General features: G+C 48.6%; 7 protein-coding genes across 18 annotated transcripts in view; 4 read left to right on the forward strand and 3 right to left on the reverse strand.

The window, feature by feature from the left end:
- Positions 1–1,638: 1,638 nt before the first annotated feature.
- LOC122838082 (oocyte zinc finger protein XlCOF6.1-like) lies at positions 1,639–4,906 on the reverse strand. Of its 2 annotated transcripts, none has more exons than XM_044128455.1 (2): positions 4,611–4,906; positions 1,639–3,277 (listed from the first exon to the last, which is right to left on the reverse strand). In XM_044128455.1, exons 1-2 carry the CDS (start codon positions 4,780–4,782, stop codon positions 1,986–1,988), a joined length of 1,464 nt encoding a protein of 487 aa, XP_043984390.1. In that variant the 5' UTR covers positions 4,783–4,906; the 3' UTR covers positions 1,639–1,985. The 2 variants fall into 2 exon arrangements, with proteins under 2 accessions (XP_043984390.1, XP_043984391.1); XM_044128456.1 differs by lacking the exon at positions 4,611–4,906 and adding an exon at positions 4,234–4,600.
- Positions 4,907–6,525: 1,619 nt separating this feature from the next.
- LOC122838120 (NACHT and WD repeat domain-containing protein 2-like) lies at positions 6,526–8,317 on the forward strand. Its single transcript, XM_044128509.1, has 3 exons — positions 6,526–6,751; positions 8,014–8,099; positions 8,186–8,317. The coding sequence occupies exons 1-3, from the start codon at positions 6,550–6,552 to the stop codon at positions 8,312–8,314; spliced, it is 417 nt and encodes a 138-aa protein (XP_043984444.1). The 5' UTR covers positions 6,526–6,549; the 3' UTR covers positions 8,315–8,317.
- LOC122838054 (NACHT domain- and WD repeat-containing protein 1-like) lies at positions 8,317–16,200 on the forward strand. The gene is made up of 16 exons (XM_044128393.1): positions 8,317–8,907; positions 8,980–10,270; positions 10,838–11,041; positions 11,140–11,293; positions 11,402–11,519; positions 11,640–11,804; positions 11,883–12,080; positions 12,515–12,637; positions 12,720–12,919; positions 13,259–13,498; positions 13,670–13,760; positions 13,837–13,985; positions 14,536–14,809; positions 14,888–15,441; positions 15,524–15,629; positions 15,840–16,200. Exons 1-16 carry the CDS (start codon positions 8,415–8,417, stop codon positions 16,148–16,150), a joined length of 4,671 nt encoding a protein of 1,556 aa, XP_043984328.1. The 5' UTR covers positions 8,317–8,414; the 3' UTR covers positions 16,151–16,200.
- A 1,313-nt stretch (positions 16,201–17,513) lies between these two features.
- pdzk1ip1 (PDZK1 interacting protein 1) lies at positions 17,514–23,080 on the forward strand. The gene is made up of 6 exons (XM_044128525.1): positions 17,514–17,654; positions 17,856–17,927; positions 21,439–21,562; positions 21,825–21,893; positions 22,356–22,415; positions 22,807–23,080. The coding sequence occupies exons 2-6, from the start codon at positions 17,864–17,866 to the stop codon at positions 22,871–22,873; spliced, it is 384 nt and encodes a 127-aa protein (XP_043984460.1). The 5' UTR covers positions 17,514–17,654; positions 17,856–17,863; the 3' UTR covers positions 22,874–23,080.
- A 909-nt stretch (positions 23,081–23,989) lies between these two features.
- Positions 23,990–70,841, reverse strand: patj (PATJ crumbs cell polarity complex component). 6 transcript variants are annotated; one of them, XM_044128518.1, is made up of 46 exons: positions 70,788–70,841; positions 64,830–64,900; positions 64,569–64,747; positions 62,094–62,264; positions 61,886–62,025; positions 61,647–61,824; positions 60,543–60,671; positions 60,181–60,468; positions 59,998–60,100; positions 59,791–59,879; positions 59,555–59,684; positions 58,796–58,924; positions 56,958–57,019; positions 56,825–56,881; positions 56,618–56,752; positions 56,107–56,292; positions 55,889–55,939; positions 55,654–55,815; positions 53,430–53,636; positions 51,513–51,581; positions 47,162–47,410; positions 47,000–47,087; positions 45,745–45,808; positions 44,720–44,773; positions 44,582–44,653; positions 44,326–44,503; positions 44,144–44,254; positions 43,063–43,122; positions 42,346–42,445; positions 38,364–38,608; positions 38,193–38,284; positions 37,447–37,585; positions 37,008–37,199; positions 36,876–36,935; positions 36,315–36,533; positions 36,161–36,244; positions 35,903–36,096; positions 35,343–35,490; positions 34,878–34,964; positions 34,447–34,579; positions 29,780–29,805; positions 29,082–29,204; positions 27,134–27,238; positions 26,680–26,786; positions 26,484–26,607; positions 23,990–26,409 (listed from the first exon to the last, which is right to left on the reverse strand). In XM_044128518.1, the coding sequence occupies exons 2-46, from the start codon at positions 64,849–64,851 to the stop codon at positions 26,263–26,265; spliced, it is 5,688 nt and encodes a 1,895-aa protein (XP_043984453.1). In that variant the 5' UTR covers positions 64,852–64,900; positions 70,788–70,841; the 3' UTR covers positions 23,990–26,262. The 6 variants fall into 6 exon arrangements, with proteins under 6 accessions (XP_043984453.1, XP_043984456.1, XP_043984457.1 ...); XM_044128521.1 differs by lacking the exon at positions 70,788–70,841 and adding an exon at positions 65,522–65,657 and having other exon boundaries at positions 55,654–55,812; XM_044128522.1 differs by lacking the exon at positions 70,788–70,841 and adding an exon at positions 65,522–65,657 and having other exon boundaries at positions 38,412–38,608.
- On the forward strand, positions 65,615–69,618 carry tm2d1 (TM2 domain containing 1). Of its 3 annotated transcripts, none has more exons than XR_006371840.1 (8): positions 65,615–65,744; positions 66,555–66,753; positions 67,359–67,432; positions 67,611–67,719; positions 67,832–67,923; positions 68,953–69,026; positions 69,101–69,265; positions 69,339–69,498. XR_006371840.1 is itself a non-coding variant. In XM_044128523.1 (8 exons), the coding sequence occupies exons 1-7, from the start codon at positions 65,651–65,653 to the stop codon at positions 69,209–69,211; spliced, it is 753 nt and encodes a 250-aa protein (XP_043984458.1). In that variant the 5' UTR covers positions 65,615–65,650; the 3' UTR covers positions 69,212–69,229; positions 69,339–69,618. The 3 variants fall into 3 exon arrangements, 2 of the variants coding, with proteins under 2 accessions (XP_043984458.1, XP_043984459.1); XM_044128523.1 differs by having other exon boundaries at positions 69,101–69,229; positions 69,339–69,618; XM_044128524.1 differs by having other exon boundaries at positions 65,670–65,744; positions 66,581–66,753; positions 69,101–69,229; positions 69,339–69,618.
- A 10,518-nt stretch (positions 70,842–81,359) lies between the features above and the next one.
- nfia (nuclear factor I/A) overlaps positions 81,360–101,426 on the reverse strand; it is a 73,109-nt gene continuing 53,042 nt past the window's right edge. The window contains exons 6-11 of one of the 4 annotated variants that reach the window (XM_044128527.1): positions 98,298–98,425; positions 97,717–97,767; positions 95,326–95,504; positions 94,521–94,686; positions 91,180–91,268; positions 81,360–85,763 (exon numbers count right to left, since the gene is read on the reverse strand). In XM_044128527.1, coding sequence (XP_043984462.1) covers positions 85,749–85,763; positions 91,180–91,268; positions 94,521–94,686; positions 95,326–95,504; positions 97,717–97,767; positions 98,298–98,425 — 628 coding nt within the window. In that variant the 3' untranslated portion in view covers positions 81,360–85,748. Of the gene's footprint in view, positions 85,764–91,179; positions 91,269–94,520; positions 94,687–95,325; positions 95,505–96,938; positions 97,062–97,716; positions 97,768–98,297; positions 98,426–101,426 lie in introns of all 4 variants that reach the window. The other 3 variants (XM_044128526.1, XM_044128530.1, XM_044128529.1) reach the window with 3 other exon arrangements.

Here is a 101,426-nt window from a genome sequence, read left to right on the forward strand (position 1 = left end):
CTGTGGAGCACCAGTTGCTCTGCTAGCTGCCCTCAACTCTCTCTGGTAGTCATCAATCCGTAACTGAACATCACGGGAAGTCCACTCATGAGCTGGCTTGCACTTCAAAATGCAGGATAACTCTGGATCAGGGCAGTGTTTGACGAACATGAGAGCCACTTCATCATTCATGCTTTCCATCTGTTTCCCACGCCACGCTGACCCTCAAGCGCCAAGTCTGCTGCCTTGTTTAGTCTTATCCAATAATCTACAGGGTTCTCCCTTTGTCTTGGCAGAGTAGCATAGAAATCGGCGAGGGGGAGACATGATGGGGTTTCACTGAAGTAGTGGAGAAGAACGTCATATATCAGTTCAGGGTTCTTTGTAACATCAAGGGAAGGATCACTGCGCAATGCAATCTGCACCACATCCTTTGCCTTGCCCATTAAATGGCACATAATCTCTTCTCCTTGATCATAGGTAGGTATGTCTTGTTTTCTGAGGTGCATTCTAGTCAAGTCAATCCAGTCACGGATCGAACATTTGTCTGTGTGGTCGCCTCTGTATGTCTGAAGTACCCTATCAGGTTTAACATGGACTGTCACATGAGATGGGTCATGTCTGCCACTGTCACAGCGTGAGTTCTGTGTTACACAAGAAGGCTGTGATTCACTGTTCACATTTACAACTCCAGCTGACAGTAGTTTAGAAACAATTGATTCACCAATTTGTGCACCTAACTGGCCAACCATGTCTGTAAGGTGATGAAGGGCATCAACATCACTGCAGGGTGTGGAAGTAGGGGGATTCTCCGTCATGAACCCATCAATAGCAGTACAACCTTGGCTCTGACCTAGCCCTGATTCTGCACTAGTATCATATGTGAGTTTTGAATGTCCTACGTCTCCACTGTCAGCAGTACGGCTGAACCACACACCCCGACCTTTAGGTAATTTAGGAGTGGTAAACTGATCCATCTCTAACACACCAGTTATCTTCAACCATAAAATGAACCACAGTATTGTTTCCAATCAAAGAAAAATACCAAAGCAGAACATTCACTCAAATCGGATTGACATAAAAAAAAATGTAGCACACCATGAATTAATTTTCCCTTTTTTTTTTCTTTCTTTTTTTTTTTTTTATTAGTATTTTAACTCAGTGATCGTAAAAGAAAGTGTTGTAATTCAGAGTCTCTTATTGACCTGACCACAAAAGGATCCCGAACTGCAGATCAGGACAGGTGCACAGCAACCACGGCGAAGAGCGTCGAGCTGATCTGTAGATCCAAAGGGTCACGGCACCAGTGTAACGGATGACATCGGTCAGGATGTTTAAATTCTCTTTTTTTTTTATTTCTGGGAAAGAAGGAAAACAAATCAAAACTTCTCAACTCCCTCTCTTTCTCTCTCTGCAGTCCCACAGCAGCGGTAACAACGCTGTGAGGGAAAGGGGGGGCAGAGGAGCTATGAGGGCTGAAAGCAACTACGGAAGCCCAGGAAACACACATGAGACGGAGTGCAAAAGAGCGACCCCCGCAGGCAAAAACAACAAAATAAATAAAAATAACTGAATGAGATAAAATTCACAAACTCTCAATATAAAATGTATAAGAAATAATAATTTAACAAAAGTACATTTGTAACTCTGTTACACTTCCACCACTTCAACCCAGAACTGCTGATTCTGACACCTTTGTGCAAACAAGAGGACAGATCTGGGAGAGTCATCCCGGCAGTCGGACCACCCAGCGAGTCCAGCGCTAAATATGGCGAGCTAGCCAGGAGTTCCTTCGTGAGAGGAGGCTCTGAGCTACATTCTGTTGTTCAGGACAACAGAACTGGATTTGAATATTTTTTAAAATTTCATCAGAAGCCCTAAATATGACTTATGAACACCAACCAAATGTATTCCCTAAAGGTATTGTAAGCTGCTACAAATACAGTGACTTAATGAGCTCCTTCTGTTTTCCAGTTTCTTCTTCTGAATAAAATCAGCAGAGGAACCTAAACGTTTTCTTCTCTGTGTTGCCTCATGTGAGCGGCCAGTTTACTGCTCTGAGTGAAGCCCTTTTGGCAGACTTTGCAGGAAAATGGCCGCTCCCCCGTGTGCGTGGCCATGTGGCCCGTCAGGCTCCGGTTCTCTGCAAAGCTCCTCCCACAGATGCAGCAGGAGAAGGGCTTCTCGCCCGTGTGGGTCCTGGCGTGAGCGGCCAGGTTGCGTTTGTCTGTGAAGGCCTTGTGGCAGGTGTTGCAGGAAAACGGCCTCTCGCCTGTGTGCGTTCTGACGTGGGCGGTCAGGCTGCGGTTCTCACTGAAGCTCTTTCCACACATTCGGCAGGAGTAGGGCTTCTCCCCGGTGTGGGTCCTCATGTGGGTGGTTAGGTGGCAACTGCGGGCGAAGCTCCGGGAGCAGATCTTGCAGGTGTACGGCTTTTCCCCAGTGTGAATCCGAATGTGGACCAGCAGCTCGTCGCTCCTGATGAAGGCTTTGCCGCACACCTTGCAGGTAAACGGCCGCTCGCCAGTGTGGGTCCTCCGGTGGGCCGACAGGCCGCCGCTCTGGCTGAAGCTCTTCCCACAGACGTTGCACAGGTAGGGCCTCTCTCCTGTGTGGGTTCTCCTGTGGATGGTGAGGTGGCCGCTGGAGGTGAAGCTCTTCCCGCAGGTGTTGCAGGTGAAGGGCTTGTCACCGACGTGGATCCTCATGTGGAAGGTGAGGTTGCTGCGCTGGCTGAAGCGCTTGCTGCAGGTCGGACAGGAATAAGGTTTCTGACCCGTGTGGGTTCTGATGTGGACCAGCATGTTGTCGTACTTGATGAAGTTCTTCCCGCAGACCTGGCAGGAGTACGGCCGCTCGCCTGAGTGGATCCGGCGATGAGCCCTCATGTTGTAACTCTGAGTGAAATGTTTTCCACACACGTCACACTGAGAGGGTTTTCTATTCGGGTCGGAACCAGTCCCTGCCTCAGAACTGGCAGACGTTCCAACACCGTCAGGTTCCTTCTCTGCTTCTTCATTGCCTCCTTTCTGATCCACATTCTCAGCTTCAGCAGAGCTTTGGGACCGAGCCTGGTTCTGCTCTGGTTCTGATTCGTCTGGGTCCGTTTCCTGCTCCTGCTTCAGCACCAGCTCCTCCTCATCCTCACTGATGTGCACTTCTACATATTCATCTTTGTCCAGCTCTGGCTCTGATTTCTCCTGTTCTTCTTTAATCTGTGGGAGTTCTGGTTCCTCTGGGTCCAGACCAGAACTCATCCTGTCTAGAACCCGCCTGCAGGTGGAGGTCTGCGGGAGAACTGGAGGAGAAACAGACATCAGAGAAGAAGAAGAACGGAGGCGAAGACGAGATTACAACGTAACAATAACAAAAACCATAAAAACATTGAAATCCCATCCAGGTCAAAGATGTGACTTATTAATATAGTTGTATTAATAGGATTAATATAGTTGTATTAATAAGATTAATATAGTTGTATTAATAGGATTAATATATTTGTATTAATAAGATTAATATAGTTGTATTAATAAGATTAATATAGTTGTATTAATAAGATTAATATAGTTGTATTAATAGGATTAATATATTTGTATTAATAAGATTAATATAGTTGTATTAATAAGATTAATATAGTTGTATTAATAAGATTAATATGGTTGTATTAATAAGATTAATATAGTTGTATTAATAAGATGTGACTGGGCTCCACTGGTCAGGAAAAACTGACTTTGAAGCTTTAAGTCAGGAATCCATGAGTTTTATGGTTTTAGTCGTCTAACAGTTTCAATGTGAGCAATAATGTTTTGAGGATATCTGCCAGCAAAAATAACATTTCTGATAATTCGGCCATTTTAGTTCATCGTGGCAACAATGAATCTTATTTGAAGGTTTTATGTTCTGTTACCTCTGTGTGCCGCTGGTTCTCTTGTAAAAAAGATTTTTTATACCAACTCTGAGCAGAACATTAATAACATGTTACTAATAAATATTCAGCTCAAGCTGCTGTCATTTCTGTTTTATTCAAATTTAATGTCTCTGGATCTCAGATTGTTTTAACTTTTATTAGAAATTCTTCATTAATATTCTGCTTAAATATCAGAACGTCTTAGTCCGATTTTAGCTTCATTTTAGGATAAAATAACAGTAAACACGAGGTAATCATTTCATTTCTTATATATCTGGAGCCAAAGTTCTGCTGTGGTTCTGGCTCTAGAAACGGACCGGTGAGCCGACCAGAACCAGCAGTAAACACACCTCTGATTTGTCGCTGCTTGGTGTTTGTTCGGGTCGGGTTCTGAAGGACCGCCTCGGTCCGGTGTGGTTCTGATGTTCTGCTATAAAGCCCAGGTATCAACAGAGGCGGTTCTGGCTGGTGACCCAGTGAAACCGGGTCTGAGGAGCAGAACTTACTAACCCATAATCCTGGTACCAGCTACCAGGTCGGATTGGTGAGAAAGGTCCAGATTCTGTCCCACTTTGGAAATATTTGGTTCATGGAACCCGACAGCAGAAAGTTCTCTGGTTCTGGTTCCGTTTACTGGACCTCTCAGGGGACCATCAGAACCATCCTGTGATGAAACAGAAGCTGGTTCCGAGCTTTACCAGGCCGCCAGCTCCGCAGCCGGACCTACCTGCGGGGTTCTGCTGGGTTCGGGGTCTCCAGGTGAGGTCCAGCAGTCTCCGCTGCCGGTCGATCTCCTCCTCGTACCGGACGATGGTTTTCTCCAGCTGGGTGAAGATTTCTTCAGCAGCAGCAGTTAGTCTCTCTCTGATAAACTCTCTCAGAGGCTCAACGGAACACATTGTTGCTGAACAGAACCGGAACACACCTGGACACACTCATAACAAGCTAACCATGCTAACGGGGTTAGCGGACTGACTGTGAGTCGCGTTACTGCCCCCTGCTGGACTGGAGGGAAACTGCTGTAAAAATGTAAACAACACAATCTGAATCAAATAAAGTTTCCGTTAGAATTTTATTTCTACTCAGTTGTTATTAAAATTGTATTACTAGATTAAGAAATAAACCAAATACTCTCAGCGGAAACGAGCCCGACTTACTGCCGGCAATGTGGACCAGACTCTGACACCGGTCCTACGGGGACCTGACAGCCCGTATCAAGGAGCCCGGTACCCCATACTCCTGGAGAACCCCCCACAGGGCTCCCCGAGGGACACGGTCGAACGTCTTCTCCAAGTCCACAAAACACCTGTAGACTGGTTGGGCGAACTCCCAGAACCCTCCAGGACCTGCTGAGGGTGTAGAGCTGGTCCAGTGTTCCAGAACCAGAACCAGAACCATTTAATTTTTTGGCAAATATTAGTTGTGTTACCACCCCACGCCACTAGAGGCAGTATCAGGCCCGAAAAGATGAGACTGAGGAGCCGATTTAGAAGTAAACAAAAAAACTACAGAATTAGTTAAAAACTGAGCTGAGCGGAAGTAAATAAAAGAGAGAAGTTCAAAAACATGCTGAGAGTAAAAATCCTTCCTAAAGATGAAGATATATCAGATTTCAAAAGAAAATAAAAACGGGAGAAACAGATAATATAATAACACTTCCGGAGTGCAATGACAGCGCTCCGTCCCGTCCTTCCTGTTTGCTGCAGAGAGATGAACTTGATGTTTCCTCTAAAACACTGATTTAAAAGCCTCAAAAACAACAGAGGCTTTTTGAAGGTTCATTTCCAGCACTCTGGTAAAAAACAAACAAACAAACAAATACTCCGAGGAACTCTAAGGAACAGATTATTTGTTTTATTTTTTAACAGAATGGTGGAAACATGTTTACAGGAAAAAGTTGGACGTTCTGGAAAAATATCCAGAATACAAAATGAAATGAAAAACGTTCCAGTTGTAAAGGAAACAGAAACATGATGATGTGACGGGAGGCTGTTGTTGTCGGCAGGATCCCCAGAGATCTGCAGCAAAAACAGCCTGAAGGAAAAACTGCAGAACAAACAGGCAGAAAGTTCCTGATGTTTCATCAGAAACTAAAGTTTGTTTTCAGGTTCTGCAGCTGAAACTGAAAGCAGAAATCAGAGGGAGAGTCTCAGAACCGGTTCTGGTTCTTCTGGGTTTATTTAGTTTCACATCAGAAAGTTTCTCCACATCTGGATATTAAACACAGAGCAACATGTCTAAATCACATGACAAGAAGAATCTATTTAAATACAACAAGGTTCATAAGAAGCTAGATTTATTTGGCATTTAATGTTTCTCATCGTCCAGAATAATAAGAGAGTTAATAATAATAAAGTTGGAATGAATAATAAAAGTTCAATAATAGAAAGAAAGAAAAAAACTGAAGATTTAAGTGACTTTTAAAAACTGGGATCATCAAAACACCCAATAAAAACTAAATAAAATAAAATAATAATAATGTCTATTAAATCTGCTCAGCTGCAGTTCAGTGCAGCAGAAAATAAATGTTTTTGATGATGATGATGATGATGATGATGATGTCACAGGCTTGTTGTCCTCCTCTTCCTCACTGTAATTAGTCGGAGCTGCAGCTGAGAGCGACGCCCCCTGGGAGATGCCGCCCTGAGCTCAGCTGCTGTGACTCAATGCTGATCTTCAGCCGCCCAGGGAAACAAAGAGCTGCACCGGCGCCGACAGACAGAACCAGAACCAGAACCGGCAGACAGTCTGAGACGATGGACGGAGGACAAAGCTGTGGTGCGCGGGACATCCTGAGGGGACGCTGCCAAGGAGCTCAGAGGACCGGCAGCAACATGATCCGAATCTTCATCAGCTCCAGCTTCACAGGTCAGTTCTGGAGGTCCGGGTTCTGGGTTCTGGTCGGAGTTCAGGTCCAGTTCTGTTGATCTGAGTCGATGTGTGAGAATCAAGGTGAACCTGATGGTTCTGGTTCAGCCGGGTCCATCTGACCCGGTTCAGACAGGTAAACACCTGGAGCCTCATGTGGAAACATGCAGAACTTTTTCAGCTGATAAAAAGAACCAGAACCGACCCGAAACCTCTGAGAAGTTTTGATTTTAACCAGGGGCGATCCTAGGATCTGACCTCTAGGGCTGCTGAGCCCCCAGCAGGGCTGAGACCCAGGAGAAGATATTCTAAATCTAACTGCTTATTTACAAATATTCATAAACAAAATTAACAGAAATGTTGTCAGTAATTTATAGAATAAAAGAACAATGTTCATTTTACTCAAACATAAACTAATAAAGAGTAAAATCAGAGAAACTTTTAATTTTCCCAGAGGTGAATAAACAGAATCTCTAGAAGAAATCAAACCTGATAACATTCATGAGACACAAGCAGCTGTAGAGTCACTCAGTCCCAGTGTGGAAATTAAAATAAAATCTACTCAAAACTTTGCAATTCATTTGAAAAAAACATTTTATTAAATTCATAGGATTAATAAAGCTAAAACCAGTTTATTATCCAGGTAGAAGTTCAGGTTAATGACCAGTAAGAACTTTATCTGAAAATCTAATGTCATCATTTTTATCTGAACGTTATGCAGCTGTTGGCCTTTTTCTTTAAACATGAATGAATGTCCGTCTATGGAAAAGTAGAAATGATGAGTCGGGTTTTAATATTTCACTTCATGAAGTGAGTCTGTCAGGTTCAGATGGACACACTATCCATCCTCTCTGAAATTGTTCAGCTTATAATGCTCGTCCTTTTACTCACGTCTGTTTTTTTTAAAAGCGATTTTGCTTCTAAACCGACCAGAACCGACCCGGTTGGTTCTCACGTTTCTGACTCCGCCCCCTAGTGGAGTACACCTCAGCAACAACGGCCGAGCTCTGCAGCTCAGCTTTCATCAGAACCAGAACCAGAACTTCACCTCTGATGAAACGTGGCGCTGTCCAATCCTCTGAAGATTTCCAACTGGACCGCTGGAGCCGCGAAGGTCCACTAGGTTCTGGAGGCTCTGGAGCGACCTCAGAGAGGTCCGCTCCGTGGTACCAGAGCTCAACGTTCAGGGGTCTGTTAGAAGTTCTGGTTCTGCTGTTGGTTCTGGTTCTGACAGAAAAGCCTTCTCCCTGGTTTCTGTGCAGACATGAGCGTTGAGAGGAAGGTTCTGCTGGAGAAAGCGTACCCGGAGGTCCGGTCGTTTTGCCGCAGTCTGGGTCTGGTCTTTGAGGTCGGTCCGTTCTCTCTCAGCACCATGAGAAAACATCACGTACATCTGATGTAATCTTTCTGTGAGTGACATCACTTCCTGTCCAGGTGGTGGATCTGAGCTGGGGCATCCGGACCTTCCCGTATGGAGACCATGAGGTCAGCGAGATCTTCCTGCAGGAGATCCAGACGAGTCAGAAGGTTTCTGCTGGACCGGCCTTCGTGGTGAGTTCCTAAGGTTCTCCAGGCTCTCGTTGGTAGAACCCCAGCCGGTGCTCTTCCTGTAATCTCCTGTAATCTCCTGTAATCTCCTGCCGGTGAAATATTGTGCGGCTGAATGCCAGTGAAGTTTCTGTTTGTCCAGAAAATGACGCTGCACCAGGTTCTTTACGCCTCGGCTGTTTGTTCTTTCATGTTCTGCATCTGTACATGTGATCACGTTTGCTTTGCTTCTCCTCATGTCCGGGTGCCGAAGGGCCTGCTGGGGAACCGGTACGGTCACCGACCTCTTCCTCGTCTCATCCCAGAAAAGCAGTTTGAGGTTCTTCTGTCCAAGCTGTCCAAGAACCCAGAAGGTGTTCAGCAACTGCAAGAGTGGTTTCAGAAGGACAACAACTCCGTGCCACCCACCTACGTTCTCCAGCCAATCACTGCACGATTCCCACACTACAATGACCTCCGACCTGAGGTGGCAAAGCTCCATGACGACAACCTTCTGTCCTGGCGCGTCACAGAGAGTCGGCTGCTGCAGCTGCTACGTTCTGCAGCCACTGAGGCTGAGGCGGCTGGAGACATCACGGCCGAGCAGAAGCGGCTCTTCTACTCATCAGGTGAGACATGGACATGTCCCCAAACTCGTCCTTTTGGTTCAGGAGGACCAACGTTTTCTGCTTCTCATTCAGTCACAGAACGGGCGCTGGAGGAGGGCGTCTGGCAAACGTCCGCCTTGCTCTTCGTCCGGGAGATTCCTCAGCAAAGGATGAAGGACAGAGCCAAACGTCTGGCCAAGTTCATGGACCTCACTGCGGACGGGCTGCTGGACGCTGAAGCTCAGGAGTTGCTCACCGGCCTGAAGTCACGGCTGTACGCCACGTCCAAGAAGATCCTCAACCTGCACTGTGTGGAGCTGAACAGAGGAAGCATCGACCCAAAACGCAAGGAACACGCCGAGTACCTGGACAGCATCTGCCAGCAGTTCATCTCCCAGATGACGACCCGGATCAGCGAGGCGGTCAAACTGGCGGGAGAGGACAAGAGGAAGATCTGGGGAAGCACAGAGGAGGATGAGGAGATTGACTGGGTGGTCGAAGAGGCAAGGCAGCACACCGTCATGGCTGCCGACTTGAGCAAGAGTCTCCAGGGCAGAGATGGGCTTCTGGGGAAGATCTGCCTCGCCATGTGGGAGTCCACCCCGGTCCACCACGGTCCGCTGGTGGTTCACGGCGCTGCTGGGATGGGGAAGACCATTCTGCTGTGCAAACTGGCACAGGAGATGCAGGGGGTCCTGGAGGCCAAGGCGGTGCTGGTTATTAGGCTGCTGGCCGCCAATCATCCACAGAGACCAAGCATCAACCATGTCCTCCACAGCGTCTGCCTCCAGGTGTGTCTGGCGTGTGGCCTGGCTCCGCCCCCCCTGCTGTCAGTCAGCTCTCACCTGGAGCTGCAGCGGCTCTTCCAGAACATGCTGGAGGAGGTTTCTCAGCAGGGGACCTCTCTGCTCCTCATCCTGGACTCCCTGGAGCAGCTGGCAGACCAACATCAGGCTCACCAGTTGCGCTGGCTGCCCACTGACGTGCCTCCAAATGTCCACCTGCTGGTCTCCATGGAAACCACCAGCGAGGTGTTCGCCAGCATGCGGCTGAGGCTGGGCGCTGCAGGAAACGTCTTTGAGGTGGAGCGTCTGTCTCGTGACGAAGGGCAGCAGATCATGGAGTCCCATCTGCAGGCGGCTCAGCGAACTTTGACCCGGGAGCAGAAGGACGCCGTGCTGCAGAGCTTCCACGCCTCCGGCTCTCCTCTCCACCTTCAGCTCATCCTGTCTGCTGCCAAGCACTGGACCTCCTTCACTCCGCCAACAGAGCTGCTGCTGGGTTCCAGCTCAGAGGAAGTGATGTCACAGCTCCTCCTGAAGCTTGAGGAGAAACATGGGAAGGAGCTGGTGGGCGGGGCCTTGGGATGCATCGTGTTGGCAAGGTGAGGAGACCAGCAGAGCATCTGGTGAGGATGTGTTGAAGCAGGAGAAACCTCTACAGGTCTTAAGAGGTTTACCTGGAATCCAACCTTTGTTTGGGCCGTTGGAACAACTTGTTCACTAAAAGGATCAAAAAAGAGAAAAAGTCACAGAGTGAACAGTAAAATGCTAACTTCAATTCAAATCATTAGCCAAGTTTTTCTAAAGTTAACAAAAGTGCTAAACCAAAAGTTAGCTCTGCTATCAACTTATTAGTGTACAGGCAGAAGTGTTCCCACCGTTCAGGTTGGGAGCAGACAGGAAGCTGGTCCTGGTCCTTGTTCTCCTGAGGAACGGCAGGATGGAGCAGATGGTGAAGTTCAGAGATACGGATCAGGACTGAAAGAAATGGATCCTGGATCCAAGCTGGAGGAAGTGACCCAGAAGTCCTTGGACTTGTGTTCCCTTCTGGGCTGGGTAGACTTTGGTTCTCCCGGAGAAGCTCTGGGTTTCCCTCCAGATGGACCTGGAGGTTCTTATGATGATCCACTGAATCTAGAACCGGCCGTCTCTTTGTCGTAACTCTACAGGAGGGGCCTGATGGAGGCGGAACTGCGTGATGTTATGTCATTGGACGATGATGTAATCAGTGAGGTATACAGGTATTCCCTGCCTCCAACACCTTCGTTAATCCGGTTTCCACCCGTCCTGTGGGCGCGGCTCAAGTGGGACCTGCGGGACCAGCTGGAGGTCCAGTGGACCGACGGAGTCGTCATGCTGGCCTTCAGCAGCCGGTAAGATGTTCTCCAGATGTTCTCCATGTCCATTCCAAATGTCCTAACCCAGCAGCAGCTTCAGTACTTATGGAGTAGCATCGAGCTTCTTCTTCTAGGCTTCTCTCAGAGGTAGTCAAAGCCCGCTATCTGACGCCAGAGCGACGGGGGCGGATCCACAGGATCCTGGCGGAGTATTTCCTGGGTCGCTGGTCTGGAAGACTGAAGCCGGTGGCTCTTCCGGGTCTGACGCTGCTGCTGTCCGACAGGAAGGTACCAGGACTCTTCTGGTGGACATAAGGAGACGTCTGAGTGTGCTCTCTGTGTGATGAAACAAATAAGGGTGGATGCTGAGTTCTGATTGGTTCTCTACTGCTCAAGGTCCCGCCCCAGCCGCTGTGGTTTGCTCCTGGATTGGCGAACGTCCGGAAGCTCCAGGAGTTGCCGTATCACTTGCTGCATGCCGGCCTGTGGGAGGAGCTACGGCAGGAAGTAGTAGGTATGATGCATGACTGAACTGAGCGTGTTCAGATCAACCAACGTTCCAGCATGTTTTGATCAGTCAGTCCTTGTCCAGATCCACCAGTGGATCCAGTGTCTCCTGGTTCTGTGTGTGCAGGCAGCGCCGAGTGGCTCTACTGTCAGAGCCGGGTCTGTGGGGTGTCCAGTCTGATCAGCGACCTGGACCAGTGCTCCCAGTACATGGACTGCTGTGAAACTGGACTGGTCCGTGAGGCTCTTGTCCTGATGAAGCCCAGCCTGGACACCCTGTCAGGCCACATGGGTCAGTGTGGTTGGGTGGGAACATTTTGGCCCGTTTGGGTTGGTTCTGGGTGACCTGCTGTGCTTCCTCTGACTCCAGACCGGTCTGTGTTTTTCTCTGAGCTGCTGGCCCGACTCTCCTCCCTGGCCTCCACCTTCCGCACCGTGATTGGTCAGCTCTGCAGCCAGTGCGACGATTGGCTCCAAACGTGTCCGGAGCCGGTTCTGATCCCGAGGAGCAGCTTCCTGCAGCAGCCAGGGGGGGCGCTGCAGCACACGCTGACTGCGCCCCACGGAGGTCAGAGCGCCGAACCTTCAGAGACGTCAGTGGATGGAACAGACGATCCAGGCTGCTGGTTCCTGTCCACGACCCGACCTCAATGTCCCTCCTGTCCTCTACATCAGTCGTCCCCAACCTCTTCCAAAAGTGGAAGGAAAAAATCACATCAATCTCGACTCATAGAAGGAAAAAAACAACAAATATAATTCAGTCTGGTGCCAGGCATGGAACCATGCTAGTGACTGGTTCTGACCCGTTCTGACCTTTACCAGTTCATTTAGTTTTACTGACGAACCAAGTTAGTTTCCTTCTTAAAGTCGCAGTTGCACCAAATGTGGGCGGAGTTTCCAAAGAGCCAATCATCTGTTCCAGCTGCTGCGTCTCCATGTCTACAGTGATCAGCTCACAGTAAGGTTAGCATCATGAGTTAGCCGCAGTGTGGCTGTTTCCAGGTGTGCTCTGCGTGGCCGTGGGCGCGGCGCTGCGGCTGCTGGTCACCGGGTCGGCCGGCGGCGTGGTGGCGGTCTGGAGCCTCCAGGACAAACATCTCCTGCAGGTTCTGCAGGGACCGTCAGGTGGGTCCGAGAACTCATATGACATTTCTTACAGCTCAGATCAGACCGTGACGGCCACTTCCTGTCTGTCTTGTCCTGATAGCGGCCATCTTGTCGGTAAAGATCATCGAAAGCTCCGCCCACTGCCTCTCATTGGCTGCAGACGGCTCCCTGAGGAGGTGGAGCTTAAGGAGCGGCCAGCAGCTGTTCTGCATCCAGGAGGCGGGGCCTGTTGGCTCCACCCCTTCTCTGGCTCGCCTGCAGGTGTCAGAGCAGCTGCTGTTTGTCCACACCTGGATGCAGGTAGGTGATGGGCGGAGCCTGAAGGCTCCTTGGTCTGCTGCTTTCAGGGTTTGGTCTCTTCTGTTCTCCTCGGTTGTGATTTGGGGTTTTGGCTTTTTCTGAGTCTCCATAAAGTTCTGGATCTCTTTGTCTTTTGGACGGGTTCAGTCCGAGGTCCATCTGAGGTTCTGTCAGTTCAAGGTTCCAGGTTTTACTGCAGTCGGTCTCCTAACTGTCAGCAGGTCTTCACATGTCGTGGTTCTGTCTGTGGTTCTTGTTCTATACTGACCCGTGTGTCACTGTGGACCTGCAGCTGGTTCTGAAGAACCTGAGTTTGTTTCCTCTGTGATGCTGTTGCAGGTGAAGGTCTGGAAGTCGGACGGAACCGAGATCCACAGTGAGGACGTCTCGTTGGTTTTGGGGGTTCTGGGAGATGTTGTGGTTTTTCTGCATGACCTGGACCGGGTCAGAATCTTTGACCCGGTTACTGGGAGCCAGACGATGGTGCGGCTGACCCGGAGCCTGACTCCAGTGATTTCAGTGAGCTCACCTAAACGTGGGTCAATATTTGTGGTGTCAGAAGACGGGTTCCTGCATCGGGTGAGTTTTACGACCAGTTTCAGGTTCTAGGATTATATTTCTATGGTTAATCTGGATGATTCCAGGATCTAGAATGTGACGATCCTGTTTGAAAAGTTCTGGGTGATGAAGGTGATGAAGGTGATGAAGGTGATGAAGGTGAACCATGTGATGTGAACTTCCTGTCTGCAGATCTCCAGGTCAGGGCAGCAAACCGTCACAGAGTTTCCTCGGCGTCCGTCTCTTCTCTCAGCTTCAGAGGACGAGAAGATCCTGATAGCAGGTAACAGAGACCCAACTGGACCGGTTCTGATCCGGAGGTCCAAACAAACCCAAGTGTTTCCTGCCGCTGTGTTCAGGATGGGAGCGGACTCTCAGCCTGTTTCGCGTCTGCAGCGACTCTGTGGACGGATTCCTGGAGCTGCAGCACGACGACGAGGTTTTATCGGCCTGCGTGTCGCCGGACTGCCGCGTCGTCGTCACCGGAGCGGCGGATCAGCTGATCCGAGTGAGACCCGACTCAGCTGGTACCCTCCTCACTGACAGGAAGGGGAGCAGAGATGCTGAGAAACGAATCCAGCTCCTCTACGTCAGAACTCTGCTGCTCTCCAACCTTTAAGTTTCTCTCACATCTTTCTAAGCCTCATCCGGTCCGGTTCTGTTTGGCTCTGATGTTTCCCAGGAACCTCATCAACTGAGCGACTGCTGCCACAATCTAACCGTTCTACTTCTATAGATGTAGGAGAAGCCTCTAAATAAGTCACGACTCTTTTCTCTAACATAGAAAGTTCTTCTAGATCAGTTTTTCTGCTCTGTCTGCTCTGACCTCCCGTTGCTGGTATTGAGCCCAGTTCTGGTTCTGGTTCTGCTGGAGGGTTCTTCCTGATAAATTCTCCGTCAGGAGGAGTGATTGCTGTTTTTTGTTGTATATTTCTATAACCTGGATTTTTGGTGTTTGTAGTAAACTGGCAGTTTTTAGATGTGAATGAATGAAGCTTTTATTGTGAAAGGATGCCAGTGGCAGTGACATCCTGTTGTGTCCGGTCTGGTTTGGTCAGGTCTGGTCGGTGACCACCGGCCGCCTGCTGGACTCTCTGTGCGGCTGCGGCGCTCCGGTCACCTCCCTGCTGCTCTCTGACCACTCGGTGGTCTCCGCCTCCTCGGCGGCGGATTCCGTCCAGCTGTGGAGTCTGACCTACGACCCCGACCACAAGCCCCTCCCCCACATCCCATCAGGCTCCGCCCACTCAGCTGTCACCAGTGACGGCGATCAGGTGTTCTACGTGCGCCACCAGAACCAGAGGGAAGTGCTGCGCTGGAGCAACCGGACAGGTCAGAGCGGCTCCCTGAACGGGTCCAAGCAGAACTACGGATCCGGGTTCTCCTCTGATCCGGCCCGTTTCTGCCCAGGTTCCGTGTCGGAGCGCCTGCCAGTGTCTGCGGAGGTCAGCTGCCTGGAGCTGGCGCAGCAGAAGCGCCTCCTGCTGTGCGGCCTGCGTAGCGGCACCGTGCTGATCTACCCGCTGGCGTGGCCCCAGGAGACGCTGTGCATCCCGCCCCCGGAGGGCCTGGCCCCGGTGCTCTGCCTGGCCCTGGGCTCCCAGGAGAGCCTGCTGGCCGTCGCCCACCGGGACTCGCTGCGCCTGTTCCGGGTCGCCAGCAGAGACGGTTTCCCCGCTGTGGAGGGGCCCCTGGCGACGGCCCTTCTGTCGCCGCTCCACGCCCCCCCATCCCACATGGCGCTGCTGCCCGACCGCCGGCTGCTGTACGGGACGGCCGGCGGCGAGGTGAAGCTGCACGACTTTGGCGTCGGCGTCAGCACCGACCTGCAGCCTCACAGCTCCGGGGTCACCTGCGTCACGGCCAGCAACCGGGGGACGCACGCCCTGGTGGGCTCCCAGGACGCCACGCTGCAGCTGTGGGCCCTGGATCCGCTGGCTCTGGACCACACCATGGAGTACCAGGTGAGACCGGACGGGTTCAGGCCACAGCGGAGACCCAGACACCTCCACTCACCGTGCCGCTCTGCTCTGCCGTCCCGACCAGGGCCTTTTCTTCCAGGCCGTCCTCTGCGCCGCCTTCGCCGACAGCGACCGCTTCGTCTTCACTGGATCTCAGGACCGAACCGTGAAAGTCTGGGACGTCGCTTCAGGTGAGACGGCTTCAGAACCCAACAGGTACTTCGCAAGACGGCCGCTGAGGAGGAACAGCAGGAACCCAAACCAGAACATCCATCACTGGTCCGTCCTTCCTTCCGTCCCTCCACCGTGTGTCTTCCTGACCCAGTTGGTCTTCTGCTTTCTGGTTTATCCGGTTTGGGTTGGTCCGGTTCTGGTCCGATGCGTCTGTTTGTCTCCATCAGGGAAGCTGCTGTGTGTCCAGTTCGTCTACTCGCCGGTCGTCCGCATGCTGACCTTCAGGAACGGCTTCGTGGGCCTGACCCTGCAGGGCCGCGTCGTCCAGGAGGCCTTCAGGTGTCCGGACCGGGTCGAGCCGGACCACAACCCTCTGAGGAACATCAAGGCCCGGTACCGGGTCACCTCCAGGGAGAAGGCCGGGGCCGGCCGGCGGACCTGCAGCTCCGACCTGCAGGACTTCAACCCGGCCCAGATCAGCCTGGACCTACTGAGCATGCTCAGAAGCAGGCCGTCCTCCGCCTGCATCCTGCTGTAGGAGCCTGCAGATGCTGCTACTGCCAGATCTGCAGACTTCTGCTCACCTTCATCATGTAAAAATTCAGCCTTAGTTTTACTGTGAAAGGTTCAGTGCTTTTCTCTTCACTTCAGACTTTTGTCATCTTCTAGTAAAATCTTCTGATGCTGCTGCTGGTTTATCTCCGTTCACATCAAGAATATCTGGCCTTCAGAGAACAGGAAGTAGTTTAATGCTAGCTTTAATGCTAACAGCGCTGATAGCCTGTCGTCTCGTTTTGCTTTAGATTCCTCCAGATGTTCAACAGAACAGAAAGCAGCAACGTTTCTGTTCGGAAACATTGCTGCTTTCTTAAATTCATTTGAGAAATTCATTCTAAAGTGAATTTACAAAATAAAAGATTCTGTTTACTTTGGATGTTTTAAGTTTCCATGTCTGGTTTTCGCTTTGACCTCAACTTCCTGTTTTCTTTTGGTAATCCAGTGTGACTGGGTGGTTTTACTTCCTGTTGATCTGATCCTCTGTCAAACTGTCCTGCAGCGTTTAGACGAGCCTCTGCTGCAGCAGCTGAACACAATAATGAGGTCATGAAGGTTCTGGAGAACCGATCCAGAGGTCAAGAAGGTTCTGGAGAACCGATCCAGAGGTCAAGAAGGTTCTGGAGAACCGATCCAGAGGTCACGAAGCCGTTTTGAACCTGTGGTTCATCTAAAACCTGCAGGACTGGAGTTTGACGTCCTGCACATCATTTTTGGTCAATCAAAGGAAAACATTTTGTAGTTCCTCCTCTGTCCTTTAACTAGGCCATTGCTGTCAGAGAGAAACATCTTAACAGGACTCTGTCTCCAAACTTTGTGTTAATTTTACCAAAACAGGTTTGAGGCAAAAAATGTAGGAAAACATTTTCCAAAAATGCACTTATTTGTACAATATCTGAATTAAAATAATAAAGTATACAGTTTGTAAGAAATGGATGCAAATGATTGTAGATGAAAACAAACAACCTGGTTAAAATAAAAATCTTCAATAAATGGAGATGTTGGAGGTTAACTGGTTTCTATTATCTTGGTCTGAAAATCTTTTAAATTTTTGTCCATTTATAGCAACTAAAACCAGAATCACGGAGCTCTTATATTCTGCCTAGCAACAGAGCAGAAGGAAATGGGATTGGATGGAAACAGTGGACATTTTTTATTATTTTTTTAATGTTTCATATAAACATGAAATTTTACTTCTGATTTCTAGAAGGTCGAATAAAACAATCGCTTTCCATCTGCAGCAGGTTTTATTCCCACTTTAGAACTTAAATGTTTTTTATGTTCCGGATGTTAATCGATCCCAGTCTTATTTCCGCTCATCCCCACGTCTTCCCACGCCCTGTGATACCAAAGCGGGCTCGGTTCCGGTTGTGTAAACGTGAGGATGCTGTTATGGTGTGATAGTCTGGTTGCCTTGGCAACCTGGTTGCCGCAGGTTGCCGTGAAGAGCTTGAAAACATCCTAAAAGCTTATCCGGTTTTCTGCAGGTAAACTTTGAGCAAAGAAACTGCGACTCTGGGTGTTTTTCCAGCAGGATTCCGACTCAGGTTCTGGTGCTGGTTCCGGTTCTGTGGCCGCAGCAGCACGTCGGGCCGAGGCGGTGGAGCAGATAACAGCCCGGTTACTGATTAACAGAAACGATCCGAGCTTTGGCAAAAACACCTGCAGCTCTCAGATGTTTGTTTCAGACTCCGAGATGGGAAGAACCGAACTGACGTCCCGCGTGCTGGTTCTGGTCGGAACCGCGGCGGCCCAGACAGGTAGGCTGCTTCACCTGGACAGGTGGCCGGACGTACAGCTGCGGGTGGGATTCAAACTCTGAGGTTCTGAGATCCAATCCGGTAAAAAAAAAAAAATGATCTGAAGTCTAAAGTAGAAAACAGTTTTAGCGTCAAAATCTAAAAAATGGAATAAAAATAAAGAAACGTTTGATTTGAGCTAAAATATTTAAACTCAAACTTTTAACGTAACTTTGATCCAGGAAGAATCTTTTATTATGATCATATAACAATAAACCACAAACCAATCATTCATTAATCTGTCCAACCAGGAACTTAACAACTAAAAAACAGCAGAATATTTATGAGGTCCAGTTTGTAAAATTACACTGTAAAAATTCACAGCAATAATTTGGTTAATTTAGTTTTTGAGTTTCCAAAAACACTGAACTGAATACTGAATGAAGACCCTGATGATAGACAACAACTTTGGACTCGGTGTTCCCTCGCCCGGACGCGGGTCACCGGGGCCCCATTCTGGAGCCAGGCCTGGAGGGGGGCCCGGGCTTTTACCCATGGAGCCCGGCTGGGCTCAGCCCAAAGAGGAAACATGGGTCCCCCCTCGCATGGGCCCACCACCTGTGAGAGGGGCCAAAGGGGTCGGGTGCAATGTGTGATGGGTGGCAGCCGAGGGAGGGGGCCCTGGCGGTCCAATCCTCGGTTGCAGAAGTTCTTGGGACGTGGAATGTCACCTCTCTGGTGGGGAAGGAGCCGGAGCTAGTGTGTGTGAGGCTGAGAGGTTCCGGCTAGAAATAGTCGGTCTCACCTCGACGCATGGCTCTGGTTCTGGAACCAGTCTCCTTGAGAGGGGCTGGACATACTTCCACTCTGGAGTTGCCCAAGGTGAGAGGCGTCGGGCAGGAGTGGGCATACTTGTTGCTCCCCATCTCGGCGCCTGTACGTTGGGGTTTACCCCGGTGAACGAGAGGGTAGCCTCCCTCCGCCTACGGGTGGGGGGACGGGTCCTGACTGTCGTTTGTGCTTACGGGCCGAACGAAGAGAGGTTCTGTCCACTGACCACTACCTGGTGGTGAGTTGGCTCCGCTGGTGGGGGAGGATGCCGGTCAGACCTGGCAGCCCAAACGTGTTGTGAGGGTCTGCTGGGAACGTCTGGTGGAATCCCCTGTGAGACGGAGCTTTAACTCCCATCTCCAGCAGAACTTCGAACACGTCCCGGGGGAGGTGGGGAACATGGAGTCTGAGTGGAACGTGTTCCTGCCTCCATTGTCGAGGCGGCTCATCTGAGCTGTGGCCGCAAGGTTGTCGGTGCCTGTTGCGGCGGCAACCCTCGAACCCGTTGGTGGACACCTTCGGTGAGGGAAGCAGTCACGCTGCAGAAGGAGTCCTATCGGGCCTTTTTGGCCTGTGGGCTGAGCCTGGGGACTCCAATCTCTGGGGTCGAGGTCGCCGAGGTGGTCAAAAAGCTCCTCGGTGGCAGGGCCCCGGGGGAGGATGAGATCCGCCTGGAGTTCCTCAAGGCTCTGGATGTTGTAGGGTTGTGTTGGTTAACGCGACTCTGCAATATCACATGGACATCGGGGGCAGTTCCCCTGGATTGGCAGAGGGTGGTCCCCTGTTCAAGGGGACCGGAGGGTGTGCTCCAATTACAGGGGGGTCACACTCTTCAGCCTCCCTGGCAAGGTCTATTCAGTGTTTCCTGGAGAGGAGGGTCCATCTGATAGTCGATAGTCAGGAAGAGCAGTGTGGTTCTGGTTCTGGTTCTGGTTCTGGAACACTGGACCAGCTCTACACCCTCAGCAGGTCCTGGAGGGTTCTGGGAGTTCGCCCAACCAGTCTACATGTGTTTTGTGGACTTGGTTCGTTCGACCGTGTCCCTGGGGGAGCCCTGTGGGGGGTTCTCCAGGAGTATGGGGTACCGGGCTCCTTGATACGGGCTGTCAGGTCCCTGTAGGACCGGTGTCAGAGTCTGGTCCGCATTGCCGGCAGTAAGTCGGGCTCGTTTCCGGTGAGAGTTGGACTCCGCCAGGGCTGCCCTTTGTCACCGATTCTGTTCATTACTTTTATGGACAGAATCTCTGGACCAGCCAAGGTGTTGAGGGGATCCGTTTTGGTGGCCTTAGGATCAAATCTCTGCTTTTTGCGGATGATGTGGTTCTTTTGGCTTCATCAGGTCGTGATCTGCAGCTCTCACTGGAGCGGTTCGCAGCCGAGTGTGAAGCGGCCGGGATGGCGATCAGTGCCTCCAAATCCGAGGCCATGGTCTTGAGCCGGAAAAGGGTAGAGTGCCTTCTCCGGGTCAGGGGGGGTGTCCTGCCCCAAGTGGAGGAGTTCAAGTATCTTGGGATCTTGTTCACGAATGAAGGAAGAAGGGAGCGGGAGATCGACAGGCGGATTGGTGCAGCGTCTGCCGTCAAGCGGGCGCTGTACCGGTCCGTCGTGGTGAAGAGAGAGCTGAGCCAAAAAGCAAAGCTCTCGATTTACCGGTCGATCTACGTTCCCACCCTCATCTATGGTCATGAGCTTTGGGTCATGACCGAAAGAACTAGATCACGGATACAAGCGGCTGAAATGGGTTTTCTCCGTAGGGTGGCTGGGCTCTCCCTTAGAGAGAGAAGCTCAGTCATCCAGGAGGGACTCAGAGTAGAGCTGCTGCTCCTTCACATCGAGAGGAGCCAGTTGAGGAGCATCTGGTCAGGATGCCTCCTGGACGCCTCCCTGGTGAGGAGTTCATGTCCCACCAGAGGAGGGGAAACCCAGGACACTCTGGAGGGACGATGTCTCTCTGCTGGCCTGGGAACGCCTTGGGATTCCTGGGAACGCCTTAAGATTCCTGGAGGAGCTGGAAGAAGAAACTGGAGAGGGAAGACTGGGCCTCCCTTCTGAAGCTGCTGACGCCACGACCCGACCAGGATAAGAGGAAGAAGATGGATGGATGGATGGATGGATTAATATTCAAAAACTCACCAAGTTATTCCTTACTTTTGTAAATATCACTTCCAAACTAAACATTTAATTCAAACATAATAAGACGTTGAATATTTGCATCTGAGCTAAATATTTAATTTGCTAACTAAATATTTTGTCCAAACCAACTTTGAATTCTGCTAACTAAATATCTAGATTAAAACAAAAAATTTATTTTTCAAACTAAATCAAATATTTAGCTTTGTTGCTACTTGGCTTGCTGATAAGTGAAAGTGGAGTTTCAAAATAAAAGCTGAGTTTTGTGGAACTCTTAAATTGAAAAGTTGCTAAACGTTTAGATTTTTGGCTCCAACCTGAAAAACACAGGATGGGCTTTTACTTTGAAAACTAAGCCGTTAGTTTGCTGTTGAGTTTTTACAGTGTAGCTGTAGATCTTTGGTTTCAAGAGTTAAACTGCAGCAGATCTATGAACAGATTTAAAGCAACCAGATCTGCTGCTGTTCACCAGGGAGTTCTGCCCACAGGTCGAAGGTCAGCAGAACCAGAACCGCTCCACTCTGACTGGCTAACCATAGTGACCCCAGTGACCTCTGACCTCTGCCTGCAGGTCAGGCCAGCCTCCCGGAGCGGCTGCTGCCCCAGTGGCTGACGGGGATCGTCGCCGTCTGTGGCTTCCTCATCCTCACCTTCATCGCCGCGCTGGTGAAGAAGGTCTGGTGCGAGTCCAGCAGGTCAGTCACAACTCGTCTTCATCACTTCATCTTCATCGCCTCTGTGGAGCAGAAACAGCCAGACAGCTGAGGCCCAGTTTGATTGGACTAGACCACTCTTAGCAGGACAATGTTTCAGATGAAGCCGTCTGCTGATTGGTCAGCATGAGCTGCTGGTGAAACGTGTGTGTGTGTGTGTGTGTGTGTGTGTGTGTGCGTGTGTTTGTGCGTGTGTGTGTGTGTTTGTGCGTGTGTGTGTGTGTGTGTGTGTGTGTGTCATCAGCAGGAGCTCCAACGTTGACGCCGCCTTCGCCGAGATCAACCCGTACGAGAACAACCTGGACGGCCTGAGGTGGAGCAGCTGCTGTTTCAGTTCAGCCTTTAGTTTCCGACCAGAACAGAAACGGTTTACCGCCACCTGCTGGCTGAAGGCGGCACAGCAACAAACCAGTTCAACTTCCTGCTAACTAATTTAGTTCATTTTAGTTTAGGTTTTAAAACTCATTAGTTTAGTTCTTTTGATCAACGTTTTTATTTTAATTATTGAAATATTTTTTCTTCTAATGTTTGTGATTTTATTAGTTGAGCTGATAACTTTATAACTTTCATCATAAAAGGACTAATAATTTGGAGAAAGTTTCTTTCTACTAAAATATCAGAAATATTAAAGGAAAGCTGAATATCTGCCTAACTTCCTCTGATCGGTGGTTAGTAGCGCCACCTTCAGCCTCCATCCTGATCCAAAAGAACCGACCCGACCCGGTCCGGTCCAGGTGTTTTATGTTGGACTGATCCGACCCGGTTCTGTTTGCAGGCCGAGGAGCAGCCTGGAGTTGGAGAAGGGGCAGTACGAGACTCGGCTGGAGCTCAGCAGGTAGGAACCGAAGACGAGTTGCAGCAACCTGCACGACTCGGCAACTCGTAGAGACTAGGGACTTGGAGAACGGTCAGAACCGCAGCAGAACTCTGGGATCAGAACTTCATCAGAAGAACTAAACTAAAAAACAAAATGACTCCAACTCTAGTCAGAGTCCACAGAGTGAAGATTCATTTGATTTATTCAAATATTGGAGACCCAACAGGCCGGAACCGGTCCAGAGGTGTAAAAGCTCTCTGAGGAAACGACCGGAACTCCTGCTCCAGTTCTGACCAGCATTCCTCCCCTGGAGAAAACCTGGTTGAGTTATTAGCATTAGGACGTTAAGTTAAAGCCTCAGCTGCTTGTTGCTCAGAAATCTGGAGCTTTAAAGCTGTTTGTGCTGCAGGGCCAGAGACGGCAGCAACGTTTACGACAACGTCATCGCCACCGAGGAAAAATCTACGGCCATGTGACCGGCCAGCAGGCGTCCCATTGGCTCCAGCCTTCCTTAAATCAGAGTTTTATCTTCCTGTTCATCATGTGATCCAGTAACCCATAGCAACCAGGTCCCTGTAGCTGTTCCAGATGAATCAGTTATCTGAGCGGTTAATGATTCATCGTTCAGTGAAAACACAATGAAATGTTTCTGTTCTGTTTTGTAATAAACTGTTCTGATCCGACTCCCGGCGTCTTCCTGAACTTCACAGCATCCAGCACCGCTGAGATAAAATGTCCCAGTCAAAGTCCAGACCTGAGTCAGCAACCGAACATCAATGATTAATCAAGGTCATGTTTCCTTGAAAACCTTTAAATATCATTTTTATCACCAACTATTCAATTCAGTTTCACTTCCTTCCAGGAGATTAAAAGAAAAATAAATATTTTAAATTTGTCTCAAAATTACAAACAGAAAATTGATCAAAATATCAAGTGAAATGATGAAGAGTAAACTGATCAAGTGGAGCGGTTCCGGTCCATCACCAGATTTACTGGTCAGAATCAGAACCACTAACCAGTTAGCTTAGCGTTAGCAGCGTTGTTTCTGAGCTGCTGCAGGTTAAAATGTTTCCTAATCCTAAATATGTGCTTTAGAAAATAATTCCACATCAAAATCACATCTTTTGTCCCTTATATGACAGCAGGCTGACAGAGGGGGAAGACATGCGGCAAACATCACCGGGTCCGGGAATTGAACCTGTGACGGCCGCGTTGAGGACTGAAGGCCTCTAAATGTGGGTCGTGTTTTCCCCTACATCAGTGGTTCCCAATTCCAGTCCTCAGGCCCCCTGCCTGCATGTTTTAGGTGTTTCCCTTCTGCCACACCTGGATTGAATCTTTGGGTGATTAACAGGCTCCTGCAGGACTTGGTGGCTGCAGAAGACGTCATGCAATCATTTGAATCAGCTGTTCTGGTGTAGAGGCACATCTAAAACATGCAGGCAGGGGGGGGTCTGATCTACGGCCCCACATCAAAATATTTAGTTTGAAATATTAGTTTCAACAGAAAGTTTAAAACTTAATCAGAAGAATTAATTTAATGCAAATTGAAACAGTTTAAAGTTCTTGTTTGTCCCAATAAACAGAGAAAGTCTCATTTTATTCAGCTTTATTCATTTTCCAACTAATCATCATTTAAATCTCACCATAAATCATAAACATTTTCCAGAATCATTTGACAACGTGACATGAAACTAAAACGGACCCGTTTCAGGTTCTGATGGGATGCGGCACAAAGTGGAACAAAAACACAGAAATCTGATTATTTCCAGTGGAAACAACAAATAAATGAAGACTCAATATTTGTGCACATGACTTGATATGTACATTTCTGCAGACTGTTTTCCCTTTAGCTCTCTACTGTTATGCTAACAACAGGTTAGCTTTAGCTTCTAAAGAATGCTAAACATTTTAATAAATCTTCCTAAGCAATTCAAAATCCATAACTACAATTTCAGTGTTTCAGATTAACAGTAAAATGTTAGTTTGGCCAGTTTAGCTACGAAGCTAAATTTGAATCTTGTGAAATATTTAACGATGCTCTTTAAATGTTTTGTGAACATTAAATTAGAAACCTTTACGTCACTGATTGAGTTTGAGTGGAGATGAAATTATGCTAAACTATAAAATTGAGCATATTTGTAGAACCAAGAGCTAACACAGCTAGCCTTGCTAACTGAGCTAACAACATCTTGTAAAAGTCTGCCTTAGCTTGGTTTAGTTTATTACGGACAAAGCTAACACGTTAGCACAAATCAGTTGCACAAGCATCCAGGTTTTAAAGCAGATCAGCTCTAAACTCCAAATGAGTCGCATTTAGCTGCAGGCATGATAAAAACATTTCTACAGACTGAGGCAGCTTTAAAATGTGGAGATGATTTTTCCAGGAAAAGTTCAGCAGAATGAAATAAAGGCTGCAGGCGGTTCAGGAGATTCAGTTTCTCAGAGGAAAACTTCAAGCTGCTCTGGAAAGTTTGACCACCATCCCGTCTCTGCTCAGCTGGGAAAACGGCCAAGAATATTCCAGCTACGCCTGAATGTTTACCGGAAAACTGGGCTGGTGTTCTGGGAAGTTTCACATCCAGGAAAACCTTCAGGGAGTTTTGAGTTTCTCCAGATCTGCTTCTCTGGGTTTGGAAATTTATTTTGGGATCATGAGGAACGTCAGTCTGCAGCTTTAATATGGACCTGGAAGACACTGCATCTGTTGTCAAGGCAACGGGCACCATGCCAACAACATCCTGAGAGCCGTCTCCATGGAGACGGACAAACAAAAACGCTCAGAGGAATCCTAGAAATATATCGACTGCATGAGATAAAGTAATGGATTGATGAACGGCACTTTGGACCCGGAACAGAACCAGAACCGAAACCGAAACGTTTGAGTCTCCAGACGGCAGGAAGCCAGCCGGATCCGCAGAACCAGAACCGGGACAGGAACCAGAACCCAAAACAACCTCTTCTTGGCTTTCCAGAACTTTTGAGGCTTTTCTGCAACCTGGTGTGACATCATTGTTGCCGACCAATCAGACGGCTCCGTGCTTAGCTGTGGTGCTAGCGTCACGCTGCTGCATGCATCAACACTGGGAACACTGGGAACACTGGGGAAGTCTGAAACATGCTGGGAATGATCCGGACAGAACCAGAACCTCAGGAGAAAGGTTCGACCCGAGGAATGAGAGGCGTCTCCACGGAGACATGGTTAATCCGTTCTCATGATCGGACCGGCTGACCCGGGTCCGATCCGATGGAAACGAAGCGAACCTGCAGGAGGACAGGCTGCAGTCCCCACTCTGACCACCAGGTGGCAGACTGCTGCTGCTGCTGCGGTTCACTGTGGGCCGGTCCAGGCGCCGCTCCGGGTCCAGAACCAGACAGGAAGTTGTTCCACTGAGAAGCTGCAGAGGAAAGAGCGCATGTGGCAGCTGGGGAGGCGCCTGACGGGGGGCGGAAACAGAGCGGCGGCTGACCCGGATGTCCGGGTCAGGACAGGTCAGGACGTCCAGGTCAGGACAGGACGTCCGGGTCAGGACAGGTCAGGACGTCCAGGTCAGAGCAGGACGTCCTGATCAGGTCAGGACAGGTCAGGACGTCCAGGTCAGAGCAGGACGTCCGGGTCAGGTCAGGACGTCCAGGTCAGGTCAGGACGTCCGGGTCAGGTCAGGTCAGGACGTCCAGGTCAGAGCAGGACGTCCGGGTCAGGTCAGGACGTCCAGGTCAGGTCAGGACGTCCGGGTCAGGTCAGGTCAGGACGTCCAGGTCAGAGCAGGACGTCCTGATCAGGTCAGGTCAGGTCAGGACGTCCAGGTCAGAGCAGGACGTCCGGGTCAGGTCAGGACGTCCGGGTCAGGTCAGGACTTCCAGGTCAGGTCAGGACTTCCAGGGTGACCGTCCCCGTCTGCTTCTTCAGGATGGTCACTGCTTGCTCATGGGTCACTGCCTGCAGACTCTCGCCGTTCACCGACAGAATCTGATCGCCGCGCTTCAGACGCCCGTCCACCGCCGCCGCGCCCTGAGACACGGAGAGACAGGTCGGTCAAGACGGACGGAGGTTCTGAGGCGACCCGCGGACCGGCCGGTTCTGACCTTACTGAAGACGGTCTTGACGTAGATGGGAAGGTCTCCGTGCGGACTGCCGAAACCGCCGACGATGCTGAAGCCCAAACCCTCACAGCCTTTCTCCAGAGTGATGCTGCGGGACCGAGGACCACTGGGGTCAGAGGTCAGAGGTCAGAGGTCAGCTTACCTCCACCTGGGTGTGTGTGTGTGTGTGTGTTCTCACTCTGACTCAGACGGTGTGTGTGTGTCGCTGCGCGCCGTCAGGCTGCAGCTGCCGCTCAGATTCTCCACCTGAGAAGCGATGGCGCCGATGTTGGTGTCGGCCACCACCTGAAGACAGCAGACGGGTTTCAGGTCCAATCAGAACCGGCTGATCGGACCTCAAACACGTCCAGAGAAGGGATGGATTCTGACCGGGTCAGAACCAGACAGCTACTAGAACCAAGACCATGTCTGGACCCGGAACCATCTGCAGTAAATGGTCCAGTTGGACCGGAGCGACTCTAAAGGTTCTGGTTCCACAGGTTGACAGGTCCGGTTCTAGCTGCTCTTCACGGTCTCTAACCTCTTGGAGAAAATGACATGAATGTTCGATCTGTATTGTCTTTTCACCACGACCAGAGGTGGTACCGGTTCTGATCCGAGAAGAACCTGAGGTCAGAACCGGAGAGGCTGACCTGCAGGTGGACGTCTCCGTAGCTGTTCTTCAGCATGGCCACCACCTCGCTGTGGGACAGACCGTCCACCGGCTGCCCCCCCACGCTGACGATCCGGTCCCCCACCTGCACACACAGAACCTCAGGGCAACAGAACCGACCCGGCTGCATCTAGCAGGACCGCCATGTTTTCAGAACAGAACCAGACTGAAGTCCAGAACCTGGGCCAGCCAGCAGGAAGATGGACCACCAGGAAGAACCTGTGAGGGTCTCTGCCATCAGAACCCGGTGGACTGGGAGGGTCCGTCACGGTTCTGGATGAAGAGTACCACCAGAACTCTAAAGGAGTCTCCAGGTCGGTCTCCCGGTCGGTCTCCAGGTCGGTCTCCTGGTCGGTCTCCTGGTCGGTCTCCAGGTCGTTCTCCCGGTCGGTCTCCAGGTCGGTCTCCAGGTCGGTCTCCAGGTCGGTCTCCCGGTCGGTCTCCTGTCCTCCTGCTGTCGTCCATTTGTGAAAAATCTGGGTGTGATTGTTGATCCTGTTAGATTTGATTAGCATGCTAGCGCTGCTATCAGAGCCGGTTCCTCCCAGCTGAGGATCCTGGCTAAGATAAAAATCTTTTCTTCCTCTGCCTGATTTTGATCCAATCATTCATCAGGTTCAGATTATTGGAGCAGAGCAAACAAAATGCTGCAGCTGGTCTGCTGACCAAAACCAGGAGGCGTCAATCTGTGACTCTGGGTTTGCTAACCGTTCACTGGCTCCCTGCTGCTTTAGGGTCCAATTGAAGGTCTTATTGATAGTTTTTAAGTGTTTTTGGGTCCTTGGTACTGAAGGAGCTCCAGCAGCCCTGCAGGTTTTACCGTCTGTCCCTAAAGCCAGGATGGAAAGCAGACAGAACCTCTCTGGATCGTCTCCCTCTGGCCACTAAACTCCAGACTGAAACTCGGCTAAAGAGAAAAGGAGGGAGCTAAAACTCTAGATTGTTTGGATTTTATTCACACTATTAACTTTTAGAATCTGACAGTTTAATATTTGGCTTCTTACTTTTACTAAACTTACTTTTATTTCTATTTTAATTTTATTTGACTTGATCCCGACCAGAACTTTTATACTGTTTTAGAACTTTATAATGATGCTCAGATAAATGCTGCTGGTCTGGAAAAAACTCCTTTTACTTTGTTGGCTGATGTGAGATCCAGTCAAGGTCCACCAGATGGCTTCAGAACCGGGTCAGGTCTCAGTTTAACTCAGATAGTTTGCAATCTAAGCTGGTTTGATCCAAACCACAGCTCAGTTCAGTCCACTTTAACCCAAATCCAGTCCGTTTTGTATAAACTCCGGTTTGTTTTGCTGGATGTGAACTCTATTCGACCTCTGACCTCTGACCTCTGGTCCTCTAAACCAGTTAGAATGTGAACACCAAGCGGACCAGAGCCCGCTCCGAAAGCAAGAAGAGGACTACAGAACAGGGCATTCTGGGTAAATACAACCAAAGCTAACATGCTAGCCTAGCGCTAGCAGCAGACATGACTGGTGGATTTTAGCCGAAGCCTAAAGTGAAATCCTGCAGCCGCTACAATCTTCCATCTAGTTTCGGTTTGGTGAAGGAGGAAGTCGTTTCGCTCATCGTGTTTCTATCAACGGTTTTTAAATCGTTTCCCAGCTTCAGGTGGTTTTTGATTCTCAGAGTTTAGAAGAAGCTCTGATGGTTTCCGTCTAGCGTAGCCAACATGGCCGACCGTCGGCTCGGTCCAACCTGCTTCCTCTTCCTACAGATTACTGAAAAGGTTCTGCAAGGTTCTGTTCCAGGTGGGTTCTGGTCTGATAAACAGGTGACGGTTCCGACCGGAACCAGAACTTCATGGATGAAGCAAGCAGAAATGGACACCGGCTCTCCAGAAACAGAACCTGTTGATCGGGTCATGCCGAGTTGTTCTGGAGCGGAACCAGAACCGGAGCGGCGCTCACCTTCAGCTGGTGCGTCTTGGCGGCGACGCCGTTGGCCCGAATCATGGCGATGAAGACGGGGACGTCCCCCAGCGGGCTGCCCTGCCCCCCCGCCACGCTCACCCCCAGGGAGTCGCCACTGCCCTGAGTGGGTCAGAACCAGAACCAGAACCTCACTCAATCACAGGAAACCAGAGGAGGTTCTGTCTGCTGCTCAGTGATCGGACCCAGGTTCTTCTTGTTGGTTCTGGTCAACTGGATGGTTCAGAACCAACAATGTGGGTTCTGGACAAATACTGGGTTCAGATCGGGTTCTGGACAGCAGAACAACTTTAGATTTGAGTCAGAACCACTTTCAGACAAATTTGGAGGAGGAGGGCCCGGTACTGGTACCGGTACCATTTTGTTGGAAATGGATCAGAACTTCTGTAGGTTCTGGTTCTGAAGATAAGCCCATTTATTTTGGTTCTGATCCCTGTTTGGATTTAGGGGGGTTCTGAAATGGTGAGTCCAGTACAGCTGGACCTCGTTTGGACCAGAACCAGATCTCTGAGAAGGTTTTCCTAAAGTTCCTGAAGTCCTTTGGATCAGAACCAGAGGTTCTGGAGAAGATCCAGTTGGTTCTGATGGTTCCAACCTCAGAGGTCCAATCAGAGAGCAGCAGAGTGAGAACAGGTTCTGGTTCTGAAGAACTCAGGTGTGTTGTGAGACGACGTTACCCTGGTGATCTGCACCGTCCGGACGCCTGCGAACACACACACACACACACACACACACACACACACACACACACACACACACACACACACACACACACGTTTCATTTAGAAGAAAAGTGTTTATGATTCTCAAACATGATATTGAGAAACTGAACATAGTGATTAAATTTAAGGTTGTCGACTTTGATTACACTATTTTTGCAGCAACAGAAACTATGAGTTGTTTTGGGTGCAACCAGGAGGGCAAATCAGTTCATAATCGCCCTGAAAAGGTTCATAAAGAGACTCTTCAGTTAAGAAAAGTCCAGAGCCAGAGGGAGGGAGCTTCAACAGAACCTCAATGTCGTCACTTCTGCTGAAGAGAGCAAAGAGTCAAACGACACAAGAAGGAATCCAAGGAGAAATGGATGTTGATGACATCCATACCAAAACTAAAAGAAAATCTAAGGAATATAAAAGGGTAAAACTTAAAAGGACTCAGTTAAAGGTTTCATCGGATCTGTGGCCGTATGTCTTGGACACTCGGGTGAAGAGAGGTTCTGTCCACTGACCACTACCTGGTGGTGAATTGGCTCCACTGGTGGGGGAGGATGCCGGTCAGACCTGGCAGCCCAAACGTGTTGAGAGGGTCTGCTGGGAACATCTGGCGGAATCCCCTGTGAGACGGAGCTTTAACTCCCATCTCCAGCAGAACTTCGAACACGTCCCGGGGGAGTTGGGGAACATGGAGTCTGAGTGGACCGTGTTCCTGCCTCCATTGTCAAGGCGACTCATCTGAGCTGTGGCCAAAAGGTTGTCGGTGCCTGTTGCAGCGGCAACCCTCAAACCCGTTGGTGGACACCTTCGGTGAGGGAAGCCATCAGGCTGAAGAAGGAGTCCTATCGGGCCTTTTTGGACTGTAGGACTCCGGAAGCAGCTGATGGGTACCGGGGGGCGAAGCGGCCCGGGTGGTTGCTGAGGCAAAAACTCGGGTGTGGGAGGAGTTTGGAGAGGCCATGGAGAGAGACTTCCATACGGCTTCGAGGCGATTCTGGTCCACCATCCGGCGTCTCAGGAGGGGGAAGCAGTGCAGCACCAACACTGTCTACAGTGGGGATGGTGTGCTGCTGACCTCAACTTGGGATGTTGTGGGCCGGTGGGCAGAATACTTCGAAGACCTCCTCAATCCCACCAACATGCCTTCCATTGTGGAAGCTGAGCCTGGGGACTCTGGGTTGGGCTCTCCAATCTCTGGGGTCGAGGTCGCCGAGGTGGTCAAAAAGCTCCTCGGTGGCAGGGCCCTGGGGGGGGATGAGATCCGCCCGGAGTTCCTCAAGGCTCTGGATGTTGTAGGGTTGTGTTTGTTAACGCGACTCTTCAATATCGCATGGACATTGGGGGCAGTTCCCTGGATTGGCAGACCGGGGTGGTGGTCCCCCTGTTCAAAAAGGGGGACCGGAGGGTGTGCTCCAATTACAGGGGGGTCACACTCTTATGCTTCCCTGGCAAGGTCTATTCGGGGGTTCTGGAGAGGAGGGTCCGTCTGATTGTTGAACCTTGGATTCAGGAAGAGCAGTGTGGGACGATGTCTCTCTGCTGGCCTGGGAACGCCTTGGGATTCCTGGAGGAGCTGGAAGACGAGACTGGGGAGGGAAGAAGCTGCTACCCCAAGACCCGACCGGGATAAGAGGAAGAAGATGGATGGATGGATGGATGGAAAGAGTGGGAGAGAAAGTTGACTGTTTGTTGACTCAGTTAAATGGTTATTGAGTCAAAGGACATCTGATGGATTAAGGGACACTGAAGTATAGAGACTTCAAAAACTGGTGCAAAAAAGTAAAAAAAAAAGGCTGATAAGAAAATGTATTTTCTTTTTTCTATGGATCTTTTTTATGTGATTATGAGTAGATTTAAAATCTCATCTTTGAACATTAATGGTGCGAGGGATGTGAAGAAAAGGGGCTGTGCATTTTGAACTTTTCAAATCTAAATGTAGCTTTTGCTGAAGAAACTCAGGAATGTTGATAATCAGGTTGATTGGAAGAAAGAAAAGGATGGAAATCATAAAATACTGGTCAGTCAATTTCAATACTGTTTTGTTAAATGATGGTTGTTTTAAAAAAGGATTTTCTTTTTTTTGGAAACAGTGGAGACTCATGAAATGTCAGTTTATGTAGGAACAGCAGTGGTGGGATGTCGGTCAAATTAAAATTCAGCACTTTTATAATCAATACACATACAATGTTACAAGAGAAATGGTGAAATTACAGACTGAAATCGTGGATGTTCAGAGTTTTTGTGAGTCCAAAGGAAAAAGCTGCTTTGGCTGATCTGTTGGGCTCAGAGCAGGGAGCTCTGCTACCTTCACGTTGTCAAAGTGTCTCTGAAATTAAAGCTCCCTCAGAGAAAAATGGACAGAATCGTCTCGTTCATTGGCTTCGTTCTGAAGAAGAGTTGACAGATCCCACCCAACTGCAGAAAAGAGCTGTGGACTTGTTCTCAACGTTGTGTGGCAGCGAGTTTAGAGAAGACTCTGGTGACAGAAGAGTTTCTTAAGGACTTGCCCAAGGTGTCGGACCAAGACAAAGATTTTATATGTTGGCCTGTTTGATCTGTCCTCAGTAACAGGGTGGCAGAGGGAATGTTAGGCCTTCCTGTCACAGAGCTCTTATTGCTAAGAAGGTGATGTTCATGAAATCAGGACTGGAGACACTACACTACACTGACTACAAGATCTTCTCAAAGGTTCTGGCATGCAGATTGAGAAACGCGATTGATCCAGTTATACATGTCGATCAGTCTTACTGCATCCCTGGCAGATCAATAAGAGAGAGCATAACTTTAATTTGAGATTATTTGGACGTCTCTAATTTATTGGGTTTAAACTTTGGAGTGGAGTGGAGAACCAATATTTATGGAAGAGTTTGAAAGCTTTTGGTTTCTCCTCTGGGTTCATTGCCAGGATTCAAACCTGTTATTGTGACGTTGAAGGTGTATGGAAAGTCAATAGTGGTGAAAGTCACCTTTTAATGCAAAGAGAGGAATTCACCAAGATTGTGCAAAGTCAGGAATGTTTTATTCTTTGAGTATTGAACCTTTATTATGTCAGATCAGGAAAAGGTTGCAGGTGTAAAGTTAAGTGAAGTTTCTCTACCTTTCCAATTTTCTGCATATGTTAGGATGACCAATCAGTAGGGTGACCAATCAGTAGGGTGACCAATCAGTAGGATGACCAATCAGTAGGGTGACCAATCAGTAGGGTGACCAGACGTCCTCTTTTTCCCGGACATGTCCTACTTTTCAGACCTAAAAAAATGTCCGGGGGGAATTTCAAAATCGTCCGGGATTTTGGTCAACTGCCTCAAAACACATTACATATCTTACAGTGCATTGTGATTACATTGCCACTCCGTTCCACTACTCCATTCCAGGTTTCTCTGTATGTACTTTGTCAGTTGGTAAGTGGACAAAACAAAAACCTAAATTACCCGATGAATTAAAGAGGCCAAAAACAGTTTTAAATATTTGGGTGTTTATTTGGGGGTCAAATAGAGGTCATGAAAAATTCGGAGGGTTTTATTGAACTGATGGTTAAAAAAATGTTTTTTATCTTACAGAGGCTGCAAACTAATTATTAATAATCTGGTTGCTTCACCTTTGTGGCATCATTTATCTGTTCTTGAACCCCGCCAGGACTTTTGGTAAAATTACAGACTATTATTTTAAATTTCACTTTGGGTTTTGTTTTTACCAGAAGAAGCAGGACGAGGTTTGATTCATGTAGAAAGTAGGAAAGCAGCTTTCAGATTACAGTTTTTACTGAGGTTTTTGTATGGTGATCAAAATGTTTTGTGGAGAAAAGTTACAGAATGTTTTTTCTTTCAAAAGTTGGCAATTTAGGTTTTGGTAAAACTTTATTTATTGTTGACCTTTTAAAATATAATGTGAAGTGTTTGTTACCTTTTTATGTTCGTGTGTTAAAATCTTGGAACGTGTTTGAACTGGTTCTTACTGGAACCGTTTGGGTTCAGTTTGGGACTAAATCTGATTTCTGAACTGCTGGTGAAAAGAGACGTGGTTCCACTGAAACTCTGCTCCAACTTGTTGCAGCTGAAATGGATGGTTGGACATCCACTCTGCGAACTGTAGGAAGAATGCTGGCAACGTTTCAGCAAATGTTACCAGAAGAACAAACACTCAGGATTTAACGGCCTGATGAAGCAGCAGAAATTTTCTTTAAGCCACAAATGAAAGACCTTGAATGTCCTGGACATTTTTTAGAGGAAGAACTGAATGAATGGACACTTTTGGATTCTGTGGATGGAAAGATAAAATATATGAAATGTGTTGAAGCTTTGAACAAAGTAAAGTTAAAAGATAAAAAGGATACTCCATTTTTATAAAGTTGGTTTTGAGGTGAAACCTGAATAAGGATTAATTTATAAGACACCAAAAATGTTGCCTGGTATTATTGCGGCTAATGCTTTTGTTTCTATTATTAATCCTGCTGTTCACATTAATGCCCCTTTTGTTTACTAAGAGAAACGATCTTTCATTGTTTTGCACAATGTTTTAATTAATGGATTTATTTACATTACTAAGAGACATTTGGAAATTGTTTTGAGAAACTTTCACAGAACAGTCTTTATTTTTGGTTTTTTATATGACAATCTCTCTCTGCTCCCCACCTGAGCTGCTCTCGGAGCAGGAAGTGATGTCGCTACTGGTCTTGGCACTGATTGGCTCAGGGGTCATCTGGGGGTCGGGTGAGGCAGGTGGTGGGGGCGGAGCCTCAACACCTGAGCTGCTGATGTTGCTCATCTGGAAGGAAGAGAAACATTTGATGGCTTCAGTAACAGAAACAGCAAAAAGAATCCAAAGCCAAGAGGATGAATTAGTTCCTGTTGTCATTAGAAATCGCTGCCACTTCCTGTTGTTTCTTCTCCTGCGTTTCTGCCTGCAGTAACATCCTGTTGGTCAAAACTCGTGATGCAGTTTTACAGAAAACAGCTGGGAAAATTTTTCATAACCATGACGACCAGCAGCACCTCTGTCACATGAAGTTCTGGGTGTGAACCTGATCCGAATCAGCGGTTCTGATCCGGTCCCAGAAACCCACCTGGCTCCCCCCGGTGGTCAGTCTGGAGCACATCCAGGAAGCGGCTTTGAGGCGGCCAAGCTCCAGCTGGACGGGTCCACGGGCACACTGCAGAACCAACAGAACCACAGGGAAGCGGGTCAGAACCAGAACCAGCTCTACACATGAACTAGAGTTCTGGTTCTTAAACTGGTTCTACTGAACAGAACCAACCCTTCTTCTGCAACTGGACCACACCAGCTCCTCCGAACTGGGTCACACCTGACCCAGTTCGGAGGAGCTGGTTCGGGTCCGGTCCTCCTGGGGGCAGGTCAAAGGTCATCAGAACTCAAACGTTTTATTTCTGTGAATAAATTCATGAAAACGTTTTGTTTTATTTTGAGCCTGATAAAAACTACAGGTTAAAGTAATCACTTCCTCTTCCTGGTTCTGTCCAGGACCGATCAGAACCAGAACCGGCAGCTCCTCCTTCATCCTAATCCTCACCTTCAGCATGGCGGCCACGCCCTCCTGGGACGCCCGTCTCGTGTCCTCTCCGTCCACCGACAGGATCTGGTCTCCCTGCATCAGCCGTCCATCCAGCTCAGCGGCGCCCCCTCTGACCACCTCCGAGATGAAAACGCCGCTGCCGCTCCTGAGACACACACAGTAACACACACACAGTGACACACACAGTAACACACACAGTGACACACACACACACACACAGTAACACACACACACACACACACAGTAACACACACAGTGACACACACAGTGACACACACACACACACACACACACACACACACAGTGACACACACAGTGACACACACAGTGACACACACACACACACAGTGACACACACAGTGACACACAGTGACACACACACACACACACAGTGACACACACAGAGGTCAGTAGAACTCGGTACCGGTACCGGTACCACCGTTCACCCGGTGCCACATTTAGACACTTCCTCTGTTTGGGCTCAGTGGAACCGGGCTGTGGTTCTGGTCCGGTTTCCCTACAGAGTTCTGACCCGGTTAGCTGACAGGTTGTCGGACCTCTTGCCGGCGATGCTGAAGCCCAGTCCTCTGCCGGTCTTCTTCTGCAGCTCCACCCGGAACCGGTCCAGGTTCTCCTCGTCCCGGAACCGGGCCTCGTCCCTCAGAACAGTCAGCCGGACCTTCGCCGGCGTCTGACGCAGGGCGGCGATGGCCTCCTCATGGGACGCCCCGCGCAGATCCACGCCGTTCACCTGGACACGGAGCCGAGCGTCAGCCCAGCAGAACCGGAACCAGAACTAGAACTGGCAGCCGTACCTCCAGGATCTGGTCTCCGGCCCAGAGCCGTCCGTCCCGGGCCGCCGCTCCTTCCTCGTACACCTCATGGATCACGATGGCGTTCTGCAGGAGAGACCGCGACCCGTTTGAGACCCAAACCGGTTCTGTTCAGCCCGACAGAACTAGCTGTTACCAGCTGGGTGTCTGTTCCTCCCACGATGCTGAGCCCCAGTCCGGACCGACCCTTGCAGATCTCCAGAACCGTTTCTTGACCCGGAACCACGACGCAGTCAGACGGGTCCGACGCGGGCGACCCAGAACCGTGGATGGTACCTCGGCTACCGGACTGGACCTCGGAGCCGACCAGAGGAGGAGAATCTGCCGACTGTCGGCTGGAGCTGCTGGACTGGACCTGGATCAGAACAGAACCATAAACTCGAACCAGAACCGGCTGCAGGTTCTGGTTCTGTTCTGATCAAGGTCCTGCGTAGTTGAAACTGGTTCTTTGGGTCTGACACGGGTCGGTTCTGAACACTGTTGTCTGGACCTAAGTTCGGTCCAAACGTTGGTTCTGGTAAATGTACGGCGGTGCAGGAAGCGCCACATTCGGGCGTGTTTAAAACTGGTTCTGATGGAAGTTAAAACGGATCAGAACCTTGTCAGAACCGCTGGTGGAGAAGACCAGGTAGCTTGATGTTACACAAGCCGGTTCTGATCCGACCCGCTTCAGAGGCCCATGGTCGGCTGTCGGTACCTGGAGCTCCGGCGGCGCCCTGGCAGCCTGCGGATCGCTATCTGTGGCGTCGCTGAGCCTCTGAAACACAGAACAGGACGGGTCAAGGTTCTGGTTCTGGTCGGTCCTCTAACTGGACTCTGCAGGATGAACCTGGGAGTGGGCGAAGGAGGCGGAGCTTCTCCGGACCGTCCTCTGCGTCTCCACCTCTGGCCTCTCGGGGGCGCCGTCACTCCGAACAAACCCGTTGGTCGGGTTCTGGTCCTGTTCAGCAGAACATGGGTCGGTTCTGACGGACGGGTCAGGTGAGGGACAGAGCCGCTCAGAGGGGGCGGAGCTTCCGACCTGACCCAGAAACACAGAGGCGGCCATGTTTTTACATCCATCTGAACCCGGTTCTGATTCTGCCTCAAGTTCTTCTCCGTCTGTGACCCTGTGGCTCCCCCTGCTGGAGGGAATCACCACCGCAACCCTGCAGGTTCTGGTTTCTGACTCTGACCTTTGACCCCAAGAACCCGATGGCATCAGAAGATTTCTCATGGATGTAGTTTAATGTGTTGAAGTGTGTGTGAATGTGTGTGTGTGTGTTCACCTCCAGGCCAACCAAGGTGAGGGTGGGCGGGGCGGCGGTGGGCGGGGCGGTGGGCGGAGCGGTGGGCGGAGCAGCAGGAGGAGCAGCAGGAGGAGCCGTTAAAGGAGAAACAGCCATCTGGTTTAAAGCGTCATCGTTTCTAGAGACATAGAAAAGGAAAGTGAAACCAAACAGCTGCTGGTGTTTCTGCAGAAGAAGAAGATGAAGATGTTACAGAACCGCAGCAGAACCTCATCGTCGTCACATGACGAATCCGACCAATCAGGTCCCTGCAGGCCGTTTCTGGGCGGGTCTTGTTGACCATAAGGACTGCAGACGGTTTCCTGGTTCAACGTTAAATAGCAGTTCCTCCTCCTCACCAGCAGGGGGCAGAACCAGAACCAGAACATGCACACTAGGACATCAGAACCTACTGATATTTTCATCCTCCAGGTCCAAACAGAACCACTCAGAACCATGTTCTGGGCCAAACATTGTGGCGCTGAAGTTGGTGTCTGCTTCAGAGGCGAAATGGATATTTTGCCGTTTTTAAATGGATCAGAACCTGAACAGAACTTTATTCTGACCCGATTCCATTATGTCTGATCTGGTTCCTCTCAGCTCAGCTGCTGGTTCTGCTGCGGATCTGACTGGATGTTTGGGTCTAGGAAGGTTGTTGCCATGACGATGGGCTGTGTCTACATCTGATGGCTTCTCAGCTACAGAAACCAATAATCAGGTTTTCCCAGCATGCCTTGCACTCCTACCTGAGCAGGATGAGCTTCACCTTGGCGGCGGCGGTCTTAATGATGGCTGACGCGTTCTGGTGGCTCCGCCCATACAGTATCTGGTTGTTGATCTGATGGACAAATAGGTCACTGATCTCGTTAATCAAACCGGTCCAAACGGGTCAGTCAGGAGGAACCTGCTGAACCTACACAGGTGATTTCAGGTGAGGCAGAAGCCGCTGGTTGGCACCTCCTCACCTCCAGCAGCTCGTCTCCCACGTGGATCCGTCCATCTCTGGAGGCCGGCCCGCCGGGATGGAGGCCCACCACGAAGATACTCAGCCGGGACCGGTCCCGGTTTCCCGCCAGGCTGAGACCCAAACCCTGCCGGTCCTTCTCCAGGTCCACACACAGCAGCTCCCCCTGCAGGTCGCCATAACGCTCACAGCAGCGCTCTGCAGCGGACACAGCAGGAGAACGCGTCAGTCACCAGGGCTGCTGGTGGAACCGAGGTCCAGAAGGGTCCAGTCCAATCCTCACTGCGTCTCGCAGGCAGACGGAGCTGAAGGGCTGCAGAGCACTGCTCACTCAGGGCCAATCAATCAATAATGATGGTGATGATGATTCTTCATCCTAACTGAACTGAGCTGCTTCATCAGGTAGAAACAAACCGCAGTTTCACACACACACACACACACACACGTTTGCGCAGCTATCTGTGTGTTTTGACTTCCATTCGTTTCTACAACCTAAACCTTTTCCTAACCAACCAAAACTCACATCTTAGTCCTAAATCTGACCCCTGACCCAAAAACAGCGTTTCCCTTTGTGGGGCCCCACAATGTAGTGTATGCCAGAAAAATCATTCCCATAAGGTATTAGAAACAAACGCACACCGACACACAGAAGGTGTGGCCATTTTTGTGGGGACGTTTCATTGACTTCCATTCATTTACCTTAAATCAGTGGTTCCCAAAGATTTTCTGGCCCCCCTTGGATTACAATAAAATTCAATAAAAAAAAATAAAATTCAACATCATTAAACCAGACATAAATCTTTACACACATTTTGTTTTCAAACTGCACTGAAGTTTATTTCACACTTCAGGTTGCAACAAAACAAACTACAAACCGTCTTTACACTGAAACACTTTTGTGTAACATTTTTTTCCCCATTCAGCCACGCCGCTTCCTGCGCCCCCCCGAGGGGGAGCACCACACACTTTGGGGACCACTGCCCTAACCAAAACTCAGTTCACACCGAAGCCCTAAATCTGACCCCTGACCCAAAAACACTGTGGGTCCCCACAAAGTATTAGAAACAAACTCACACACACACACACAGGGAGCACGGGACGGTGATCTGCTGACCCCAACCCTTCCATCACCATCTGGATGCAGCTCCACCTGCAGAGGACCGGTTGTGGTTCAACCTGTGGCTCCGATCCAACTGCTGTCCCTGCCATGCAGCAGGACGGCCAGCAGGACTCCACAGTCCAGGAGGCTCGGTGTGGTTCCAGCAGCTTTCCTGATCAGAAGATGCCAAGGAGCCCACACTCTAGGGGGCGCCACTAGAAGGAACGATTCTGCACAGCAGCTAAACTAGCGCAACTAGTTTGAAATCTTTTTCCTGTTCACTAAAAGTAACTTTTTCCCCTCCTCCAGGGGGTCTTTGTGGCTCTAGTGTCCCTTATATGACAGCAGGCTGACAGGAGAGAGGGGAAGACATGCGGTAAATGTCGCCGGGTCCGGGAGTCGAACCCGCGACGGCCGCGTCGAGGACTCAGGGCCTCCAAATATGGGTCGCGCTGTCCCCTACGCCACCAGGGCCGGCCAAAGTAACCAACTTTTAAAGTAAAATTTTAATGACTTAATTTTTACTTTTATTTGTTTAACATTTCACACTGGCAGCTTTACTTGTGTTTGATTTAAAATATTTTTCAGAGCATTATTTTGTACCTCTGGTTGTTAAACATTATAAAAGGTGATTGATCAGCAGAACTGAATGTTAAATCACATCAAAACATGAAACAAGTCAACGAGTCACCTCATTACAGAACATATAATCCTTACTGGAGTTCCAGGCAGCATTCAGTTTCACAGTCGTATATCTTTGGAAAAAGCTTACTTACCAAGTTAGTCTTGAAGCTAAATACTTAGCTTCAATCTAATTAGCAGGCTAAGTATTCAGTCAGCTAAAGCTGAATATTTAGCCTGCTAATTAAATGGGGAAAATGACTGAAATTTCCCAGTGAAAAATGATTCCGTTTCACTTTTGATTTTCCGAACGGCAGCCCATATTCATCGAGTTGGAGACCACACTACTATCTGTAAACAGAAACAGATCCACCAGAACTGGACCAGAACCCTTCGCTTCAGATAGACGGGTAAGAACTTCGTGGAGGTGGTATCATGCTGTGGGAGATAATGTCTTGGCTCACTTTGGACCCATTGGAACCACTTGAGCCTCATCTGATCCCCGCTGACCACCTTCAGAATCTGAATCTCTGGGGAATGGTTCTAACAGCTTGTTGGATCTGGACCCAGAAGAACTGAGGTGGTTCTGGAGGTAAAACGGGCTCCAGCTACAAGCTGTACCTAATAAAATGGCCAGCTGTGAAGCTGCAGAGAGAACACCTTTAGCTTCCAGGAGGTTTCTGAACTCATGGAGCCGATTTAGAGTCTCTCACGATGCATCAGAACATTCTGAAGAGGTTCTGCTGCAGCGACCCGGTTCTGCTCTGCAGTTCTCCCGCAGCAGCTAACAGATCCACTCTCCTCCTGCAGCAGAACCTGAGCCGCTGCAGCAAGCAGGGACAGGGCAGCGTCCCGACCCGGTTCTGCTGCAGCGGCAGGAAAGGTGACCTCTTGCACAGAAAGCACCAGAACAGAGAGAGAGAGAGAGAGAGAGCTCACTAACCCGGCGGCAGCATCGTCCATGCTCCGGTCCTCAGACTTCGACATAAATCCACGGGAGTGACAGTGAGTGAGTGTGTGTGTCAGTGTGTGTGTGTCAGAGCTAACGTCTGCTCTCCTCGTCGGGTCGGCTGCAACACGCAGATCACCAGAAAACGATTCGTTAGTGTGAGTCAGCTGAGCCGCTGTGGAGGAGAGCAGCTCTGCATCCCACACCCCTCCCCCTCTGCATGCCCCCCTCTGCATGCCCCCTCCCCCTACAGATGCCCCCTCCCCCTCCCCTCTGCATGCTCCCCCCCACAGGAGAATGTTGGGGTTGGACGTGATAAACCCAGCAGAACCAAAACCCACAGAGTCGATGGTTCTGATCCAGGGATTCATTCTGACTTTAATACCTTCAATCCTCTGGTCCAAACAGCAGACCAGAACCAGAACTTCCCTCACCAAGCGGGTCAGATACCCGTGTGGACCCAGTATTCTGTCTGAGCCTGAATGAATCTGAAGACGCATCAAATTTAATCTGAACTTTATTAACAGATTTTAGATCCAATCCTCAGAAACCATTCAGAACCAAAGCGGGTCAGAAAATCAGGTTCTGACCCATTTATCAGATTTAAGATGTAGAATCAGTTTGGATGGAGCATCAGTGGCAGCAAGTAGGAAGGACCTTGATGAAGATCAGCAGACAGAAGAAATCAATCCCAGAGGGAAGCATCAGATTCCAGCAGAAACCCCATCCCAGTAAAACCAGCAAGGAGACCAACTGCTCCCAGTAAAACCAGCAGCGAATCAGCTGCTTGCATCAAAACAATCTCAGTCAGCAGCCAGAAAACCCCAGAGCCCACAGCCCCGCCCACCCGGCTCAGACGCCCCAAACCCAAACCAAGCGCACCAAGACCGGAGCACAGACAGCGAGGAAAAGCAAAAGACTCGACTAGCAGAAACGTCGACTCCCGAACGACGACTAGGGACCGGACGGAGGGACCGCTGGCTCATACGAGTCCTGGAAGACACAAACAGGTTAACACTCACACGAGTCCCAGAAAGCAGGTCAAAGGTCACACCAGTTCTGGAAGACAGACTATGAAGAGAACCGGAGACACTCGGACCGAGACATCCAAAGATGGAAACCCGGTTCCCATGTTCCCCATGATCCGACCCGGAACCAGGACCGGATCTCTGTGCAATCCCAACAGAACCAACATTTACACCAGAACCCGTCTGACCCGGTTGTCCTAGTCAGTACCACAGCACCACAGCTGGTCGTGTTTCTCACCTTTGACCTTCTGCAGGTGAGCAGTCAGCTCCTGCTCTGATTGGCTGGGAGGCCTGTAGGGTGGGGGCTCTCTGAGGGGGGGCAGGACTGCCTCAGGTACCTGTGGGGGGTGGGGCAGGAAGACATGTGATTGGTCGAGAGGGCCACCTGACCTCCATTCAGGAAGTGAGGTAGAGAACAAACAGGAAGTTCTGATCCAGCTTCCTTCTGATCAGGACCTCCTGCAGGGTTCTGGAGCTCTTTCTGGACCCAAGACGGTTCTGACCCAGGCAGAAATAAAGCCTGGATCAGAACTTCTGCAGAATGATGCTGCTGGTTGTGACCCGAATTCTGCTCTGAGTGCTGGTACCAGCGGATCTCTGCAGAATCCGACTGGACTCACAGTACCGACGGAGTAAAACGGGTCAGAAGTCCTGCTGAGGCTGAAGAACCGACCCGACTGAAAAACTTCATAATTTCACTGTTTGTGTGATTTTATCCACCAGGTGACGCTTTCCAGAAACAAGAGTTTCATTTATTGACGTGTTTATAACAATAGTACGACTAAAGCCATTTGGGAGAAATAAAACAGAACCAGGAAACTGGGTCGGCGGTACCACCATGCGTATTCTAGCAGAACAAAGATCCAGATAAAGACTAGGATGAGGAACAAACAGGAAGAAACCCGGCCTGCTGCCGCCCCCTGCTGGATGCGTCTTTCTGAGGCTCGGACCTTACCAGAGGATCGGTCCGCTTGGCTTTGTGTTTGCTGTAGCTGGAAGCTGTTAGCGACACCGGCTGCAGCACAAAAACAAACAGAATCAGGTCAGAAACTGTCACTACAGAACTCTGACTCAGCATAAGCACAACCAGACCTCATCAGAACAGCAGCGAGGGATCTTATCCTGTGGCTATTGTTAGCATTGCACAATATCATTAGCATGGTGTGGCTCCTGTTAGCGTGGTAGCATTAGCAGGGTGCGGTTACCGTTAGCATGGTAGCATTAGCAGGGTGCGGTTACCGTTAGCATGGTAGCATTATCAGGGTGCGGTTACCGTTAGCATGGTAGCATTAGCAGGGTCCGGTTACCGTTAGCATGGTAGCATTAGCAGGGTGCGGTTACCGTTAGCATGGTAGCATTAGCAGGGTACGGTTACTGTTAGCATGGTAGCATTAGCAGGGTGCAGTTACCGTTAGCATGGCAGCATTAGCAGGGTTCGGTTACCGTTAGCATGGTAGCATTATCAGGGTGCGGTTACCGTTAGCATGGTAGCATTAGCAGGGTGCGGTTACCGTTAGCATTGTAGCATTAGCAGGGTGCGGTTACCGTTAGCATAGTAGCATTAGCTGGGTGCGGTTACCATTAGCCTGGTAAAATTAGCATGGTGTGTTTAGTATTGATATTAATGGGCTGCACAGTGGCTATTAGTTGCAGTAGAATTACTGTCAGGACTCATACTACTGTTATTATGCGTTACCAAGCTAAAATTAATATTAGCATGCTACCTTTAACATGCTAAATTTTGTTAGCGTGACATCAGTGCCAATATTTAGCTAGCATTAGCATATGGCAGGTTCCAACTGTTTTAGTTTATAACTTTTCCAGATTAAATTTTTATGAATTTCATTTTAATAATTGCTTAAATTCCCAAGATTTCCAAGTCATTTAATTACAAACGGCAGCTGAGCTGAGTCTCTCCTCCAAGGCCAACTCCAAAGCAGAAGAATGAATTCGCCAGCCTTCAAACATAAATTCAGTTTCTGATTTCTGAATAATTTCTGACCCACACCCGAAAAGTTCTGGTGTGACATGTTTACCCGCGGCGTCGCCGATAGGCTCTGGACGATGAAGACAACCGGACTCGGAGCGGATTTGATGACGCTCACCGCCTCCTCATGACTCGCTGCTCGCAGGTCCACACCGGACACCTGAGGAGAAACCAGAGCTAGGACCAGAACCGGAACCAGAACCAGAACCAGAACCAGAACCAGAGCCCTACCTCCAGGATCTTGTCTCCGGTCTTCAGGCAGCGGGTCTGGGCGGCCGGGCTGCCAGCCAGAACCTGCTTGATGAAGATTCCCTTCAGCTCCTCGCCGTTCTTCAGACGCTTGATGACGTGGCGGCCGCCCACGATGCTGAGGCCCAGAGACTGGCCGTCCTCTGGCCACACCTCCACCCTGAGGCGAACCGGGCCAGAATCGGGTCAAGACCGAGACGGAGAACCCAGTTCAGCAGGTTCTGGTGGTGTGTCCTACCTGCGTGGCGCCCCCCAGTGGCTGAAGGCGGGCGTCTCCTCCCCCTCCCCCTCCTCCCTTTCAGGCAGGTTCCTATGGAAACCAGCTCAGCTGTTAGTCTGAAGCTTCCTGGAATCAGCCAATCAGCAGCTGCCGTACCTGCGGCCTTGGCTCCGCCTCTTCCTGCTGCCGGCGGCGACCATCCTGACGGACCTGCAGGGGAGGAGAACCCATCAGGTTCTGGTTCTGATCGGTTAAACACCAATCTGTGTAATGAAACTGGATCAGAACCGGCCGGCCCAGTTCTACTGCAGCAGTTCTGAAACTCCTTCAACAACAAACTGGAGCAGAACCGGAGCAGAACGAGAGCAGTACCAGTGACTCTGCAGGCTGTTGCTTGGTTTAACCAGCAGGGGGAGCCAGAGGACAGAGAATCAACCCAGGAAGAGTCTGACCCGTTCTGTGACCCGGACCGGACCGGACTGGACAGCCTGAAGAACCACCTCAGCCATATTTAAAAGTCTGGCTCGTTGAGGTCCGGTTCTGACCCAACAGAACCGGATCATCTGATGCCTTCAGGTGATTCTTATGATTACTGTGGTTCTTAAAAGGGAATAAAGACCCTTCAGATTATCCAGAACAAAGGATAATCCCATCAATGTTGTTCTTCTCTCATTTAAACTATTTTAGTTTATGTTCAGATGAAAACATGACACCAGATAATCTGATGATAATCTGACAATAGCTTTTAGGTTCTGATAAAACAGCGTCAGATTTAATCTGATCTGACAATCTAATGACAGTTTGAGGATCTGAAACTAATCTGATGATAATCTGGACAACAGGTAACTCAGATGTGCATCAGCTGTTGGTGAAAATTAATCTGAACATCGGTGAGTTCTGGTGTTCCTCAAGTTCTTCTGCCTGATGGCATCAGCAGTATGTGGTCCATAATTGGTGGGCTGAACCAGGCCCAGCGGTTCTGAGGAACTGGGTTTAAGTTCTGGACTCAGAGCAGAGGACTTCCTGTTGAGACAGGAAACAGAAAAGCTGCTTCCTGTCTTCACTTCTAGTCCTTACTGATCTCTGGAGCTGCTGGTCCAGAACCAGTCAGCAACCAGAACCAGGAGGCACCAGAATCAAAGTCGTTCTTTGAGAGACGGACGGATCAAGGCGGTACTGACTCGGTGTCGGTGTCGGTCAGAGTGAGATCGGACTCGGCTTCACCGTCCCTGGAGTCGGGCAGACCTGCAGGAAGAAGAGGGAGAGTCAAACCCAAGAGGCGGAGCGGAGCTGTAAGAGGCGGAGCGGAGTTGTAAGAGGTGGAGCGGAGTTCTAAGAGGTGGAGCGGAGTTCTAAGAGGTGGAGCGGAGTTGTAAAAGGCGGAGCGGAGTTGTAAGAGGCGGAGCGGAGTTGTAAGAGGCGGAGCGGAGTTGTAAGAGGTGGAGCGGAGTTCTAAGAGGCGGAGCGGAGTTCTAAGAGGTGGAGCGGAGTTGTAAGAAGCGGAGCGGAGTTCCAAGAGGCGGAGTTCTAAGAGGTGGAGCGGAGTTCTAAGAGGTGGAGCGGAGTTGTAAAAGGCGGAGCGGAGTTGTAAGAGGCGGAGCGGAGTTGTAAGAGGTGGAGCGGAGTTCTAAGAGGCGGAGCGGAGTTCTAAGAGGTGGAGCGGAGTTGTAAGAAGCGGAGCGGAGTTCCAAGAGGCGGAGTTCTAAGAGGCGGAGCGGAGTTCTAAGAGGTGGAGCGGAGTTGTAAGAAGCGGAGCGGAGTTCCAAGAGGCGGAGTTCTAAGAGGTGGAGCGGAGTTCTAAGAGGCGGAGCGGAGTTGTAAAAGGCGGAGCGGAGTTGTAAGAGGCGGAGCGGAGTTGTAAAAGGCGGAGCGGAGTTGTAAGAGGCGGAGCGGAGTTCTAAGAGGCGGAGCGGAGTTCTAAGAGGTGGAGCGGAGTTGTAAGAAGCGGAGCGGAGTTCTAAGAGGTGGAGCGGAGTTGTAAGAAGAGGAGCGGAGTTCCAAGAGGCGGAGTTCTAAGAGGTGGAGCGGAGTTCTAAGAGGTGGAGCGGAGTTGTAAGAAGCGGATTTCTAAGAGGTGGAGCGGAGTTCTAAGAGGCGGAGCGGAGTTCTAAGAGGTGGAGCGGAGTTGTAAGAAGCGGAGCGGAGTTCCAAGAGGCGGAGTTCTAAGAGGCGGAGCGGAGTTTTAAGAGGCGGAGTTCTAAGAGGCGGAGCGGAGTTCTAAGAGGCGGAGCGGAGTTCTAAGAGGTGGAGCGGAGTTGTAAGAAGCGGAGTTCTAAGAGGTGGAGCGGAGTTCTAAGAGGCGGAGCGGAGTTCTAAGAGGCGGAGCGGAGTTCTAAGAGGCGGAGCGGAGTTCTAAGAGGCGGAGCGGAGTTCTAAGAGGCGGAGCGGAGTTCTAAGAGGCGGAGCGGAGTTCTAAGAGGCGGAGCGGTTCCTCACCCAGGATCAGTTTCCCAACAGATGAGATGCTCTCCAGGTCGGACTTCTGCAGCTCCTCGTCATCCTGAGAGTCTCTCCTCACCTGGAGCTGGAACCAGAACCTTCCTCAGGTTACAGACGCCTCACAAGGTCCAGAACCAGACAGAACCAAACAGAACCGACCTCCTGTGGACCTCCTGCTCGGCCAGCAGACCACAGCTTCCAGTCCTCCCAGGATGGAGGAGGCTTCCTGGGCAGTGAGCTCCTCTCCTCTTCATCCTCTTCCTCATCCACAGCCATCTCCAGGCCCTCCTCCGCTGGCAGGAGGTCAGAGGTCAGAGATGAGGCGTAGCGAGGCAGACCTCCGTCCAGGATCAGCTCCGTTTCCTCCTGACAGATATCATCTGGAAGCTCCGAGTTTTCACTGGGACCCTGAAACAATCAATCGGTTGTTAGAGATCAAACTGGACCTGCTGGATGGTTCTGGTCCAGAACCATCAGAACTGACAGAACCAGAACATCCTCCCAGCAGCCAGACACAGTGGAGATCGTGTGATGTTCTGCCATGGAACCAAGATGTTCTGGTCCAGCAGAACCTCCTGAAGGAGAAGATTCAGCCATCAGAACCGGGCCTGGAGCCGGGTTACACTGGGCCGAACCCTGACCCAATTCACCAGCAGCTTTCTGATTGGCTCAAAGAGATGTCCTAGTTAAAGTGTGACCTGACCCTTCCTCCAGGCGCTCAGGTCAGGAGAGCAGAAAGGGTCAAAGGTCATCTACAGGGATGTTACCACCAGTCAGAGGGTCAGGCTGGTTCTGAAAACAGAACCATGAGAACTTTTCATCCTGATCCATTGTCCATTAGCTTCTGTTTGATGTGGTAGATTTAAATGGGTCAGAACCGTAGAACCCGGTCAGGGAGTGAATACTTTTCACAGCTCTGAGTAGAACAGCAGAGGGAAACTCTGGTTCTGGTTCTGAGGGAGTGTGAGGACAGAGAAAGTTCTGCTGAACTCTTCTGGACATCAGAACTTGGCGCCGGGCCCGGTCCGGCCCAGAGCGCCTCCTCAGCACATCCTGAGGGATTCTCCTGCCCCCTCCAGGAAATATTAATGGCAACACTTAGGCTAATTCCCCGCCGCCTCGTCCTCAAGGACTCTGCTGCCTCATTTGGACCGGGGAAGCGGGCCCGGCCCGGGAAGCGGGCCCAGTCCGGCCGTAATGGAGGTGAGGAGCAGACGGCGGCTAGCGCTCTGCAGACTGATGACTGCTGGCTTCACATCCTGAAGATTTAAAGATGCGGCGTTTAATATCCTCCCATTAGACGATGAGATGACGAGCCGGCCCGGCCCGGCCCGGTTATGGCCAGGAGGGAAACGATGCCCACACTCAGAGGGTCCTGCAGAGGTCGGGATGATTAAAACCGACTCATGTAGGTGCTGGAGGACGGGTCCAAACGGACCCATCAGAAGGTTCTGATGGGTCCACAGCAGAGCCTCTTAGAACTCCAATCCAGTGTTTCCAGGAGGGTCCAGAAAAGCGGTTCTGACCCAGAATGCAACAATGTGCTAGGATGGACCGGGCCTCTCCAGCTGAACTCCATCTGAACCCTGGAACCGGTCCAGAACCAGTCAGACTCTGTCCTGGCTCCGCCCCCGCTCACAGAGTAATCAGATTACTGCAGCAGCGTTTGCCGCTGCAGGCTCCGCCCCCTGCCACGACCTCCAGGAGTTAACGAGGCGCGGCGGCGGAGCGGGGTCCCTCTCTGGTCAGCCTGACACAACGATCCTCTGAGACGGGTCGGAACCGACCTGCAGAACTTTATGGAGACATCAGGGAGCCGTGAGCCGTGAAACGACTTGAGCTGAACGAGGAGCATGTAAAACAGGAAATGGAGAGGAAGAGGAGGAAGAGGAGGAAGAGGAGGAAGACACCTGGCAGGGACCAGAACAGCTCAGGTTCTGGTTCTGGTTCTCATATCAGCTTTTCTACACAATATAACGGAATAAAATGTTGATATGAACCATTAATAATCTGTGATTTTAGACATATGAACGAAGTCAGAACCAGAACCAGAACCCGGGTCACTGAAATGTGTTTGGAAGTCATTCTGTGTTTTTATGGTATTCTGCTGCAGGTTCAATCTTCTGACTAAACTGATGACATTTTCAATTCTTTTCCGTTTCTAGGAGATAAAATCGTTTTTTGACAAATAAGCACTGATGAGATAATTTTGTCTCCGTTCGGCGCCGATCGCTCGCTCTGCTCCCGTCCACATGAGGGAAACGTTCTGACGCTCGTTTGGATCCAGAGTTCAGAAAATTCACCTGAGAAAAACCAGCCAGACAATGTTTATGATTTCTGTCATGAAACAAGCAGTAAACATCACAACTGATCAATGCCATCATGTAGATGATCAATACCCAAACATGTGGATCAGTGGTCCAGTCAAAGTAAATGCTGAGCAGGGTGGATTTCCTCTCCTTCACCCAGTGCTTACTGGAAACAGCCAATTGGAGAGAGGAGGAGGGTCTTAGCGCTGTCAATCATGCCTCTGCGCTCTGCTAGGCTGCAGCTTCTCCCCCTTAGCAGAGCCTGCCTTGAATGCTAAGCTAGTTAGCATAGCCACTGATGATGGTGTATAAACAGTTTTCCTGTAACAGGAAGTCTTTTCTCCTCCATTAGCACATTTAGCAGCACATACATAAGGATGACTGACAGCACTAAGTTCCACCTCCTCGTTCTGATTGGCTGTTTCTGGTCCCTTTCTTCAAACGGCAGCTCAGGGTTTCGGCTGGTTAGCAGTTTTCTGGAAGTTTGTTCCAGATCTGGGTGCAAAGAAGCCAAATGAGATTCTGGATGTAAAGCAGAACCTGGACCAGGACCAGAACGGTTTCTCCATCAGTATTTTAAAGTTGACTCTCCCAGTGAAGGTCCTGTCTGCCCCCTGCTGGCAGAGCGAGGCTACAACAGTGTTCTGATTAACAAACTAGGAAAGCATTTTCATTTTAATTAGTGAAAAATGTTGCTGACAACCATCCAGAGGCTCTGAGGTCAACGTGTCCTCAGACCGGCTGTGGCTGGGAAACTGCTCCCCCTGCTGGCCGAAGTGGTTCATTACTGTTATTTGCTTTGTGCATCAGGAGCTGAGATGGAGCAGAGGGAAGCAGAGCAGCAGCACTGCAGTAACAGAGTACTGCAGGACTCTATGTACTGACAGCGGGGAGGGGGGGGTGCATGTCCTCACAGCAACCCCCCGTCCTCCTCCCTCCGGCCGCCTCACTTAAAGAAAGATGCTGCGGGTTGAGCTGATGGAGCACTTTATAGCATCGAGCCATGGCGCTGAGTCAGCAGAGGAGAGGAAGGTGAAAGAGAGGAGAAGATGAAGGGGGGAGGAAGAGGATGATGAAGTGAAGGGAAGCAGGACGACAGTCAGAACAAAGAGCGAGCTCTCAGAGTGATTACTGAGGCTTCAGCTGCTGCACTGGACTGGGAGAGACACCTCCCAGTCTGAGATCCACTGGAACACCCCACTGGGAACTGGGAGAACCAGCAAACCCCCAGTTAGGACTGCAGGCCGACTTCCTGTTCCAACATGGCCGCAGCAGGAGGCGGCGGTGAAACATGTCGGTCTGACACGAGACGCACGTTAGAGCACGTCTGGGAGCCACAAATCCTGCAGCACCTGCAGCACCTGCACGGCCTGCAGCACCCGAACTGCCTGCAGCACCCGAACGGCCTGCAGCAACTTATTATGGAAACTAAAGGTTAAAATTAAAACAAACATTATTTTGATTAATGGAATTCTGCAGATTTTTCCCGTCATAAATATTTAAATAATTCACTTAATCTTTAGAAGAAAGAAATGAACATTTTTTTGGCTGAAATGCAGCAACATAATTAGCTGATTAATATCTGGATGAAGAGCTGATCAATAGATTTTGCTATAATGTGAAGCAGGTGAAGCTAAAACTGTCACCAGAGGAATTTAGTAGAACAGAATGAATGAGAAATGTTTACATGTACAGTTTAGTTTCTGCTCTGACTGTGTAGAGTCTGTGTACTCCACTTATCAACTCATTGATTGCTAAATTATTTGCAGATAATTTCAATAATCGTTTCAGTTTTACCTAAATGATGTTTGTAAGCTGTACTGCAGCCATCATGTTCAAATCCTGATTCCTTTAAATCAGAGGTCAAACTCCAGGTTTTAGATGAACCACAGGTACAAAACCCTGGATTAAAATGTTTTAATTCCCTCATCCTGGTGTGGGTCGGTTCTCCAGAACCTTCATGACCTGATTATTCTGTTCAGCTGCTGCAGCACAGCGGGCCTCCAGGACTGCAGTTTGACAGCTGCTTTCAATGATTCCACGATGTCACAACAGGAAGCACAATTTGAGGAGTTTAACTGATATGGAATAACCAATCAGAAGCTTTTAAAGTCATGCCATCATCACCAGATCTCATCCACTCCGTTTAGACGTCTGGTTCTGATCCATAAGCTGCAGAGCGTCAGGAATACGGTGCTTACCTCTTGAAGCGGGTCGCCTCCAGCAGAATCCTGGATCATGTTCTCTCGGCTGGGATCGGCTGCTTCCACCTGCAGAAACAGGAAACGGGTCGACCAGGAAGCTGGGAAAAGCAGCTCAGGATCAGCCAGAGACGAATCAAGTTCTGAACTGAACAACCTGTGAACAGGACTGGCTTCAGGAAACCCAGGACACCATCGATCAACTCCGTCCTGATCTACTCTGGTTCGTCAACAGGAAGCTCCACAAAGCCTCATGTCCAAAACATCTGAAGGTCCAGAACTCAACATTTAGTCTGGATTAACTTCTGACATAAAACTAAAACTCTGGGCCAGGAAACCTCCGTTCAGGCTAGCATCCAGGCTAGCATCCAGGCTAGCATCCAGGCTAGCATCCAGGCTAGCATCGGAGAATCCAGTCTTGTTGGATGAAGATAACTTTTCTGTCAAGCAATATCAACATCAGTGACGTGCAGCTAGGGAAGGCAGAGTCATCATGTCATCATGGAAAATACTGTATAAAGATAAAATCATTCAGATTGCTATTTTCACCTGGTGGTTTGTACTATAAAATATTTATTTTTTATTTAGCTTAACCAGTTTTGATTCCTTTTTCTTCGAAATCGCTGAATTTTTGCATTTTCCCATTCAAATGTTCGGAAGCGCAGCAGGTGAAGCAGCAGGTGAAGCAGTGATCTGAGCCTCACCTGGATTGATCAACCTCTCTCTTTCTCCACTGACTGCTATTCTATGGGATCATGTTCCTCCTGTCTGAACGTCGCCAATAAAATGTTAACATTTAATGTCTGAACTGATATTCCATCATTTAGCTTATGTAATATAATGTTCAGAGTTTTTTGTCACCAGCTGTGTGTGACGTGTTTCCTGTGCTGAGCAGCATCAGAACCCAGAGAACAGATTGGAGGAGAGGCAGGCAGTTCTCTGGCCTCATGGCAGGGGGCGCTCATGATCCCAGACATTGTGACTCCACAGAGTAAGGCTAGCCACTAGCCGAGCTTGCCGTGGAGCTAGCCACTAACCACGGAGCTAGCCACTAGCCACGGAGCTAGCCGCTAGCCACGGAGCTAGCCACTAGCCACGGAGCTAGCCACTAGCCACGGAGCTAGCCGTGGAGCTAGCCACTAGCCACAGAGCTAGCCACTAGCCACGGAGCTAGCCACTAGCCACGGAACTAGCCACGGAGCTAGCCGTGGAGCTAGCCACGGAGCCAGCTACACAGTAAAGTGCAGCGACATATTTATGGTTTTCTCCTCTCAATCATTTATTAATAATTGCAAAATAAACATTAAGTCTAAAACCAAACTACTGCAACAGACTGAATGTTCTGCTCTTTGTGTGGGAAATATTTCAGTGTTTGTTTTTGTGGACTTGTTGGTTGCTACGGCAACCAGTCTGCACTTAGCTGCGCTGATACAGAGAGCGAGAAAAGATGGTTTTGAGTTTTACTTGAACGGTTTTTCCCTTTGATGTGGAGCAGAAATTAAAAATATCTATAATAATAATAATAACAGTTATTCTACTACTATGATAGTAGAATAAGTAGAAAAGTGTCTTTGTCCTCATGCACACATTTTCCTCATAACAACATGAGGGTCTTTGTGTGTCCATGTTATGATGGTCAGAGCCTCACCACCTCACTGACCAACATCTATGAAAAGTCCAAACCTCCTACTGGACAGTCTGCAGATCTACAGTCCAAAGGTTTGAAGACAATTTTAGAACCTGGAGCAACACTCTAAAAGTACCAAAGACCCGACCCATCAGTCCAGAACCTCACATTAAGAAATGAACCTTGGGATAAAAACCCAGACAGTCTGAGGCTGGGACCCACTAGAACCTTCCAGTCCAAACTTTAAAGAGACTCGGTAGGACCTGGACCTGTGGAAGGTCTGGACTTACCAGGGGTTTGCAGACTCCCAGGCGGACGGTACCAGGTGGTACCGACTTCAGCACCTCCACTGCCTCGGTCAGGGTGAGATGGTCCAGTTGGGTGTGATTAACCGATACCAGCTGGTCTCCAGGAAGCAGACCTCCATGACGCTCCGCGGCGCCACCAGGAACCAGAGAGCGGATCACCATCACACAGCGACCAGGATCCAACGGGTCCTGCAGGATCGGACATGAGACGGGTTTAATCCCGTTCTGAAGAACAGAAACACACCCGAGTCAGGCCCTCGAGTCGGGCCCTCGAGTCGGGCCCTCGGGTCGGGCCCTCGGGTCGGGCCCTCGAGTCGGGCCTCGGCGGGCCTCGGTCGGGCCCCTCGAGCCGGGCCTCGAGTCGGGCCCTCGGGTCGGGCCTCGAGCCGGGCCTCGACCGGCCCTCGGGTCGGGCCCTCGAGTCGGGCCCTCGAGTCGGGCCCTCGAGTCGGGCCCTCGAGTCGGGCCCTCGGGTCGGGCCCTCGGGTCGGGCCCTCGAGTCGGGCCCTCGGGTCGGGCCCTCGAGTCGGGCCCTCGAGTCGGGCCCTCGGGTCGGGCCCTTGAGGTCGGCCCCCAGGTCTCCTGCTGCATCAGGATGAATCTATTAAAGCTCCACCTGAAACCCAGTTTGCTTCATCGGCTCTGGTTCTGCTGTGGTTCTGATTCGCTCTGGGTCCTCTGGATCAGGCCCCCAGCCTTTGTAGTGGAGCGGACCGGTTCACCCCGGGGGGTCGGGTTGCGCGCAGTAAGGACCGAGATCGGTGCCGTTGTTTCTTCCTCATCCTGTGTTTTCTCTATTTCCTGGTCAAACTTCTCATCACATTCAGTTTATTTCCATCATCCTGCTGCATGGTGTCCAGATGGTCTGGTCCAAACAGCTTCTGGTTTTTTCAAAATAAAACTGGTTTTGCTCCCAGTCCCAACTGGACCTTCATCCTGGTATTTAATGGGAGTTTTGCACAGAGAGACCTTGGCCGTGGCGGGTCTCACGGTCTCCCAGGTGGTCTTCTGGGCCATCAGCCTGTTTTCTTCTCTCTCTGGGTCAAACTTCTGACTTCAGTTTATTTCCATCAGCTGGACGGGTCTTGTCTGGGCCAGACCTCTGGACGGCGGTCTTGTCTGGGCCGTCTGACTCTCTCTGGCGGCGGTCTCTGAAGACCTCTGGTTCTCTCTGGGCCGCGATCTCTGGACCATGGTCTCTGTCGCCACCTCTGGACGGCGGGTCTCTCTTCGGCGATCCTCTGACGGCATGGTCTCTTCTGGGTCGACCTCTGGACGGCGGGTCTCTCTCTGGGCCGCGACCTCTGGACGGCGGGTCTCTCTCTGGGCCGCGACCTCTGGACGGCGGGTCTCTGTCTGGGCCGCGACCTCTGGACGGCGGGTCTCTCTCTGGGCCGCGACCCGTCGTCGTCGGGCTTTGACTCTCCTTCAGGCCGTTTGAGTTTCATCACAGAAACTTTTCTACCATCAGACAGACGAGCTGATCTGGAGGAAATCCTTCATGCTTTAGTCTCACCTGGTCTGTTACTGTAACGACCTTTGACCTGCTGGACCAATCCTTGGTTTCTGGTTCGGTATGAATGCAGAACGCAGCAGCCAGAAGAAATCCTGTCAGTTCTGTTCTCTCCACTGGTCTGCCGACCTGCAGAACCTCACATGAGCAGGCTGCTGGTTCTGCTGCTGGTTCTGCTGCTGGTTCTGCTGCTGGTTCTGCAGCAACTAAGACTTGGTTCACAGGTTTTCTACCAGTTTCTCTCCAGATTTCCTCCAAATCTTCTGAGAGTGGTGCAGCTGTTGGGACCCGACCCGACCCGACCTGCCCCACCAGAACCTGCCTCCTCCCCCCATCAGAATTCAGATGCTGCCGCAGAGTGAGCCGCTGCCGCCGTTCCAAGTTTCAGGTTGGCAGAAGAAAAGATATTTTTAGCTGCAGCAGGTCTGAGAGTCAGGGCCTCCTCTACAGGAAGCGGAGGAGAAACAAAGGAGGAAGAGGAAGAGGAAGAGGAGGAGGAAGAGGAAGAGGAAGAGGAGGACACGTTTGAAAGGAAACAGAACAGAGGGGAACCGGATCCAATACTGCATGGATGCACCGTGACCCCGCCGTGACCCCGCCGTGACCGATTCCGTTCCAACAGATCCAGGTGAAAGTCTCCACGCTGCAGGCCGGCTCGGCGGTGGCCTGCTGGTGCTGTGGGCCCGGTCTCACCTGGTAGTCCAGCAGGCTGAAGCCCAGGCCTCGGTCCGGCTCCTTCTGCAGCTCCACCTCGCTGACCTCCGGGCCCCACAGAGCCAGCTCGCCTTCATCCTCCTCTTCCTCCAGGCTGGAGTCCTCGCTCCTCGTCGGCTCCTCCACAGGAGAACCCTGCTGCTGACAGACAGAACCAGAACCAACTGGGTCAGGCTTCGGGTCCAGAACCAGACTGACTGCCTGAGGGCGGTACCTGCTCCTCCTCTTCTTCTCTGCGCAGCATCGACGACAGCTTCATCTCCATCTGACAGGCAAAAACAAATCATTACCTCCTAGATCTCCGGGTCCAGAAGGATCTGACCCGTACCTCCAGAACCAGAACCAGGAGTTCTCTGGACCTGAGCTGCATCTGCTTCATCTGGATCCATACAACTTGAGAAAAGTGGAAGAACGAGGGCCGGACTCTCTCACCTCTTCGATGCTCCGGTGTTCTGCTGCTGGCTGTGGTGGACCCGACGGTTCTGGTTCCAGTTCCGGTTCCGGTTCCTGGTCTGGGATCAGGAGTCGACAGCAAACCAGAGTGAACGGAGGGGGAACCTCTTTGAGGAAGGACACGGCTTCCCGCCGCGACTTCCCATACAGCTGGACGCCGTTGACCTGCACAGAACAGAACCGTCAGACGGGTCGGGTCGGGTCAATCGGATCAGGGGGTCGTTTGGGTCAGCAGGTCGTTCGGGTCGGGTCGGGTCGTCCAGTCCGTTGCTCAGAAAACTGGCCAGAATTAGACCCAGTTCTAAGCGGATGTTTGTCCGGTCGGTACCGGTCCGGCGGTTAGATGAAGAACTGAAGCGTTCCCGTCCCAGAACCCTGTGGAACTCCGTCATCCGGTTCATTCCCACTCGCCAAGCGTTCAGGTGCTGAACGGATGAACCGGGCAGCTTCAGAACCGTCAGTAGTTCATCCTGAAAGCAGGAGGTTTTACCTCCAGCAGTTCATCCTCAGGCCTCAGCACGCCGTGTCGGTCCACGGGGCCCCCGGGGGCCACAGAGGAGATGTAGTGGTGGCCGTCGAAGGAGTCCAGCTCCACGCCCAGACGCAGGATGTGGATGGGCAGCAGCTGCAGAGACACAGAGGGTCGGTCAGGAGGAGCTGCGGCTGCGCGGCCGGCAGCCAGAATGTCACGCTGCACCTTGGAGGATTTCTGCAGCTCCGCATCGTCTTGGATCACAGGATCCAGGTTCACCACCTGACAGGAAACCGGAAACAGGAAGCACAGTCAAACATGCAGCAGAACCGGATCGGCTGCTGGGTTCTGGACTCACCAGGACGAGGTACTGAGGGCCCAGAGCCGCCTCCCACTTGGCCAGCAGTTCTGCATCAGACGCTGCAACACAGAGCGGGCCGAGTCTGAGCCGGGCTGCAGGAACACTGCAAATGCACGGTGACCTTTGAACTGGACCAAAACATCTGAGAGGTTCTGATTGTTCTCTGACGGAACCAGACAGAACCTCTGTGTGATCTAAACACACAGAGGAACCAGAACCAGGTCTCGGTCACATGGCGTTCCGGGTTCCTGCTTGCTGCAGTGAAAGCGCCGCAGTAAGCAGCAAGTGTTGGCCTGCGTTAGTTTAATGACCGAGACGAGAGTAGGACAGATGAGCGCTCAGCAGCAGAGCGACAGTCTGTCTGCAGGCTGCAGGCGCATTAGGAAGCGGACGGACTCCGGGACGGAACGTTCTCCTCAGGTCCAGGTGTTAGTCAGAGCCGGCTGATTAAATTAGCATTGCTAACCCGCTTCCAGCCGGTGAATTAATGCTCCATGTTGGGCTGAATCAGAGCACCAATACATCCCAGAGGGACGGGTGTCTGCCGCACTAATGAGAAAGAGAAACTCAGAGTGGAGTTGGGGGGCCGAGGCCTGCAAACAGGAAGTTGTTCTGTTAAGTTCCATGTATTAAACTGTTCCGGCTAAAAATAAAAAGAATTATTAAGCTGGATTGCAAGCGTCTCTGTTGCTCTGAGCATTTCACCAGCGGAGCAGATTTATTCCTTAAGGAATATTTCTATAAGGTTTATAGAAAATAGGTTTATAGTTTATGCATTTAAAGCCGGACCAATCACACGGTTGCTGCGGCTGCCTGATCTCTGACGTTTACCTCAGTGCAGGTCGCACGCTTCCTTTCACTCAGACTGACCTGTATGGATATTTACATCAACCCCCTGTGAGGAATCATGTTTCTTTAGAGAACTCCTCATCAAGGTCAGAGTTCAAACCCGCTGTGTTCGCTCTGGTTGTGCAGCTCTATGAACCGCAGGAATAACTGGAGGAGCGTTGAGACTGATTTATCTTTGTCAACAAAGCATTACATGCAGCGTTTCCATCTCTACATGCTGCCCAGACTAAATGCTTTGTCCACTTAGTCAGAGTTAATGTGGAAACGATCTGAAACTCTGGTCCCAGAAACTGGAGCAACCAAAACAGTTTCTGTGTTTTAAAACTCAACAGACAGAAATGTTAGAGCTGCTGAAGCCACATTGAATTAAATCTCAGTTTGTTGCTCATCTCTGCATCAGTGCAGCAGATTGAACTGATCCTGCAGGGCCGGTCCAAGGCTGCATGAGGCCTGGGGCAGAATCTGACTCAGGGGCCCCTCTAGCTGCTAAAACATCAGCAGCTCTAACAGCTTCTGGGTTGATTTAATCTGGGAGGAGGGAGGAGATTAACTGACCAACCTGAAAACAATCAGTTAGAATTACAGTTTATTCATTTGTATTTGTCAACAAAACTCACAGCATCAGATTGTTGCTATGGTAACAAAATAATCTAACTATGAAGATTGTTTTTTCAACTTTTACAAAGTAAACTTGGCAGCTCCATAAAATCTTACATTTAAATGTTAAACAATTTAAAATCTTTGAATTTATGTTGAAACCATGAAATCAAATTCAGCAGCTTTGATAAACAAATGTTGCATTTTTATATCTGTGTTAACATATTAACATTCCTGGGGGCCCCGAAGCCCTGGGGGCCCCGAAGCCCTGGGGGCCCCGAAGCCCTGGGGGCCCCATGGAGCCCTGGGGGCCCTGAAGCCCTGGGGGCCCCGAAGCCCTGGGGGCCCTCATTCTACGCTACGCTTTGTGGGCGTCCTCCCCGACTCACCTCTGGTCAGTCGGGCCACGTTGGGATTTGTCACTTCCTGTTTCATCATCATGATGGATCCAGATGCTGACGAACGACCTTTGACCTCCAGGTTCCTCCTCTGAGACCCCCTGGTCGAGGCCCGCTCCACTGAAACAGACAGGACAGAAAACCATGAAGGAATTCCTGGTGCCTGGAACAACCTGGAACAACCTGGAACCTTTTTCATCAGTTGGTTCCAAGCAGGAACCAAAACTGCTAGAACCTCAGAACCGTCCTGAAGGTCACATGACCAGCACACCTGTCCCTCTCTGTGTCGCACTGAGAAACGAGTTTTGTTTTCCAGAACTTTCTGCTGTCGGCTCTTTATCGGTTCCTAAGCTGGACCTGAACCGTCCGCTGACCTCTGACCTCTGACCGGCGGAGGCGCTGAATGCTGAACGCTGGTCAGATAACGGCAGAACGCTGCAGCTCTGAACACAGCAGGAGATAACAGCTCTTCCTCGGTCCGTGGGCTGACCGGACCGGACGACGCCGACCAGAACAAATGACCCGAAATCCAAAACATTAATCTCTGCAGACACTGCAGGTGGAAGAGGAGGAGAAAGAGCTGCACACTCTGCAGATTACAGCCAGGAACAAAGGTTCTGATAGGGTCGGTCCGACCAGAACCAGAACAGGACCAGAACAGAACCAGAACAGAACCAGAACCGGCCACAGCGGTTCAGCTGTTAGTCACATGACCTGTTGGAGGCGGGACTTCCTGGAACGCCCTCCTACCTTTATCCAGGGATCTTTCCGGGCCTCGGGCTTTCTTCCGGACCAGAGTCAGAACCACAGTCTGACCCGTCTGCTTCATCACCTCCAGAACCTCCTGGTTGGTCATTCCATGGAGACTGACGTCGTCCAGCTGATGGAGACAAGATGGAGAGAGAAACCTGATGGGTCAGAGGTTCTGATCCCAGAGAACCATCCCCACCAGAATCCGTCTCAAACAGAACCAGTCGGGGACTCACAGCGAGGAGGCGGTCATGGACCCGGATGTTTCCGCTCTGGTCCGCGGCGCTGCCAGGAACCACGTGTTTGACAAACACACCCACTGCATCTGAGCACAGGAAGATGACATCAGAGCGCTTCCTGTTCTCATCTGGACCGGCTCCAGGCCCGGTTCCAGGACCGGCTCCAGGCCCGGTTCCAGGACCGGTCGCCCTGGCCCCGCCCACCTTGGCTGGTCATTGGATTGAAGCCGACGATGGAGATGCCGAGGCTCTGGCCGTCCTCCTTGGTGAGGGGAACTTCATGGATCTCGTATCCCTCCAGGTTGGGCTGAAACCAGAACCAGAACCAAGTACAGCAGGTGAAACACTTTCACGTTGTCATGACAACCAGTTGAACTGAAGGCTCACCGTTTTGTTGGGCCGGTGCTGCGGCGGAGCTACGGGAGAACCTAGAGGTAAGGACGTAATGGGGGCGGAGTCAGGAAGTGGAGGAGGTCCATTAACACAGGGGGTGGAGTCAGGAGGCGCGGGCGCAGCCAGGACGGCGGTCGCCTGTCCTCGGGGGTCCCTGGCGATCAGCATGGTCACATGACCGCCGCAGGCCTGCAGAACCTTGACGACCTGGTCGCTGGTGAGGCCGCTGGTGGGCGTCGACCCGATGCGGAGGATGTGGTCACCTGTGCGGAGGCGCCCGTCCTGATTGGACAACGGGAGAGAACCCGATCAGCTTGTTGTTGTGGTTCGACCTCAGGAAGAGGAAGTGGACTCACCCTGTCGGCTACGCTGCCGGGGATCAGAGTTCGGACCACCACTCCGCTCGTCTTCCCGCCGACAATCCCAAAGCCCAAACCGGATCCATCGTTGGAGAGCTGGATCTCCTCCACATGATCCCAGAGGTCCTGCAGGAAAGGATCCGGATCAGGAACAGGATCCAGATCCGGATCCAGATCTGGATCTGGACTCTGCAGCTCCAGGTTTCATCAGCACAAACCCAAAAACTCAAATCTGGAGGGATTGCAGACGGAAGCAGGCAGTAAATAATCTGTAAATATGGATAATCTGGCTGATGACTCATCAGTATTCCTGAGATCTGATTGGCTGCTGGCTGCACCTGAGCAGCAACTGCTGGGAGGTGTGTAAATAGGGAGCCCTGCTAACACACACAGACAGACAGACAGACACACACACACACACACACAGAGCAGGCCGCTGTTCCGGTTCTGATTACACCCCTGACCCGATTGAGCAGTAACAATCCTTCCCTTCATTCCAGAGCCGACGCTCCGCTTCCTGACACAAGGTCACAGTTTTCCCAGGAACTGATCCGTTACTGACCGGTACCGACCCGGCGGAACCAGCAGCAGCTTTCTGGGTCAGAACTCCAGATAGACTCGGGTCAGATCTGGCCAACTGCAGACCCCCCCCTCCCCCGGTCCCCCCCAGACCCCCTGGTTGCCCCAAAACCCTAGATTTGCCCTGAAGCGGGTGTGGGCGATGGCCAGCAGGTTGAGAATTTATTTCCTGACATCGATCGTTCCTCCTCCTCTCAGACTGTCAGCAGCGCGCTAACTTCATTTCCTCTCAGGTCATAAAAATGAAGCGAGTCAAAGTCAGCAGCATCATAGATCCTCACAGACAGGAGGTCTCACTCTGTTGCAGAAATGTGGCCTTAAAGTCACCTCCAGGTGTGACGGGGCGCCTCCTACCAAACCCGCTTTGGTTCTGGGAATGAGCCAGAACGACCAACACCAGACCAGCAGAACCCAGCAGATGCTAGTGGAACACATTGGAACCCAGCAGGACACATTAGAACCCGGTAGAACTTGTCAGAACCCATTATGTCTCAGTAGAACCCAGTAGAACCTTCCACTGACCGTGCCGACCGGCCATTCAGCTCGACCTCCTGATGCGGCCCGGTCCCGGGCCACCACTAGCTCCACGGTCTCGCCCGGCTGCTGCAGCAAGCTCAGGACCGCCTGGTGGTTCCGGCCCGGTTCCAGAGGACTGCCGTTGATCACCAGGATCTGGTCCTGCTCCTGAAGACGCCCGTCCCTGCAACAGAACCCGGGTCAGAACCAACCAGAACCACTCGGTGGGTCCAGGTGTGCCTCACCGGTCGGCGATTCCTCCCGGCTGGATGTGTTTGACGAACACGCCGTGGCCGGCGCTTCCTGCCGGGTTCAGCCCGACAACGCTGATCCCCAGGCCCCCTGAAGCGGGCCGGGTCAGAACAATCAGCTCGATCCGGCGGCCCTGCGAATAGAACCGGCTCAGTCCCTCGGCACACGTAGCCGTGACGACGCCAACGACGCTGCGCCTACCTTCGCCGCTTCCTGGATCCACTGCTGAAGGCGGTCCGTCGTGGGCGGAGCCTGAAGGGAGAGAGGCGACGAGCCATTGGTCAGGACGGAGGAGGGGGCGGCGCTCATGATCAGCTGACCACGTCTGGAGAAACTGAAGTCACTGCGAGCGTCAGAAGGCAAGCTGTCGATCTGGGGGGGGCAGAGGAAGAGGAAGAGGAAGAGGAAGGAGGCTGTCAGGTTCAGGTTTCATTAAATACTGATTTTCATCTTTTTCTGTTCTGGTGGATCCTGGTCGGTTGGATGGTCGGCTGGATGGTCGGTTGGATGGTCGGCTGGATGGTCAGCTGTTTCCTGAGGCGTTCAGGGCCCTTTTCAGGAAATGCAGCACTGAGCTGCATCAGGACAGTGAGGAGCTAGAAACGAGGTGTGGGGGTGGGGTAGATTGGGTGGGGTAGATTGGGTGGGGGTAGATTGGGTGGGGGTAGATTGGGTGGGGTAGATTGGGTGGGGTAGATTGGGTGGGGGTAGAAGCAGAGGAAGGTTTGGAAGCGGAGCATCGATTTCCCCGCGGCGCTGCGGGTCCAGCGGCTGATGTATGAACGACCTCTCCTCTCTTGTTGTGAGGCGTATCAGTCTGCGGCTGATTGGGGGCGGGCTGACGGCGCGGGACCCGGCTGAGGCCGGGCCGTTACTCAGTCAGGACATTACTGGCCCGTGCCTCCGTCGCCGCGGTGACCTTCGCAGCACTTAGCGTATGAAGGCGCTCGCTGCGGCTGCCATTACCTTAATTTGGCTGCAGGTCGTTTATTGTGAAAGCGGAGCGGCGGGGGAATACGGAGCAGGGCCGGTCACATGACCAGAGGGCGGGGCTACACCTGCCACAGTCCAGGAGGAGATCCTGATCCAACTGGAAACACACCAGAGTCAGACTAGCAGAACCAGCAAACCTGGTTGCTGAGATCAGAACCAAAGTCCAAATGGAAAGCAGCTGGAAAATAAAAGCCTGGAAGCTCCTACTCTGATTGGGGCCCTGAAGTAATCATGGCGACCGTTGACCCCCGTTATCTGAACTTGAGGGGGAGCAGCGATTACTCAAGCAAATCGTCCAATCAGACACCAGATCAGATGTTGATATGGACCTTACAAGCTCCGCCCACAACCGACCCACGTGACCGCAAGTCACAATCAAAACCTCTTGTTTCTATGGAAACATGACTCCATTAGTGCTTCATTTCTACCAGATTTTCACAATATATCACCTGCTGCAATGGACAGAGGAACTAACAAGTTCATGTCATCAACTGGGAAGAGGTTACTGGTTTCTCAGTCACAAGCTGGTTGCAAACCTGAGGCCAGCAGTTGTGGTAGATCTGACCTTTGACCTCAATATGAGAAGCTACAGACTGATAGGAGGAACCAAAGAGCTCTGGAAAGGTAAAGAAGCCATTTGTTTGTTAAGATTTAATGAAATCTATTTGTTTTATGTGATGTTTGTTGTGAATGATGTAAACTCACAAAGGAACGAGGTAATTAGTCCAACGTTTAGAAACTACAGCGGCTGTAATGAACCACAGCAAAGGTAAACAAAGGTAAAATAACCTGAACAGGTGATCAACTCAAAACCACTCCTACCTTTTTATTCTCTCTCTCTTTGTAGTTTAAACACACCTGTTACCATGGCAACCGCCTGCGCCCCGCAAGACGAGTAAAGATTACGTTAAAAACAAAACATTCAGTCCGTTACGATATCAAGTTTATTTCTGGATTATTAATCGTTGGTTCCCTGAACACAGTGATGGTTGATTGACCAGCTGTACTTGGTGCTAGAGAGGCTAACAGGAGGAACAGTTTAGTCCAAAACCTTTTCTGCTAAAATAAAATCTTCAGTGTGTGTCAGATACACGTTGCATATTGATCTGTTTAGCTAACATAAGACTGTAGCAGACAGGCTACAAGGTGTAGAAGTTGTATCAGTGCTGCTATTATGCTGTACTTAGCTAACAGGAAGCTGTTTGTGAGACGGCCAATCACGTGACCACGTAGAACGGGCATCAGCCAATGAAAAGCGACACTCTGGTAAGGTCCATTGTCATCCACAAGTCTGGTCCGTCTGAGCCAATCAGATTGCAGCGGGGTCATTTAAGGATTTTAGAAAGTAAAAGCCTAAAGCTGACGTCTGATTGGCTGAGCCAGCAAGAAGCCAGGCTGCAGCTCAAGGCATCCTCACAAGCCCCGCCCCTTTTCTCCAGCTGGTGGGCGGGGCTTAGCTTCAGACAGGCCGGAATGGAGATCCAAAAGAATCACTGTGGTCCCAGAAGGCCACATGAACACTGGGTTCAAAGCCCAGAAGACAGTGGGTGGAGCTTCAACTGATCCAGTGCTTCCTGATTGGTCTGCAGAGGACCAAGCAGAGCGGACCAATCAGAGGCCCAGCATGTGAACAAACATAAACAGAACCTGGTTCTGTTCCACGTTCCATACCCGGTTCCTCACCTGCTGCTGCAGCTGGCGGACGGAGTGCTGCAGCGTCAGGACGCGGCTGAACAGCGGGCTCTGCAGCGCCCCCTTCAGGCTGCCCAGCGCAGCGCTCAGGCTCCACTCCTCCCTCTGGACCAGCCGGTTCTGGAGCCGGTCCAGAGCAGCCAGAACCTGCTGGCGCTCCGCCGACGACACTGAAACAGAGAGAGCGGCAGGACTCGATAGAACCCATGAGCTGACATAAGAACAAGAATCGGAACCAGAACCGGGACTCACCTACAGGTACGTTGTCCAACATGGTCGTCCTGGATCCGGGCGGCACGCAGAGTCACCGGACCGACCAGAACCTGGAGCCACAGGGAGGAATCGGGTCAGACTGAAATACTCAGGTTCTGATCTATAAACCGGGTCAGAACCATCACCAGGCTGAACAGCTACCTGCCTACATGCGCATGCGCACTGCCAGTGTGACGGTTTCTGTGTTCAGGTGGTAAACCTGCAGCAAAGAGTCAAACTGAACCGAACCGAGTTTACCTGTAAGACCGATGACCCAGTTCACAGAAAAGAACTTCGCAGGGCTGGACCGGGTCACACACCTGAGCTCACCTGGGAGGAACCAGGAAGTGAGACAGCGCGATTCCAATGGGCGCGGTTCGGCAGTTTAATGAGCTAAAGCCAGAACCGTCCAGGTTCTGGAGGCACCGGAACGGTTCCGAGAGGTCCAGCTGGACTTCCTGCAGGTGAAGCAGGTGCGCCAAACTTCCCTGACAGGTGCGAGAAAACCTGCTGAAACTGGTTTAAACGGCCGAACCTGAACGCAGCTTAGTTCAGCGGGAGGAGAACCATGAGGTTCTTTTCAGTGGAACCCACCCACTCACTCAGAACCGACCAACTCGAACTGACCCAGTCCACCCGAACCTGCTAACTGCTAACTCAGCTGGGCTGTCCAGACCAGAACCAGAGCTCACCTTTTGGCCTTCCGACTGAACCGAACCGAACCTCCTACAGCCGCTGAGTCCACACTCGGTCGCAGAACCATCCGGAACTGGGACAGGTCTCACTTCAACTGGACCCAGTTCGGCACCAGAGTCGCTGTGATGATGCCTTTAGGTGCTGCCGGAAATAACAAAGCTCCTGCGGTTGATTTGAGCAGAGATGGAACGGTCAGAGGGTTCGGTTCGGTACTTATCGGTAATTCTCTGCTGGTTCTACACCGACTGCTTTCTGTTTGTGTCTGAGTTCAATTAAAAAAGTGTTTATTTGTTTTTTTTAAAAGTTTATAAATCTGGAAGTTTAAAAATGTAAATAATGATGATGATGATGAAATAGATGGAAACAAATGATCGTTTATTTAGAATTAGTTCGGATATTTTCGTATTCTTAAGCAAATAAATGTTTTAAATGTAAAACAAATCCAAGGTTTTAGTCAATAAAATAGAGTAATAAGTAAAATACATTTCTTAGATTACATTTCTAGTAAAATTTAGTTTTTATATAAAATGTAAATAAACCTTAATACAAAAATAGATTAGCATTTCTCAAATATATCAAAATACACTAAGTGTAAATTTGTTTGTTTACAAATAAAAGATCAATTAAAGCTGAAAAGGAAAAATAACTGTTTTAGAAATGCACGTTTGAACCAAATATAAAACTTAATTGTGGTTAAAAAAAAAAAAGGTATCCTCCTGCAGGTTCGAGTTAAAGTTCGGCTGACAGGAGGAGCGGCAGGACGGGCTGCACCTGAACGCGTCGTTCGGCCAGAATGATGCGTTCACGTTCAGTCTGTGCTTCTTGTTCTGTCTGCTAAGAACTCCAGCACAACCTGAACCGTGTTCTCGCTGTTTCCATCCTCTTCAGCCGAACCTTTAACCGGTTCTGGGTCCAGGTCCGATTCTGGTCCTCTCTGTGGGTTGAACGGCCAGTTCTGAAGCGTTTGGGTTTGCTAAAAGTTCATATAATCCAGAATCACCGAGAACCTGAGGTTTAATCTCATCTCAGAGCTCCGATGGTCCCCCGTCCCTCAGGACCCTGAAGGCAACACGCTGTCACGTGATGGTTGGCTCATCATGGCGGCTCCCTTCGGACGGTTGCTACTCCTGACGCTCCTGCTGTTCTGCTGCGGTTCTGGTTCTGGTTCTGGTGTCAAAGCGGCTGAGGCTGAAGAGGCGGAGGACTGCAGACACCTGAGGCTGGGACAATATCCTTCCGTCACGTGACGCTGCTTCCGGAAGGAGCCCTTAGCTTAGCTTAGCATGCTGTTTATCTGATAAGAGTCTGTAGTTCTACGGTAGTTTAACGACCTGCTGAATAACTCGGTTCGGATGTTAACATGGTTTGGTCAATAAATCAGCAGAAGAAACGGAACAGATGAAAAAATGTGATGATCCTAAATATTACAACATCCTGAAGTTTTAAAACATCTAAAGTTCAATTTTGGATTCAAGAAGCTACTTAACTCTAATTGTTCATAATTAGATTTTTTTTTTGTTCATTACTTACTATAATTAGATTTTAACTTGATGTAATCTTTGTTTTCCCTACTATAGTTGCTATTCTCGTTTTGTTCATTATACTTGAAGAAGTTCAATTAATTTTATTAAATATTTTTCTTTCACCTTTTTATACGGAACAATTTTATACATAAACACAATTTTACTTTTGACTGTTATATCATTGTTTTGATCATTTGATCTGTTATTTTATTGATCCTTCAGCAGCTCGTTTTGTTTTTTGAATTACATTTTAATACATTTGTAACCCTCAACCCACATGGGTCCAGTTCTGGTTCCTTGACCCGGTCACGTATCTGTGCAGAGACCCGAACATCGATGAATCCACGCAGGAACCCGAGAACTGCCGGAACGGCGTGGCGTTCGGTGAGTCTGCTCCATTCGGACCTGGTTCTGGTCCGCTTGGTTCTGGTTCTGGACCTCAGTAGTAAATGTAAATAACGGTAGAAAGAAGATGCTTGGACCCGTCTGGTTCTGATCGACTGAAGATGAGGGAAGTGGCAGTCAGAACCAGAACCGGGTCAGAACGTGTGTGTCTCTGCAGTGGACTGTCTGCCCGCTCCAAACGTCACCTGCCGGCTGTCCAACGGAACCGAGGTCCGGTTCAGCGGAGACGAGGTCGGCTTCAACAGAACCGTCACCTGTAGGAACGTGTGAGTGTTTCCGGACCGAGCCAGAACTTTAAACTCACTGTCCGGTTCTGGACAGTGATAAACCGGGTCGGTTCTGGACTGGATGAGGATCAAATGTTGTGTTTCCTATCAGGACCGGATATTCCTACAAGGTTGCCGTGGCGCTGTCTCTGTTTCTGGGCTGGCTGGGAGCGGACCGGTTCTACCTGGGATACCCGGCCCTGGGTACACACACACACACACACACACAGAGACACACACACACACACACAGAGACACACACACACTGAGATACACACACACACACACGAGAGACACACACACACTGAGATACACACACACACACACTGAGATACACACACACACTGAGATACACACACACACACACACACTGAGATACACACACACACACACACACACTGAGAGACACACACACTGAGAGACACACACACACACACACTGAGATACACACACACACACACACTGAGAGACACACACACACACACTGAGATACACACACACACACACACACACTGAGAGACACACACACTGAGAGACACACACACACACACACACTGAGATACACACACACACACACACACACACCTGAGAACACACACACACACTCAGACACACACACACACACACACACTGAGACACACACACACACACACACACTGAGAGACACACACACACACACTGAGAGACACACACACACACACACACTGAGAGACACACACACACACTGAGAGACACACACACACACACACACACACTGAGAGACACACACACTGAGAGACACACACACTGAGAGACACACACACACACACACACACACACTGAGATACACACACACACACACTGAGAGACACACACACACACACACACACACACCCTTTCGGGTCCCAAACTAACTAAACTGTTTTAGTCTTAATTTGTTTCCAAGGTAATTTTTTTTTTTTTTTTTTTTTAAAGTTGAAGCTTTTTACATTTTATAGTTTCTGATAATTAATAATCATTGTTGATTTTTTATAGGTGTTTTATTTGCCATATTTATTTTTTTTAGTTTGTTTTTGTAGTTTATTTATTTTATTTTTGGAGTTTAAATATTAACTATAACTATATATATATAACTATCAGTATAGAAAAAAAAAATATATTAATTTGATTTTCTGTTACATTTATTTTATTTTAGTAATGTTTGTTGATAAACGGGTCGGTGGTTCTGACCCGGCAGGCGGTTCTGTGTTTTAGGTCTGCTGAAGTTCTGCACCGTGGGATTCTGTGGGATCGGGACTCTGATCGACTTCATCCTGATCGCCATGCAGGTAAGTCCAGGAGCAGGACCAGAACCAGAACCAGAACCAGAACCAGACCCCTGACTGCAGTCTGTGTTCTGCAGATGGTGGGCCCGGCGGACGGGTCCAGTTACATCGTGGATTTCTACGGCGCCCGGCTGACCCGGCTCTCCATCACCAACGAGACGTTCAGGAAGCCTCACCTGGTGCTCTGATCGCAGCCGGACCGGGCCGTGAGTCCAGAACTCTTGAGTCCGTCAGAACCGAATGTGAGGGGCGGAGCCTTTCAGGTTCCCTCCAGCCAGAGTCTGCCCGGTAACAGGTGATGCTTTGTTTCTGCAGGCGCAGCCTTCAGGTGAAAGAGGAGCAATTACGTCTTCGTCACCCGTCACATTCCTGGAGGACCCATCTGGGTGTCCCCTCCATGTCTCCTCCATGTCTCCTCCGTGTCCCCTCCGTGTCCTCCATGTCCTCCATGTCTCCTCCGTGTCCTCCATGTCTCCTCCGTGTCCTCCATGTCTCCTCCGTGTCCTCCATGTCTCCTCCGTGTCCTCCATGTCCTTATTCAGAAGTTTTTCTGCTCTTTAAGTTATTCAATTTTAAATAAATTATTCTGAGTTGATCTGCGTCTCGCCTTTGATTGGTTTGGGTCCCGGTCGGGTCAGTGAGGTTCTGGAAGGAAAGGGTTACCTGTACCTGTGATTGTCTCCACACCTGATCAATAATCAAACTGTCTGATCAGCCCTGGTTTCTCTTTAGGGACAATAAATAGATTCATTCATACCAGGAGTTTCATCTTTATGAGACTCAAACTGAGCAACATGATTGTTGACGTTGGACTGAGGTTTTCACATCCTTTATTTCTATTTTCTGTATTTTATGTTGGCTTATTGTCTGAGGATAAACGGGTTCAGTTTCATCGTTTAAACACTGAAATATTAAAATCATAAATCCTGGGGTTTGATGCTTCCTGCTCTAAATAAGTGAGTTGTCAGATTTCAGTGAATTTAGGTTTGTGGTTTGTGATTGTTCACAGGAAAAGTTTGCGTTACTGCCGCACATTTGCACACCAGGGAAAAGTGTGCGTATATTTACGCAAACTTTGACACAAAGTTCATTTCTATACATGACAACTTGTTCAAATATGGCGCTTTAGACATGAGGCTCCTTGTAGGTCCAGATATAAAAAACTATTGAAATCGCTCATCACTTAAGTTTTACAAATCAGATAAATGTTTCAAAGATGACAAACTCTCTGTTTGTTTTGTTTGAAATATTCTGCTATTCGAGCAGAATAACACAGTTCAGGTTTGCAGATGTTGTAGTTTTTCAACTGAGGTCCATAAAAGATGCTGAAGGTAGCAAAACAATTTGGTGGAATCGCCCTTTAGCCAACTTCAGTTCAGTGTATAACAAACATAAAGTTATGAATTCAATACTCTGTTAGCATAAACCGAAAATAAGCGCAGATAACAAAGGCGCTTTGCTGCAACACCACAAGCATTAGCATTTCACAAAAACACCATACAAATGAATAAATGTGTCCATGTGAGTTTGGCCGAATTATCAACTACCCTTAAAACATTATCAAAAGTAACCAGTGATCCTATTTCAGGATTTAAAGAGTTTTATACACAAACTTATCAACAATTACCAATTTCCACTGTAGTTTTGTTACGCGACGGCGGGAGAGTTAAAATAGACAAAACGGGATTTAAAAACAAATCCTAGCAGTAAAATTAACAAATCTTGACGAAATAATCCAAACAATCTGAATGTCAAGCAACTCACCGCTGAATTTGGTAACTCCACATTAAGTCTTTTTCAAATTTTGGGACATTAGAGATGGATTGACAGTTTAACTTGCAGTTTTACTACCGTTCAGCTAGAACTTTAACAGCAGCGCCCCTGGTGGCTGGATGAATAACAGGCTAAAGAATTGGGAAGTTGGCTGTTGCATGTCCACAGTTACTTTTTCTTGTCAATTTTTTTCTTCATGTTGCACTCCGAAAAGCTTTGGGGATGTAAATCACTCATTCATCCGCCATCCGTACAATCAGTTAATCAGTCATTCAACCAGATAACTAACCAGTCATACAAACTAAAAACCCCTGAACTAAACTCCTCAGGTTACAACGACAAAGGATTAAACTAATAAACTATTAAAGGTGAAAGAGTTAAAAAAGAAAAGTGATGATGAGTTTCAGAAGAGGTTTCAGTCTGAAGGACCCACAAACAGAAACCTGCAGAAGTCATAAAACCAACAGATGGAACGGACAGAAGACACTGGAGGAGGAGGAGGAGTTTGTTCCTCAGGGGAGATGTCGACCTCTCAGAGTAAATGTCTCCTCCACAGGGACATAAAATCATATTTAAAGATCCTGGAGAGCTCCGTGTTTGAAGAAGCATGAAGGAGGAGGCGGAGGAAGAGGAGGAGGAAGGCTTCATCTCCAAACTCTCTGATATATTTTAAAACCTGACCTCCTGACATGAATATATTTTTAAAATAATCCATATTTTTATCTGAGCTACAGAAACGAAACAGGGAACAGACTGAATAAAATACAGCAAAAACCAAGATGAACCTCCATCTGGAGAGCCTTCCCTCAACCAGTTGGAGGGCAGATTACTGGCAGGTGGGGCATCTCCACCAACAGCCACCATGTTTCATCTTCAGGACCAAAGTTCTTCACATCAGGACCCCATCCAACTCGATGCAGTCCTGGATAATTCCTACTGACAGCAATCTGGATATTGAAGTGCTCCGACTTTTACAATGCATGCCGTAATGCCCTATTGCCCTATTGCCCTAATGCCCTATTGCCCTATTGCCCTATTGCCCTATTGCCCTATTGCCCTATTGCCCTAATGTTTGGTTTTTTCTGCGTTCATTCTGGTCTCTATAGTCTCTGGTTGTCCCGTTTATCCCTGATTGTTTAAACCTGATTGTCTCCCTGTGTGTTTAATTCCGTCTGTGTTCCTGGTCCTGGTCCTGGTCCTGGTCCTGGTCCTGGTCCTGGTCGGGTCCACTGCATCTGTCCTCACCTTCTACAACCTGCAGTTCTTGATGCTGTTGCCCTGTTGCCCTGTTGCCCTATGTTGATGTTGTAGCTTCAAATGGCCTCAGGTCTTTCTGTAAATCCTTTTCTAAGTTGGTCTCTGAGAAAGTTGCAGTTCTTATGATGTAGATCTACGTTGTTAGATTCAGATCCTGATGGATGCCACAGGGCAGATCTACTCTGGATCATCTTCAGCCTTCTTACTGTCTCCCTGTTGGATTAAGGACGTTTTGTTGTCTGTGGTTGTCATGGTGATAAACGCCTGGCTGTGGTCAGGCTGCGTCCCATCAACTCTCCATCATGTTGTGGTTAAATCCTGTCTTAAAAACCCAATCTAGATTCTAGATTCAAGTGCACCAGAACATATCTAGGCTCCCTGTTTATCTAAGTTAGTCTTTATTTAGTTTGAATTGAGATCCTGTGAGAAATGTCAGTGTGGGTTTTCTGAAGCAGCTTCGCTTCGAGTGCATGATGATTGATGTTACAGTTTTATTATTTTTAGATGGACTAAAACGTTGTGTTGGCCTGAGAGGCTCAGTTTGCTTTAAATCATATTTAGAAAACTTACTGGGTCCATCTTCAGCACAGCTGTTCTGGGGCCACACCTTTAAACTACAGAGACCCCCAAGGCTCAATTGTAGGCAATATTTTGTTGGTTGTATATTTATTGCCTCATAAATCATATTATTAATTCAACACATTCTCACTAAACATCCAGATTTACTGTCTGGTTCTTCAGCTCTGCTTTGTCTGATCTGACTGTTTAAAATTAATCCAGTTGTTTCAGCTGATGGGCTGCACAGTGGTGCAGTGGGTAGAGCTGTTGCCTTGCAGCAAGAAGGTCCTGGGTTCAATTCCCGGTCCGGGGTCTTTCTGCATGGAGTTTGCATGTTCTCCCTGTGCATGGTGGGTTCTCTCCGGGTTCTCCGACTTCCTCCCACAGTCCAAAAACATGACTGTCAGGTTAATTGGTCTCTAAATTCTCCCTAGGTGTGTGTGTGTGTGTGAATGGTTGTGTGTCTCTGTGTTGCCCTCCAACAGACTGGCGACCTGTCCAGGGTGACCCCGTGACCCCGCCTCTCGCCCAGGCACAGCTGGAGAGGAACCAGCAACCCTCCTGACCCCATGAGGGACGAAGGATGAACAGGAAATGGATGGATGGATGTTTCAGCTGTTGAATAAAGTTTTACCTGCTGCAGCTTTTAGTAAAGGGAAACTTTTATTTTGAAGGAATTTATTATTAAAGGCGTGGATAAATACTCAACACGTCCATCCACAGCGCAGCAGGAAGTGTGACCATATAAGGCCGTAGAACTGCTGCCTGGTTTTAAGATTCTTTAACAGCTTATAAAGTTTTAAATGGGCCATCCGGTCCGATTCTTCAGAACCTTCAGCTCATTGATCAGCTACTACTGAAGATCCCTCGGATTCGACTTAAAGCAGAACGGATCATCTTAACAAACTGGACCGAACCGGACTGGACTGGACAGGACCTGACTGGTCCGGCCCGGACCAGACTGAACCAGACCGGACCTTCAGATTTCTGTTGCCTGTTCTGTCTGCAGGACGAGGTTCTGACTCCGGACCGGTTCTTTCATCGGAGCTGCAGGATTTACTGAGAATGTAAATAAAGATTTTTTTTTCCAAGAAAGAAAGAAGCAGAATAAATCATGACAGAACCTCCAACATAAGTTCAGGTGAACTTCGGTTCAGTTCAGTTCGGTTCAGTTCATCCTATTGGTTCCTCCTGTCAGCTGACCAGCCAGGACCAATCACAGCAGCAGAAACCAGGAAGCTGGTCCCAGACCAGTGTCTTCCTCCTGCTGCTGCTGTTTCTCACAGTTCATTATTGATCTGTAACACACACACACACACACACACACACACACACACACACACACACACACACACACACACACTGTGATTAATGCTAATTGGAGTGTGGACGTGCAGAGCTTTAATTATTTTCCTTATTGGTGTTAAATTGAATCTGAGCTCCTTTGTTAAAAACAATAGATTCTGCTTTTAGCCTTTATAGCAGAAAAGCTAGCTGGCCTGTTCTCCTTCTATTGTTATTGGCTATTGCTTTAGCACTGGCTGGCAGGCGCTAGTGCTGGTTTGGAGTCAGACGGTGGGGGTCTGTTTGTTCGTCGATGACATGCTGCTCTCCAGTTCTGACCCACAAACCCAAACTAGAACCTGTAATATAGAGAAACATCAGTGAATGAAGTCTCCATGGAAACAGGTAGCATCGGCTAATCACGCTGCTTTTTTAAAGAGAATCAGGCCCACAGCATCAGGCTTCCTTCTCCGTGTTTAACATCAGGCATGAGCAGCTTTTCCACATCTCCTCCCTTCAGTCTGCAGCAGGAAGGACTCAGTCTGACCAAAGCAGCCACCTACGGCTCAGAGCTAATGGACCGCTGACCGGTTCTGGTTCCACAGTTCAACCCGTTATCCTGGTTCTGGTTCTGAATGCAGGCTGATCCAGCTCTGCTTCACCTCTTCTGCCGATTCTCCCAGACCTTCATCTTCACTCTGTGACCTCTGCAGCGTCACACAGCGAGTGTTGAGAGGGCAGATCAGGTCACGACTCAGTGTGTGTGTGTGTGTGTGTGTGTGTGTGTGTGTGGAAAGGCGATGCCTGCTATTGGTGGCTGGTTGAATTATTCACACTCCTCTGCGGTCGTCTTCCCCTCTGAAACCTGAGGAGCAGACGAGCTGCCCCCCGCCCCTCGCCACCCTGGGGGCAGAACCCGAGCTCAGACCACAACAACACGGCTCACATGGGGGGGCAGATCGCTCAGACGATCCAAACCACAGGCAGCAGGATCAAACATGGTGTCAGGAATGATGCTGATGCTGCGAAGCTGCAGGAGCTGCTGGGTAACGGAGACGTAGGAGGAAGAGGAGGAGGAGGAAGATCAACCAGGAGAACAAGAAGAGGAAAGAAACAGAATAGAAGATACAATCAGAGCAGTACATCTAATAACATCTTGATCTGAAACCCAGCAGAACAGAGTCAGTCTAACTGGATTAAAGCAGGCTCAGACATTAGAACGGTCTAGTCAAAGCCCAAACCTCCAACTGTGAAATGAACATTCTAATTGTGAGAAAGGTGTTTGCTGTGAGGCATAAGAAGAGCTCTGCATCGTTGTTTCTACTAAAACAGCCTCATGGGTTGAGCCAGGGGTCTCAAACTGCAGTCCTCAGGGGGCCGCAGTCCTCGGGGGGCCGCAGTCCTCGGGGGCCGCAGTCCTCAAGGGGCCGCAGTCCTCGGGGGCCGCAGTCCTCGGGGGCCGCAGTCCTCAAGGGGCCGCAGTCCTCAAGGGGCCGCAGTCCTCGGGGGCCGCAGTCCTCGGGGGGCCGCAGTCCTCGGGGGCCGCAGTCCTCAAGGGGCCGCAGTCCTCGAGGGCCGCAGTCCTCAAGGGGCCGCAGTCCTCGGGGGCCGCAGTCCTCGGGGGCCGCAGTCCTCGGGGGCCGCAGTCCTCGAGGGGCCGCAGTCTTCGAGGGCCGCAGTCCTCGGGGGCCGCAGTCCTCAAGGGGCCGCAGTCCTCAAGGGGCCGCAGTCTTCGAGGGCCGCAGTCCTCGGGGGCCGCAGTCCTCGGGGGCCGCAGTCCTCAAGGGGCCGCAGTCTTCGAGGGCCGCAGTCCTCGGGGGCCGCAGTCCTCGGGGGCCGCAGTCTTCGGGGGCCGCAGTCCTCGGGGGCCGCAGTCCTCGGGGGCCGCAGTCTTCGGGGGGCCGCAGTCCTCGAGGGCCGCAGTCCTCGGGGGCCGCAGTCTTCGGGGGGCCGCAGTCCTCGAGGGCCGCAGTCCTCGAGGGCCGCAGTCCTCGGGGGCCGCAGTCTTCGGGGGGCCGCAGTCCTCGGGGGCCGCAGTCCTCGGGGGCCGCAGTCCTCGGGGGCCGCAGTCCTGCAACTTTTAGATGTGCCTCTGCTGCATCACACCTGAATCGAATAATTCAGGTTCTGGAGAACTGATCTACACAAGGTGGAGGTAATTAATTTCATTCCAATGTTTTGTACTTGTGGCTCATCTAAAAACTGCAGGACTGGAGTTTGAGATCCCTGGGTTGAGCCATAATGGTTTCTCTTTGGCAGCCATGTTGAAAGGAAACTGGGTCGTCTCCAACCTCAGAGGTCCAGTTGCCTTCAGGCGCTGGACTTTAGTCAGAAAACATGAGAGTGAAGCAGCCTGGGTCGTTAGCTTTAGCATCTTTATTTTCATGTGGTTGCATAGGAAACGCACATTTTGCTTCCAGTAAGTTGAGTCTGAGCGGACATGGCGGTGGTGACGGACCGAAGGTCAACAGAAGCGACAGACAGACAGACAGACAGACAGACAGACAGAACGACCCGGTAGAACAGAACCGGCCAAATGAAACACTGGACATCAGGTGACACCAGGTCGGCTCAAAGCGCCGCCTTGCTGTTGAGGCACGAGGTATCAGTCCGTTTCGGGTGAGGATGGAGGGAAGGGCTGGATAGTTGAACTGGTTTCCATGGTGATTCAGGCAGTGAGCAGGGAATGATGGGAAACAGTGGGGTTCTGCCTCTCCAGCCTCGCTCAGGGGATTATAAAGCTCTCCTTCCTAAAGATTGTCGTTAGCGACGAGTAGCACCACCTCCAGGGCACCCGGACAAAGGCAACAAGACGATTCCTTAAGGCTGATCAAACTGATTATTGAACATCCTGAAAGCCGATCAAACTGATCATTTCACTGGTGATCGGTTCAAACAGTTAAAAACATCAAGAGCCCAGAAAACAGGAGGGCAGTTTGGAAAGACTGTAAAAACGAATCCCTGGATTGAGTTACACAAGAGATTTCAACTCAGTGTGGAGTAAAGCCTGATGCTAATATTTCTATTCTATTCTATTCTATTCTATTCTATTCTATTCTATTCTATTCTATTCTATTCTCCTAAAGGGCAATGCCAATGCTCTGCTGACCAGCCATGTTTTGTTCCACTTCCATCCATTTTTGTTCTGATAAACCTTAAAGTTCAGTTAGCAGTTCAGGCTACTGCACAGCACTTCAGTTAGCCTTCTGGACAGCAGCAGTGAGTTGGAAATTGAAATGTTTAACATCACTAACTGGTTGCTAACTCTCACTAATGTCATTGGCAGTGACTAGTACTTGTTCCAGAGCTAATGCTAAAATTATCTACTCTTCTGGTAGACTGCTAACACCAAAAAATAATATAACATTAGCATTTTAACCTTATTATTGCAAATGTTTGTTACAGTGGACCCCGTCTATTTGTAGATTCATGGAAAATTTACATTTAAAATTTTTTTTCACAGACCATACCTAGAATATTTAAAAAAATGCATCTTGGGCAGCTGAAATACCTGATGCAATGCTTCTTGACACACAACTAGCTGGCATTTGCAAAGCAGATAATCCAGGAGTGGCATTTATTTTCCTTGGCACTGATTGTCTGAACCCTCAAAAGCAGAAATAATGAGTACTGTTAGTTATGTTCTGAAGTAGTGCTATGACAGCACTAATGCAAATTAAGGTAAACTTAGCTTTAGATATTTAAAGCAGGTAATGAAAAGAGTTTAGAGGGGGTCTCAAGTATTTACGGATTTTAACTTTTGACAAGTAGTTGTGGACCCCAACTCCCAGAAATACCAGAGGTTCATGGAAATCTTCCTGATCCTTTTTACTACCACTACCACAACTAATTAACATGCTTCTAATGTCCGCAGCTAGTTACTGGAATTTTCTTCGATATTAGCATGCTAACGCTAAAAGCCAGCTAGGGTTTTTTAGTGTTAGCAGGGTAATGCTAGCATCCAGCTAATTATTGTAATGTGTTTGTGTTACTAATTTCTATTTTTAAGTAAGTTTATGTAATATTTGCTATTAACATGTGAGCAAGTATCTAATGTTCACACTATTTGACATAATTTAATTGTATTTTTAGTGCTTATGTTCACAACTAATGAATTTGGTTTTCTTCAGTGCTAGTGCTAACAGTAATTTACGCATGCTCAGGAACTGCTACTAACCACTACTAATAGTTTTAGCTACATTATTAATGTTAACATGCTGATACTTTCACTGCTGATTATTTGATGATTTCATTCAGCATTAAGACACAAAAGCTAGCATCAACTTTTACTTATTGTAATTTTATCTATTAGTCATCTGCTAACACTTATATTATAGAAAATGAATGTTAGTTTTAGTGAATGTTATTAATCTCTGCTGCTAACTAAATCTATATACTAGTCGCTATGTTAACATGCTGCTAATGTCCACATTAATTATTTTGATTTTATTTAGTTTTAACATGCTAATGCTTAATTTCATGAATTCAATGAATGTGGTTTATTTATTGCTGGTGTGACACTAATGTCCACAGCTTTTTTTAAGGATTTATAATGAGTGCCATTAATTACTTCTAATCCTTCAAACTAATGTCAGCTATGTACAAATCCCAAATATTAGCATTTTGCTAATGTACAGTATATTATTACTTATTGTTAGCAGACTCATTTGTTGTCATTTGTGTTACTAAAACAATAGTAACATACTCAAATAATTGTTATGGTTTAATTTATTGTTAGCCAGCTAGAGTTAATCTCCACAGCCAATTAATTTAATTTTTGAACATTTATTTACTATTAGGGCTCTATTGCTAAAATCTAATGGTAAAATCTGAAAATAATTTCTAACAAAGAACCCCACTAATTATCAAGAGTTTAAGTTATTGAGGAAGTTTAGTTAATCACATATTTGTTGTGAATGGTAGCATATGGCTAATTTCCACAGTTATTAAGGTTTTATTCAGTGTTAGCAGGCTCATGCTAATGCTTGTGCCAAATAATTTTTATGTTTAGTTAGCCTTGCTAATTTTCTAATATGCACAATTTATTATGTTATCAATATACTGATGTCACAACTCACAAGCTCAGCATGATTTCATTCTGTCAGCATGCAAATGCCAACATCTGTGGCAAACTATTCAGATTTTATAAGGTTAAGACATTTAATGTAGAAAATACCTTCTGGGAGAGAAATTTAATTATTCAGATTTAGAAAAAAGGATTTAAAAAATGTTTCCAAAGAAAATTTTTGCCAAAGTTTCTACATGTGGAAAGCCGCTCAATCATTTGTACTGAAAACTTTATGAGCTAAATAGTTTTAAAGTTTGACAATGGTAAATGTAAGACTTTGGTAAATTCTGAAAGTATAAATCTTTCACCATGTTTTTTGCTTTACTACCATAAAACCTTTCTGATGTATTTACTAACATTTTTCTGTGATAAACAATGCATAAATAACTGGGTCATGTACATTTCCCACTGGGTAACTGATATGTTATCAGCTAGATCCTGGAGTTTGTAACATCTTGCTGCAACAGCAACAGAAACATCAGCCTAACAATGAAGAGGATGTTAACTCCTCTTTCTCCGGTCAGACCCTTAGCCAGAGAGGATGAGGAGCAGCCAGTGGAAAAAAAGTGTGGCTATGACCCAGCTGTTTAGAAAAATATTTGTAATTATATGTCAATAAAACATCCTAAAGTCTGACTGCCGTCCATCTACTGCTCCTTCCTTAAATCTTGAGCATTTTGAAAGAGGTATGTTTGATAGATGTTTGGTTTCTGTAAATGAATCTGTGTCCTCTGAAGAAGACAGAAACAGACAGCTTGCAGATTCAATGGCATTGCCCTTTAAGAAAACAGTCTGGTCATCAACAAAGTTTTCTGCCTGAAAGAGATGCCCGAGTCGAAGAAACTGTTGAGTTTCAAAGATGTGAGCAGCATCGACAGGCTGCAGGAGCCACTGGAGGTGAGCTAGACGGGCCGATCGACCCCAGCTGGTCCGGGCTGGGGGGGCAAGGCAGAGGCTCCCAGGTACTGCAGCCGCCTTCCCTTTAAACCGCTCTGATCCTGGAGGAGCAGCAGCTCATTTAAAGTCCTGCCGGGGGCAGGGGGTGGAGGGGGGGCAGTGGAGGAGTCTGGGGGAGTCAGGCTAGATAATGCTGAGCACTGCAGAAAAACGCAAAAGCCATCGATTGGTTCTTCTGCAGGAAACAGCCCAGGGAGGAGGTAGGGGGTAGGGGTGGGGCTGTTGGTCAATGCATGCTGGAGTGTGTGGACCCCACAATGCAGTAAGCTACCTTCAGGCCTCATGTGGGACATTAATAAGAATGTGTGTGTATATATACATATATATGTATATATATATATATATATATACATACATACACACGCACACACACATACATATATACATATGTGTGTGTGAGGGAACCAGCTGGATGTTTGCTGATGCTAATAGTGATCTGGAGATTGTCTCATTAAAACCGTGCGAGGCTGAAGGGCTCAGAACGGGACCCATCAGAGTGTGAGTCTCATCCTGGTGGTGTCCCATCATGGCAGGGCCCGCTGGGGCCCCTCGTCCTGCAGTGGATGCCTGTCAGACGTCCCTTGCAGATGGTGGTGAGTTGATGAATAGGAGGGTGAAGATGAACAGGAAGTTTGTTGTTTTTCCTACTTGCTGTCTTGCTAGGTGCTATGGCAGAGCATGCAGGTTACATCAGGTGATTATTGGTGATTATTGAACATCAGCTAGAGTCAGAAGGCTACTGGTGTTCCGAAGATATAAACAGGTTCAGGAGAATACAGCTTCACAGGCACTACATTTCATATCTTCATATATGGTGGAATATGCTGGTTCCTGGGTTCGCTCCACGGCGCCCCCTCTGGAGGGACGTGAAGGCTGTTAGTCAGTGCATAGTTCTCATGCAGATTAGACTGCTGCGCCATGATTGGCTGTGGAGAAGCAAGATGGAGGCACGGTCTAGTCCTCCATCAGTGATCTGTTCAAAAACACCCTGACCTCTGACCCCCGCCTGCCAGCAGCAGCTGGAGAAAGGGCTCCTGTTCCTGGGGCATGATGGGGGTAAAAACTGCCCCTCCGTTTCCTGACGGGGCAGCAAAGCTCCTCTGGGGGAGAGAGGTTTGGATCGGTTCTGGTTCCAGCTCTGGTTCGGCTGTGATCGGACCTTCTGCCCGGTTCATCAGAACCGGCCCGGTTTCCTCTGCACCTCCAGACCAAAGCACCATCTCTGGGTTGCTGATCGGGTTTTTGTTTCATTTGATGCAGAAAGAGAAGAATTGATCCGGTAATGGAGACATTAAAGAGAAGATTTACTGATCATTAGAATAATTGATTCCTGGGAGGAACCGGAGCAGGAGGTCCGATCTCAGCGTCCCGTCGCTCCGCAGCGGTGGAGGCGTGTAGGAGGAGGAGGTGGAGAAAGAAACAGATGGGAAAGAAAAAAATCATGTTGCATAATCAAGCTGTTTATTGTTCTGCATGGAATGGTGAACAGAAAAAAAGATGCCTGAATGCATTTCTAGTCTGGAATAGTTTGGCCGGCTGTGTCTCCTGCCTCACAACTAAATTCCTTCAAACGCAGAAAAATTTTGTTTTCCCTCAGAAGGACTAAATTCAGCTTCATCAACACTGAACATACAGAAACTGTAACATCCATTTACAATGGGGGTGCGGGTCACCCTGGGCTGCAGAAGAGCGTCAACATAGGAAATGTTCATAAATACATAAAAAAGAAAACCCAAGAAAAACGGAGGAAACGGGAAAGTTTTCAACTTAGATCCAGTTTCCAGGAAAAAAACAAACCTCCGTAGAAACAGTCAGAAAATTCACAACACCACAGTTTCCTCACTTAGTCATTGTTAAAAAAAGTCCTGCATTAGAAAATAGGGCAGCTTTAAAATCAATAAACTATACAGCACTGTCAGGCCTCCAGCCAGTAGGAGGCGCTCCCTCTGCCTTCAATGCAGAACCAAATAAATGAACAAACTCGTTGCCCACACTACTGCTCTCACGCATTTCCTCAAAAACGTCTCGAACGCTCAGCCGGAGTCGGATTCAAACCAACTGATCAGATTTTATGACACTAAAAAATGTCAGTGCAATTTTCTAATTTTATTCCCTTCAATTGATTCGACCTAGAAGCTGCTTTTCTTTCTTCATCATCTCATATTTAGTGCAGATAGTTAATGCCCAACTCACAACCAAAGGGAAGGCAGGAACAGAACTGACCCTCTACCCAACAGAACCGGACAGATCCGTTTCACAGAACCGTCCGCACTCTGATGGACAACAGCTTGGATTTGTTTAAGGTCGGGTTCATGAGACAGCAGCCTGGCTCATTGGACCAGAGCCACCAGAGCGGCCCCATTGGGTCCAGCTTCGGTCTGAAGGAAGGAAAACTAACCATAAAAAGACGTCTCAGAGTGCAAGCAGATATTGCATAATTTACATCCGATACTCGGATCTGGGAACAATCAGGGAGACAAACGGGAAGACGTAAAACCTTTTTACAGCAACAGACGGAAAATTCCCTGGAAAGACGGAGAACATCATGAAGTGGTCGACCAGAAGGTCCGGATTCAGTCAAATGAGCAGCAAACAGCAGCACGGACGCCGTTTCTGCTGCTCTGCCCCCTACTGGAGCCCTGTGGTAACAACAGGGAGACTCAGGAGTTCTAAAGCTGACCTGCAGATGGATTTGGATGGCTGGGCTCCGCTAAGCTGGTTCTGTCTCTGCTCCAGAACCAGAACATCCAGCAACCAATCAGAATGCGGTTTATAACTCAATTTATTCTCATCTGAACAGTGGAGGACCAACAAGCTGCTCCACCCACAAGCTAACAACCCCTGAATGCACAAAAACTTAGACATTATAAATTTGAGCATTTCAGTCACCATTAGTGTAAATTTAGCTGGGATGCTAATTAGCGACACCAGGCAGTTAAGGAATGAAACAGATTGTTCAGTCTTACTAGAGTAATAATTTCATAGAGAATGTTTTTGCTCAAAAAAGATTAAAATTGAGTCAAATTTTTCTTTTTGAACAATCACTGGCTTTTCATCATCATAGTGTTTTAAATACTGTAAAATTCCTTCACAGCAGTCACATGAAATCTGTTTCACAAGCTGATTTCCAGCAGATATTTTGAACAACCATTTGTTTTCATCCTGCAGTGTTTCAAATAGAGCTAACTACTGAAAAATGTCTCTACTGTAATATCCTAGAAGTTTTTGTTCCCTAAATCCAGATAAAACAGATATTATATTAGGGTATTTACGTGTGAAAATAATTATTTATTAATTAATATTTATATATAATAATAATAATACTATTTACTTTTTTCACAAATATATCTAAATTTTATATAAAGGTTCATTTTCATTCATTAGTTGCCAAGTGTCACTAAAAAACTTCAAACACAAATTAGAAATAAATTCTAGAATTTTAATCATGCGTGGTCTGTTTTAATATATCATGTATAGAAAACATTAGTTAGTCTAAAAATATGTTTTTATTGCACAACCTAGCTGAGGATTCAGATTCTTAACAGTTTATCGGCCTATTGCACAATTCCGCTTCCATGAACATGAAGTTCACACTCCGACCACTGGGTGGCATCAGAGCACATCTAAAATCAAGCTTAATATGAGAAGAATAAGTATCAAACAACGTTTTGCTACCTATACAAGACAGGCATGAAGCTAGTAAATTTCACTCATTCATCAGGGGGTGAAATTGTTTTAATTGATAATTGATGCAGATTATTATTCTAATATAAATAAAGCAGATTTTTTATGTCTTATAATAGAGATATGTTTGTTATATAGAAAGAGCTTTATTTCCCATCAGAAACAAATTATAGGTAAGGCTGCCAGGGGTATGAATAATTATGGGCTGTAGAGCAGCTTGTGGTTTGGCCCTGGAGCTGCTTTGGTGGAAAACGTCCAGCGAACGTTTCCAACTGCAGCCATCAGGAGATCCAGCCTCAAACATGGAGGAGAAATTCTGAACTTTCCCCTAACGCCTCCAAAACGATTTCTTTACAACTTCCTCCTAATAAAACCAAAATTAATCAGCCTACAGCGCCACCTGCAGGCCACGCCACCTTGATGCTGGTTTGACCACAGGTTGGACGGGTTTGTGGCACAGAGACCAGGACCGGCTAATTTAGATACAGAACAGACAAAGGAACGTTTTGGATTTGAAGAGCGGACCGGTTCTGTTGCTGCCAGGAAAACATGAGAGGAAAAGAACCGAGAGCTGAAGGGAAGTGAAGACCCAACGGGAAGTGCCTCATGTTGGGAAGTTTTACAGGATATCGTCCGTTTATCACTAACTACATCATCTATGGAGAAAACGGCCACAAATACGAACACATGCAGATTTTTTTTACTTCTTTTTTATGACTTTTTCACTTAAACTCATGTTAACGTTGGGTGTGTCTGTGTGTGTCTATAGATATTTATAGAATAAGAAAGGAAAACCAAACTGAAGAAGAGTTAAAGTCTTCATAAATAAACCACGCCCCCTGATTACATACTCACAGCCTATTGGCCAACTGGAGGAAGAAGTGCTTGTGATTGGATGGAGCCTCTGGAAGATCCAGCCAATCACATGGCAGCCCGTTGCCAGGCAGATTATCTTGCCAAACTGATTTGTTTCAAGCTTAAATTGTTGTGATTTGGCCTCAGGAGACATTTTGTTTCCCTGACGTAGAATAAATGTTAAATAAAGGAATCGTTATTCGTTTCTATTTGAGCTGAATGAACATCAGTCCTTTGCTCAGAAACTGATCTCTGATTCAGACGTTCTCATATCAAACTACCAGATCATCAAAGAACGACGCGGTTTGGTGGTTTCTCACTGGGTTGGTGTTCCCAAGGCTGCGTGTCGGTTTGTCGCCCAGTGTTTTAGAGTCCCAGGTCTGAGCGGACTACAAGAAAAATATAGATTTAGATATATTTAATAATCCAACAACTAGTCAACAAAATTGCACTTTTCCTCATGATTTCACTGTTAAGTTTGAGAGGCGGGGCTCTCCCCTGACTGGCAGAGTGGCTCAGGTCCCCCGGGGGTTCGGCCCGCCCTGCGTACGCTGCCTCTTCACCTGGACAGGTGGATGGATGGAAGGAGAGAATGGAGGCTAAAAGAGAGAAACCAATGAGCCATGAAGCCTCCAGAGAAACAAGCGCCTGGTGAAGCATAGCAGCAAATCCAGACCACCTTCAGGACGCCCCACCCAGAGCCCCCACGGTTAGTTGATGCTGCTCCGCCCCCAGCTCAGCTCTTCCCTTCATGCTACCATCCAAGTCCTGAAGAGATCTAGGGAAGGAGGCAGTGTCCGTCCCAGGTTTGTTTCAGCTGGTGTCTCGGAGCCAGGCGGTCCCCTGCCTGCCCCACTAGCCCCCGGCTGCAGGGATCCATACGGAGGAAGGGGTGGTGGCAGCCTGGAGGGCTTCAAACCACTGTAAGTTCACACGGCACAAAGTGATGGATAGGTACGTCCTCCACAGAGAAATATCTGGGACGCAGTCTGACGACATTCCCAGAACAAGTCGCTTCCCCCATTGCCCCATAGGTCAGGGATTCAGGGAAAAAGGTTCAGGACTCAGATCCAGCACTACAGATATACGATCCAAGAGTCTGCAAGGAATTCTGGGACGAACGATTCGCAGCATGGGAGCGCTTAATCTGCTTTAGCCATGCCGATGCTGAGTCATTGACGGTGGAGCCGGGATCTGCAGGACCGATGACGGGGTTGACCAGGGACAGCTGGTGTTGGAGGACAGGCTGCATTGGCTGGCCGTAGAGGGTGTCTGCGCCTCCGGAGTCCTTATCCCAGGTACCACTGTGGAGACAGACACAGGGGTCAACATCAGGGTTCCTCCAGGCCTCCCCATCTCATATTTCAGACTTCCTAAGGCCATTATCAATAAAATGTAAGTCCTGTATCACAACAGAAATCTACAAAAGAAAATCACACATATATGAAGACATTTCATTACTTGTGAAATTAACTATAGATCTTGTCACATTCTTACTTAAGTTGAAGACATTAATTATAGTTCCTTTTAATCTCTTGTCCTATTCATCAGCAATGATGGCTCTCTGTTCTCATGAGGCTCTACTCTTTTCCTCAGCTGTATTTCCCTCCACAGGACTAGGCCTGTCACCATAACTAATTTTGCTGAACGATTAATTGTCTCAAAAATTATTGCGATAGACGATAATATTGTTTGAAGATCTTTTTACACTGATTTAATGGAAATTACAAAATAATGGATGCAATTTCCTGCCAAAGATAGATACACTTTATTTTCTAAAGAACATTTAACACTGGAACTGATAAAATAAATAAAACAACCAAAAACTAAAATAAAATGGATTCTCAGTCTCCATTAACAAAAATGAATAAAAACACCAAAGTGTAAATAAATACTGGATTCAACCAAAAGAGTTCAGATTATGAAGTCTGTAAACCATATTGTCCTTCAGTAATCATTAGATTTAAATAGAGAAGATGGAACATCGACTACCTGATGCAATAGTTCACACTACACGTTAGTTCACTCCTACATTTTCCCCTTAAGACAATCTGAGAACGTTGATGTTCTAAGATTGTCTCTTGTGGTTTCATAACCGATCATCCTGTAGTGTGTGGTGTGTTACGGTAGATCGTTGTGGCGCTCCGATCTAAATCAGGGGTTTTCCCCACTGGGAGCTTAACGCAGCCTGTTGAATGTGACAGGTAGCCAATCAGAAAGCCGGATTCTCCTCCTGCTTTCTGAGGGGAAATTACAGAGGGGAATCCCAAACAGCTGACACGGAGCAACCCGAAGTCCAGCGGACATTGGAGATGATATGTGGAAACAACATTAATGTTTATAAAACATTTGGTGTAAAGAATATAGAATGATGATGGGAGGAGTTGGAGCCAAATTGGTACCAGTTGATGAACCGGTAACTTTTCAGCTGTTCTTCGTTAACGTGACATAAAAAGGTTCTAATGATTTTCATTCAGTCAGGACGTTACGCTGACACTAGAGACACATGCACTGCAGGTAGATTGTAGTAAAGCATTGATTAATGCCTGGTTTTAAAATGACTTCACTGGACTTGTAGCCATTATTTTGTGCCCATTGTTGGACACCACACGGCCCGATGGAACCCGATGGAACCCGATGGAACCGTTCTACCTAGGATTTCTGTCGGCTAATGTGTGATCTCTCAGGTTTTGAAAATGGGCCGACAATCGGCCGACAGCTCTAAGATGGTGTAGTGTGAACTGGACGTTACACTGAGGAAATGAGGAAGGGAGGGTCAGTGGAGAGCAGCGGAGTTGAACCTTTTTTCATTCAGTGTCATCAACAGAAAGAGAAAAAGGCTGGAAGAGACGATAATTAAAATGACGTTGATAATTTTAATTTATCGTACGATTAATTGATTTATCGATTATCGCGACAGGTCTATGCACCTAGCATGTTGTACAGGCAAATAGCAATAAATCTGAATCAAATTTAGCTACCTTGTCTCTAGCTACCCTTGCTAGCAAGAGATGCTAGCTAGCAAGGGTATGTTAGCAGCTAGTTAGCGGTATCCACAACTGCCTCAAGAATGTAATGAAGATGTCTGTAGATGACTCAAATTGAAAAGTCCCGTGAGAAAAAGCAAAACTACACAGAACATTTGAGATTTAAAAGTCCTGCCGCAACAGAGTTTAAGACCAGTGATTAACGTTAAGGCCAACTTATATTTTTAAAATTAATTTAAGACATTTTAAGGCCTTTTTGTTAGCATCTAAGCAGATCTTGCACAAGCAGCTAAAAAAAAGAAAAGTATCTGAAGAACTTCTGATCCAATAAAACCGTCCACTGCCAGTAGGGGGCGCCAAACCCTGGGTGGACGTGTGTGTGTGTGTGTGTGTGTGTGTGGGTGTGTTGTTGTCTCTGATCGGCCGGCATCGATCGCCAAACGTTCACGTTTCACCAATCTCCCCCTCATCATCCTCACTGCCTGGGCAAGTTCAAGTTCATCCTCGTCTTACATCATGTCTGGTTGCTAGGGACGACCAGACGGCCTGGGACGTGACTGCCATCGCCAAGGAACCCCCCACCTTTAAACACTTCCTCACTTTACTACCCGTCCCATCTCATCATCCTCACTCCTCTTTCTCAGCATTCCTCTCTGGATCACTTTCTTCTCTTCGTCCTGGCATGTACTTCACACACACACACACACACACACACACACACACACACACACACACACACACACACACACACACACACACACACATCTGGAGACAGAAGCAGAGTTTAGGAAGCGTGTTGAGAAGAACAGGAAGTTTAATAAAACAGAGCCGCATCGCTCCGCTGTTTCTGCTTCTCTCTCCGTTCTCTCTCTCTATTCTCTCTCTATTCTCTCTCCGTTCTCTCTCTCCGTTCTCTCTCCATTCTCTCTCTCCGTTCTCTCTCTCCGTTCTCTCTCTGTTCTCTCTCTCTGTTCTCTCTCCGTTCTCTCTCCGTTCTCTCTCTATTCTCTCTCTATTCTCTCTCCGTTCTCTCTCTCCGTTCTCTCTCTGTTCTCTCTCTCTATTCTCTCTCCGTTCTCTCTCCGTTCTCTCTCCGTTCTCTCTCTCCGTTAGCTCTTGTGTGTTGCCACGCGGCCCTCTCTCCTGACTCGTTGTAATTCTGCTGTGCGCGCAGTGATAGAGGAGAAGACTGGAAGGTTAGTTTTTAATCAATACAACTTGCTGACGCTGGGACTTTTCTGGCCCGCTCTCTCTCCCCCGCTGTGTGTCGATGTCTCTCGCCCCCCGCTGCAGTAGCCCCCCCCCCTCTCCTGAGAAGACTCTGAAGATGAAACTCCCACCGACTGGACCGGACCGACCGGACCGACTGGACAGCCGTAACTCAGACTGCAGGTGCTGGGGGACACGGAGCCTTTTCCCAGAGGTCCACTGCCCCCCGGCACCGAGTCGCTCAGACCGTCTGCAGGTCCAACTTCTGGAAACAGAACCGGTCCAGAACTTTCTCTGCTCCTGATCTGAACTAGGCTGGAGTCGGGTTTAAATACAGACCAAGTTTGGACTGGAAGTGAGGAGGGAAACAGACAGAGCCTGAAACAGAGACTGGACCCTAACCCGTTTGGACCCGGATTGGGCCGTTTCTTCTCAGGTTAGGATAATCTTCTCCTGGATTGGTTCTGGTCCAGCTGAGGAACTCAGACGGAGTGGTCACAGAACCAGCCCAATGAGCAGAGATGAACCAGAACCAGAATGATTACTTATGGTTCTGGTTCTCATGGTTCTTTGTCTCTGGACACTGGTTTCCCACGGTAACCAGCTCAGTGCCCAACAGACTGTCACCATAGTTGCCTTGGAGATGGAGGGGGCGGGGCCAGTGAACTGCGACCCATCTGCCCCCCCCCAGCGGTTCTCTCTCTCCAGAGACTGTCGATCGCCCACAATGAGCCACATTTAGCAGACAGTACTAATAAACTTCAAAGTATTTTTACATTAGAAAACAATTCAGCCTTTGGTCTGAAATCATTGGATTGATAATATCTAATATCTAATAATAACTGATAATATTGAAAAATATCTAATAATATTGGATAATATCTAATATCAGAAAACATCCAATAATATGTAATAATAACTGCTAAAAATTAATAAGATTTAATAATAACTTATCATATCAGGTATTATCTAATAATATCTGATAATATCTGATAATATCACATATTATCTAATAACAACTTATAATATTGGATAATATCTAATATTATCCAAAATCTAATCATATTTAATAACTGATAATATCCAACAATATCACATAATATCTGATAATATCTGATAATATATAGGAATCTTGGTAAAAAGTTTTGCCCATCCCAAATTTCATAGAAAACAGCACCTCAGAATTAGAAAGTTTTCCTTCTCTGCAGATTTTAGATTTAAGGAATTTCTCGTACGTCCCAGAGAGGAAGAGGAAGAAGACTGCATGCAGCTTCAGCCTCAGCAGCGCCTCCTGGAGGCAGAGGGGGAACAAATAAATAACCAACTGTTTCAGAGACAAACACCTGGACCACGTTGGCCTCTCAGAGGGTGTATATGTGTGTGTGTGTGTGTGTGTGTGTGTGTGTGTGTGTGTGTGTAAGACAGAATCAATAAATCGACAGACTCATTCACTGCAGGTCACCACACACACACACACACACACACACACACACACACACACACACGCACACACACACACACACACACACACACACACACACACACACAGCAGAGCGATGGAGCATGTTTGAAATGCCAACAGAGGACTCCCAGCTTATTGTTTTCTGTGTGTGTGTGTGTGTGTGTGTGTGTGTGTGAGAGAGAGAGAGAGAGATGAGTTAAAGCATGACCAGACCAATCGTTACACTCTTCATAAATCAGCTGACAAACACACCCTGACCTGGACCGCTCCCCACAGCACACACACACTCAGACACACACACACACACACTCAGACACACACACACTCAGACAGAATGAGAAGTGGAAGCTGCGTTCAGTGACCAACTGCTCTGCAGGAAATATCAGATGAATATTTTTCTGTGTGTTTGGATTCTGTGATTAAAACACCAGAGAGATGAAAGTGTCACATGACTGATCAGCAGGCCAATCACCAAGCCATGCTTAGTTAGCCCCGCCCCTCAGCAGGGTCACATCCAGATGTAGAGACAGAACCCAACATCTGTCTGCCTGCAGACCCTCTGCTGATAGCTCCAGAACCTGCAGCGGGTCTGGAAGGTTCTGGAAGGTTCTGATGTCTGTCGGTAGGTTTCCAGTTCAGAGGCTTTTGAACTGATTCATGATTCATTTCCAGTTTTTCAGGAGTTTGAAGCTTCGGTCTCCATATTTCAATGAATGGATTAAAGTTCCATTCATCTACTGAACTCTTTGCTTCCTGATGACATCACAAAGACTAGCTTGTTTTTCTTTGCTTTTTACTACTGAAATGTTGCTTACTTAAATTTAAAATGTGGTTCTGAAATCCAAACAGAAGAACCCGAGACGCTCAGCGCCAGCAGCAGGAACCAGCAGCAGAGCCAGGAAGCTAACCAGAGCATTAGCTTCCTGCTAACCACAGCTGGACATCCAGATGTTCCAGACCTACTGCACTTCCACAGGAAGGAGTTCTGCCATCCCTCTCAGACCTGCTTGGACCCGTCTGGATCTGCCAGGTGTCCCAGACCCGGCCGGGGGCGGGGCTTACCTGCGGCTGCTGAGGGATATTGAAGCCGGGGTCTCGAGGGCCAACGCTGACGAACCGCTGGGCTGGAGATGTGGTGGGGGTGGAGTACGCTGCACAGAAAACACACACACACACACACATACAGGTGAGTAAGACATGAATATGTTATTAACAGGTATTAATTATCAAACTTTAGAAAATGATGTAGCTTTATGTGGTCATTCTAAATTACCTTGTCATTTGTTGTTAATCAAAATTTTCTTCATCTAATTGATCCTGCAGTATTTCAAGCAAGATTTCTGCAGACAAATAATGAACTTTACATTTCAAACATGACGTTATGTTATGTAGTGCAATGCGCCTCTCGACCAGTGAGGGGCAGCAGTGCACCAATGGAAGGCAGTCTGCTGTAGATTAGAAGAAGTCTTCATCTTGCCTTCCCAACACAAATTATTACAGCCAGATCTCCTGAGTAACAGGGAGCAGAAGTAAGTCACCTAATAGATACATTAGGTATGCTTCTTATTAAGTTTAGATTTTCTTTGAGAATAAAACACTGACTATATTTCTATTTCTAGGAAAATTTAGCTTTCACCAATCTAAGTTAAGTTGCTGTAACTTAATGTTAGTTAAATGTGTCAACCTCTCACTGGAAGGTTAGCCCTTAATCTTAAACGTATTTTAAGGGCAGATAGAGTTTTCTCCTCCAATCTAGTGAATTCTAAGCTGCTATATTAGTCAGTTTTAACCCTTATGTGTTTTGTTGAAAGACTTGGCTGATGTGACATGGTTCTTATGTCCTTGGCTAACTTTAGCCATCTGACGACTCGATTTAGCCTAACAACACATGGTGGGGGACAAAGAACACTAATGAAGACTTGCTAAGTGTGGAGGATGCTAACGGGGTGGATGCTAATGGGGCGGTCCTAATGGGGACCAGTCACTATCACATTTCCAGAAACCTTACGGAGCTGCTTCCAGGAAACAAAGATGAGAAAATCTCCCAGTTAGCAGAGCTACAGGAAGGCTATGAGAAGGAAAAAAAAATCTTCCCAATAAAGTACAAATACACTTAGAGTTAGGACTCCTGAAAGCTTGTTCCAAGTTAAAGAATAAGTCATTCTGTTTTAGTTTTTTAATTAATATTTCAGAAGCATAAATTGCTAACCCAGAAGTTAAACTCTGTGGAATTAAGCAAAGAATTACCTGTTCTTTATGTATTTATTCTAAAACTATGCTGGTATCTTAACTAGTCTGATGAGCTTCACTTTACTTGAGCTAAAGAGAACAATATAGCTGGGTTTCGTACCATAGACGTCACCCAATGCAGATGGAGGGCAGGAAGTAAATGCAGCCCATTTATTTCTGTTGATCCAGCATCAAAATGCCTAAAGTCTGAGTCCTGTACAGTTGTTCCAACCGTTCTGATAGAGGGACAGATAAACATTATTTTTGTGTTTGGAATGTAGTGGATCACAAGGGAGTTAATTTTGAAAAACTTACCGAAAAAAGAAGAGGAGAGTGGATCAACAATCTACAGTTAAAAACAGGAGGTGCAGAAACTAACAATGGCAGAGTTTGCAGCGCCGAGTTTCTAACAGGCAAGAATCACATCATTTAAATAGTATTTTCAGATATTTTACTGGACAGTTACTAAGAAAGACAAGCATTCATACTTAAGGTAAGATATATTATTTCTATGCCTTAGCGCTTGGTTGACACGAACCATGTGGTTTCTGTATATTGGAGCGAATAGTTGACCTGCATTTGACCTGAATTCTACAATGACTCAACATTAACGTACAACTCCAGCATGAATTTGGTTTACAGAAGCTAAATAAATTATTTACCAGGAGATCCGAGCTCGTAGAGATAACATGGGTTAGCTTGTTGTTAGCGGTAGCATCGTTAGCATAGACTAACTCACTACTCACCCGGCAGAAACCAGTCGGCGGCCATTTAATGCTGGTTTTGATCCTAAATTTGACCCAACCTGAAACTAAATGATTTTATTCTCCAGGCTTTTGAAAACTTTCTTCTGGCTCCTGGTACAAAATGAGGTCTGCAGCTCCAGATGGCTGGTTATGTGGTTCGCCTCCATGCGGGTAAATCCTTAAGATTATAAGAGATAATACGGGTCATATCCTAAATATGTGCGTATTTGTCCGAGATGCCTCGTCTGTTCCAGCCCATTTAGGGAATTAGCTACTCGCTGTGGTGAATTTTGTTCTGTTTTGAACCGGAGAAATCCACTTCCGGATCTACATCTGAATATCGCGCGTCATCCGGGTCACGTGTCTGAAACCCATCATTAGTGGCTGTTATTACAGCATTTGATATGGTAATAACACTTTATGACGTTTTTATAACTGGTGCTACTTGTTGCAGTTTACCTGAGGTCAAGGGCGTAGGTTTGGTCTAAGTTTTGGTGGGACCTTACAACTTACTGACCACCCCCGTCCCCCCATTTTTGACCGTTGGGGTGGGGGGGCACCACATTGGCTTAATAACCCCCTCCCCCAACCATAGTCATAACTTGATCATACATCTTGTGTATACAACCAGATACAGTCATACTCAGCAGATCAGTTCAAGAACATTTTACTTTTTTCAAAATTCCTATTCTACCTCACATTCAGTGCTGACCTTACTAAACACCGGACTTTACAACAAATGCGTTGCGTGATAGATATCTAACTTATGGGTCCCCTCACTGTACTGACAGCCGAGGCAGTGAAATAACTTCTAATGTCTGTCGTCCTTTTCTGTTTTGGTCTCGGAGACTCATAATAAATGTCAAACTCAGAAGGAGACGCGTTCACTTTCAGCTCCATGGACCAAGCTTCCGGTCCGCGTGTGTCCAGCTGGCCGCCGCCTGTTGCAGCCAATCAAAGAACGTAGATCCACGTTCTTTGAGCCAATAGCGGGTCGTCATAGTTCATAACAGCGAATTTTAAAATGAATGCTACCACTGCGTAGTATATTGAAATATTAAACTAATCAATGTAGATTTTCGTTTATTTATTTTGTTTTTGTTAAAAAATACAAATGTTTTTTTTTAAATTAATATGGCAAAAATTGGTCGGGACTATTTTATATCCCTTGATTATTGGTCCATACCCAAACCTGGAAATATTAAAAATGTTTATTCAAGCTTTTGACAGAGTAATAAAACTTAATGACATCTAGAACTAGATGTTGCCCTTCACCTCAGGTAAGAGGTCATATTAAAGACACCATCAACAACGTCTCAGGACTAACAGCTAATGGGTCAGAACCAGAACCAGCTGACAAATCAGAACCAGGATCTTTATGGTCAGACCGGTGTTCTGGTTCTGGTCCGGTGGGCTCGTGTTACTCACTGGGGGAAGATGGGGAGTTGCTGCCCCCTTCTGTGGACGAGGTGGGGGGGGGCTTGGTGTCGACGGGCAGCGGGACGGGCCGGGCCATGGGGGGGGGCGGCGGGGGGGGCAGCATGGGCGTCGGCAGGAACGGGTTGTGGACCTTCGTCTGGGAGCTGCTGCTGGGCTGAGGAAGAGGAGAGACAGGAGTCAGAGAACGGACCGGAACCAGAACCAGAACCAGAACCAGAACCAGAACCATGCAGCAGGAACCCAGAGAGTGGTGACAGTTTCAGCTTTACTGATTATTCTTGATATACATTCTTGGATTTGATTTATTTTCTCATTTCTATTGAATATTTGCAGAACCTGACCGGATCCAGCTGAACAAACTTCGGCACCGGCGCCAGTCCGGTTCCTTAACGGGCCGTCCAGAAAACTGTGAACTCTGGGAACAGGAGGTTCTGGTCCAGACTGGGTCCAGTCTCACTTCAGCTCTGCTTGTTTCCTACAGGACTGTCCTGAGGTCGAGTGAGCACAGACGTGTGTGTGTGTGTGTGTGTGTGTGTGTGGGTGTGCGTGTGTGTGTGTGTGTGTGTGTGTGTGTGTGTGTGTGGGTGTGTGTGTGTGTGTGTGTGTGTGTGGGTGTGTGTGTGTGTGTGCATCGATTGGATGTCTAGACGCAGATATATCAGCTATCAACCTGAAACCACACACTATCATTTTCTGCCAACACACACTGACTCGCCTCCACACAAGTATGTGTGTGTGAGAGAGTGTGTGTGTGTGAGAGAGTGTGTGTGTGAGAGAGTGTGTGTGTGCTTACGTTGAGGAGGCCCACCTGTCCGGCCTGCTGGGCGGAGTCAGGACACACCAGCTGGACGAACTCCTTGAGCGTCTCCTGTGGGTGGTAGCGGATGGCCGGGTGGGAGAAGTAGGAGGCGGGCTGCTGCAGGATGGGGGAGGAGGAGAAGTGGAGGCTGGAGGGGGGGGCATGGGGGCTGGCTGTGGGCACAGAGGGGGGGGCACAGGTTAGTGGGGGTAGAAAAGAGGAGGGGTCAACATGCAAATCCAACAGACAGACTTGGTAGAGCAGATGGACCAATGAGAGTGCAGCATTATGCCCCGCCCACAGCAACTGTCAATCAACACATTCTTCCTCCTCCTCTTCCTCCTCCTCTTCCTCTGCTCTAATTAAGACTCTGATTGGTTTAACAAGGCCCAATTGCTCGTTAGTGAGTGTGGCTCTTTAGAGCCGGTGAGCTATGACACTCAGAGGAGGAGAAGGGGGAGGAGCTTAGAATGGTGGGCGAGAGAGAGAGAGAGAGAGAGAGATGGAGGGATGGAAGGATGGAGAGGTAGAGCTGCTGCACTAATTCACTTAAAGTCGTCTGTGATTTATCACTCTGAGAATCCACAGCGTGTGTGTGTTTACAGTAATCACTGAATGGATGGGAGAGCACACACACACACACACACACACACACCCACACACCCACGCACACACACCCACGCACACACACACACACACACACACTGTGTGGACAGACCACAGTGTATTTCAAAGATGACTCATCTGGTCACATGACATCCATCTGACCAATCAGATGACTCCTCTCAGAAACCTGATGAACCGGGTCTGAACCAGATTGTTTTGGGACAGGTTTTCTTTAATCTGGATTCTTCGTCAGAGTTGAATTTGTTTCTCTTTTTTATCAAATCTAAAATACATGAAAGAATCCAGAAGAACCCAGCAGCTGAACTTCAGGAGGTTCTGGCCGGTCTCAGAGATCCGGTCTCCTGTTTTTGATCCAGAAAGCTGCAGCAGAACCAGGAATCGGGTCACTATGAGGGTTACCATGGTTACAGTGAAGAAGGTGCAATCAGCTCAGCCTCAATTAGAAGAAATTTCTAGTTAGCAACACCTGAACCTCCACCTGAACCTCGTTACCCTGAAGAAAAGAGGAACTGATAAACAGGGAGGAGGAGATTTAATGTCCTGCTGAGAAACCTGAGGAGGATGAGGAGGTTGGATGGACGGTTGGATGGACAGATGGATGGACAGATGGATGGATGGATAACCCTAAACTTCCACAGGAACTTTAATCAAACTATGAACTCCTTTCATCAACCAATCAAGTCAAGTCAGGAGGAGGCTGGAGCTTAATAGTGGGAGGGGCTAACCAGTAACAGTGGGAGGGGCTACTCGGTGACAGTGGGAGGGGCTACCCGGTGACAGTGGGAGGGGCTACCCGGTGACAGTGGGAGGGGCTACTCGGTGACAGTGGGAGGGGCTACTCGGTGACAGTGGGAGGGGCTAAGTCTAAACTTCGGCCCAACAGGTGATAGCTTAGCTTCAGGTATGTTGACGTGGCAATAACCAGGTGGTATACAGGTGAGGAGGGGGAGTAAAGGGTTCTGGATGGGTTCTGGCCTCACCTGGAGGCCCGGTAATGACGGGCCGGTGATAAAGGGGGGCAGCCGTTCTGGGGCAGGAGGAAGAGGAGGAAGAGGAGCTGCACCTGTCTGAGCGCTTCAGAGAGCAGATGGAGGCCGGCGTTCCTGGCAAGAACCATGAGGAAGATGATCTGGGTCAACTGTGATGACATCACTGATGATGTCATTAAACCACTGCCACACAATGCAGGAGGCATGAGACAGCTGGAGGGGGCGGGGCTTGTAGTGACAACAGGAAGTAGGAGTGAGGAAGAGTCCAGGTCTGTTTACCCCGTTCATCCGTTCATCATCTGTTCATCATCCATTCATCCATCCAGTTTCTATTTCTCATCATTTCAAGTCTGAACAGAAACTAAAAACAAAAAATGAAACATTGAATTGTTTGATAAATTGAGTCGTATTTCCGGTCTGCATCGTAACAAACCCTGATCAGCGGAACGCCGTTGCGCTGCAGCACACGGACAAAGATAGACCTCAGAACCGGGCTGAACCGGTCCAGCTCCACCGGCTCTGGGTGTTTTTCACAGGAGAGCCAGGTGTTAAAGATAACATTCACACCTCAACACACACTCCGTCCAAACACAACGACCAATAAACAGCCACCACGATGTCATCGGCATGCTGACAGGTGAGCGCAGGTGGGTGGGGATCCAGCAGACGACACAGAGACAAACCATCCACCTCCATCTGTCCATCATCAGAGGAGAGGAGGCGGGTCACACACACGGAGACGGAGGAAACGCCGTGTTGTCGTTTTTACCTTGTCGAGAGATGAACGAGCTAGCTAGAGAGCCGCGTAGCTTATATCCAGCTTCCACCGCGAGACGCAAACAAACGGGAAGAAGAAGAAGAGAAAGCAGCATGAAAACAGACGGGTGGAGGAACACCTGGACCCCACCCACAAACACAACACCTTCAATATGGCTGATATGATCTACATGCTTTTTATTCATTTATTTTTCTATTTTCTGTGATGTTTTGGAAGTTTTTATTTCAAAATTATTATTTCATTTTTTATCATATGAACTTACTTTATGGAGTGAAATATTAGAATTAAATATCTAAAAACAAATGTTTTACAATAAAAATAATTTGATAGTTTATTAATATCTCAATGAGGGACGAACAGGAGACTGACATGTTTCCCGTCTGACCTCCGACCTGCAGGAAGACAGATCAAGATGTCTGCGCCTCTCCGCACACACACACACAGCTGACAGCTACAAGCCCCGCCCCCAGCAGCATCGCTGGCTCTGCAGCAGCTTCAGGTTGCAGCTGATGGTGTTAGTGGGTTAGATGGCTTGTTATTGAAGCAGTGGGGTTGCCATGGCAACAACATACCTGGCTCCACGTCGTGCCAGCTGCCGGCCTGGCCACCGTTGCCCGGAGACCGACCCGGACCCTGGTAGTAGGACTCCTCGCCCGGACTGTCAACGTCCTCCTCCATGCACTTTATCCTCTTGGCAGAGCTGCACACAGAGCAACCGGCAACACAACCGGCAACACAACCGGCAGACCCGTTATCAAATACAGAACCGGGAACAGAACCAGCAGACATTGCTGCACCTGTTGCATGTTAACATCCATCTTCACCAGAACCTTCTGTTCCTGGGTCAGAACTCCCTGGATCCGACTTTGACTGAAGGCCAAAACCCAAAACAGCCAGTATTAGCCTTTACTGTGTTTCTCTAATGTTGGTGCACTGCCTTGTGCAACAAGGCAGTGCACCAACATTAGCACAAATATTAGCATTTCACAGCCCCCACACTAGTGCACTGCCTACAGCAGTGGTTCCTAAAGATTCTGGGCCCCCTATGGATTGCAATAAAATTCCCCCCAAAAAAGAAAAAAATAAATAAACTGGGCTCACACATTGTTCAACCAGACATAAACCTATAAACACATATTTTGTTGTCAACCTCCATTGAAGTTTATTTCACACTTCAAGTTGCAATAAAAACACTACAAACCATCTTTACAGTCAAACACTTTTGTGTAACTGTTTTTTTTTTTTCAATCATCCATACTGCTTCCCGCACCCCCCCTGCAATGGCACTGTGGCCCCCACACTTTGGGAACCACTGGCCTACAGCAACGCAGTGCATTAGCATTAGCATTAGCATTTTTCCTAAAAAAAAGCTTTTATCTATTTTTCTTATTTATTAGACATGGTTAGCATTCTGAATAGAGGAAGTAAATGTAAGACAACATCCTAGTGATGCTCCACATGCTACTGACAGCATTTAGGCAAACATTAGCATTTTGGCTAATTTTAGCCTACAGTCATGGCCAAAAGTTTTGAGAATGATTCAAATGTTAATATTTACAAAGTCTACTGCTTCAGTTTTCATAACGACAATTTGCATATACTCCAGAATGTTATAAAGAGTGATCAGCGCAACAGCAATTAATTACAAAGTCAATATTAGCCTAGAAAATGAACTTTATCCCCCAAAACACGTTTTAACTTCATTGCAGCCCTGCCTCAAAAGGACCAGCTAACATCGTTTCAGTGATTGCTCCATTAACACAGGTGTGGGTGGTGATGAGGACAGGGCTGGAGATCAATCTGTCATGATTAAGTAAGAATGACACCACTGGACACTTTAAAAAGAGGCTGGTGCTTGGCATCATTGTTTCTCTTCTGTGAACCATGGTTATCTCGAAAGAAACACGTGCAGTCATCATTGCACTGCACAAAAATGGCCTAACAGGAAAGAGAATCGCAGCTAGAAAGATTGCACCTCAGTCAACAATCTATCGCATCATCAAGAACTTCAAGTAGAGATGTTCCATTGTTGCCAAAAAGACTCCAGGGCACCCAAGAAAGACCAGCAAACGCCAGGACCGTCTCTTAAATGTTTCAGCTGCGGGATCGGGCTACCAGCAGTACAGAGCTTGCTCAGGAATGGCAGCAGGCAGGTGTGAGTGCATCTGCCCGCACTGTGAGGCGGAGACTCTTGGAGCAAGGCCTGGTCTGAAGGAGGGCAGCAAAGAAGCCACTTCTCTCCAGGAAAAACATCAGGGACAGACTGATATTCTGCAAAAGGTACAGGGAGTGGACTGCTGAGGACTGGGGTCAAGTCATTTTCCCTTTCCGATTGTTTGGGACATCTGGAAAACAGCTTGTTCGGTGAAGACGAGGTGAGCGCTACCACCAGTCTTGTCTCATGCCAACTGTAAAGCATCCTGAAACCATTCATGTGTGGAGTTGCTTCTCAGCCAAGGGAGTCGGCTCTCTCACAGTCTTACCTAAAAACACAGCCATGAATAAAGAATGGTACCAGAATGTCCTCTGAGAGCAACTTCTCCCAACCGTCCAAGAGCAGTTTGGTGATGAACGATGCCTTTTCCAGCATGATGGAGCACCTTGCCATAAAGCAAAGGTGATATCTAACTGGCTCAGGGAACAAAACATAGAGATTTTGGGTCCATGGCCTGGAAACTCCCCTGATCTTAATCCCATTGAAAACTTGTGGTCAATCATCAAGAGACGGGTGGACAAACGAAAACCTAGGAATTCTGACAAAATGCAAGCATTGATTGTGCAAGAATGGACTGCTATCAGTCAGGATTTGGTCCAGAAATTGATAGAGAGCATGCCAGGGAGAATTGCAGAGGTCCTGAAGAAGAGGGGTCAACACTGCAAATATTGACTTGCTGCATTAACTCATTCTGTCATTAAAAGCTTTTGTTACTCATAATATGATTGCAATTGTATTTCTGTATGTGATGACAGCATCTGACATACACACATAAAAACCAGAGGGCAGCAGATCATGTGAAAATATTATATTTGTGTCATTCTCAATACTTTTGGCCATGACTGTACACACTAACTCTAACATGCTGAATGGAGTAAGTCCATATTACTCAACATGCTTATGATTCTCCACATGCCATTGAGTACATTGTAACCTGATTTAGCATTGATGCTAATCTTTAGCATCGGAAGGCTAGGTTCCAACCGACGGGCACACTTTGGCAGGCCCCGTTTAAATTTCTTCAGAAATGTTCTAGTTATTAATGTAACGGATAATAGATATACAGGTGAAATTCTTGCTAAAATATGTTTGGTAAACATCTTTGTATATATTTCATAACTGCCTTGGGATGAGTGGTGTTTGGCGCCACCTACTGGTTGCCTATAAATAAGAGGGGAAACCAGAAATTCCACACAGACGGTTTTGTACTCTTATGTGGTAAGTCATCAAATCTGGTTCTCCTCTGACTTGTTTTTGTGGTTTTGTTCGGGGACTAAATTGGAGTGTTGTTGCGATACACAGAGGACAGGTGGACCAGTAAGGGAGGCTAACAGGATGTTTCTGTCAACCATTCATTACAGGTTGTAAATTAAATTTTCCTAATTTTGCCCAATATTTCAGAGCTCATAGAACACCATGTCTCTCTCATCCATGCTATTTTTGTGAGTGAAGTACAGATATGAATTGTGGTACTATCAGAGAGAAG

This window comes from Gambusia affinis, linkage group LG10 (genome assembly GCF_019740435.1).
Source record: "Gambusia affinis linkage group LG10, SWU_Gaff_1.0, whole genome shotgun sequence".
In the NCBI taxonomy this organism is placed as follows: Eukaryota; Metazoa; Chordata; class Actinopteri; order Cyprinodontiformes; family Poeciliidae; genus Gambusia; species Gambusia affinis.

Bases quoted from the DNA above. Each gene is read 5' to 3' on its own strand.
- LOC122838082 (XM_044128455.1), bottom strand. From the start codon at position 4,782: ATGTGTTCCGTTGAGCCTCTGAGAGAGTTTATCAGAGAGAGACTAACT. The intron at 3,278-4,610 runs GTAGGTCCGGCT...TTTCTCCTCCAG, and splicing joins AACCCAGCAGAACCCCGCAG to TTCTCCCGCAGACCTCCACC.
- LOC122838120 (XM_044128509.1), top strand. From the start codon at position 6,550: ATGCTGATCTTCAGCCGCCCAGGGAAACAAAGAGCTGCACCGGCGCCG. The intron at 6,752-8,013 runs GTCAGTTCTGGA...GTTTCTGTGCAG, and splicing joins CATCAGCTCCAGCTTCACAG to ACATGAGCGTTGAGAGGAAG. The intron at 8,100-8,185 runs GTCGGTCCGTTC...CTTCCTGTCCAG, and splicing joins GTCTGGGTCTGGTCTTTGAG to GTGGTGGATCTGAGCTGGGG.
- LOC122838054 (XM_044128393.1), top strand. From the start codon at position 8,415: ATGCCAGTGAAGTTTCTGTTTGTCCAGAAAATGACGCTGCACCAGGTT. The intron at 12,081-12,514 runs GTCAGAGCGCCG...GGCTGTTTCCAG, and splicing joins GCTGACTGCGCCCCACGGAG to GTGTGCTCTGCGTGGCCGTG. The intron at 12,638-12,719 runs GTGGGTCCGAGA...TTGTCCTGATAG, and splicing joins GGTTCTGCAGGGACCGTCAG to CGGCCATCTTGTCGGTAAAG.
- pdzk1ip1 (XM_044128525.1), top strand. From the start codon at position 17,864: ATGGGAAGAACCGAACTGACGTCCCGCGTGCTGGTTCTGGTCGGAACC. The intron at 21,563-21,824 runs GTCAGTCACAAC...GTGTGTCATCAG, and splicing joins GTCTGGTGCGAGTCCAGCAG to CAGGAGCTCCAACGTTGACG. The intron at 22,416-22,806 runs GTAGGAACCGAA...TTTGTGCTGCAG, and splicing joins ACTCGGCTGGAGCTCAGCAG to GGCCAGAGACGGCAGCAACG.
- patj (XM_044128518.1), bottom strand. From the start codon at position 64,851: ATGTTGGACAACGTACCTGTAG. The intron at 44,774-45,744 runs GTCAGTACCGCC...CCTCCCCTGCAG, and splicing joins CTGACCGACACCGACACCGA to GTCCGTCAGGATGGTCGCCG. The intron at 43,123-44,143 runs GTAAACATGTCA...TTTGTGCTGCAG, and splicing joins GCCTATCGGCGACGCCGCGG to CCGGTGTCGCTAACAGCTTC.
- tm2d1 (XM_044128523.1), top strand. From the start codon at position 65,651: ATGATGCCTTTAGGTGCTGCCGGAAATAACAAAGCTCCTGCGGTTGAT. The intron at 65,745-66,554 runs GTAATTCTCTGC...ATCTCATCTCAG, and splicing joins GTTCGGTTCGGTACTTATCG to AGCTCCGATGGTCCCCCGTC. The intron at 69,027-69,100 runs GTAAGTCCAGGA...TGTGTTCTGCAG, and splicing joins TCATCCTGATCGCCATGCAG to ATGGTGGGCCCGGCGGACGG.